Consider the following 125,808-nt stretch of genomic DNA (forward strand, 5'->3'; position numbering starts at 1 on the left):
GTGTCTATTGCAATTCTGGTCCTTCTATCCGGACAATGTTAATAACAGTTGTACACTGAAGTACCTTGAAGCTATTGGCAGCTAAGCAAAAAGGGAAACACACTTGGTGATTAAGATATTTTCATTCTTAAAGGAACAACTATTGGTTCCTTTTTCTTCATAGTTAGATTTGCTTTTCTTTTTTTTTTTTTAAATCTAATTAGCCAACATTCATTCCACAAGTAATTGTAGTTATTAATGTATTAGACACAGCCCTGGCTATTTTGAAGAATACGCAGAAGGACAGGGCATGATCACTGTACTCAAGTATAGTTTATCAGAGGTGAAGCCAACAACAGCTACAACTAAAGGCATAAATCCGTGGATAAAATGCTAAATAGGTTCAGAGAAGGAATGACTTCCTCCGGCTGAGGTAGTGATGGAGTGGGATGTATGAAGTAGCACAGTTAGAATAAAGGCAGAAAGATATAGCAATCATTTAAGGAGAGAGGTTGCCATATGTTAGTTTGGAGCTTCCTGGCAGCCAAAGCAAAAACTAGAATTATAATCAGTAGTCACTATCTGATAAAAGAGTGAGATTTCATTCTTTTCCCCCCTCTTCCTCTTCTCATGAAATAAATCTCTACCAACCCTTTATCCCTCCACCCAGGCCTGGAAAATTTTCCAAAATAGGGTAGTCTGAGCTCATTCTGGACACATCAGCACAAAGTGAAGCAGTCACTCTAACAGAAATTCAGTCCTGCAGTAACAGACATGACCATATGCTCTCCACCCTAAGGGCTCTGCCAGTGTGCTCTCCAAGAGACCAAGAAGCCAAACCCATTGTCTCTCCTACTCCTCAGCCTTTCACTTCTAAATATACCTTTAGTTTTTCTAACTTTCCTATAAACCTTTTGCCTTTCTTGAAAGCAACAGAGAAGCACGGTCATTCTGCTTGACTTTGAATTCCATGGGTGCATTTCTAATCAGAATACTCTTTAATGGCATCTTTTGGAGCCCAGAAGCCTCTAACCTGGTTCTGGAACTGGAACCAGGGGGCCTAGAATCTTGGAGCTGCTTTAAAAGCTCAGCTCCCTGACCAATCCACCAAACTGGGTCCAGCCCTGGACACATGGAAGGAGTGGGAAGGATATGAGCCTAGATCTGGCTCTGCACAACCTACCTTATGACCTCAGGCCTGTGTGCCTTAGTTTCATCATCTGTCAAATGGATAATTCTTCTCAGTCAGTACATTTTTTGATGATCATGAGATGTAACTTGTGAAAGAAGTGTTTCAGAGGACATTAATAATGATCTGCAAATATATATACACACACATCCATATCCATATCCATATGTGTATATATATATATATATATACACACACATATATATATGTGTGTGTATTTTTTTTCCCTCTAGTTCTTTAGCTACCAGAAAAGAAAGATGGGGGAAAATGAACTCATCCTTGACTATTTAAGGCAATGCTTTCTAGTAAGGGCATGTGCTAAAATTTATTAACAAACAAACAAAATGTTGGGGAATTAGGAGGAGTTGGGAGGAAGAATTGCTCAAGATCAGAAGGCAGAAACCCAAAGAGAGTTGGCCTTGGTCATTTGCAGTCATCAGAGCACAGACTTTAACAGAACAAACATTCAGAGGATCCTAGAAGCCCAGAGTGGAAAGGCTTTCTACCATCATCTGGTTGCCCTTTTAACCAGATATTTGAAATAAACTGAAGAACTCCTTAGTATATATCCCGAAGGATCTTCTCTGGTGGTCATCCAGGGTTCAGTTGCAAGATGACACTTGCCATCTGGGCTACATTTGTGCTAAAGTGGGGAGGGGTTGGATCCAAGGGGAGTCTCTCCTCCAGGCAGGGTCACTCTGGCTGGGTGTGGAGTCCCACAGCAGGAAGTTTGAGGGGCTGTACATGGAGTGGGAGCTGGACCCTCATTCCCAGGGAGCTTAGTTATCAGCAGTGCTGAACACGTGCCCTGGAGAGGCTCAGGACAAGCCCAGCAAGGCTTGTGCCTACCACTGGTGGACACAGGAAGGCTGAGAGAAGTTGGCCGCTAGGAAGGAACTTGATAAGGGCCCAGGGATTCAACCAGAGTTGTCAGATGGCCATTTACTGGTGACTTCCTAGGGAAATGTGACAGTCCTGTCCCCCGCACTCCAATCCCCACAATAATGCTCTTCAATGAATGCTATTTTTACTCTTTAACCACCAACATCAAAAACCATCCTAGATGACTGGCTTTGGCCTTGGTGGGTACACAATGGGCAAGCTGACCCAGTGGGCCTAGGTACTGTGCATATTTTTCCTAACAAGTCAGAATTTTCATTTTTCTATTTAGTGCATATCTGACACTCTGTGATTTATTGAAACCTGTGTTCAATGGAGGAGGGGGAGTCCACATTCAAAGAGGCCCAGAGGCCTACTTCACTCCTTGACCCTGTTCTTGACCCAGGGCATGAAAATCACCTGGGGAGCTTTTTAAAAAACCAACATTGCCTAGGCCCCTCCCCAGACCAATTAAGTCAGAAGCTCAGGGGGCAGGGGCTTGGAAATCAGTAGTTTAAAGAGCTCCCCAGGTGATTCTAATACGTAACCCGGGCTGAGAACGGCAGAGCTGGGGCTGTAAGCTAGAGAAAGATGTGTTGACTAAGGCTGTGCACAGCACAAAATCTGGCTTTTCTTGATAAAGGTAATGATGATTTAGAGTTTCTTAAAAATAATCTTTCTTGTTGTAAAGAGCTTTTCCCTCCTGGGTAGACTCATGAATACATAAGCAGGCCGCCAGCCTTTGTGTGGATTCATTGCCTAAGGCCAACAGACAGCTTTAGAATTACTGATTTGTACAAGTGGGTGCCCCCAAAGCAGACCAACTCTCACCTCTCTTCCTGATGGACCACACACCCCAGGTGCCTCCCCAACATACTCACCTCTTAAACAAGGTGAGTGCCCTACAATCAGGCTTCTGCTCTGCCAAGAAGGGCTGAACAAGAGGCCTGCGACCTCTGGCAGGTCTCCACCTGGCTCCAGGGCCCCTCAACTCACCTGAGTCCTGCTGTTTCCCCTGCTTCAAGGTCGTAGGAGAGATTAACAGCTGCATGAGACTGCTGGGGCCAAGCGGCAAGCTGGAGCTCATTGCATCATTCTGGGCTGGCAGGATGGCCACACCCAAACCATGCTCCTCCACGTCTGCAGGTCTGGATCTTGGTCACTTGCAGAAGGTGCCTGCATCCCCCAGCCACAGGAAATCCTGCATTTCATTTTCTATATCTGGCCCTTTCTTATGGCATATCCTAGGGCTACCTATTATATTATGATGTGTCTGTGTGCACACAAACACACGCCTGCTTCTCTCTTTTCCCCAACCACACTGTGAGCTTAAGAAAGCAGGGACTGCACCTCAGTCTCAATCACCCCATAGCTCTTAGCCCCATGCTTCTGGTAGGTGCTGAATGGCTGAGTAAAGCTCTTGAGTCAGCCTGGGGGGAAGAGATCCATTTTTATAGGAAGAGGCCCTTTGCTATTGGTCTCATCCCAGTAAAAAGTAAGCTCCTTGAGGACAGGGATGTCAATTCATCTCACCACTGTGTTCCCAGCTCCTAGAACAATGCCTGGCACAGGGTATGTTCTCAAACATTTGTTGAATTGCATTCTCTGTTTAGCAGTCACTGAATCAACACAAATCACAAGCTGAACTTGACATGTCAAGGTCTGTCCCCTAGCAGCAAATTTTTGGCTTACTAATTTTATCCCTATTTTCTCTTGCCAAAAAACAAAACAAAACAAAAGCCATCCCTGGGGTGGGGGTAATTGATTCTACCCTATACCCATGTGAAAAACCTGTTGTGAAGGGCAGAAGCCAAATGACAGAGGACATCCCTAGAGCCCAGAAATCCATCTAAACAAGGCCGAGAGCAGGGTGGCCAAAGTTAAACTTTCTTGACGGCCCACAGTGTGACGGGCAATAGGTAGGTGACTTCTATGAATTAACTTAATCTTCCCATTAGCCTGATGGAATAGGAATTGATATCTCTGCCTTATACCTGAGCAAATTGAATCAAAGCGCCTTTTTTGGTTTGGTTTAATTTTCCTATGAATACAAGCCAGCTGACGTGTCTGACTGACCAGTTCGAAAGCTCACCCAAAGACCCACTCTGAGTGAGGGAGCATCATCCATCAAACGACTTGCCCTTGGTCACACGATTACCAGATGGTGAAAGGGGGATTTCAGCCCAACTTTCAGGCCAGCTCCAAGGTTTGTGGTATCTCTTGGAAATGCCAAGCCCTGAAGCCTGGCGAGCTTGTTCCAATTCAGGGCTCTGTGCTTGGAGAGCCTTCAGTCTTGGGCTGGTCCCCCAGTATCCATTCCCTTTCCCTCCCCTGCCTCCGCTATTGCTGAGCTCTTTCCAAATTTAGTTTTCAAAGAAGTCTCGAAATCCTTCTTGGGCCTTTCGAGCTTTCTTTTTTCTTTTTCTTTCTTTTCTTTTTTTTTTTTTAAACATTTTTTATTGATTTATAATCATTTTACAATGTTGTGTCAAATCGAGCTTTCTAACGCTAATGATCGCTGTCGGCCAGCAGAGGGCCACAACCCAAACATTCGTATTTGAGGAATCGAAGTGCCCTTTTTGGTTTAATTTTCCTAAAAATATAAGCCAGCTGATGTGCCTGACTGACCAGTTAGAAAGCTCACCCAAGGACCCGTTCTGAGTGCGGGAGTGTCAGCCGGATAGTTAGGGTGACGCTTCCGGGCTGGCACTATTTGGGAGAGAGGCATTTGCCGCAGCTCAGGAAGACTTTCCAGCCCACCTCCCAGAGGAAAGTGTCTTTTTTCCCAGCAACAGCACCACCAGCAGGCCACCCTCCCAGGCTCTGGGCCTTCCTGCCCACCATCAGTCCTAATGCTTCTCTGCGGCTGTTTGCCTCCCAGAGCTTCTATTGGAAACCTGGCTGTTCCTAAGGGAGCAGCTGAAGTACTCCTCACTCCTTATTTGGGGTGACCAATGGCCCTAACCTTGTTGTCTTCCCTGGGTGGCACTTTAAAGGTTTTAACTGAGGATTCCACTGAAAACCCTCCAGCTCTGAGACCTGGATAAACTAGGTAGGCTACACTTCACTGCAGAGGGCATCTCTCCACCTGCTCCCTGCCCCTCAATGGCTTCCCCTCACCAGCCCCTGCTCTGGGAGGTGCTGCAGAGTCCCAGAGGCCCTGCATGGGGTATGGGGCATTTGTATGAGGCCCAGATTCCCAGGTGATTCATCAGGAAGTGGCCTCCCATTGGCCAAGGGCAGAACAAGCTGAGGGCGACCACACAAAGGGAAGGGGCTGAAGCTCTTCCATGTAGTCCCTTCAAGAACACTCAGGCCACCAGGCAGCTGGAGCCAGTCACTTGACGGATTCTCATTAGGGCTAGGTCCCTCAGGCGGAGAGGAATGAACACCCCCCCTCCTCTGCCATTTGCATATCCCCAGGCAGAATCCCATGCCCCAGACCCTGAGAACACCCCTCCTGGTCAGAAACATAGACAGATACTGTCTAAGAGAGCAGGAGACATCCATCCTGTGACCAGACCCACATCTCTCCCACCACCAGACCAAAACATTACTCCCCCTCCCCCAGTCCTGTGCCCCCTTCCCCAAGGCCAATTACTGGCTCTCGACCCCTATTTAAAATGCTTTCCACTGAAAGTCCCAAATCAAGGGTCACAGACTTTAAACAGCAACCAGCAACCAGAATTCATGCCACATGCTGGATTATCACCAAAATGTTCTGGATTGATTGTCCCACCACACCTCCAGCCAGACTGACCTTCCTCAGACCCCTGGCCAGGGGACTGAATTCTGAGGCTGGTGTGGGTAGAGCAAGACTTAGGAGCTGGGATGGGAGTCCTGTACTTACAGAAACCTGTGGGGACTTTGCAGACCCAGGGACCCGGCACGCCTTAGCCTTCCTTGCAGGGAGTGGAGAAGGGGCCTGGCTCAGTCACCCCCCAAGGCTGGGAAGAGGCACTTCCACTGCCTCCTGATAGCCCCACGCTGTGCCTCAGCTAAGGACATTACCAGGAAAGGAGACCTGAGAGAGGTTTCTGCTCCGCTGAAGGACTGAACAAGGGGGGCACATGGCACTTTGGGAGAACATTCCAGAAATTTACTGGCCATAGACAGGGGTGGTGGTGAAGTAACCATCCTAAACAGAGTAAATGCAGAGGTTACTGTACAGTAAAGAACATGCAGAACACATACACCGACTCCCACCCTGTCCCTTCACCCCACAAACACCACACAGAGCAACAATGTCAGCAAAGCAAAGACAAAAGGAAAATAATCTGTCAACCAAATAAAGCAAAGAATTCTCTACCCTGCATTTCTAATCAAAGTTACTAATCAAATGAGAAAAGCACTTTGCCTCCTTCCTCTCTATAAAATACACATTAGAAATTCCTGATGGAAAAATACCCAGTAGACACTAGCAGCTAAGGTCAATGGGGGCCCACAGTCATCCAACTCAGTCAGCCTGCCTGGCTCTTCAAAACTGAATTCCCGTTACTGCCTTCTCTCAAGTGACTTCATATCTCACTGTCATTTCCGCTCCCCACAGAAGCACAAACAGTACAACAAATCAGGGTGATCCAATTTAGCTGGAGAGCTCCTAGCAGCCTGTGCCAAGCCTGGAAGCCTCTACACAGCAGATGCCAGCAGAGACAAGCCTGAATAGGGCAGCCAGATAAAACTGGGACATAATACTAAGAATTTGTTTGTTGTTTATCTGAAATTCAAATTTAACCAGGTGTTCTGTATTTTTATCTCCTAAATCTGGTTCGGATGAAGGGGCCTCAGCTACATGCAGACCATGTAGCCCAGGATACCACCTGAGAGCCTGCCTAGGCCAGCTCGGCTGGGGCCACCCCAGAGGCTACAGTATGCCTGTTTCTCTGCCAGACGTTCCCTCTAGGATCACTGGCTCCCTCACTTCTCAAACAGAAGCCACTGTCTGAGGCAAACTCTTTGATAACCCCCATCCTAAGAAACAGATTCTCAAGGGCCCCAAGGGCAAAGGCAACAGGGAGGCTAGAGTATGCCAATGCAATGCTGAGTTTCTGCCAGCCTCCCCCAACCCCTACTTTTTTTTTTTTTTTTAAGATCTGGCTCTTACTATTGTTAACAGTGAATCAAATACCCACCCCCTTCTTCTCATCTTTTCCCTGTAGACTGTGCAGCTCTGCAAGTTTCCTTCTTTGAAGGATCAGCCCCGTTTTATGACCCCAGGAGACACTCCTCTCCACCTTCTTTCAGATGGAATGTCTGCTAAAGGCCCCCAAGTCTGAATCCAGGCATGTGGAGCTGGTACAGAGGATGTGAGGAAGGGGCTGGCACAGGAGGCCAAAGCAAAGAATTTGCTCAAACATTTGCTGAGCGAACCATCATAGGCTAGATAACCAGGAGAGAGCACACAAAAGCTATTTCAAAAGTCCAATTAGGACAAAAGATTTTTCTCCTTTCCTGGGTTAGCAACTTAGAACCACCAGTATTTCCACCGTTGTGATCCTGGCAGAGAAAGGAAAGAAAGAGCCCACTTTCTTAGACTTAAGAACAACCCTGGGATGGGGACTTGATTACCGTGGCTATCCCCAGCCATCTAGCACAGCCCAGCAGGTGCAGGAGGACTGTAACTGCTGAACGAACTTAGGCTGACACATGAATACATGGGGCCTGTTGAACTAGGCCTTGGACTACAGCCAGTCACAATAGTTGTAACAGGGCAAGGAGAAGCACAGATCGTTTGAAATTAATTTTCAAAGCATTTTAGTTAATGGTTTTAAGCTTTTTTCTACCAACCTTTTCAGTTAGAAACAAGTAGCAAGAAGACAGATTTATTTCCCTCCTGTCCCTGCCCTGTGAGAGATACTAGCATACTAAGAAATTGTCAGAAGATGGGTAGGAGGGAGGTGATTTCTGAATTCAACTTAGAAGGAAGAATGGGGGATATCCAGGATCTCAGAACAGCCTCATTTCCTCCAGAGAGCTACACAAGTTGTTTAACAAGTTGCTGACTTCTGTTATTTCTGAAGTGCAGGTGCAAAAAAGCCTTTTTTCCCTGATATAAAATGAGCATCTTGAAAGATACCCAAAAATGCACATTTCCATTAGGAATTTTGTAACATTTTCTCTCAATTTGCTGGACACAGGGCTCAATCAATCTCCATGACTGACTGAGACAAACTGAGAGTCCAGTTAGGGTGGGGCCTGCCAGCACTTAGGTGGGCCTGGGACAATGCACCAGCCTGCGGTTTTATTCAGCATTCAGCACGCTTGCTTCCTGAGTGTCACGATGGGAACGTGGCCATGATATGAACTACCCAATGAGCTAGACAAAGGTTCTGATGCCTAATGAAGAAACAAGGATCGTGGTGATTGGTGTAAAGCAGTAAGAATGTTGGCAAATCTGCACTTCATTGCTAAATTGAATATTAAAGCTTTGGCCAAAAGAGTTCACTTAAGTAGAGTAGGCAAGGGTGAGAATCCAATGAGTGAATAGCCTGCAATTTTTTTTTTCTATCAGCAAGTCCGAGATACTGTGGGAGTCTGTGTACTGTGCTTAAAGTAACCTAAACCCTAGAATTTAAATGATTCATCAAAAGGGTAACAGGGGCTGCTCTACTGCCATTAAGTCTCTAATTAGACTGGAAGTTCTTGGAGGGCAGGGGCAGGACCTACACTCTGGCCCCAGTGTGCATGGGCATTTCCAGCTCAGGAGTGAGAAAAACCAAAGGATTCACTCTGAGAGCTTACTCATTCCAATACAGTTTCCCCTGACAAGCCAGGAGGCCAGAGTTGTTTAAAAGAAAGGGGAAAAAAAAAAAAAAATCAAAGGAAAAGAATCCTTGCAATCAAATCTCAAGGCCCCTAAAAAGACCCAGATCAAGTCAGTATTTCCCTTTGAGTGTCTCAGTGAGTTTATTACAAGCCACTCTGAGGCAGGCACTGACCCTGTCAGTCTCTAAGTGCCCTTAATTTTGTTACAAAGATTGGAATCTCATCCTGGGAAGACGAAAGACTCCCAGTGCCACTTTCTCTCAGTTTCTCTGGGTAAATGGTGAAATCATGGACCAGTGTCAAGGGAAAGGATCTAGTTCCCTGACTAGTAGAGCTGAGGAAGTCTCTTAACCTAATAACCAGTCACAGGACCGTGATTTCTGGGCACAAGCTGTAACCATGGGTACACAGGAACCTGCTGATTTGCAGCCCTGCAAACCCAGCCTCAAATCTCTTCTGCATCTCTGCACCCAGTGGGCCTTGCTCTACCACACAACCAGCCGACAGAACAAGCACTGGGGTTTGCTCCATGAGCCTGGCCCTTCTGGTATGAACTGAGCTATCTTATTTCACCTATAAATATCTCTCTCTGGGCAAGTCCTCACAGGGACTGTGATCCTCTCAGCTCCAAACAGTGCCCCCATCAGGGCAGCTCAAGGTCTGGTGGCTTCACCCTCCCTCTGTCAAAGGGTGGAGGCCCTCACCTTGCTATGCAGGGCTCACGTGCAACTCTCCTCTTTGAAGCAGGCAGAATTGCAGGGCTCAAGGAAAGGCAAATTCACAATTCATTCCCACAGTGAGATGATGAACAAAAGGTAAGCCAGGGAGTGAATACGTATTTAAACAACTTGAGCCTTCTCTCCTTTATGGCACCATTATACTTCTATCTACAAGATTTAGTATTAAAAAAAACAGAACACTTTGTGGAAAGTCCAGAGTCCTCTTTTTAAAGCGCTGTTGAAGCAAATCGTTTGATTGTTTAAAATATAAATCAGTACAAATAAACAGGCAAACCTTGCTAAATCAAGTCCCCTGCAGGGCTTGTCTTCCACTTTTAGGAACGTGCAATTGAAAGTAAATAGATGGGCCTAGAGGAGGCAGACGGAAGCAGCCCCCACAGCCCCACAGGCTCCATCCTTGAGGGACACAACGGAATCCAACAGATGGTGCCATTATCTACAGATCAGCTCTCTACTGTGAGGAAAGGCAACAATTAGTATTTTTACCACAAGAGGATTGTGAGGGTAACCAAGCCCTGCAATGAGACAGCGTTTTCTCCCTAGGAGCAGAAAGCATTTTTGGAGTCTCTGGGGATCTTGACATCCTCCTGGGAGGGCTTGCCTCAGGAGCAGCCCATAAAACCAGCAGAGGCTTATCACGCCCAGCTTCTCAGAACCCCACTTGGCCCATTCAGGAACAAGCATGTCCTCATTTTCTCTCCAGTTTAGTCCAAGGCTTCAGGACTGGTGGCGGGAGAAACAGGGCCAATGACTGGGGACAGCCTCTGCAGGGGCTACACACCCATGGTGCAGATGCCCACTGGCGTCTGGACTCCATATGTCAGACACTTGGAATGAGGCCCATGAGCTGGCCTGGTCAACTGGCTTCATGAGTGGGGAAGGGGAGGGAGGGCTGACCAAGCAGAAGAGTCAACCACCAGAGAAGGGAAAAGAGGAGCTTAGATGTCCTCCTGAAGAGGGGAGTGCACAAGCCCAGGCAGTTACCTCTCAGTGGGGCAGCTACAGAGAGAGAAGCAGGAAGGTCTGCCCTTCCTCGAGCTCCAGCTGGATGTTCGTTTTTTAAGGCTATCATTTTCTAGGCCTATGTTTTCATCTCTAGTGGGATTTCAACAGAACAGCAAACCAATTAATCCTGGGATCAGAGCAGATCATTTGGAGGATGGTCTTGGACCCCCGGGACCCAAGGAACACCCAAGAGAAGAGGGAGGAGGACACGGAGGGCTTGGTATTTCACAGGCAAGTCTTAACTCACTCAAGGCCAAGGCTGGCTTTCATATTCAAATAAACACGTGAAAAGCAAACTGTGACCCTGCTACAAGGAATATTATACCTAAATAAAAGCAACTCCCAAAGGCTTCATTTCCTTGCTCATTTTGGGTGAATTTTTAATCTCTTAAGGCCAACTTTAACCAAATCACAGACGCCTATATAAGCCTATCATTTTCTGGCCCAAGCAGAAAGACATTTCCTCCCACACAAATAATTAGAACAAAATTTCAAAGGAAAAAAAAAACAATGAAAATAAAAGAATGTGAAAAGAAATACAAATCAAAGAAATTTATTGGTGTTGACAAAAATACATAATACAAAAAATAAAACAAAACAAACACAACAGAAACAAAACCAGAAACTACCCACCACACCCCCTCCCCCCTGGCGGACCCACACGCCTGAGGTACTGACAGCCCCTCAGAGCATCACACTTAGTTCATGAGGACCTCCATCTGCACCAGCCTCGCGTTAGTGTCCCCAGATGTCCGGTATGGTATCATCCCAGCAAAGGTAATCAGGGCCCGGGCTTGACTGCGGAGTTGCTGAGAGAAAGTGGAAGAAGAGAAGAAACCCAGTTAACTTTTGAGTCAGGGCACTGTCCTGGGAACCATCACCACGTCCTTCCATTTCTACCCCTTGGTATCAGCGGCAGATTCCTGGTAGGTGGACGACAGCTGTACCCTCCACTGTCATGTTCCTCCAGTATGGTGCAGTTAGCAAAGCTCGGCCACCGGGGCCCCAGTTCCAAAGCCTTTCTACTTAGCAAAAGGTAGATGGGTCTCCCAGGCAAGCTGCCTCTCCTGACACCTCTGACCAGTTGCTGACACAGCCCTATGCTTCAGGCGGCCTGCTCTACTTCTCCAAGCCTCTCCTGGCTGGTTTCTGTCCATCTGTTTCCATGGGGATGAGTTTCTGGGACCCCCATGAAGCTCCTGCATGACCAGAGGCAATGGCTGTGCCTGAGTGCAGCCCCATTCCAGCTCTTTTCCTCTCCTGTGTTTTCCCCTTCCCCTCCTTTACCTCCTTCCATTTATTCCTTCTTGACAAAAGTGCTTGGCCCTCTTTTCTCAGGCAACAATATTTATGGGATTCCTGGGTTGTTCCAGGAGGGAAAAAGATTTTAACTCAGATGTTTCCAATAGAGAAAAAAGAACCTTCACTCCAATTTCCAAGTGATAAATTATTGAATAAGGAGTAAACAGACATAGGAGGACAGCTTCAGGTTGCCCCATATTGAGGTATGCTGGATGCTTATACCAGCAACAAAGGAAACCATATCTGGATTAGAAAGGGAGGGTTTACACACATCTTTTGGACTGGTAACAACACTTTTAAGGAAAATTCAAGGGTCACTTACTAGGCTTCTTAAGGACCATTCAAGAAGAAAACTGAAAGGCAAGTGCCTTTTACCTGACAGGTGAAATAAATTGGCAAATATAGGTCCTAATTAATGTCCACACCAAAAGAAATGTACTTTATGATGAGAGTCCCTATTAGATTTTCTTTAGAAGTGCATAAACATGCACAGGCTCCCAAGCCTAACTTGAAGCTACTTTAAATGGGCTGCAGGGGTGTTCAGGCCAAGGGAGCCATCCCCTCACTGGGCAGCACTGCACCTCAAAGCGTGGAGCCACTTCTTTTCCACTAAGTCTCACCCCTACCTCTCATTACAAAGGAGAGTTGATGGGCAAGAGGAAGACAGGAGAATGGCCTTATCCATCATATGTAAAAACTAAGTGCCTAAAAAAGAGAGTAAAACACACAGAATGTGAGGTCAGCTGCTCTTCAAACAGTTCCCTTTAGATGTGGAAAATCAGTCTGCCAGGCTTATGGGCTCCGCTGTCTGTGATCGAGGCCTGCTCTGACCTATAAGCAGCATACAGAGTACCAGAAACTCCCACCATTTCAGTACTCACTCACAACAGCATTGCCCTGGGCTTCTTTCATCATAAAAACAGGCTGCCAAGGCCCAGGCACAGTGAGCCCGCCGCTGGCATGTCTCCTGTTTAGGCTCTGGCCTGTCTAAGGGCAGACAGCAGACCAGCAGCCGCCTCTGGTGCACACATGGGTGGGCCTACCCCATCAGTGGCCCACTCCTGAGGACTGCTACATATGCTGCTAAGGGTGAAAACTTCCACCATCACTCACGAGGCAGGAGTTCTGTCAACGACAGTGCCTGCTGGGGTCAGAGCAGAGAGAGCCCACGGACATCCTTGGAGGCAGAAGACAGATTTTCAAGGCTCTAGTTTCTTGATTGCCAAAATCAAGTGTGGCTGTTATACACCGTACTGAGAGTCTCATCAAGCATTAAGTGGAAACCTTAAGGGAAAGGTAATTTTAAACATCACCAGTTTTAATGGTTTAATCCTGTCAAATATCTTTCCCCTTTTGTCGAGGCAACTGTACACCATACACTGTGTGAGCCCCAGGATTCTACCTACCTGGACCGTGCGTGACCCAGGCAATGCCAGAGGCCCCACAGGCGGTGGAAAGGGCGCTGGCCTGGGAGTCAGACAGACCCGGCTTCCAGACATGGTTCCTTCACCTACCACCTAAGGGGCCCACAAAAGCAAGATGCCTCCTGCCCCAGGTCTCAGTTCCTGCAGCTGTGAAATGGGGATAACAACAACTGCCTTAGGTACCTCTCTGGAGTCACTGCGACACTCAGATGAGAGTAGAAACAAGGAGTGGCATCAAATTGTTGATCACAAGTAAGTATGATTTTCATCAAAGTGCTGAACTGAGACTCATAAAATAACCTTATATTTTAAAATAAGCAGGAAATTCTTATGGAATCACTACAAATTCGCTTTCTGTTTTTAAATGGTGATATTTGCTTACTCGCTAACTTGGCACATCTTTTTTTTTTTGGTTTGAGAAGAGCAGCAATGCCATTAATGGTCAATTTCTTCTGGGAGCCCCCGACACAAGCCGTACCCAGATGCCAGGTAGGAAAGAAACGAGCAGTATAGGGTCATGAGTAGGGGTCTCAGGAGGTGCAGTGGATGGCAAACCAGAAAGGTGGTTCTCAGCGATGGTTCTGGCCAACGCTGGGATCTTACAGAGTCACGGTCCTCGATGACTCGCTGGGGCCTGGATGCTGAGGATGGACTCGTCCCCTTGAGCCTCTTAAACTGTGTGAACAAGATGTTCATGGTGGCGAGAAGCACTTCTGAGAGGTTGTGCCTGATCTGTACAGAGAGAAACACATGAAGTAAGGAGAAAGAGCCAAGCCCTGGGGAAAACAATAGGCAAGGGGAGGCGGGGAGCGGTACTCCAGGCAGGCCTGGTTATGCCAGATGCCCACAGTTGCCAGGTGGAGCCCTACACAGCCACCAAAAAGGAGCTGACAGCACTGAAATGTCAAGCATGAGAGCAAAGCCCAGGCAATGCTGCTTAGAAGGTCGGGTGGGTCACCCTTCTGCTCCCTTCTTTATGCCAGTCCTTCTAGGCAGGGGCAGCGAGCCAAAAGCATGCTGACTACGTCTGGCCAGCAGAGTGATCATCCAAGAGAGTCTGCATTTGAGTGTCAGCAGGTAGGGATGCACATTCTAGTTCTCTGGTCCCCACTATACCCCACTGTCTCAGACCGAGCAGACTGTCTCCACTGGACCTGCACAGCCCCAGTAAAGTCCTTGGGAGTGTCTACAAGGACAGGCCCTGGTACACCCCTTCAGTCCATGACACAGTGAATGATATAACTAGGGGAAGGCAGAAACAACAGGAGGAGGAGTGGCTAGGGGTAGCATGGCAGCAGGTGTGGAGAGAAGGCTGGCAAGGGGCAAGACCTTCTGAACTGCATTCAGTACCACAGGAGGCAACTGCCCCACCATGTGCGCAGAAGCTGGCCTTCCTTCTTCCTCTACATCAGAAACATGTTTTCATAAATTCCTTTTAGGAATGTGCTTACTGAGTAGCAGTTTTAAATTGAGACACTGTTAGGGACATCTGGGAACCAGGCAGCTGGTCTTGACTGTCAGTGGTTCTAGAGAAGAGTCTTATCCAGTCACACATGGGAATAACCAGGGAGGTCTGGGCTGCAGCCCAGATCAGGGAAATTAGAATTTCTGGCCTGGGCATGAAGATTTTTTTTTAAAGGTCTCCTAGCAATTTCAGTGTGCAGCCTAGGTGAGCACCCTTGGCCTAGACAGTGACAACATGCTAAAAACTCTGCAGAGAGACAGTGGCTCTGGGGATCTCCAGCTAATAACAGAGTCCATGGTCAATGCACCTGCTTCTTGAGACAAAACAGTCCAGAGAAGGGAAGGAAGTGAATCATGATGCATATTTCATGTGCTCAATGGAACTACTTAGAGAAGATCAGAGTTAAGCACTGACACACCCTCTAGAACAAGGGGATAACAAAGAATTAAATCAGATTGCACAGGATCAGCCAGAACATATCTGATCACTAAAGCAAGTGTATTTTCTGAGTCAAGAATTCAGATAATAATCTGATAAGCATATGTGTACTCACAGAAAAACCAGCCCGGGACACTTGATACTGGATTCATCTTAGAAAACTCAGTCTGGATGGTGACTATATTAGGACTCTTAAAGTTTCGGCTATATTAAAACAAAAGCTTTCAGTGGAAGTGGGGAAAAAAGAATTTTATAATTCAGGAAGAAAAGGATTCACCTCGTCACTGAAATTTCTGAAGGCAGCCACTCTTTCTTCCACACTTTCCTGATTCAGGGGTACCAGCTTCAAGCGATCAATTATCTGTTTAAAACAAAATGCACCAGCCCCATATGATACAACTGTCAATCATTTCATCTCCTGAAACACACAGTCAGCATCTAACAAAGGGCTTCTTCATAGGAAATGCTACTTCCCTCACACAAAGGCTTTGAGGTTTGATTCTAACTTGCTGATGATGACTTAATCCTTATCCTCATTTTCTGAGGCAATTTTACAATTTTGGAGATTTCAAATTACTCTGAGAGACCTCTCTGTTTTCAGACTAAAGAAGAAAAGAATAGAAAAAAGAAAAAGGGAAAAAAAAAAAAAGCAACCCAGAAGTCCCTTTTAAATTCCCAGGATCATACTTGTCCTGCTTCACTTAACAGGCATATTGGTGACATTTACTTTGTTTCAAATGAATCCCATGAGGTGTTTTGATTTTTCAAGGGCATATATTAACCCACACTTCAAACACCCCTCCTGAAACTTACATCAAAGGCTCTGTCAATATGCCCACTGTGATACTCGTCAAAGAATGTAATCAAGTCCAACAGAAGATAGAACGTGGAGTCCACAAATTTATTTGCACTGATTCCCTGAGCCCTATACCTGAAAGACAAAAAAGGGGGAAGGGAGGCAGGGGTACCTTGTGAGTTTATGTGTAATCTGTAACTTTAGGATAGCATTTTAAGATGTCAAAATCCCTTAAACTCTCTAGCTGAGGTGAACTAAGGAGTAGAAAATAGTGTTTCTTTTGAAATAGCCAAGCACTTGATGATGGATTTAATAGGAGTCTACCTATAAATATTTTGTACGAAGCATGGTTCTCTAGCCTCAGCTCCAACTCAGCATCCAAATCTCTAGAAGGGTGAAAGTTCCTGATGAGCCAAACCCCAGGAGCCATCACCAGGGATGGTTTGTCATGTAGAGATACCTCCTTTGCCGAAGAATGTTCTGTGCTACCCTAGGAAAGCATCTCCAACCCCATTTTCTCGGGGTCACTTTATTAGAAGTATCTAGAGGCACAAAAAGTAATGAATGTTGCCCAGCCTGGGAGTTACACTGGTTAAGTTATGATAACTCCACTAACTCACAGGGAAGAAGTAGATTCCGAAACACTAGAAGAATTCCCCCATCCATCCATCCATCACTAGCTTTGCTCTAAAATGCCTTTGTAATGGCTGGTAATGGCATATAGATGAATATAATACCTAGAATGAAACCTTATGTGCAGGATTTAAATGTTGAGATACCCTTTCATACCATTCTTTTTGGCAAAACATGTTTAAGTCTGACAATACCAAGTTTTGGTTATGATGGGTGAACAGGAACTCTCAAACTCTAAGTGCTGGTGGGACTGAGAGTCAGTAGAGCCACTCTGGAGAACTGTCTGATGTTACAGTAAAGCTGAAGATGCATCTGGGTGGGCACTGGCAGCCTGGCTGGTGCTGGGACCCCCAGGGCCCCTGGCAGCTGGCTCCGGCCTTACCGTTCCGCAATGGAGAGTGCCATGTTCTTCAGCCTCTCCTTGTTGGACTGTGGTGCGCTGATCTGGGGGACGACAGGGCTGAGCAGTTTGTTCATCAGCTCCAGCACCTTGTCTGCATTCTGTTCGATTTTTTTAATTAAGGAAGGAATCAATTAAAAATAATCAACAGGAGGAAAAGACCAAATAACCAAAACAAAAGAGGAAACTTTTTGGGAAGTGATGGATGGAAATGTTCTGTATCTTGATCTCAGTGGTGGTGACACAGAAATACACCTATGGGAAACCCACCAAGCTGTACACCAAATATTTGTACATTTTTCTACTTTTTAATTAGACCTCAATCAATTTTAAATTAAAAAAATGAATTATAATCCTCTTTTTGTCCACTTTTCTCAGTTGATGAAAGACGAGAATAATCTTTTTCAGTCTACACAATCATGTGTACGTTCCTACGTAGAACTACTTACTCCAGTTTTCTCAAAACACCTTGGCTGTTGTTTTAACTCTTAACACACACCCATCACAGCAGCCTGTCTGCGGCTGCCCAGAGGCTGTGCACCAGGCATTTTCACCAGCAGCTTCACCTTCCAAACATGATGGACACTGATTCTGCTGCCAAGTGAGACTACAAATCAATGCCCACAGGACAGCCTTTCAATATGTTTCCCTGGTTTGGCTAGAAATACCTTATGGGTAGAAATAATTCTGTAAAATGGGAATTTCACCCTGACCGGACCATTAACTATCTAAGCACTGGGAGAAAATGCCTCAGCAGGAAGAAGAGTACAACAATGGCATCCTCGAAATGTTTGTGCATTTAACGCCAAAAAGCTGACAGATCTATTAGGTGCAGAAGAAAGAAAGGGCACATTTTACCTTGGCAAGGTCATAAAGCTTGGCTGCTTCTTCAAACAGTCCTTTATTTTCTGCCACGGAGGCAACTTTGTTGATAATAGGCTTTGTGTCACTAGTAAACTTATCTATGACTCCAGGCTGACAAGACAAATTATGGAGGGGAAGGAAGAGAGAAATAGGTGCACAGAGCTGTTATTTTAAATACAGAGAAGCAACTGGGATCAGAAAACTACTTTAACTGAAAATGCTTGCCCTGGGCAATGCATATATTTCATCAGCTGGACTCTGGCTTTCTTGAAGATACAAGTGCCTATTAAACATATGAAAGGGACCGAAAAAGCCACACGTGAAGAGGCTGACTTAACGTGCTGCACAGAGGAGTCAGCAATAAGACTCTGTGCTTTTTAATTTTCCAAAATGACCGAGAGTAGATGAAATCATCAATGATTTTAACTTTGCTGATGAGTAAGCACTAGGGAGAAAAAAAATTAGAAGGCTCAGAGAAAATATCTGCAAGATTTTGGATTTGCTCTCTAAAACAGATGGCAAAAGAAACCCAGTCCTGAAAAATATATGTCAAGTGGTGTCAGGATAAAAAAAAAACTCTGTCACTCAATGGCAACCAAATGGTCAGGAGGGTATAAGAGAGGCTTTGGGAACCACGGAGAGGGAGGACTGCACATCTGACTAGCCATTGTGATTCTCCATCAGCGATGGACCAAGTTGGGGTGACCTGCTCAGTCACTCTGGCAGCACAGGAGATCAGTGAAGGGCATGGACTCAGGGGTCAAGAAGGACTGGGTTCAAATTCCAGCTCCCTTTCTTACAAGCTGCATGATCTTGAGGAAAATAATTAACCTCTCTTGTCTCCACTTCCTTGGAAAACAGGTAATGTTTCCCATTGTGTTGGGTTATTGTGGTGATTACGGGAGAAAATACACACCAAGCGTTCAGCACAAGGCCTGGCAGCCGTCACTGCTCAATAAGAATGGCCACTGTCACCAGCACTGCCACTGGTCTTCCTTCTAAGCTGGATGGTGAGTGAGCAGCATAAGCTCATCTCAAGATCCTGGCTCTAAGCCACCCATTTTTACAAGTGAAGAAAATGAGCCTCTGAGAGAGGCAGGTGACTTCCCCGAGGCCACAAGGAGAGTGCCCATGTGGGGTCAGGGCTGGTCTGATGCCAGGGCCTCTGTGCCTTCTGCTACATTGCCCAGTGGGCATGACAGGTCTCGGAATCGCTCAGACACACAGAAGCAGCTGTATCTCTGGGGTCAGTGTAGAGTTCTGAGCCCTCAGAAACTATCTTTTGAGAGAGGTCAAGTGCATTTCTAACTTTCCCATCTGGGGAGAGTAGGTGAAGTAATCAATTCCTTTCATGCATATTTTCTGAACCAAGAATGTCAGAAATGCAGCCTTCTCAGCTCAAAAAATGGCAGGCGTGAACAGATGAGTATTCTGAACATAATTTAAAAAGCTATCTAATCATAAATTTACATATTTTAAAGAGAACTATAAATGTGCATAAAATCAAGGTCACCATTTGGGGCCTGTAATTTTCATTCTTTGTTTTTAAAACTAGGCAACTTCATTCAGATTTGCATCTTTAGTACCTTGAGTCCTAAAATCTAACTGTATTCTTTAAACAATTATAAATTCCCTACTCCAAACTAACAAATATTTAGGGGTGCATTTAACCCACCTTTCTACTTCCATCATTCTCTAGTTTCCCAAGAATCATATCGAACTGCAGAGACAAAAAAAGTTTACGCAATTTACTGAACAAGAATATAGACATAATAATACACAATTCTTTGGAGACAAAAGAAAGGACTTGGGGAGATGGGAGAAGTCTTGCACAAACTAGAGAACAGTGAGACTGAATTAATATTTTCACTGTCAGCAACCAAAAAAACCTCTAACCGCCCCCCTCGCCCCGCCCACATTCACCATACTCATACTGAGCTGACCATCCAGTATCACATTAGCATGAGAACACGTATACTAGAAATCACAGGTGGCAGAGAAAAGGAAACAGACATACCTCTCGACTTTCTATCACCAGCTCGCTCACACAACGCAGAAACATGTTTTCTCCTTGACTATCTTTTTCGTCCCTGGATGGGGACAAAAACAACATGGTTTCCTGTGTGGTCTCAAGGTTTCTAATCACCATTCTCAGAATGGCAGAAATCAAAACCAGCTGAAGTCAATGGTCAAAAGTGGCCAGTCTAACCTGAGGAAGTAAAAGTACTGGAGAGCCTCCCTTGGGTCCGTGGACTCAAACTTCCGGGTGTAGAGCATGAGTAGCCGCACAAAGTTCAGCCGCCGCGTGCAGGGAGGGTCGCCAGGCTCATGGCTGACTGCACCGAGGGTGAGAGAGCTGGTCACAACCACACCACCCGCCTGACCCACGTGACCAAGAACTATGGGAACTGAATCCAAAGACCCAGCAGCACCTACTCCTGCAGCCCAACGTCTGCCAATGTGAGCTCTGGCCAGTCCCCTTCACCATCCTGTCCTCAATTCCATCCCAAGTACAAAGTGGAGAAAACGGCATTCTGTAGTAAATTACTAGTGTGCTGGTCTTTGAGTGAAGAGATGGAGACAAGTGACCATTATGGCATGTGCTCTGGGATGAGTTTGCTGTGCTACTAAGGAAGTCGCAGCCATTCATGCACACTTATCTTCTCTCCCTCCCCTTCTCTGACTCCCACCCCATGCAGGTATGCACAGAAGATGGCTGGTTGGGGTTTCCAATGTCTCTAATTAGAGCCCTAAATGGGAACCAGACTCAGGATTTTAGGGACTGCTTCTCCTGCATCACCCTCCAGGCAACCTGACTGGCCAGAAACTGTACAGCATTTTATATATTAAACCCAGGGACTAATACTAATGGAGGGCAAAAGGCAAGGACCCAAACACTAATCATCCCAGAAGCCCAACTGTCTACAACAGTTTTGTTTCTCTTTCTCTCTTTTTTTGTTTCTTTTCTTTTTTTAATGGAGGTACTGGGGATTGACCAGGACCTCGTGCATGCTAAGCATGAGCTCTACCATTGAGCTATACCCTCCCCTCCATCTCTCTTTTTAACAGTAACTAAACATCAGACCCAGGACCTGCAGGAAGTTTGGTATTCTCCTCTGAGATACATGCACGCCAACCTGCTAGCTTTCACATGCTCATTAATCAGCCTCACACCTCTTAACCCACAGGAGAACACCCTTCTACCTTCTTCCTACCTAAAATGTCCTTAAAAAAATAAAATAAAATGTCCTTTAGATGCATTTTTTATTCTCTCACACCTCACTTCCTTCCAGGACTCTTTATAGACAAGCCCTATTTAACCCTTGTCTCTCTAATCACTGTGGTAACCAAATGGTGTAATTAAGATACTCAATGTACCAGTTCCACCTGGGTACAGACTAATTTGGGCAAGTCAAGCACCACTACCTCCTCCTCCCGTCCAGGCCTCCAGAAACACAGGCTAAACACTCTAAAATGATCGGAACCATTTGCCCAAATTCTTATTGGCAGCAGCTATGTGCCCACTGCCACCTGATGGGGGATGTGTTATTGATATGCCACTGCCAAAAAATACTCACGGAGCTGAGCGCTCTGTCCTGAGGATTTTAAAAGCAGCTTCAGCTCAAAGAGCACCAGCGCCACGTGGACGGCATGGCAGCGCAGCCGCTCCATACGGAAGAGAAAGGCAATGGCAGCTTCGAACTGCGCCGTCAGGAACAGTACTTGGAAGTAGAGGAAGGGCTGCTGGTTCACCGTGAAGTGGGACTCGCCTGGGGAGGGAAGAGATAAAGCTGACTCAGGAGGAGCCAGCCTACTGGCAGCCCCGATCCCAGGCAGAAGCCTCATGTGCTTAAAGGGCTTGTGGGGCGGGAAGAAAGCATGAGCCACAGCCTGAATGGGTGGCAGGGCTCCGGACACAGCAGACTCCCACCCCAACCGTGCCCTGGGCCCACGACCTTCTCTATACCTCACAACACAACTGGCAAGTAGAGGCCCTGTTGTAAAACCCAAACTGCTTGCATTAGGTGAGAGAGAGACAGAGTTCAGGACCTTAACATAGAATACGAAAGAGGGTGTTTATCTTCTTTATCTTGATAAGAGTCACTCAATGAGGAGAGGAATGAAGATTTCAAAGCTTTAGTTCACTCAGATTCCCAGATATCTGTATTCAACAACTGCTGACCGCTAGATGGAATCTTCTTTTCTTCCCAGAATTTTTAAACAATGAGAGAAGAGAAAAAGACAAGCTATTTCTTCCTTGTCTATGCTCAGATACAGTCACTATGAGATTTACAAGGAAGGAATAGCTAAGTCCTCTTATGTCTCTGCCTGAGCAAATGTTTACCAGAGCAGTTCAAAGAACTAGAGTAAACAGTGTACTGTAAATGATCATGTAAGTCACGTACACTGCTTATGGCCACATGGCCTCTATTCATATTTGAAATCGTTGTTGTGTTGTGTTTTGAAGATCCAAAGGTTTTGAAGGAGACACAGAGTTCAAAGATGAAGGATATTCTCAAAAAAAAACCAAGCACTGACCTTAGGTGGACAAGAGAGAGGAGGTAGTTATGTTTGGGGTATCTTACCGTAGTCTTCCAACAGCTGTTTCTGGAACTGAGACAGCGTCAGTCTGTCTTGTGGGGAGCTGGTGCCGTCATCATCGAAACACACCTGGTTCAACTAAACCCCCAAGAGAAACACGGGCATTGGTACAAACTCCTTCCTAAGGTGCACACAGAGTCACAGCCATTCAGCAGCTGTACTCAAGGCCACGCCTATGGCGGTGCTACTGGTTGGGGATATTACACAACAAAAAACAAGCCAGGAAATCCACTAGTCCAGCACCTTACTGGCATCATACATTAAGCAGTAAAATTTATGTGCAGAATGCAAGCAAAGGGAAGGGGCGAACGCCTACTGGGCAAGGGAAGCAGCGCCTGCCTTTAGCCACAGGTAGTCCTCGGTTTTGTCGGCCACCTCGCTTTGGTTGTCGGTGACATCGCATCTGCCAATGATACAGTACACAGCCCGTTTGTAGGGGTCTGTGTTGTTCCTGAGGGCCCTGCGATAATGCAGTCGGAGCTTGTTCTCCGTTGCTGGGGACAATCTAAAGACACAAGGGAACAGACAGACAGACACACATGCTAAAGATCCTCAGAGGCATCTAAAAGTACCCAGATCCCAACCACATAACAGAGATATGAAGCGTTCCTTCACCGAGGCTAACAGACACTGTCCCCACCCATGTCCCCAGGTACCACACGTGCAGCTACCAGCACCTCTGTCTCTGTTTGCTGGCTTCCTCCAGTAGCAGCCTTCAGGTGCATGTAAGAAACTGGGGAATTAATCCTCTGCCATACTCCCCCACAGCCCTCAAGCAGCAATGGACAAGAGTGAGTCAGTCCCTTAACTGTCTTGGCCCTTCTATGGCCTCTCAACTCCCTAAACCATGTGAGATCATCTCCCAAATAAACTCCTTGCTCTGAAATCCATGCCCCAGTATTTCCTTCTGGGGGAAACCTAAGACATTATTCCTACTTTACATTCTCCAGTATGAGCAAGACAGGGGCTTATGGTCTCAGACAATCTCTGGACGTGGAATTACTGACACTGCCTAAAAAAGTAACCCTCATTTTCCACAAGTATAACTGGGGTAACCACCATTATTTCTTCAACATACATGTACATATATTTAAACTGGGTTCAAACATGAACTTAGGTCCAATTACATTAACAAAATCCAGAGAAAAACTAATGCTTAGCAGTTAAAAAGAGAACTAATTTAAAAAATTTAGTGAATTAATTAATCTCAAGATTACTAACTTCTAATTCTGGTCTTTGAGCTATGAAGTACATGACAATATATTTTCATTTGGGCTAACCAGAAAGGAACTAAGGGTGAACATGTGCAATACAGCGGAGTTTCATTTTTTAAAGCATCCTTAATGGGTCTTGGACTTTGCATGTCTAGACGTTGGTGTTAGAATGGGGCTCTTTCAGTGTTTTCAACCGCTATTCTCCTGAGCTCTATTCACTTTCTAAACTTCATTTTTCCCCAAATAGAAACTTATTTGGAGCCAGGCACAGGGAAGAGAGGAATGCCAGCAGATGCCACCCTGCTGACTCCACGTGGCTTCTCCTGGTGCACCATCTCATCACTATACCTTCTGTCCTTGCTGTTCATGTACTCCTGGAACCAGGTTTTAAACTCTCCCAGCTGGTGCTGGGCTCGGTTAACCACCTGTGAAGCGGCAAGCAGGTCTCCACAGCGCATGCAGTAATAAATTAATGCCCATACAGGATGGCCTTCCACCTCTCCATCCTAAAAGAGGAAAGGTATTCAGATAAACGGGCAAACAAAAACTAACTGATAGCTTTCGGATCAGTGCTGGCCCTTAGCTAAGCCCTCTTTTTGTATTAAGTTACTTAATCTCACAACAACTCCATTAGGTAGGGACCATGAATGGCCTCCTCCTTCCTGTTTTACAAACCAGGAAACTGAGGCATGGGGATGTCAAGTAATTCGCTCAAGGTAAGCTGGTAAGTGGCAGTCTGGCTTTAGAGCCTTTCTCTGCAGTACTGTGCCCCACCTGATTCAAAGCTAGCCGGTGGGTTCTTCATGGAACCCCAGTACCCTGCAGTAATCAGGTGACATGTTCTTCTGTGATAATTTACAGACTTGTACTCTTGCAACCCCCAGAAAGGAAGGGCTAAAGACGGTCAATGACCACTAAGAGACTATCATCACACTTGAGTTTATAAAGTATTAATCATCAGTGATTAGCCAAATGGATGTTGGCACTTTCATTCACCCGTTAGTTGTTCATTCACTTACTGAGTATCTTTGTTTCAGACACCGTGCTAGGTACCGGGAATCTAAGAAGGTAGCTCTGTTCCCAGTCTCCCAGCACTGGAGATTCTCCCCACTAAAACTGGCTCTGTCATCACCTGTGAGCAGCCCTGTGGTCACTCCTACTTCACCCTAACACCTCCAGAGATGTGGACCTCAGACTCCCTTTCTTGGCCCCCTCCACCCTTTCCTCAGCAGGACTCTTTCTAAAACTCAGATCTGATCGTGTCACTTCCCCACTCAAACCCCTTTGAGCTGTTTACATCCCAAGTGCTTAGACTAGAACTAAGGCCTTCACCAGCTGGCCCCAAGCCGACAGCCCTACTACACACCCGACATGTCCGATACTCCGCTGGCCCCAAGCTGACAGCCCTACTACACACCCGACATGTCCGATACTCCTTCTTGCCTCCATGCATTTGTTCATGCTGCTCCCTCCTCCTGGAATACCCTTTCCCCAAGACCCCTGGCTGCTGAGCCCCTATTCTTCAAGCGTGAGTGTGAGCCTCCCGTCCTGTATGAAGCCAGCCTCCTATGTATCCCACCGCCTTTGGTACAAAGCTCTGGTTTAGCACTTTGCACACAGCAAGTATCTGACTGTAACTGGACTATGACTTAAGAAGAAAGGCACATTTCTAGGAACGATATCTAACTGTTCTTTCAGCTGTTTAAGCCAACAATCTCAGAAGTCATCCCCAACTCTTCCGCTCACACCCACAGCTAAGTTACTCCACTTTGATCCTGGGTCTACTTTCAAAGCATGTCCAGAACCCAATGACATCACCCCCCCTGCAACCTCCTCCACCCCTAGCTGAGCAAACACCATCAGCACCCAGACTCCTGCATCACTACCTCCCAAGATCTCCCAGCTTCTCTCTTGTACCCTCTGTTCTCTATACAGCAGTTTCCACACATAACCTCATTTAAACTGAAAACGCCTATCTGAGAGACACTGCTCTGGGGGTGTAACTGATCACACAGAAGGATGCCAATACCTGAAGTCCGGGCAAGGGAGCCGGAAGTTTAATGTTCAGGAAACTTCGTACCAGCTGGTAGGTCCCAGGCACCCCGCCCAACTGGGCCTGATGCAAGTTTCCAAAGACAGTCACAAGGGTATAATTCTTATAACTGAAAAAAATTTAAAGGCAAAAAAGAGCGAGGTTGAAAACACATATCCCATGTATCTATGTCCATAATTCACAATATTAAGAGTATGAACTCCACAGGGCAGGGCCCAGACCTCAATCTAACACAGAAGAGGAAACAGTGCATGCTTAATGAAGCAAACTAGATTATTTATTCAGTGGGCAGTGGATTATTGTGAAGATTTCTCATCACTGCAGATACTCAAAAGAATCCCTGGAGCAACATAATTGTGGACTTCATATGCATTAAGGGCTAATGTGCAGAATAATAATTGTTTCTGCTCACAGTGTAATGCTCTAGTGGGATCTTTTTTAACTTACTATTTTGAAAACTTTCAAACCAACAAAAAATTAAAAGAATAGTCCACTGAATGCTCATATACTCTTCACTTAGACTCACAAATTGTCAGTATCTGTATGCATGTTTGTTCTCTCTCTACACATACAGATACACACACACACATATATTTACACACATGCATGTACACATACTTTTTTCCTGAACAATTTGCATGTTATAGAGATATAGAAACTAGGGACTACTTCATCTGTAAATACTTCACCATATCGCTCCTAAGAATTAGGACATTATTCTACCTAACCTCAATACCATTATGACACCAAGAAATTTAACATTAAAATACTGTTACTATCTAAAATATAACACACATTCAAATTTCTTAATGTCCTTTATAGATTTTTTTAAAAATCTGGGATCCAATCAAGGGAATGCATGAAACTTAACTGTCATGCCACTCTCATTTCCCTAATCTAGGTAATTCTACCACCTTTATTCATGACATTGACCTTTTCAAAAGAATCCAGGCCAGCTACCTGTATAATGTACCATAGCTTCCTCATGAGCTGATCCAGGTTCAACTTTTTTGCCAAGAATTGCACACAGCTGACGCTGCTACTGTCACTGAGTCCCACAATGAGGCAGGTAATACCATTATGCCCACCAAATCTGTCCACCAGATTTAACCACTGTAAAAGCATCTCCTTTCCCTTGTGTAATTAATAGGTACTCTATGGGGTAGTACTTGGAGATCATGTAAATATTCTGTTCACCAATAATCTTTCACCCAATAGTTTCCACTGATGGTTCTTGCTGAACCTATTATCACAGTGGTGGTTGTGAAGAGGGTTTTATATCATTCCCTCTTCATCTATTGGCTAGTATGCTTCTTAAAATCCTCTATAGTGTTTTAAAATTGTTTCCATACTAAGATTAAATGGTCTGAGTTTGGGGGGGGTGGGAAGGGATAGAATGGGAGTTTGATATTGGTAGATACTGACAGGCGTATGTAAAATAGATAAACAAGATTATACTGTGTAGCACAGGGAAGTGTGTGCAAGACCTTGTGGTAGTTCACAGAGAAAAAAATGTGACAATGAATATATATGTATGTTCATGTATAACTGAAAAACTGCTCTACACTGGAAATTGACACAACATTGTAAAATAAATATAACTCAATTAAAAGAATTGAAAAAAAAAGGTCTGAGTTATAGATATTCAAACATGGGGTTAATGCAATAAAGAACTTTCTATTTCTTGTCCAAAACAAAACACACTGCCTCAAAAAGTCAGGTGCTCCATATGCACAAAGATGTTCAACACCAGATTAAGTATAGTGACAGAGAGAGAAAGTGAGAGACAGAGAGAAATACACCTGAATGTCAATTACAGAAAGCAGACTCAATGCAATTTGATAAAGTTACAAAAAATGATCTGACAAAAAAAATTTTTAAGCGAACTATATAAAACCATATATTGTACACCTTTGGATCATAACTGTGCAAAAAAATAAAATCAAACAAAATACGCATATGTCAAAAAAAAGGAGGAGGGAAAAGGAAATATAACAAGGTACCAGGAGCCTCTGTATGTAGTAAAGGGGACCACTCCCTTTTTCAGGTCTTCTTTTTGTCATCTTCCAAAATGTCTATAATAAGCATGTAGTATTTTTATAATGATATATAAACAAAATTCAATTTAGCAAATATACTGAGTTCCCCATCACTGAAAGTATTTAAAAGCAGAGACTGGAAAAGAGATTAGAGAAGAGACAACAAACAGAAGCCCACTATGGTCTCTTTCAACCTGAATGAAGACAACTCACATGCTGGCAAGGGCCTCAGTTCCTTGGGACCTAAATTCCTTGGGGGCTAAGAAATGCATATCCTGCTTCAAATTTGGAATGCAGCAGGAAAGACAGACCAACCCTATCTTTTCTCAACATTTTCAGCTTTATACTCAAAAAATCACTTGGGACTGGGTCTACTTTGCTACCTAGTGCATTACACCACTTGAAATATTACATGTTATACTGCTGGTGGATTAGCAACAGCAAAAATATTTTACAAGTGAATACAATTATCTGAAATATTCCCTTTATCAAAAGGTGACAAAAAAATCCTTAAAAAGGATGCCATCAGAGAGTGATGCCACTAGAGTGGAAAAAGAAAATAAGGTTATAACAGTTGTGCACAGGAAACCCCCAAATAGCTCCAACTGCTGCTAAAGGAATTAAGGGAACAAGATAATTCTAAAAAACTAAACGAAAATAATAAAAGAAGCAGGAAGGCTTACAGATATAAAACCAAAAAGTGCAGCCTGGAACTACGGGTGAAGTCAAGCACCAATGTAAAGGATGAGGTTTATTAAAGAAAAAGCAGTCATGACTTCCACCCATTTAAAAAACCTAATGGTTTTTACACATTGTAAGAAATTTTAACTCATATTTTGCTGACTTGCAGCAAATAAACGCTATTATATACATTAGGTTCTTTATGGCTGAAGATCAATACACCCAAACTTACATTACAAAAATTTAGTGGAAGTCTGATGAAATACTTTATGAACTCTTTGTGCCTATGCCAGAAGGAAGAAAAAACCACTTGGATTTCCAGATTTTTCTTAACAAGGGAATGGAGCTAGCAAGTTTAATATGTCTGATGGTGTTCATCTTATATAGCTACTATATAATTAATCCAGTATTAGGTACAAAAACCTGTTCTCTGCTGCACCAAGTCTGAATTACCTTGACTTCCTAATGAAGTATTATTTTGTTGACAAAGGGTGACCACGCTAAACAGATACTGGCAGTTGCACAGGCTCAGTGGCAAAGAGCTGCAACTGAGCAAATGCATTCAGTTCGGCTTTCTCTTTTCAAGGCAGCAGAGAGAGGCCCAGCACCCTGTCTCTGAAATAAAAGAGAGCCTGTTGCACACTCATGACAACCCCCGCTGGCCAATTCAGAGCTAGAAGAAATGTCCACAGGGAGGGATGAAGGGCAGAGGCCCTACCAACGAGGGAGACAACGGTTAGGGCACAAGGGCACAGCCACAAACCCCTCAGTGACCAACTCCAATTAGTGAGGAGGTGGCAAAGAAACCCAGGCACAAATCAGAGGCATGAGCAGCTGGGAAGGATCTGGACTCACAGGAATTAACCAAGTATAGTCAGAAGGAAAATAAAGGATCAAGGGGCCTAAGGTTTGAAGGTGGTAATGCTGGGTGTGAAAATTAGAAAGCTGAGAGAAAACAAAGAGCCTAAGGAGTAACAGCTGAACCATGCTAGGGATCAGGATCCTGACCTAAGGCCTGCTGGCCTAATAATCATGTCTGTGTACTGAGGGGCAGAGAGCAGAGAAAGAGAAAAAAAGAGCCTAACAGCGCTCAGTGTTCCCACTCACCATGATTTTATATCGTTGCAGGAATGGTTCTGGTAGAGAAGTATTTCTGAAAATAGGGTTACACCTCTCAGACTTGCTCAACCTTGTTTAAATTATACCAGCTCCAGAGCACTTAGCTTGAGGATTACTTGAAACACGACAAACGGCTGACTTCAGGGGACTTTCAAGCCAGCCCCACCGTGCTGCTGCCGCCTTACCTCTGCTCCAGGTATCCCAAGGCTTGCCTGACAAACTCCATGCGCACTTCCACGCTGTTGCGACTCTTCAGGGCGTCAGTCGCTGGCGCCAACAACACGTCTGTCATTTGTTTCACCATGGTCCACATGTCAGAGATGTTCTGCGTGTAACCGAGAGGCTGCATGTGACAATGCTGCAGGGCTGGGACACTGGCTGGTTCTTCAGGGCACTCTGACCCAAAAGCAAGTGGGCCGCGGAGGGGGAAGAGGCCTCCCATCTGGGCCCTCAGGCTTAAGCCCAGTACAGAAGATGCACCTCTGCCCTGCTAGCTGCCAGGCTCCCACATTCCCACAAGCAGCCCAGGTCCTGAGTTGGTTTTCAGATCAATTACTATTTCAGGTCTGACATAACCACCTACATAATTAAGACTACATAAAAGTAACAAGAACACTGAATCTCAGTGGGTTATCCCTTAAGAGAGTGAATACATTTATAATTGTCCAAAGCTCCAGAAGTTTAAACTCAAGTAGCTGTACTTCAGTCCTTACAAGGTCATTTGAGTCTTCTAAGGCTTAAAGTAAGAGTTTAACCTAAATAATACAGGTTTTGTCCTCTCAGAGGCTCTCCAGGGGCCACTGCTCTTACCCCACTGTGTGAATGTCACAGTCTTCCATTTTCCTGCCTACTCACTCCCTTCAAAAGATGCCTCCTGTGCTGGCCTCCTAGGAAAGGCCCAGCGTTCTCTCCTGTGTGTTACCACCACACAGCTGGACCCCTGTTCCCAGAATCCTCCTGGCTGTAAACCTCTCCTTAAACATGTCTTCCCTGAACCTTTTGCAATATCCTAAAGTTAAGAATCCTTGGAAGACAGCAGCAATTGGAGAAAAGCAGGTTTACACTTTTTCCAAAGAAGAGAAAATCCTAATTTCAGTATCTCTCTCAAAAAATTAAAAACTGTAGAGAATTCACCTAAATTCGACTCTTTCTAGGTGGTGAGATGGTAGGTAAGTTCTTACTTTCTTCTTGGTTGATTTGTATAGCCTTATACTTTACAATTAAAAATAATAATAAAGTTGGATGCATTTTTGAAGATAAAAAAATGTAGGTGTGAGTGCTTGCTTCTGTTATATCCTGCCCTCCTTTAACCCTTCCTCCTGTCTACCAACCAATCTATCCATCCACTTTTTTTTTTTTCCCCCTCTAAGGGGGAAAAACTGGCCAATGATGAGAACTGTGGGACAGGAATAAAGATGGGGGTTCAGAGGACTAGAACCAGTGGCATATGAGGAATGCTTGTAAAGACCCCACCTGAGTCAAGCTCAAGTGGCTCACCGGAATGAAAACCACACCACCTTCACAATTCAGATCTCGTGAAAGAGCCGATTAGTCTGTCTAAGGAGGGAAACTGGCAGGGAAGAGTTGGAGCCTGACAGAACTTCAAAGCAAATGCAGCTCAAGGAGAACTCCTGTGACCATTAACTGATTCTGGCTGAGCCTTTTGAAGACATATTAAGAAACAAAAACAAAACATATATATATATACATATGTTTATATATGTGTATATATATCTATATCTATATCTATAGATAGATAGATATATAATCATCAAAAAACCACCCCAAAATTATTTAAAAAAAAACTCTGAAGAACAGTTAACATCCTATTCCATGGCACAGAGTTTCTCTTCAGCACATTTCTGCCAAGTCAGCAAGCTGCTAATCCCATCAGAACACTGGACCCGAGTTTCCACCTGGGTCAGCTCTGGGAGCTACCTTATCATCCAGCTCTGCGACGGAAGCACAGAGGTCCACAAGGTTAGGCTGCAGGTGTCCGTTTACAATCTTCTCGTTATAGATATAAATCTGAAATGAAAAGCAAAGTAAATGGCACAATTTCTATTTTCACCTCTTCTTTTTAGAACCCCTTGAAGCAGTTCTGAAACCAGCTTCTGCCGAATGGTCTGCAGAAGCTTCGGCCAACCTTTCCTTCCTCAGAGTGGCTGAGCTCTGGCCAGCTCCCAGTGTGTCTGAACGTCAGGCAGCATCATCAACACACACCGAAGCTAACTGCTACCCCAGCCTTCCTAACGCCTGAGGAGTGGGAGCAGAGCAGGGTGGTCCTGGGGGAGGAGTACTACAGGTAGTTTTGCGCTGTTCTGCCCAGTAGACCCTAAGTCCCAGAGAGCAAGGACCAAAGGGGAAGACGGGACAATGGAAGGTCTCCTGCTGTTGCTTCCTAAGAACCCGAGACAAAGTCTGGTAACTTATCTGGCAAAAGGGCTGACTGGCTCCAGGCCTAGGGTTTGTGGACTGAGTAAGGAGCATCAGGGTCATACCCCTCCACATGTGTCAGAAGAACAGCAGCTGCACATCCAGAAACACACCCATTTCTCGGGGAAAAAATCCTGGCTCCTTAGTAAAATTTTCTAAAGAAAAAAGAACTAAGTGATGTTTAAGATACGGAAAAACCACTACTTTGGATTTTATTTTAAAAGAACCAACATCATGATGGTAAAACCAGTAAGTTCTACTCTGCATCTGAACAAGGTAGTGATGTGAGACAAATCAGGACCCCAGCAAACCTTACTTCCCTCTACTTTAAATGGGGCAGAGTATATGTAGCCTCCAGGAGTTCTATAAAGATTAAATAAAATGATTTTTAAACTATAATGTGATGTTTATTCACTCAACAAGCATTTATGAGGGGCCTTCCCTTGGGTACTGTGCTCAATATGGAATATAAAGATTCACTCTTCACTGGAGAGGACAGCCATGTACACAGATACATGACATTATGGTGTCCTGAGTGCTAGAAACTTAGTCTTATGAAGCTTTAGTCTTCACAGACACATAAGATACACAGCTTCTCTCCTCAGAAGCTTATCATTTCATTAGGCCTGAACTCTGGAGGTGCCTGTGGTAACGGAAGAAGTCAGCCATATAATGAAAGCAAAATTTTTCAAAATGTTGATGTAGTGTGGGAGAAACAGAGGGATCTCAAAATTGAAGAAGAAAATAAACAAAGGCCCAGCAGTAAAACATGAGGGAGCTGGAAGGAGGGGAACTCGCGTGCGGGAAGCTGACGTGGTTGGCTTTGGATGCCCAGAGTCAGAAATGGCGATGGTACACTGAGAGAGGCTTAAAAGGGCATTTAGAAAATTTTCCTCAACAAGGGGTGCAAGAAGGATTTCTGATAATATCAGCTCACCAAGTAATTCCGTTAAGGCAGGACTCCATCTGCTAAGTAACTGGCAGCTGAAGGCAGACACCTCTGTTAAAGGGCACAGGGCCCAACAGTTGCCCCCTACCCCTGCTCACCTCCACAGCTGCCATATGTTTTCACCTGCGCCCACCCCACCCCAGGCTGGAGGGAAGACAGGAGGTGGATGACGCTGAGGGTCACAGTGGCATCAATGTGCTCTCCCCTCAAAGAATCATGGCAGGTGGTCATGACTGAGGAGAATTTCCTTGGTCACTGCTGGTGCAGGACGACTTAAAGGAGATGGAAGCCCATCACCCTCAATTCAAGAAACAAGATTGTTTTCCCTTCTTGATACTTTGTGCGGGAAAGCAGCAAATTAGAAAAAAATACGCAGGTGGCCAGCACTGCTTTATTCAAAGTCAGTTCCAGGTGTGTACTGTCCTCAGGGCATTTTCAGTTTCAGTCAAGAGAGCCCCTGTGCTTTACCAGAAAACATCTCAATCCATACTCACATGATTGCATGGTCATGATATACAACCAGAATCATGATCCCCAAAGTGTTGTGACCTTCTCCAGGACAACAATATTAGGCAATGCTGCGTACACCTCCATGTTAACCAAGGCAGAAAAGCACTTAGAAAATTTCTCTCAACAAGGGATAAAGAAGGGTTTCTGATAAGACCATCCACTGTTCAGGTAATCAGTTAATACAGAACTTCATTTATTTAACAGTGCAGTTACTCAAAGACTTACTGTACATGAGTTGCTTCCAAATGCAAAATGAGATGCCTTGGTCAGTGTATGGGGCAGATTTCAATTTCCCTAAATCAAACCTGAGTCATTCTATTACCCAATTTGACAGACATTTCCAGGAACTGAGATGGTAAAATATTAACGAGTCCTCTGAAGGAAGGAACACCCAACTTTCAGGGTTTGACTTTCTCATGAAGCCTTTGTTCTCTTTTACTCCCCAAAGGGCTCATGTAGGATTTTCGTGGATTCAATCTTCCTTGAGAACACGCTCACCTGCCTGGCATAAGCCATCTCGATGTTGTCCAGAGAGCTTCGACCAGGGGGTCCCACATCACTGATGTAACTTGGCTGTAGATAAATAGACATTCAGAATTGGTTCAGAACAGTATTCAGTCATGTAAAGAAAAAAGAAAAATCATAAGCCGATGTATTTTCTTAACAAAGCTGTGAGGAGTCTGTTTTCTAGTTAGATTTCTTCAAAATGATGATTTCAGGGATTTCAATGGTAGGCAACTCTCTTACCATGAACATATGAGAAGGGAGCAGGCATGGGACTCAACTCTAAAATAATGGGAGGCTGAAGAAGCTGTAAGGAATCTCAGTGACTATTTCTGGAAAGGCACATCTTTATAACATTCAGTTTCAATCCCAAGCCCTCCACTCCCCCTCATCTCCCCTCTTCATGTCTTTATACCAGTGAGGCTGTCATTTTAGGTGTGGGCCTCCTGTTTCCATCAATCATATCAGACAGCTGAGGAAATGGAGTTTTTAAGAGTCACAATACTGGGACTGACACATTTCCTATCTAGAGTCCACACTAAGACAACTGCTGATTAATTTTCTGCATCTGAAGATATGAAGCCAGTCTAAGTTGGGCAATCATTCATTTATCAGTAAATCCCTGAGTGTCCGCCTGCCATGTGCACAGCTGTGTACACACCCATCCCCACAGGGATGACAAGCCAGCCCACAGAGCCTAACCCCAAAGAGCTAGCTTACCATCTGATGGGGAGAGTTAGACACCAACATATGGAAAACTTTTTTAGAAAGACCAAAGTTAATCTTCAGCTAAGTTTATTTCCTACTGTAAACAAATATGGATAAAAATTAGGTATGTTTTAATTAGGTATATTAGACATATTAAATTTCTAAGTATTTGTACTATACTGTAGTAGTTACCAAATTCTTTAAGCTTCTCTCATAAAAACAAACAAATCCACAATACTCTATTCTTTAAAATCTAAAATAAAACAGTTTAAAGTAGGCTTCCTGGGAGACAGAAGATAGCAACAAAACTTCCTAGCACCACCAAAGCTGCAAAAAAGAATACCAGTATGAGCATGCTCTGGGGCAGCACAGAGAGGAGAGAGGGCAGGAGGCAGAAAGGTGGGTTGTAAACCTTCAGGTTCTAGAGAATAGCCACTGGACTGTCAGGACACCTGGGTTCCAGGAGGACCCCTCCACTCCCTGGTTTTGGGGTCTGGGACAAAGCCCATTCCTTTGGAGCCTCCAGTTCCCACCAGTTGGATGAAGGGGCTGTCCTAGACAATCTCAAGAGGGCCTCCTCAGCTCTAATTTTCTGCAATCACTGGTATTAGAAGAGGTTTAAACTGTTTAAAATACTGAATTTGATCTCTGTTACAGTACAGTAAAAACCAATGCATTGGAAATTTAAGACTATAACTAATACATCTAGTACAACATACCAAATTTTGATCCACATTTGTCTACAGTAGGAAATAAGCTTAGCTATAAGATTAACTTTAGTCTTTCTAAAAAAAGACTAATAAACTTTTCCATATGTTGGCATCTAACTCTCCTTATCAGATGGTAAGCTTGGTAGACACTGCTGCCTAGCTGACCCAAGACCATTTCAAATCCCTACCTCTCACCTCTATTCAATGCCACTTTTTGCTCTGGCGAATGGAATTAAATACATCCAATGGCGGGCTGTTAAATGTTTATTTAACAACTGGCTTGGGGAAAGGGACCTGATTTATAGTGTTTGCTGGTTCCTGTGACATAAATACTTCTACCATGGCAGAATTCAAGCTATCCCAAGCAGTATCAATTAGATTGCAAATTTTCTGAATATTTAACAATAGGTTAAAAAGCTGAGCCCTACACATTACCGTTTTCCAGCCTCTACTGCAGCTAAGAGAGGCCATGCACCCTGGGCCTAACCAATGAGATGAAAGCACAAGCTTGGTAGTGCATTGTGGCTTCCTGCAGCTTCTACTTTCAGCTTTATCCTAGCATGGCCTTGCAGCTTTATCCACTGAATGCAAACAGGATGTCTGGAGCTGCAGCAATCATTTTGTGAGCATGAAGTAGGTGGCTGAGCTAAGAATGGTGGTATAAAGGGACAAGGAGGCATCTCTGATGGCACTGCAGAGCAACTAAATTAAGGCCCACACTCTCCACACCTGCAGACTTCTTGTTAGGTGTATTCAAGCCACTGAAACTCAAGTTTTCTGTTACTTACAGCTGAAAGCATTCCTATCTGAAATGACTGAAAACCATCAGGTTACAGTAACAACAGCAACACTTACTAAGCACCTACTATATGCTAAGCACTATCTTAATTTCTGTGTATTAACTCCACAACCCTATGAGACACATATTTTTATTATATCAATTTTATAGATGAAGATGCCAAAGCTCACAGAAAGCAACTTGCCCGAGGTCACTCCAATAGAAAGCAGTGGAGCCGTGGTTTGCATCCATAGTCTGGCGCCACACTGCCTGCCAGGGCAGCCCAAGGCAACTGCCTAAGGACAGTCATCAAAGAACAAGAGAGAGCAGTGGTTAGAAATCCTGGCTCCACTGCTCTGTAGCTACATGATCTTGATTGAGCGTACTGCTTCTCCTGAACCTGGGTTTCTTTAGCTGTAACACAGGGGCAGCAATGGTAACCACTTCACAGATTTGTGAAAAGATTAAATGGGAAGAAAACTACTTCACAGCACTGTTGTGACGAATAAGTAGAAAGAACTCCATGTCCAATATCTGACCAATAACACTATTTTTAATTTAAAAAGTAGTAACAGCTAAACAACTATAATGAACACAAGAATATATCCAATATTGAACAATGGATAGATATGGACACTAAAGAAACACAACCTAAAATATTTTACTTCCTGCTGGCTGGAAATTCTCTCCTCATTTTTGTACAGTGAATACACATTCCTTGTATGAAAAGAACCCCCACCAGCTCATCTTCTACTTCTAAATTAATTCTGAGTGTTCCTAGTGACGCTGAGTTGAGGTACTTTTGAGGTTCTATAACAGCCATCTTTCTGGAACAGAACTGAACTCTCTGAAAGCTGCTGATCTTTTGAAAGAACAGAGCACTAAGTCTGTTAATTCCAGGAACCTGATGGGGGAGGAGGGGGGAATAAACAGGGGGATGAAAAGGGGAACAGTACTAACCCTTCTGCAAGGACACAATTGTTTCAGCTAAATATACACAAACAGCTCTGAGAACCATTTTCCAGTACTACTAAAACCTAATTTTTTAAATTATCCATTTAAAAAGTAGTTGGTTTTCAGCCTTCAAATTTCCATTTAAATTAATTTTGCCTAATGCTCTTGTTTTCTAAAGTACCTCTCCTTCATTTGCCCTTGGCCAAGCCTCTACTTCACCACACATAAAGTCAATTATCCATCAACAGGATGTGTACATACACATTCCTGAGCAGAGGAACCAGCAAATGTTCACTGGAATTTTAAACCCAGAGGCTGCTAGAGGGCTGGGAAAGTAGACGCCAGTATGCCATGTGGGAATAACATTCTACACTCCTCTGATTTTCTCTGTACTGGGGCCTGATTGGACCATCATGGGGATGACAGGACAGGGAATCAGAGACCAGAAAAGACAGAGAAGATGGGAGGACAGGGCCAGAGAGGACAACAAGGGGCTCACCCAGGAGCCTGGAGATGATGTGGAGAAACAGCAGCCTCTGGGAGCACAGACATGAGAAATGTCTTCTCAGTGTAGGTGGTGTTCCCGAAACAGCCATTTCAAGAGAGCATTCCAGGACAAGCAGGATGTGGATGGAGAGTGCCAGGAGGGAACTACAAGCTTTTATTAAGCAACTACTTTTGTATATAGCCAATCCAGGGATGAATAAATTCTCTTTTCCCAGGGAAAGCATATTCTAGGTAGGGAAAAAGGAATGTAACTAACACTCACTTCTAGCAAAAGAAGTACGAAGAAAATATGACGATACTACAGAAAGAAGAGAGTTTTAAATTTCCAAGTGGTATTTTGGCTTTATGTAAGCAAAACAGAATCAAAGTGATTAATGTACAATAGGTGGCTATAAAATCTACATATAGAAGACCAGTACTACTAAGAGAAAAACACCAACTAGGGGCAGAAGACCCAGGTTCTAAATGCAGTCCAAATGTGTGACTTTGGGTAATGACACCTAAGTTCTCTGGAGCATCGTTCTTCGTGGATAAAATGAGAAGTATACTCTGGCCATATACAATGAAATCTATCACAGCCACTAAAAAATGACAGATGCCTATATGTACTAACCTAGAAAAAGCTCCAAAAAGTTAAAACTAATCAAAACAATGCTAAGTTGTAGCATCTAATAAATAAAATGGTGCCATTTATGGAATAAATTGATAATAAATTGATCAGATGGGCATATATGTATAAATGTGCACATAAACACCTGAGAGGGAATTGGGGGGGTAGAATGTCAGAGGGTATGTTTGGGTTGGGGGTGCAGGAGACTGACTGATTTTTCACAAATGGGCCTATATATCTCTTCCATCAGAATGCTGTGCAATCAGAAGGTATTTATGTCTGATATTTCATGGTGTTAAAATGAAGGGCCTATTGAGTTGGGGTCTTTAAATTTCTTTTTAAAAGAGCAGTAGAACACTTTCTATACTTGAAGTTCTACTCAAACTCCAATATGTGAAACAAGACCACCCCCTTATGAAACTACTAGGGAGGCATAAAATACAGCTTGGAATCATCTAGTTTGAGGTTTTTCAAATTCAAACTCTTGTCGGTCTATATTTTTACTGTATTCCATCAAATCTAATACACCATCTATTGTTAGACATCATATTATTTATGTACCACTAGGAACGAAAAATGCTGACAAACTATGACACACCACTGAATATGAAACATATCTTGATTTCAGAGATGTTAAAATGTAGAAAAGATGTGTAACTGGGAACTGATGAAATACAGTATTATTAAGTCAGTTATCAAAATGAGACACTACATTCAACACACACCGTTCACATACCACATCATTATCTGTAATGATTAAGCTACAACTTAGCTTCTTTGTTGAGCCTGTTGCTTGCTAGACTCAATCATTCTCCAGACAATACGTTAAAACACCATCCACTGACTATGTCTAATACCAGTACAGCAACTACGCTACACTGAGGTTAGATAAAAATTTACTTTTAAATACTGTTTTAAAAGTTGGCCAAGATACACCAAGAATTTCTAACACTGCTCAAACCCCACACATTGTCATAGAATTAACGAAGACTGGGGGTGTTCCTCCCCACAGATCAGATACGAGGATGAGGGTATGGGGGTTCTTAGCCAGGAGGCTCTTTCTTGCTTCAAAGCACACCATTTTTATTCAGATCACAACTTGGTAAGTTGGTAACAATCTTTCAATTCCTACCTTTCTTCAGTATCCTAAGAAAATTAATTCCCAAACTGAATTTATGCTACTGAAGCATCATTTCCCTTATTAAAACTTGCCAGGAACAGGTATTACTAATATGTTGTTGCTCTTCTGTTATTGGAAGGATTAGGGGAAAATGTTTCAGGAAATGTTTCATATCCTAGTTCATTTTTGCTCAAAAAAAAAAAAAAGCCTCAAGCCTCTCTTTATATTTAATTATCCAAATTTGGACATTTTTCTTCAAATGTAAGGTCAGCTCAAAATGATCGGAAGCCTCTTTCCTAACTTATGCCTCTTAGGATTTCAATAACCTTATTCTTGACAATAAAGTGTTCAGAAAAGAGAAGCTTAGATGGCAAGTCATACTTTAAATTATTTCTTCTATTTATGCCCTTAGATTTTTTTCATTCCTAATGACACCTTATAAATCAAGGAACACTTTTAAAAAGGGACAGATCCATATTAAAATGACAAGGGAAAAAAATCCCTCAATAATGTGTAGCTTACCAAGTCCAAACCACTGCTATAAACGTTGCTAGGATGTGCTAAGCATGCACTTCATGCCGGCACTGTGCCAGGCACCTTATACACACTCTACATTCCTTCCAAAGTTTCTTCAACAGAGGATTTTTATAATGAGGTTCCTGGGAAGAAGCCTGGGAACTCAGGCCTGCTGAATTCCAAAGACTGTTTCGGGCTTCACACTCTGTGGTTTCCTACAAAGAGGGTAGAGAAAGTGCCTGCCCAAGTGGAGATAGTATCTCCTTTCCATCATTTTGAAGAAAATTACATGGAAAAAGCCTGTTAAAATACATGGTTCTTCCATACATCCACCAGAATGGTTGAATTGAAAAAGACAAAAAATACCAAGTGTGGTAAAGATATGGAAGAAGCAGAATTCTAATAGTGCTGGTTGCAGGGGACAGTGACACACCATTCTGGAAAACCTTTTGGCAGCATCTGCTAAAGCTAAACACATGTGTACCCTCTGCCCCAGCAACTGCACTCTCAGCTGTACCCAACAGAGGTGCAAACATACGTTCACCAAACGACAGGTACAAGAATGTCCTGAATAGCACTATTTATAAAAGCTAAAAACTGGAAACTACCCAAATGTCCATCAACACCAGAATGGATAAACAGATTGTAGTCACACTATTCGGCCGTGAAAATGAATGGCCTTCAGCTATGTGTAACAGCATACAGAATGTTAAGCAAAAGAAGCCAGAAATAAGAATACATGCTTTATGAATCCTTTTACATAGAGTTTAATAGTAGGTAAAATTAATCTATGATGTTAGAAGTCAGGACAGTATTCGTCCTAGTGGTGGTGGTAAGAGGTAGTGAATGAAAAGGTACAAAAAGGGGGTTGCTGGGGTGCCAGTAATGTTGTTTCTTCATCTGGATGTGTTTCATTTTTGGTAATTCATTGAGCTGTATACTTATGATGTGTGCACTTTTCTGTATATATGTTACACTTCAGGAAAAAAGTTCAAGATAGCAACAAACAACAAAACTTACAAGGTTCCAGAAAATAGCAATTCCCTGGATAATCTGAAGAGAGAATCATCTGCATCATTTGTCAGCTTTTTCTGCAAAGCCATCCACTCTGCCAGGTGTCACAATAAAGAACAGTAAAAGTATCGATAACTCCCTTTCAAGAGGACTCGAGGTCAAGGAAAAAGAGTCTACTAAATAGACTAGTCTATTTTTAAGAGAAGAGCAATCAAAAAAGATTATCTCATTAGCAGCTTATAATTACTTCCAAATCCCAATACAGACCACAACCTATTAACACAATTTAAAAAATGAAGTAGAACCATGAGCTGTTCTACTTATCTGCCCAGACTAACAAGAAGTTGAGAAAGAAATCTTAGGTTGGCCAAGGGTTTTATACATTAGCTCTTCTTTCCCAAAGACTCTGCTCTGAGTCTTTGATGTCTCTGAGTCTAAGAAATGTGGAAGAGGGTCCTTAATGAGTAATTTCCCAAGATAAATGACTTTAGCATCTATTTATTTGGGGGCTAATTTAATACAAAAACTGAGTTTTAAATCAGGAGCAAATCTGTAGATACAGGATGTGTGAAGTTATCCTGCAGGCATGACACACTGACAAGCTACCACCTTTAACCCAGACTTCACTAGAACGGTGGTCCAGAAGCCAACAGTATGGGTCTCACCAGCATATTACACACCTCTGAGCCTCAGTTGTCCTATCTCTCATAAGAAAAGAATACTAGTGGGAGAAAGATTTATCAGGAAGCACTGGTAATATTACTTGAAATGTCTAACTATAATTTTTGTGACACTGTAATTTTTAACTTGTACCTCCAAATTATCTGAAACTACTTATTTTAAAACAATAGTAAGGGATCGTCATTATGGGCCGGGTGCATATCACTAATCTCCCCAATAATCCCATTTCACCAGTGAAGATACTGAATGTCTGCAGGATTAAATAATTTGGACGAGGTATCAGAACTAGTCAGTGGTGAAGCTAGGATTTGAATCCCAAGGCCATTCTCTCCCCAACACCAGCATGGTAAATGTGTGGCAAGTCACAGCTCCCACTGGCACAAGGGCAGACATCACTAATTAAGTGAGACACTCTTTCCTGCTGATTCAAAGATGCAGCCTCAAAATCCCTCTCAGAAAAGGTCTCCAGAATACATAAGTGAAAAAAAGCATGATACAGAACAGAGCATAGAGTAATCTAACTTTTGTGTAAGAGGGAGAGGAGATAAGAATATATCACCTTGTATTCATATAAAGAAACACTGCAAATGTATACAAGAAAGTAGTAATAATGATTACCTCAGGGGAGGGAATGGGCTTTGTGAGACAGGGCACTTTAGTTCTTGAGTCACATAAATGCACTGCCTTAAAAAAGATTAGACTTTAAAGAAGAGAAAATCCTCAACTTTGCACCATCACCAATCAATGAACACTGGCAGTTAAAATAAACCCTATTTAACACACCCACTCTAGAATAACACTGTTTTAACATATCCCTAATACTTGGGTTAGCACTAAGTTAGCTAAAGCCAAACGATTTATTCAACAAATATTTCTGGAGCATCTAATATGTTCCAGGCACTCATTTAGGCACTAGAGATATGAGTAAACAAAACAAACAAAACCCCTTACCTTTGTGGAGTTTACAATCTACTGTGAGAAATAGACAATAAGCAACATAAAAACATAAAACATATACGATGGTTTAAAGTGAAGAAATGCTAAAAAAGGAAAAACACAGCAAGAAAAGGGTATACAGGAAGTGCTGAATGGAGAGAGGTTGGTTTGGATTTCAGATATCAAGGCCTTGGAAGGCCTCACTGAGATGGCCCTGGGTAACATGTGAAGAAAGTGAGGGAGACAGCCATGCGGTTATCTGGGGGAAAAGCCTTCCAGGCAGAAGCAACAGGAAGCCCTGAGGACCTGAGGCAGGAGCAAGCCCACCAGGTTTGTTCAGGGAGCCTGCAGAGAGCTTGTTGGCTGGAGCAGCAAGAGCAATGGGAAGAGTAGGATAATGCAAGCTTGGAGAGACAACAAGACCAGGTCAGGCAGGGACTTAGCAGTCATGGTGAATAACACTGTGGCTTTCACTTCAAGTGAGATGGGTGTCACTGGAGCAGAGGAGTGACACAATCTAGCCTGTATTTTAATAGTGTCACTCTGGCCGTGGTGAAGACCGCTGAGAAAACCGTGCAAGGACAAAAGCAGGGAGACCAGTGCGGTCAACAACCTCTAAGATGGCCCCCAACAATCCCCACCTCCTGGAATCTAAGCCCTCGTTTGATCCTCTCCTCTTGAGTATAGGCTGGATTTGGTGTTTTACTTCGATCAAACAGAGGTGACAGGATATTACTTTCAAGATTAAGTCATGGAAAGACTGTGGTTTCTGTTTTGGGGGTTCTTTAGGCTCTTCCTTGGATTCCTCACTCTTTTTCCAAGAGAAGCAAGTTGTCATGCTGCGAGCAGCACAAGAGAGACCACATGACAAGGAACTGCCGTCCCTAACCAAACGCCAGAGAGAAAGCGAGGCTCACCGAGAGGCACGTGAGTGAGCTTGGGAGTGGATCTGTACCAAGCTGAGCCTTAAGATGAGTGTACCCTCAGCCAGCACCTTGACTGAGCCTCAAGAGACCCTGAGCCAGGAATATGCAGCTAAGCTAAATGCTTGTTTTCAGCCACTATGGTTTGGAGTGATTGGTTACACAGTGATAGATAACTGAACCAAGCAGTGAGGAGGTTAGTTCAATAATCTGAACAAGAGATGTGGTGGTTTGGACCAGAGTGCTAGCAGTGGAGGTGGTAAGAAGTGGTTGGATTTTGGATATATTTTGAAGAGTAGGGTTAAGTGGATTTGCAGCATGTGAGAGAGACTAGGTGGGAGAAGGAGAGTACAAAAATGTATCTGAGGTGTTTGATGTGAGCAAGTGAAAAACTGGAAATGTCCTTTAGAAAGATGATGAACTCTGAGAAAAGAAGGCTGATGTGTGGAGAGTTGGGGGCAGTTGCTACCATGACTCAATTCCGACATGTTTAGCTTAATGTCTGAGACATCTGAGTAGAGACAAGAAGGCCACTGGGTAAATGAGTCTGGGGGAGGTTTGGGGCTGTGATGTAAATTTGAGTCTTCAGTAGATAGATGGTATTTAACACCACAAGCCCAGATGAGATCAATAGGGTAGTGACTGAGAGAGAAACAACAACAGGTCAAGGTCTGAGCTCTGGAACACTCAAACATCTAGAGGTCAAGGAGTTTGAAAAAAATTCAGCAAGACAGGCTGAGCAGAAGCAGTCAGACATGTTGGAGGAAATCCAGGCAAACGTGGGCATCAGGAAGCTAATGAAGAAAGGGCTTCAAGGGGGAGACGGTGATCACTGTGCCAAGACTGCCAGCAATCAAGTAGATGAGCATTCTCTGACTTCACGTTTTTAATTGTGGTTTATATTTTGGACTCAGCCTACCTCGCTTTCTTGAGTAAAGTCAAGGGCATCTTCTCCGGATGCCAGTAGTGTGTGGAGAATCCGCTGTTTCACTTGCTCCCACTCGACCAGCATTGACTCTCGATGGTACTCCTCAGCCATGCCAAAGGTCTGTTGGAGAGAAGCAGAGAGATGACTCAAACTTCAACAGAAATTCAAAGCCCCCAGATCTACCATCTTTCAATAAGTAGAGCAGAAGAATCTATTTTAAAAATTATCATTAAAGAATTTTCTGACAACTGTTTGCAACATACCCTACTTCACTGAGTCTAACACATTAAAATTTTTTTTAATTATGGTAAAATGCACATAACATAAAATTTACGATTTTAAAGTATAAAGTTCAGTGATACTAAGTACATGTTGTGCAGCCATCACCACCATCCATCTCCAGACCTCTTTCCATCTCGCAAAACTGAAATTCTGCACCTATTAAACAATAACTCTCCATTCCCTCCTTCTCCACTATTCTACATTTGCCTCTATGATTCTGACCACTTCTAGGTACCTCATGTAAGTGCAACCATATAGTGTTTGTCTTTTTGTGAGTGGTTTATTTCATTTAGCATAAAGTCCTCAAGGTTCATTCATGTTGTAGTATATGCAGAATTTCCTTCCTTTTAAAAGCTGTACCACTGAATGTATATACCACATTTTGTTTATTCATTCATCTATCCATGGACACTTGAGTATGCTGCTGTAAACATGGGTATACAAATATCTCTTCAAGTGTCTGCTTTCAACTTTTAGTGGTATATACCCAGAAATGGAATTGCTGGATCACATGGTCATCCTATGTTCAATTTACTGAGCAACTGCACACTGTTTCCAAAGAAGCTGTACCATTTTTCATTCCCACCAACAGTGAACAAAGGTTCCAATTTCTCTACATCCTCTCCAATACTTACTAGTTCCTATTTTTTTTTATTGTAGCCTGCTAATGGGTGTGAGGTGATAACTCATGGTTTTGATTTGCATTTCTCTAATAAGTAGTGATGCTGAACATTTTCATGTGCTTATTAAGACAAAAATCTTCTTAAAACCTTTGAAATTAGGCTAAATACTACAATTGATAGCATGTCAAATGTTTAAACTAAAGTACTCTTTCTTTGTAGTATATAAAATGATAATGGTTTGTAAAACACAACAGTATTTTAAGATTTAATAAGCATCTAAGACAAGACAAAAAACAAAAGATTTTCCCAGTGTCCTTATATTTATATATATATATTAAATATATATATATTTATATATATATTTTTAAACAGTAGTATTTTCATAGGAGGAAGCAAATCAGTAAAAGAAAACACAGAGCCTCTTCTGTGATGAGGTTTCCTACCAGTTGACTCAAAGTCACTACTGAAGTACCTGGCAAACCTCAGTCCGGTCTACTGGTGACATTGTAGGGTTGTTGCCAAAACAAGGGCACTCAGAAGGAAAGAAAACAGAAGGGAAACAAAGAAAGAAGGGAGGGAGGGAGGGAGGAAAGACGGAAAAAAGACCACCCCCCTCCAAAATCCTCTAGGGAGGAGTTTAAAGCAACTTAAAGAGACATACTGAATCATGACCATTCTTAGCGTATTATTCTTTAAGAGGCAGACCAGGTTTCCCAACAGCTAAAGTCTATTTTTTGAAAAGCCACTTCATTTACAATCAGATTGGCATCTAATTAGGTATCATCAAGGGAATGAATATTAGTAATGCTTGCTTTATTTTTGGCAATGCTGATAATTTATACTGATAATATCCATATACATGAGCTCTGGGAAACTATCAGAAAAATCATATACTCTTCCTACAAATGGGATCTTTGAGTATGGACCAATATGTATTAAAATGTGAAAAAAAAACCAAAGCAGACCTCCACAAAAAATGATTAGGAAGAAAGTTGGCACATTTTGCAAATTTGATTTGGTCCATCTATCAGTGGATCTCTTTTCTAATATGTACTCTGAAGACAAAAGAAGAAATGATAATCAAAACCCTTAAAACCAGTCTTTCACCTGGTTTTCTTTTCACTGAGAGTCAGGCAGAATGGACCATCCTAGTTAGCGTAGATTGAAAAAAATGTACCTATTATACAATGGAATATTACTCAGTGATTAAAAAAGAATAAAATAATGCCATTTGCAGCAACATGGATGGATCTAGAGATTATCATTCTAAGTGAAGTAAGCCAGAAAGAAAAAGAAAAATACCATATGATATCACTCATATGTGGAATCTTAAGAAAGAAAGAAAGAAAGAAAGAAAGAAAGAAAGAAAGAAAGAAAGAAAGAAAGAAAGAAAGAAAGAAAGAAAGGAAGGAAGGAGGGAAGGAGGGAAGGAAGAAAGGAAGGAAGAAAAAAAGAGGACACTAATGAACTCATCTACAAAACAGAAACAGACTCGCAGACATAGTAAACAATCTTATGGTTACTGGAGGAAATGAAGTTGGAAGGGATAAATTTGGGAGTCTGAGATTTGCAAAGGTTAACCACCATACATAAAAACAGATAAAAAACAAATTTCTTCTGTATAGCACAGGGAACTATATTCAATATCTTGCAATAATCTTTAATGAAAAAGAATATTGAAATAAGGAGTAGAGGAGGGCTGGCATACCATACTGCTTTCCACACTTGCAACAGGAAGTGAGGCACTGACTAAGCTGTGGCACTGAACGAAGACACAATAGTTCAACAAGAATTTTTCTTAAGGACAAGTCCTCTCGCTGAAAAAGAATGGCAGAGCAATAAAGGCAACTGAAGAAAACACAATCTATCTCAGAGACATTGTTGATGAGGATGGTGGGGGCAGAGTTACAGCATCACATAAGGGTCAGCCCGACAACAGTGGGTATTAACCATCCTGTTAATCAGGCTGCCCACCTGTGTGCCAAGAACTCCTGCATTGAGAACACAAGAAGTATTCTGAAAACTGGCAGCTTTCTGGGCTCAAATCCTCGTATGTATCTGAGAAGTATGCCAGGCTACTCATTTAGAAACAGCCCCACAACCTCAATAAACAGCACTGTCGTTCCATTCATCATGAGTGTGATAAGGAGCTTCAAATAAAAATAAATGGCCCAATATTAAAATTCTCTTCCCTTGACCATGCCACCCTTAGCTTATCTTAATTACATTAGAAATAATGGAACAGCCAATTTATGGGCTAATCAGGGATGATCAGCCACCCAACTGCCCTATTCCAGCCTATTCCCTTTAGACCCACATCTGAACCACTGCATTAGGTGTAAAGAAGAATGTCATCTAGAGGAGCTAATGAGAGAGAATCAACAGAGCTACTTAACCAAGAACTAAGAGAAGGGGAGGTCAGTGTGGGGTCTGAGGGGAGGTGACAGACAGGAGGAATAAAGGGGACAAGAAGGAAAAAAACCCAAAGGGAGAGAAAAGGGATAACCTGGAAGGGTGTGCAGAGGTCTTAAAAAAAAAAAAAAAAAAAAGGAAAGACAAACCACAGAAAATGACAAAGCAGTGGAGAAACTATACTAAATCCTAATCTTTCAAGTTATGTGGGGAAATATCTCTCTTCACAGTTAAGAAAGGAAGGCAGGAAGAGAACTGGGCAACTAAACTAAGAACAGGTGGGGAGGACTCAAACCCCATTTTCATAAAGGGAAGAGGACAATATGCTTTGACTTCACACCCGCTTATTATTGAGCTGTTGCTGGCTTTTAGAAACTCTACATATGTTCTGATAATGTTGTTCTGTTTTTGCTGGGATGCACCAAATGGGGAAAGATAGGACACATTTGTGGTTTTGTAGCTTGTTTTCTTGGCATTTCAGCAGGACACTGGCAAGTTATTCAAACGTGAAATTATCACCAAAATGCCAGGAAGCTGCTCACCTTTTGTTTGAAAATGATTCTTGCTGAGTGACAGCCTCCTGGTGCCCAGACAGGTGAAAGGTCCCCCCCCCAGGCCGGCTCCCGACACCGGAACATCTCCCTCACAAACACATATGCACACATTTTGCACTGTGGTATGTCACTTAAATGTTTTGGCTGGCTGCACATTTAGTCTCAGTATGGCACAACGTTCAGAGACTGCCAATTTCAGAAACACATTCCGCAGGGTAAATGGATTAATAAGGCTTGGTGGCATTCGACAATCCTAATTTAATTTCACTGGTCCTTTACAGCAGAAGAATCAATGTTGCTGAGTAATTCACTCCAAGCGTGAACAACAACAACAAAAAAACCTTTAAAAAAATTTTCAAATCTGAATCAAGTGAATTTCTCTATTTCTAGAAGTAAGTACTATTGCCAAAAATATAATTAATTAAATTCTAGGGAATTTTACTCTGATAATTAAACATATTAGTTATTTAAATAGTGTCTCTGAAACATTTTCTTATAAATTAGAGCTGGCAAGCCCCCCTGCTGTCCTGTCTCACTCACATCAGCCCTACTGAGACATTTTCACCTGTATGGAATATTTTAATAAAGCACACTGAGAAACAGCATATTTTAAAACTTTCTTATTTTTTGAACTACATAAATTAGACATACATATTTTCACTTGATATCAGGGTTATATAAGTAAACAGCAAAACAGAGGTCCCTTCACCCCTACTCGCCCTTGTAGAGACAGCTACTGCTTCCAGACTAGCGTGAACCCTCCAGCCTCCTTCCTGGGAAAAGCTGCATTTTTAGAACCAACTCCACATGATCACTAACCTTCTTCCTCCCTCTCCAAAAGACCCAGGGGCCTGAAAAATCTCTTATTCCATAATGAAATGTTTTGAAAAGGTTTTGATCTTTTAATCCTTGTCAGAAACAAATGGAGATAACTCATGTTAGGAAGGTAAACAATCTTAGAGCATCCTGAGGGAATGCTTGTTGCAAAATAAAGCTGCACCTACAATGGCTGTTCTGGCTTATTTACTGTCCTCTCAAGCTGTTTTTTGTTTGCTTTAAAGAGCTTGGAGAAATTGTTAATATAAAAGGTGGCATAGAAAGTAAATAAAAGAAATTGAGGAAAATTATCAATGATCATAATTGCTTTTCTGAACTGCTGATTAAGTAGAAACCAAAATACCCCTTAAATTATAACAATGAAACCAAAGAATTATCTCGTCCTTCCATTTTAAGATTAATTTAGTAATTAACTGATCAACCTCATGTTTCAGATGCAGTCACTCTTAAGCACACAAAGAGTTCTAAGGATGGTATTTTCCTCAAAAATGGGTCCTGTAGAACTCCCTCTGGTGAACCAAGTAGGAGAGTTAGACCTGGGACACGGACTCCAGCTCCCAGAAGCTGCACGCCCCGGTATACACTGCTGTCCTCACAACAGTACACATCCACATTTGGGTTCATTTCTTACCCTCTTCCGGGACTCTTCAATGGCAGACAGCAGGGCATTATCCTTTTCATTCTTGAGGAAGCCCTAGGAAAGTGGGGAGAAAGGACACAGCTTAGGTTAAAATTAACCTTCAAATAATCAAAAGTACACTGTAGGGGAAAAAAAAATAACCCTAAAGATACTGCTAACCTGCCCACCTTCACTCTCACAAAACTCTCTCAACTTAAAAACATCAAAAAAGATGGTTTTTACAGATGTTTCATAGTTTCTTTCAGCACATGATGACTGTTAGAAGCCAAAGTCCCCATGAAGCAGTATTGTGGAGTCCACTGTCCTGTAAACATGTAAAATGTGAGCAGTCAAGACTGTCCTTTAAAATTTCTGAATGGCCCATATTACAGGCACAGCTTTGGATCTGCAGCCAGTCACAGTGCCTCTAACTGTTCCTCAATCTGTATTTCTCTGCTGCTTTGTTAAATCTTCAATTTCTTCCTAACACTGAGGAAGTCAGCAGCCATCCCCTTGTCTGGGTGTTTTTCACTTGTCAATGGCTGGAATACCTGGAAAAATCATTTATTCACACATTTCTTCTGGGGTTTTGCCATGTATACTCCCTATTTCAGGCCTGATGACATCCACTGCTTATATAATATAGGTGGGGTGAAGAGCAGACAGCCCATAAGTCTGGTTTAATACACAAGAGGGCTATATGCCTGCAAAATGCAACTTCACAATAACACAATGACAGACCGAGTTTTACATAGTGGTGCCTACACTTACTACTTGCACAAGTGACTTGATTTTAGATAAGTCACCCAAACTCCCTAAAATCTTAGTTCACTCATACGTGATAATGTAATTAAGTGCTTAACCCAAGGTTCCACACATATAGCTCTATTATTAGGACTGATTACATTTAGATCTGTTGGTGACATTAAAGAAAGATGCCCCGGGTGACGTCCATGTCACTATTCACTGTCGTTGTTGCTGGAGCTGAGATCTTGGGGAGGAGGGGAAGGGACAGCTGCAGACAGAGTGGACTTCTATGCCAATGCCTTGCCCTTCACACAAGGGTGAAGCTTTTTTATCCACAGCCTGAGGTGTGGGGGCCAAGTAGGAACAAGAAAGCTGATCCGTCAACTAGTATGTAGAAATCAAAGTCCTAGTTATAACATGAAAGAATTCGAGTCAGCCTGTATGTAGATCCACCTAGGCTATGGAGTGCATGGTACCTGTGTGTCAAGCATACTATGGTTGTATTCACACATGTCCAAAATGACCTGTTTTTTCAGAATCATGTGTTTGCTCTTTTTGTTTTAGGAACTCTTCGGGGGACTATAATACAAAGTAGAATTAAGGTAAAGCTTTTAAAGTGACATGCTAAATTTAAAAACATTATTTTACAATTTTCATGAAAACTTACTGTTGTGGTTAACTTATTAATTTACTGATCATTTATTATATTTCAACAACTGTAACATTTTAGTATACTTTGTTCAAACAGTTCCAGATATAAAGCTACTGGTTCTTAAAACAAAAAGGGTGGTGGGCTAAATATGACTGAAGATACAAATTTTAACAAAATATTACTAATCTTCACAGATTCCTCAGATCTCTTAGGTACTGGCCCATGATTCTCCACATCTATTGTCACACCCCAACCCAGGCAGTGCACTGGGATGGACAGGAACAATAGCCAGCAGCTCAGGAAACATAGGCTCCTCCAGGGCAGTCCCTGAGGCAGCTTGAGAACACAACATGGAGACTGCTCCAAATACCTATACTGATAATGCTGCTGGGGTCGGGGGCAGTGGGGGAGGCATCAGCCTCAATGAACCAGAGCACATAAAGCTAGGACCCCATGTAATTCATTCTTAAGGGGGCAGCTTGTCACCATGTACCTGTTTCTGGCCATTGTAGGGGAGCCAGACAAGAATGACAGGAAGGATTTTAATGGACTCTGTTCATATCCTTCACAGCAAATGATTACATCAAGTCAACAAACCTTTATTATGATTTCCCTTTCCTGAGTGGGTCTTCAATGGCTAAAGCTAAAGGCTTTAGTGTCAGTTTATAAACAAAGCTATAGAACTATTATCCTCAATTGCTGGTCCTGAACAAACGGTAGGCATAGACTGTGCTTTGTTGCACCTTTTCTTTGCTGCTGCTGCTGGTCTAAACAAGCCATTTTTGAGGTGGGAGCAGTGGTGACAATCACTGCCTGACAAGGCCTGGTCTCATTTTTTTCCTTTTTGGTTGGTATCGGAGGGGCCGTGTCAAGTGCCCACCCCCTCTCTGAGCTTCCTCTGCTCTTCCCACTCAGTGACCAGTCTAACTCATTCTTTTAACTGCATCCACGTGTACATATAACCCACATACCCATACATATGACTAAAACACAAAGGCAAACCAATAATCAGACATATCTGTTTAAAAGCAACATAATATTCTGTAAGAAATAAAATTCCAAAATTTCTAAGAAATGAAATTTCTAGTAGTGGTTAAGAAAGAACAAGAAGGAAAAAAAAATACTGCTCTGGGGACAGATAACTCTCTTCTTTATAAATGCACATTCCAACAATCTCACTTAAGAAATTAAATAAAGCAGTTGCACATGAGAATCAAATTTTAGACATCATCTACATGTGAACAAAGACCACTAATCCACTGTGCAACCTCAAAAACTGGGCTTTCTCTGTAGCACAAACTGAGCCCACAAAATAGACTTTGAACTTTAATTTTTCACCCTTTATTCCTTCCTAAAATGAAATACTAAAATAGGCTACATATCGTATTTTATTTTTAAAAACATATTAGTGACCTATCTTTTGAAAAGAATCTTAAAAAAATTTTTTTTTATACAGTCAAAATAGTGCTGGGATCTGTGTGCCATCTAGTGGCAGTTAGTTCTTGTAAAGTAACAAGTTGAGCAAGAAAATACCTGCCTCAGCCCAAGTTTCCCACAGATCTTTTCCTCAACTTCCCTTTTCCATATGTGTGTTTCCCTTCCTTTCAACTCCTCTTGTGAGGCACCTCTTAGGCCCCTCATCCCAGAGATAAAGTTTTATAGCTTATCAGAAAATGGGTTTTCTATAGAGGTGAGCTGGGGGGTGAACAGTGTACTAGGTGATGCCTTCCCTCATTGAGTGGGGCTCCCTCCCACACTGAAGACCCCTGGTCATGGAGAAGGCCCAACCGCTCACTTCCTCCTTGGAGATGACAGCCAGTCTAACTGTGACCCTCAGAGCTCCTCATCAACTAATAGCTCCTCTTCTTGCCAACAAGAGCCTTTTAACTGCTCGCAGTCTCCCACCCAGCCCTTCTATTGCTGGCCCACTCAATAAAGAACATTCCATAAACATCTGCAGGCCTGCTAAGTAAGATAACTACTCCTGACTTCCCATGTGTATAATGCTCCTCACTGCCAGAGTCCTGGAAACAGACTCTCTTCTAACTGGCTCCTTGAATTGGTTTTGGTTTCAAACTTTCTGTAACATAACAGCTCCCATTCAGGATTCAATTAAGGACCAGACACTGCTCTGAGCAATTCAAAGACATTATTGCTAATCTTTTAACAATATTAAAGAACAGACATGGTCACTCAACTCCCCATCGCCCCCCTAATCCCATCTTATAGGTAAGAAACAGATTTCAGCATTTAACTAATTTGACAAGGGTTCTCGACCCGGAACAGGCAGAGGCAGAATTCAAACACAGCTCTAACTCTTAATTAAGAGAACAACCATCTCTGAAATACTTAAGGAACAGTAAATTTCTAAATTTAGAAAATAAAGACAAGTTTCCTTTTTTCTCTAGAAGGATGGCGTCCAGGAGGTGAGCAAAATATTCTTAAATTTGTTTCCCTCATCAGTTATTAGTTCCCCTTTGCAGATGATGAAGCTGAAGGCTCAGAGAATACTAATTCTTCTACCAGTACTAATAAGAGCTAACACTTACATGGATACGGTGATTTCTTTGTGCTAGGTGTGTGTTAACACACATCTGGTTCTAGCCCTCACTTTTAATGCAATGCTAAACTGTCTCCCAATACTACTTAGTTGGATCATCCTTTAAAGTATATTCTTAACATAGGTTTAAACATTGAAAGGGCTGTGTAAGATGGTTTCCAGAGCTTCTACCAACTCTAAAATGTGTGGTTCCATATTAAGATCACTTGGTTCATAAGGTAACAAAGTTCAACTTAGAATCCAAATTTTCTAACCCCCTTTTTACCTTTTCCACTCTACCATGCTCTCCCTCATAAGTCACAGCAAGTCAAGATGGGATAAACAGCTATTTTATGCTTGCATATTTATTCTTTTCCTCCCCCACCTCACATAGTTAGGCAAGGAATGAAACAATAAATGTCAAGTTTTGAGTGTTCCTTAAGAATGGAGTTTTTCAAAATGAGGGTCAGAACCCATAATTGGGTCATGAAATCAACCAGCATTTTTTTTTTCATTTCTCGGTCATTTTTTTTTTCATTTTTAAAAATTGAAGTACAGTTGATTTACAATGTTTCAGGTGTACAACAAAGTGGTTCAGTTACACACATATATAAATCTATTATTTATCATATTCTTTTCATTATAGGTTATTATAAGATATTCGGTATAATTCCCTATGCTATAAAGTAGGCTCTTGTTGGTTAACCAGTATTTTTTTAAACAAAATAAAATACAACAAAGATATATGGTATGGGTAAATGCTGTTTTGTGAGACTTTGTTTTCAGTTATATATACTTACTTGTATGTATGAAGTGGGTCATGGTATAAAATACATTTCTTACTATGGATCACAGACAAAAAAGCTGGAGAAATAATTGCTCTAGATTGTCAGCTCCATAGCATTCCAAAATATTTTATTTATTGCTATGGAACAATAAATAATGTACATCTGCACAAGCAATATCTCCAGCCACATGTTCCAGCTTTAACAGAGGACGCAGGCTGCCCTGCAATATATGCTGGCTGAGAACACCCAGAATGTAATTGCAAGGTAAGATGATTCTCCTATCAAATGTGTGGTCACATCATGGGGACCTGGCAGCCAAACTGGCTTTCAAATGGCTCAGGTTAAGGAAGGTAAGCATGAAAAACTGCCTTATTTTGATCACCAAGTAGACTCTGGGTTTCAGAATACAAGAGACTGCAGAAGAAGCGAGTGGGCAAAAGGATGTTTGTTTTTATCAAATGGTTAAATTCTCTTAGCTTATTTGTTTTCCAAAAGTGAAAACTTCAAGAAATAAGGGTCTCTGTGAGAAAAATTTCAGTAGTCACTTCAGCTCGCAAAGTACAATGGCACAAAAAGAGCTTGCACTGATTCTTTCAGAGTTCTCTGCTTTTCTCCAACAACAAAGTGATACGTTGAATAGTTACGTAAACGGTTTGAACTGAAGAACACACAGATTTCCTGACCATTAAAAAAACAAAACAAAAACCATAAAATAATTAGTCCAAATTGGCCACACAGAACAAAAGCCATATTTTACAAAAGCCTCAAAACACGAAGACCATTCTAGGTCTCTTCCCTTCAGCAGACTGACCAGCAACCCACCCTGTCAAAATTTACAGTGAGGCAGCCACAGCAAGCCCAACTTTCTACCAGAAGCTATCTGACATGAGACAAAAACACCTGGTGAGAGCTATAAAAAATCTTGTGCCAGCTTTTGTTTAATATGAGCAATATATACAAATTAATAGGAAGTCAGTAACTAACATTCCAATTAAAAATAATATTAACAAGTAAGCAGTGACTGTAGATAATGGTCACTGTGGTTGAAAAAAAACACTGCCAAGACACAAGCAACAGCTAGGAAAGCAATGAAGAAGGAAAGAAAACTGAGCAGAGCCAAAAATAAATTTAAAAATTAGAAGAATCAGGAGCGTCTGCTCCAAGATGAAGCAAGAATTTCCATAAGCGCGGCAAGCATTCCTTAGGACTTTAGACAGTGAAATGGAGAATTGTCTCACTTCTGTCAGGTCAGGAATGCGAGCTATACCCATTATTTTGCTTCAACTCATTCTAGGTAAAATACCCATAACCTCCCTCTCCCAAAACTTCTTCCCAATTTCTGAATGAATGATCTCTTCTGAAACCTTCTCTTGGGTGAAATTTTCACAAAGGTGAAACTGCTACTTAAGGAGAAAGTGAGGAAGGACAAAGCAAGATATTGTTTTCAGATGAGCACAACAGAAATCCTGCTGGCACTCGAGCTGAGCCGCTGGGCTTATCAGATGCTGCGACATGCTTTTCATTAGTTCCCTTTGTGGTGCCTACAGAGAACGCCTCAAGGAATTTTTCAGGTGCAAAGAGATGTTCATTACTGATAAAGCCCAAAAGATGAACACAGACATTTTTAAATTTGGACAATTTTCAAAATTTGGGGAACTTTCATATGGTTTTATATCATGGTTGGTTATTTTATTAGATCACTATCAATGTATTAAATTAAGAATACATAAATGTCAGTTTAAAAGGCCCACAAGAGACTCAATCTCCTTTTGTAAGAAATAGAGACTAAATAGCAAATCCAAGCTTTATTTTCCAACTCAAATATTTAGAGTGAGTTCCAATGCTAGTTTTCTACAAAATTTTTATACTTTAAATTGTTTGTTCACAGATTGCATTAAATATATTTTTTCAGATTGCATTAAATTAAAAAATACATGTATCTTCAAAAAATTCCTTCAGAAAGCAGTGCTAAGCTGGCAGATCTAACATGGACAATTTTAATATATATTTAATGCTACTGTATTAAAGCCTAGCCATCCTCATTCAGCAGGTGGCAGGACACCCTGCGAGAGTAGCTGTGGGGTTCGTTCCACCATTTGCCAGCTCAGCCTATCCATCCGCCTCCAGGCAGCTCTGGAGCCACAGGTGGTAGACCTTGGTGCTATAACATGCCACTGATGTGTGGGGACCAGGCCATCTGTCATTGCTAGTCTGCAGGGTCCCATTTTGTACATGGTCTGTGCTACTGGGCTAAACAAAAGGTCACATAATTAATTATGTGATGGATTTGGGCCCATTAAGGCAAAATGAATCAGTGCTCCCATAATTCAAATTGGTTTACAAGATGGTCTACAAATTCTCACAGGTTGAACAGAACTCAATGTGTCAAAGAGGTTTTAAACACAGAATACACAGCTCTGAGCAGTACTTCCTCCCAGACTCACCTAGGGCCTTCGCAGTAGCATTCTGACTCAAGTTTACTGGCATGCCCTGTCTCTTAGAGGCATGCCAATATAGCCATGATACAATTCCACCTCACTTGCGCACTCTGGGAAAGCCACAGGCCTTCGAGAGAGCCACTCATATAACAGCCATCTAACAGCCTTTGTGGACCCCTCCCTATTATCCTCCCCACCCCACAAAAGAACAAGACGAAGAAGGGAGAGGGGGAAGGGGAGAGGGTGAGGGAGAGGGAAGAAGGAGGGGAGTTGGGGGAGGAAAAGGAACAAGGACCTCAGGGCTACAGCTTCAAGAATTAGCCTTCCCATCTCAGAAGAGGAGGGGGAGGGAGGAGGAGAAAGGGAGGAAGAGGAGGAAATAACTATCACATAATGAACACCCAACTTCCAAGATTTTCAGCACTGGGTAAATAAAGAATATAAGAAGCATTCACCTTGATCCAGAAGGGAAAGTCACCTTTGAGAATGGGGACATGTCACTCCTGCGGGGCAGTAGTGAGGAGAGCAAGGATGTGTAGCACACCTCCCTGGCCAATATACTGTAGGTACATAACTACTAGATGCTTCTTCCTAGTTCTTTACCATGGAATCAAACTGGGGCTGCCTAAGCACATCTGGTTGCTACACTTGGAAGGTAAGGCCAAGGTTAAGGTCTGCATCCCTGTGAGGGCCATTTAGGTCTCTGGTGCTACTGCTGCAAAGCCAGTTCAGTTCTGTCCCTTTTAGGGGGCCCAGGGCATCCCTATTATCTATCTCTGGCCATCCAGAAAAGGAAAGCAATCTGTTCAGCTCAGTTATTGGGAGACTCCATGCAGAAGGGGAGTGGTAGTAAGGGTACAATGTAAGAGTTAAATAAAAAAAATGATGGCCATTTAGTCAACTAGTAGGGAAAAAGAATGTTTTTTAGCAGATTTCTCCCTCCTCCCAAATCTTGCAGAGACCTGCAGTAACCTTTCAGGGTTGTGTAAGCAACATTTCCCTGCTGGTCACAAGAAGTCTGGGGAGAGGATGTGACTAGCTCAGTACTGATACCTCATCACTTCCAGAAAACAAGCCAGAGCCTGCACCCTAGTGATGCAGCAGGATGTGCCACGCTGCAGTAGGTGGACATCTGCTGGCATCCTCTCTACTCCTGGGAGGGGGGCAGAGGAGCAGGAACACTAGAAGCCAAGAGAGGGAGGGAGGGAGGGCAGCCAGCCAACTGCTCTCAGACTGCTGAGGTGGCCCCAGGGGAGAAAGCAAGGACAGCAACTCTGAGCATCCTACCTCCCTCCCCACGTCCCACCCTGCCCCCCTTGCCCCACCCTGCTAGAGCTAACCTTTGGGGACACAAGAACAAGGAGGATTCTAAAGAGAAAACTTTTCAATCTAGCTCTGCAAATGGAATAAACAGTGCCAAAGTACATCTGGCTTCAAAAAAACAAACAGCGGAAGAACCCTCTCCTCACCTAAAGGTATAAACAGATCTAAAAAATATTCCTCCCAAAGCCACTTTCAGGTGATGGGAAGATAAGATAGGAGGATACATTAGCGGCTGATGAAAATGTTTTAATATGTCTTTGGGGAACTGATTTCCATCTTGGTGATGGATCAGTCCACGTTTAAAGAACTTTGGGTACTAAAACCGCACTGCAGTATAAAATGAGAATGCATCAATAATGGCCTTTATCATGGCCAAAGTCCCCTCCCTCTGCCCCCTAAACCTACTCTAAAATAACTTATTAAAAGAACCCTGTATTATAAAAAATACCGAACTAGTGTCTTTTTTCCTTCGGAAAGAGGAAACAAAAGCAAGATTTGGGGGCCATGAGAAGGACAGACAGTAGAGGGTGTACCTCCGAGACAGTCAGGTGTGCTAGGCTGGTTTCAATAGTGTTCAGGATTAAGCCCAAGTTCTACTTATCAAGCATAAGGAACCAGTTAGTCAAGATAATGTTTGGGAATCACGTGTCATATTAATTCCCTGCTGGTACACGGTGTCAGTCATTTACACTGCAGTTGAAAATCACAGCTCCTCCCGCTATGCAGCACTGCTTATGCTGATGGGATTGGAGCACTGATCATCATGGCTGTCACAGGAAAGGGAGCTCTAGTTTTGCTGCAGTTTCTTCTTATTTAGAAATTCTTTTTCAAAAATTTATCTGTCTGGGTACCACTAAAACAAACAAAGAGACTTTCTTTTTTGTAACTTCCTATTGTCTTAAATGGAATTTGTCATGGTACCCCTTTGCTAATAGTACTTGGGATTTCACACTCTCTCTAAAACCTTAAGTTTGGAAACGTTTTGACTTTACCTTGTCAGAGCTAAGGGAATACTGCAGGATGCACCACTCACCATTGTCACCATGCGTACAGAAAACATGAAACACTGCTTAAAATGTAAATTTTAGCTAAAATGTAAATTTAATAGAAATCGGCTAAAATGGCAAATACAAGCAACAGGAGGAGAGAGGGCAAGACCATTTTTCAAATACAAATTGCCTGAAACTGACAGGGAGCTAAAACCTTTTATCCAGCCCACCCATAGTAGGAGGATAGGGGGCAATCCTGCACTATGGGACCCCCTCACACCTAGAGATAAAGGAGTGATTTGCTGGGAGGACATAATGCCTGAACCCATCCCAGAAGACAAGCACTTCGCCCTTCATGTGGAGCCAACACAGTGGACCTGAAAGCTCTACTTGCAGGTTATATCCTGTTTTAAATGTTTGTTTATAAATGCGTATCATCTACGAAGAGCCAGGAGGACTCTAAGCACAGCTCAATAAGTCATTTCCAATAAGACTGAAAAGGAACATCTCTATGAGTATGTTGCTAACACAAAGACAGACTTTGCTACAAGCTCAATCCCTTAGATCCATCATCAACCAGTAAGCCCACAAAGAGAGTCAAATGCAGGCAGAGGCACAGCACGGATTGGGAGTCAGATGGCCTGGATGTAGGCAAAATCAACTGCTTTCCAGATGTCTGACCTTGAGAAAGTTGTCTAATGACAATAAATCTTGCTTTACTTAACTGTAAGATGAGCTGATTGCACTACATAAACTTTAAGGCCAGCTCCAGAAATTCTAACTCCACGAAAGGTGCGAACAGGTAAGAAATCAGCATTGTCACTACCACTCTGACTACAGTTCACTTCTACAATAACCTATACCTTAAAACCACAGAAGAAATACAATGAACTTTGTTTTTGAAGGCAGCCAACATATATTTAGTATATAAAATAACCAAAGCCCACAAAGAGCTAAAATGAAAACCAGAATCAAAGATAAATAACATATTTTCATAGAAATGCTAGTTTCACCTTGCCATAAAGGAGAAGCATACTGTCCTGTTTTCTGAAAATTCATCCTATATTGAAAGGAGTAAGTTTTCACATTAAGAAAAGAAGAAAGCACAAAGCAAGGATATTTAGAAGTATTAATATAAAATATCTATTTAAATTTTTACTAAAAGCAACAATTGGAAGCTATCTGGATATAAGTGTTAATTAAGTCTGTATTTCAGGAAAAGCTCAAAATTTTTATCTTCTAACAGAATAAAAAGTTAACTGTACATTGGCAAGGCAGTGCTACCAGAGGAGTCTTCAAACTTGATTGAAGGAAATGACTCATGCGGTCCACCTCTTATCACAGTGTTCCTGGTGACGCCATTTTACTCCTTCCTCACTGCCATCTTAGTGCCACGAATGATTCCTAGCGGGCTGGCCGACATGCTTGCTTATCTACATTATGGCACTGCCAGAGCATTCAAAGGTTTGATATCAATACATTTTTTGTAGCAAAAAGAACCATGACTCTTTCCTACCAGCCAGGCTAAAATGTCCAGGTTGAAGAGACTTAGGAATCCCCTACAAGTACCAGAAAGGAGAGCCTCTTCCCAGTAGCCAAACTTGAGTAGACCATGGTGGAGGCAAAGAAAATGGGAAGCAACTGAGTCTCTGCCATATCCCCAGAGTACCTGGTACACAATAACATAAAGCCAGAGAGAGAAATTTAAGACCACAACCTCCAAACAAGTTTTACTTTAAAAATTCCAAAGGAAGGTTTGTGACATCTTTTATGTCATCTAACCAAACATTTTATGCAGGCAAAGATGCAGTTAAAATGGAATTCTAATTTGCTGCCCTAAAACTCTTTCAAAGTGTAAACCTTATAAAAAACCAAAGGAAAAGAATCCCTTTGCATTCTACTATATAATAAACAATATATTAATTGTCCCTCTCAAGATTAACAAAATTATATCGAGATCTAGGGTCTTATGCCACGAGCATAAGATTAACGCAAGATTTACGGAATCTTTGTGGGATTCTAAATAGGGCTCAAGGACAACTGAGACTTCCTATTTCAATGAAAACACGAATGTGAAAATCCTCCTCTTCCCTAGTTTCAAAAAGATCTCTCAGCTAGAGAAAGCGGCATTCAGTGAGTAGGAGGAACAGCTAATGCAATAAGATTTGGAAGAACAGCTGGTTTTATAAATCTGATACCAGGTTAGAAGGATTCTCAGACATCTAGTTCTGTAAAGATTCAACTCCTGAAACAGCTACTAAAGCATTTTCAGCAAATTCTGCATGGTACAGTTTACTGTAAAATACACTTACTATAAATTCTTCAGGGTTAAGTGCCTTTAAGAAGATAAACACACTAATCAAAGTTAAAATCCACTTGTTTCCTCTTAGTAACAGCATAAAGGAACAAAGGAATAAGCTGAGTCAAATCCAATTAATTTTAAGAATCAAGATTTCTAGGCTTACAATCACAAACAAGAGTTTTCCACAAGTAGCTCTGAAGTCACAACTATTAATTAAACAGAAGGCACTAAAAATTATCCCCATTAATGAGAGTGACAGCCTCAATAACCTACTGATCTTTTAGGATAAAATCTTGTTTTGTTGAAATACTTTTTTTGCTATATATTTTAATCAGCTATTATAGATTATGAGTATGGAAGCATTTTCTTTAAAAAACAAAAAACAACAAAGCCCTAAAATGCAGCAATTTTCTTCAGGAATGGAAACAAACTGTAAAAGACAGTGAAAAGAAGCCTGAACTCTTCCAGATACACCATATTTACATTTCTTTTTTTCTCTTAAGTGTCATTTTCATCTTTTTTTACTAGTGGTAAATTCATATCTCTCATTAACTTAAATTACCAATGAATATTTAATTAAAAGCATGTGCTAAAATCATTCACAAAACCTATATTTCAAGTATATACACATATCACACTTGGTTTCTAACCCATTCAAAAAAAACACATCTAACAACCTCTGTGTTATACCTTTAATATCAGCAGCGTTTATTTTAAAGTCTATTTTGTCCATCCAACCAAAGATAAATGTTCAACCTCTCACCGCTATATGAGTATGAGAAATACTTACTGTAGACAAAAGGATTCCATTTTCTTTCTGGGAATGCTCTCCACCCTCCTAGAGAACTCTTCTATGCAGTGTGCAAATTCATTTTCTGAGTTTTACAGTAACAAAGCTCTCGTGCCAAAGAACTAACGTAAATGAAATGGCCCTGCAGCTGCCTTCAGAACCCAGCTCATCTCAACCATGATACAGCTAATTGTTAAAAATGGTGGCTGAGACATTTCCCATACATTAAATTAAGGAGCTCTGATGAAGGCACTGGCATCCTCCCACTTCAGACAAAGGAAAATAATTTGCAACTGTACCAAGGCACGGATAACTGAGTCATCTCCCACACAGGGTCAGTGTTAGAGGTTTCCTCCATCTTTACAAAATGCAAACCACAGCTCATTGTCTCATCTCAGAAATCAATTCTTTGCAATGCTGCACTGGGTCAGAGTTTTAAAGGAATCTTAGTCACGAGTAAAGCCAGATCTCCAATACCGAGACAAGTGAAATTTTCACAGTTCCTCTCCCTTCCCGGAGCAGCTCTCCTCCATTCCCCACTTGACAGCTCCTCAAGTCTTCCTATTGTTAAAGAGTACAGAAAGTCCCACACCTCTGAAGGGAGCTAAATCTCTCAACTAGGTGAGCAATTTCCAAGTCCATGCTTCAGAAAGAAGTCCAGACCTACAGGTCCCATGATACAAATACATTCCTTGGGATAAAAAGCTATATACATCATTGTCTCTTTTCATTTGTTTTTAAGGGAAGACAACAACCAAGCTGCTTTCTAGCGCTGAATTAGAGGCAAAATTTTATCTCCGATGTTAATCACAGTATTAAAAGTGGCATAAGCAACATGTATAATTTTATAACCTTCCAGATAACGCTTACATGACTTAGGAAGCTTTCATTTCACCTACATAAATCACATTTTCTGCACTAAAAACTGGAAATATACTTAAAGGACTCATATCATATTAGTTTGAGGATGAATTTAGGATAGAAAAAGTAACTATCTTAATTTAAAGTACCTATGGTTGATAATACTTATGAATCTACATCTTTGACGTTACTCTTTAATTCTCCTCATTTAAAGTCTTATGCTAAAGCATTTCCTGTGAGATAATTCCAAATACCTCTAATAGTACTTCCTTCCTATAACAAAATATAATAGACTGAATTCCTTGGTAAAGCATCCTACACACACATGCACACACACACACACTCACCTATAATCCCAAAGAAGGATCTGGTTTTAGCAAAGAGAAATTCTATTTTAGTATTTTACCTCATGTAAGAATTCTGCACTTCACATGCATCTTTTTAAAAAAATCCTAAAGAAAGTCCACACTACTTACTACTTAAAGATGAAGTCTGCAAAAATCCTAAATAATCAACTATTTAAATCTTTAAGCAAATACCTCTCTGCCCCACCCAAAAGATTTTTTTTTTTAAAGAAAAATGTTACAATGACAAGGCACAAATCTGAACAATTCTCAGGAGAATCAAGTACTTTTTCTATCAAATAAGTTAAATGCTTCTGAATGCATCTCAAAATTTTAAACAAATTGAGACCTTGTCTTTCAGAGGTACTGCAACAACATGCTGTCAACCTATTTACTAAGGCACATTTATCTTAATTTCTTTATGAAACATAGGCAATCCTACCTGCAGCTCTCAAATGTAAGGAGTTACAGACCGGTTGATGCTGTTGGTCACTGCAGCTCTTCCATACCTTCTATGTGGGATGAGTTCTATCAGAACCAGTGCTCAAGTTTCCCCTCTTCAAACGGCCAGATTTGAGAGGGGGGAGGAGGAGGGGAGAAGGAGAGAGGAAAGAGGAAAGAGAGAAGAGAGATAAAAAGAAAGAAGAAAAAGGAAAAGAGGACAACCTGCAAATTAATGTTGATATGACTGAAGCACTAAAGAGTCCAATTAGACAATGAGATTGCAGGGTCCCCTTAAAAAGGGTGCACACAGCCCCTGGGGCACAGCATCATCATTCGTGCTGCTCCACACAAATCACAAATCCAGACAAGTCAGCTATCAGTTTGAAAGCACAAACTGATGGGAGTAACAGTTTATAGGTTACAGAAGGGTATTTTATTGTTAACGGACTGTACCAAGTTAAGATTTAAGAGGGGGAGAGACAACATGTAGCAAGGAATGCTATGATACTTTTTTTTTTTTGACCCAAGCCACTGCAATTACTCTGATGTGAATTTTTGATGACTTCCGACATCTTGCATGGTTAATAATCGCTTCAGCTGTCATGTTTGGTTAAAGTAGAAAATGCATTTGCTGCATTGTGATGCAGTGCTGTGGCCACAGATTGTAACACCAGTTGTGAAGCTGGTCCCTTAACTGAGCAGCAGGAATTTGCACATGCCATGATTCTAAAATAAATGGTAGTTAAAAGATTTTATACAGCAGCAGGCAGATTCTGCCATTTTAGCCTCAGAATGTGTCGCTCCAACATCCACCAGCGTCTCAGATCACTGTGCCCTCATCAATTGCCTGTCCCTCAAACAGAACAGTAAATTCATCATCTTATATGTTTGGCCTCTCAGCAGTTAAAGGATTTTGATACTGTTTAAATAACTATTCAGATTAATTATAGCTTTGAATAGAACTGAGGTTATTTGCATTTCAGGAATATACAGCCAATGAAACTGTCAGTGACACAGGAAAATGCAGACCTTTATTAACATATGCTCAGCTCAACTGTCACTTCTTTGTACAACATTTAGGGGAAAATATATGACGTGTAAGTAATGTATAGTCCCATTCCACTGCAATGGTTTTTAAAAATGTTCCTCAGAAAAGGATCTTTTCCTCCATGTATAACCTGAAAATTAAAGACTACATTAAAATACTAACACGCATTTTTTTATTGTCACTAAAAGAAAATTTAATGCAGCAAACAACTGTGCAATTACAGGAAACATTGTGCAAAAGCAAAGATGAAACCACATTGAGAACCAGGCACCAGATGATTAAAGTCAGGCCAACCAGGTAGTGGACTGTCATTATGGTGCAGACTGCAAAAGAAAAACTGAAAGAAAGACCTTTCCATTTTCAAAAACAAAACCCACAAAATCCTACAACTGCAATCTGTTGGTTGCAAAACCAACACCTATACTGCAGAACCTGAAGGACATGTAATATTTGCCAATTTCATAATATATTTTTATACAAATATTAACTTGGCTACCTAGCATTTAGAATTTGGCTACGTAATCATTTACAATAATCATTTTGGTTATTAAAGAAGCAGAACCAAGTTACAGACTTTGCTGCTTTAAGAGAAAAACAAATATAATCGACTTATATTTGTTACATCAGAACTTTTGCCAATTAAATGCTCAGAGTTGAGATGTTTCAGACGTTTCTGCCTTGAAAAAAATAAAACTAAATGAAAAAGAACGAACATAAGAACACACTGGTGTCTGAACAGTGAATAACAATGAAAGAACTTATGTTCTAACATAAAAATCAAACCATGATTTCCTTTGTTCCTTTCCATTTATTCATTGTGATAGCACCAAATGCATAATTTGGAGGTGCATGTGTTAACCAGAGCTTTAAAGCTGAAGAGCTTTCTGGTTTTGTTTCTTCCCCTAACTTAAAATTAACTGCACCAACAGTGCTATTCAGTGCCACAGCAGATGTCACAGTAGTTGTAGCTAACATTCAACAATTCTAGCTTTTTTTGTTCCAGACCCAATACAAGGTACCACTAGCAGCTCAGAAACTGCACAAGGAGGGAGGAAGGGAACATGTGTTGGGGGTAGCTTTGAAATTAACCAGGCTCAGCTTATGCTCCAATTACTGAACAAAAGACAATCCTGGGGGACCTCTCTCTGAACCAGTGCAAGAAGCAAACTCTTTTGTTTCTGATCAAATAAATACAGCATTGGAGCATAGTGGATATGCAGCAATAGGAGTCTCTGCCTGGGGATGGAAGGGGCAAGAAAAAAAAGAACTCAAAGACCCCAGTGTGGTTACAGTCAAACCATTTCACTGATGGTTAAAACCTATTCCTGAGGGAGACATGTGAAGTTCACTACAGGGGAGTGAGAAAACCCCCTTCAATTACCAAAAAAAACCCCACCTCACAGAGTCACGTTTTTCCACACTAGTAAGGCCAAACAAATAAAGAGGATATTTCTTTATGCTAGAATAAACCGTAAACCAGCTCTGTCTGCATCTTCCCCAATCTATGAGTATTCCAATGAAGCCAGATGAGTTGTAGAATATTCTGACTGCAAAGAACCTCAGAGCAGAGTAGTGAGAAGTATTAACTAACCAAGGACCCCAAATCCAAATATGGATGTGGAGGTCGTTAAAACACTAAAAGAAGCCACCTTACAAAGGAGGTACTTCTCCAATTGTTTTATCACCAGATGAAGTGATCCATTACTAAATGTCTATTTGGTAGTCCACTGTTTAATTCTGTTTTGGTTTTACATACCCTAAGCAACAAAAACTAAAACAAAGAGAAAAGGGTAGACAACTAGCAGACCTGGCACCTATTAACATAAGGGATATAAATGGGCTTGCTTATACAAATGCAGAGATGATGTCTGATTCTTTCTACCAAAGGGGATCAATGTGATCTTTTCAAAACCTCCATTCACTGCAACATTCTGAACTACAACAGCAGCTAACTTGTGCATCAGATACACACATACTCTATATAAAAAACCTAGATGTCCAAAAGTATAGAGACAATGGATCTTGCTACTACAGTGACCAAAGTGTATTAAGGTCTTTGCGTATTTGAAGATCTCCAAATTTCAGGTGAGGGCTTGAAATTTCAAACAGTATTCCATTCAAAATTCCAATAAAGCAAGCCTTTTAGGTAGCGCCTTAGAATTCTCTGTAATGAGAATCTTTACTAGAAAAGTTTCAGGTTTGTTATTTCTGTCTCCATCTCTCTACAGATTCTTCCAATTGGTCCATTAAAGAACTTCTTAGCAAAGTAGAGGTATAGGACCAAGAAAGAAAGAAAAAAATTTCTGAAAAAAGCAGAAACACTTCCTCCAACTTAAGATATCCAGATTCCAAAGACTCTATGACCTTCTCCCTCATGTAGTTAATTGGTTTGGAAAATCTCAGTAGGAAAAAAAGGAGGGGGAAGATAGTTACAACTTCCTTAGGCTCATGCTGTAAAGCTCTAAAGTACATTAACAATACGCAGGGCTTTACCCAGAAATCAAAACTTATATAGAATCCTGATAAGCTCTACTCTGCCTTCTGCCAAGTTCATTGGGCTGCTGGGAAGATCAAGTAATCCCACCAGTGGATAAGAGCTTTTAAGAGTTAAAAATGAGAGACCATGTGAGGTTGGACAATCATTGTCCCCTACTCCCTAGCCTTCTGAGGCATAGCCAAATCCTAGTCCCGTTCCCAGCCTGCCATCACGAGCTGCCTCCCAGCTCCTTTCTCCTTGCTAAGACCTTGTTCCCCTGGCCCATGCTGAACGTTTCTCCTTCGGTACATTCATTTGTACTGCCACAACTCTCACCTCTAGACCAGTGGCTCCGGAAAATTCTGTCTGGAGCTATTCTCTGAGTAGTGTTTCTTATCCTATCTTTAATTTTTCAGGGGCATTTCCACAGTGATGTCTTGCCAGAACATCAAAATGTGAAACATGGGTAGAGGATATAGATCAGTGGTAGAGCATGTGCTTGGCCTGCATGAGGTCCTGGGTCCAATCCCCAGTGTCTCCATTGGGGGGGGGGGGGAATCTGAAATGAAATCTCAACTCTCAATCTAGTTAACCTTCCTAGTTTGTCAGCTACGACCAATGGCACCAATTCTGTTCTCACTACAAACCTCGAGTTATTTCTTAAGCCCATCAGGCACCAAGTGTGGCAGATGTTCTATTCCAAACATCTCTCACACACCTTTTCCTCTCCGTTTCCTCGGCCACCAACCTGGTACTGGCTGTCATCACTGGGCCTGGATTATTGCAACTGCCTCTGAAAAACACATCGGCAGGTATCCTTCCATTGACTAAGTCAATTTCCCTAAGTGTTTCCACCCCCTACCCCTCTTTTTTGTTGACATTTACCTGCTCCAAAACTTTTAACAGCACATACTGCCTACACTCCACTGCTTGGCAGTCACTCCTACATCTGATACCTCCTCACTGACACATTTTATTTCTTAGCACGTGACTTCTATTCTCACCTCCCTGACCTTGTTCAGGTTATTACTCCCATATCCTCTGTCACTTCCTGCAAGCTAAACACATTTAATCTTTCAGGGACCATTTGGATCCCGCCTGCTCCAGGGGGGTCTTCCCCAACTACCCCCAAATTCATTCATCATTACCCTCTTCCTCTCCTCTGACCTGCACGTGGCATTTAGAATTTCATTTCATTCCCATTCAGTTTTGCCAGTCACTTAACACTATCTTGGACAGTTTGACCCTATTACATAAAGGACTGTTAATCTTGGCTTTCCAGGTAGAAAATAATGAGCTTCCAGAGGGCAGTATCCAGAATTTATGTTTATTCTAATTGTCATCAGTGCCTACCATAGTGCTATCCTTATTAGGCACTCAACAAAACCACTTCATTGATTTTTATTAGTGTTTGCTAGGCCCCACCCAGGCAGATGCAGGCAACTACTTAAAGGGGAGCTAAATGTTATTTTAGCTTATTGTTTGTTCCTTCAGATCTCTTCAGCTCCCCGAGATAATTGCAGCCTCACATACCAAGACAGATGTTGAGGTAGTTCTTGGCCAATGTGCAGAGCCACCAAACTCTTCTTTGTGACTAAGCATCATTACCAAAGTATTCAATTCCGAAAGTTGGCATCCTTCTCAGTTGCATCAAGAGCCAAGGAGGTTCAGGGGAAATGAGATGGTCCTGGCCCAAAGTCAGGGACGTGGCATGCACAGCTGATATGTCATGACAAATCAGCTGAGAATGAAAAAGCAATCTGTTATCAATGATGTTTCACCTTGAGTATTGTTTTAAGTGAGGACCACTAGATTCAGGCAGTCAATAAAAACACCAGAGGATTTCTGCATGTCTTATTTAGCAGTAAAACAAATTAAGGTTCATTCTCTGTTGCTCATAAGCAAACATGTCTGCTCAGGGGTCAAGAAACAGCAGGGAAAAGAAAGCTCTCTGCATTGAGAAGCTGATGAGTTCCTGCTGCCCCAGAGCAGGGTTCTGCTTGCTAAGCCCATAAATCAAAAAGGGTGGGAGGAGAGTTTAGAAGTGGGCCAGAACCTTAAGGCAGGAAGCTGAAAGTAATTTTAGAAGTAAGACTTCCACTTTAAACACGTTTTGGAAAAGTTGTTCCCCATCCAGTAAACGCAGGTACTAATAGCAATGGGCTAAACGTGAGAAGGAAGCATCTCTCCTCAAATATTCCTCCAGGGCAATTCACTGCAGTCCCAAGTTTCAGAAATTCAGAACGACTAGAGCTCTCTTTCTGTCATTTTGGGTCTGCGTCTCTCTCTCTCACACACATACACATACTCACAGCATCTATTCAAACTTTACGATTTAGATAGAAGGAACAAGCAATTTTGGCAAGAGCTTGTAGACTATATGAAGAAGTTCTACCTCAATAATAATAATAAAGTATATAAAGACTCATCAGCATCATAGCCATAAAATTACATGGCAATTCATTTCTCTTATAGCACAGATTAAGAAAATAAGGCACAGAAAAACTCTGATTCTCACAGGTCCAGGTCCTGGGTTCAGGATCTGAGTTTCTTGCTGACAGAATTCTGTACACAGCACTACAAGACACTGCACCAACAAAAACCGTTCAGGGGTGTGCTTGATGGAATCTGATTTCACGGAATCTGAAGTTATTACACGGAGGATGATGGTGGATACAAAAAAACAAATTCTAGCTTGCTGGTTCTTGTTACCAATGTACTTTATACAACAGATGTGTTTCTTACCAGGTTGATTGTAAATAGACTTCTTTTAAACAACTTCTATTTTAAATTCAGTAGGGAAGCTGTTATTTGAAGGGATTCTAAAGCTAAATATCACCCAGAGATTTCTTTAATAAATGCAGATACTCAGAATTTGGATTTGCTTACTAAAGCGGGGTCCATCATATTACTACTATTATTTTAGATAAAAGACATTAAAACCTTAATTTTCACGTAATTTTTTTTTTGCTGCATATATTTACTGCTTCTGTTATTAGCTGGAAAACACTGATGAGGCCAGAAATTGATTTCTTTTTAAAAAAAGACTCCTCAACAGAAAGAAAAGGATTACTAAAAAATTATTCAATCCTCAATCATTAAAACAAGGGAAAAACTACATATATTTCATTACCTGGTCAAAATTTCAAATTCACTGACATATAAACTATAAGTTCTTGAAATTTTTCTAAGAAAAATTCTATAAGAAAATAACTAGTCAAAAATTATATAAGAAATAACAACAAAATGAATTTGCAACAGAAAACATGGTGATGCCCCCCGGGATGCTACTCCTGCGTGAAAGGGTGGAAGAGGCAGGAGGAAGCCCTGCCTTTCATCCCCCACCACTGCAGGGCAGGACCAACAACTAAGGTGAGGGAGCTGTGTGGCCTTGTCTAGGCCCAGGAGCTCAAGCTGCCCTGTATAACCATCGGCTCAGGTTTCCAACTCAGTACTGCACCCTCCATATCTCTACATCAGGAACACGATGGGGATCTGTAATTCTGAAACAGTTTTTTGAAAAACTAGGCTGATTTTAAAATCTGCTCTTCCCACACCATTCTCTCTACCAGCCTTCCAGCAATGACACAGGTGAAACTCATTTTAAAAACAATGGTCCAGTTTTATTAACATGCTTCTTACACACTAAGTCCTTCAGCAAACTACTGAGGTTCCAGTTCTACTACTTGGCCATCTCACATCCGATTTAAGTCGATGCTGGGGCATTTCAAGTAGCCAAGTCTCCTTGGGTAGACCTAAAACACAGAAAATCTGATAAAGATGGGGACTCTATTATCTCCACTTATGGTGCTCAACAAAGCATCATGCACAGGGTTAAGTGCTCAGACATATTTATTGATTAACCTGTAAGTCGTCAAGGGTTGTTATTCAGATGCTTGAGAAACGTCTACACAACTGCAGCTGTCGTCAGCCTTCTCTGTGGTGCTTGTGGGCAAACTCACGTTTAGAATTTAGTCTGAAGTGTTCCTGTGAAGCTACCCATATATTATTTGAACTTAATCTAATTAAGTTCTTTTCAGCCTTATGGGTAAAATGCCCTGTAAGTCTACCTACATATGATTTCTAAAAGCAAAAGGTAATTAAGTATAGTGGCAAGTATACTGAAGTTGGAGTCAGAACTGGGCTCTCGGTAACCCTACATAAGTTAGTCACTTCATGCCTCAGTTTTCTCATCTGTAAAATGGGAAAATACCACCACATCTATATGAAGAACACTATGGATATCTTCAACTGCTTATACAACAGGATTACTCTTCAGAGCAAAGGGAAGCCATTTCTAAGACACAGGCTGCACATTTTAATACATTTTTGAAATATGCAGACTGATTTCCAAGGAAATACTTATTCTGCCTCTCTGCTTTCTCTCATGGCATCTGTTGTTACTCGCAGCTAAAGACATGTAAAATCAAATGTCGTTAACAGTAGACCCAAGATCCCCAGCACTCACTTAATGCAGGAGGGGGTTACAGAGAGAAGCAAATGAAAAGGTAAACAAAATGAGGATGAGAGCTGACAAGAAAGGCAGAGAAAATCAGATTAATGAATAAAAACAACAAGTCCATCTTTCATCTCTCCTGGCTCCTACTGATGGCAGACTGTATTTAATCTGCTGAGACCAGATTTAAGGCCTCCCTTTGGCATAGTCCATCCGTGAATTATTAACGTTTGCAGAAGCAACAGCACATCCGCTCACGGCTATCAGAGAGGAAAGTGATGATTAACCAAGATGGGATTATTAATCCCTCCACTTCCCTTTCCTCTGTCTCCCTCCCTTCTTCAGTCCCCACTGGGCTTTGACTGCTTTTTAGGCAGTGTATTTTAAGCTACAGCCTCAGTTTCAGAGTCAATACCTCCATGGTGAAAAAATAATCAATGACCAATTACAAGTCATGTTTTTAATATATGTTAAGTTCTTACCATGTATTTTTTTTACCACTGTGTCCTTCATGAAGCAAAAATAAAAACAAGGGTGGTTACAAATTCTTTATGGCCTCAAATACTTAAAAGATAAATACACTGCTTTGCAGGCTGAAAGTTCAGGGTTGGGCCACAGGTAGATTAAGTATAAAAGTTGGCAGAGACAACTAGAAAAGTACGGTTTACCTAGGCTAGACTTCTGTAATCACTTAACCTAGCAGGTCTCACACTGGGGGGCTTGTTAAAACACAGATTCTGGGCCCCACCTCCAGAGATTTGGATTCAGTAGGTCTGGGGGCCTAAGAATTTGCATTTCTCACAAGTTCCCAGGTGTAGCTGATGCTGCTGGTCTGGGTACCACACTTTAGCATCACTGACAAAGAGCTTCTTTCCTGTTGCCAAAGGCATTCAGGGCATGAGAGGAAAGGAGAAGGAAATTAAAACCAATATAATGTAGAAAGCTAATTTAAAGGCAAAGATGAGATGTGCAGCTCCTTTCCTTTCCTAACCCCCAACAAAAAACCTAGAGGCCTGAAGGGCTCTGCAATGTATTTGCTGCTCCAAAATAAACCCCATTCCAAAACAACTCTCCCCGCCAAAATATGAGCTGGTAGGATGAATAGTTAACAATAGTGAGGAACACAAAGAAAGCTGAGAACTAGATTAATTTGTAACTTCATTCTAAAACTTGAGATACAAATCAAGTATGCCCTTTTCCTTGGTCATTTTCTTTCCCATCATCCCCTTTATTTAGGATTTGGCTTTAATGTATGATCGAGCCTCAAAAAACAAGTTGTAACAGCCTCACCCAAACCCCCAGTTTGCTGTGTACTATAACTGAAAACCCTTGCACACCCTCAATATCAAGCTGAGTCAGGCACCAAAAAAAAAAAAAAAAAAAAAGACCAAAAGTAAAATATTAGCAGAGGCTGTAGGCAAGGGCCCAAAATAAGGAGACACTTCAAGGTATCCATTAAAAGAGCAAAACATGAGCAGGTTAGATAGATGGATAAACGAAATTCTACCTCTTTGGGGTTTGCAAATGCAGAAAACGCAAGTAATGAGAGCACATGAGGAAGAGGCCCACCCCTGCCAGCCAGCAAGGCCAGGCTCCCACAAAACCAGGCCTAGATCAACCCCATGCCTAGACTCATTCTACAGAGCAAGACAGCTTTGGTGAGTGCATGCTGCCAGGATGCAGGAAATTTTCTAACAGCCAAGATTTCACAGCTAACACTTGTTTGGAAAAAAAGAAGGTAGACTCCCATTAACAATGGCTGCTCTGGATGACAGTTAGTCTAAATGGCCAGGGTAGGGGGACAGAGAAAAAGGGATGCAAATGACAGAAGGAAAGCAAAAATGAAAGGAAGAAAAAGAAAAGACCAAAAAACAAAACAAAACAAACACCAGACAAAAAGAATGGGAAAGGGGAGGATAGTCCAAAGGAAGGAAGGAAATGGGCAAGGTGAAACAGAAAATAAAAAACTGTCAAAAAGAAACACAAAACAGTTCTCCCCCAATATGCTCTGAACCCTGACAGTCTAGTCCACCTAAAGTTTCAAATATGACATTTGTTCTGGTTTGCCACTTTGCATTTGCTTGGCACCAGTGACCTACTCAGCACAAGCCAGGCTGACAGGCTCTAGTGTGACAAATCTCAAGAAACCCTTCACATAGAGGGCATCTGTAAACTATGTTTATAGCATATGGACACCAGCAACAAACACCTGTACCATTTTTTGTTCCAAAGTACATCTCAAACGGAAAAGGCAAGGTTTGTCAGCACTCAGTATTACTCCTCTAAGGAGCATGTTCAGCCCTATAACTGATTCTGTTAACCAGCAAATCTTTCACATGGAAAAGAATAAAAATGGAAATGTCACTTCAAAGAAAACAAGAAAAGGTCCAAGAGGAAAGACAGGACCAAAACATTAAGAAATTTGACCAGTGGCAAAAGAACTAGCTTAGTGTCTTTTCAAAAAAACCTCAAAAATTAACAATGTGGAATTTACCCAACCAGTCCACCCCTTGACCCCTTCCTCAGCAAATCATGATAGTAAGGATATAGGGCAAGGTACTGAGAAGTATCCAGGTTCAAGTTCCACCTTGGACAGTAACTAATCTCTCTTATCTCGGTCTCAATTTCTTCCCCTTCTAAATAAAGATGTCAACACCCATGCAACTCACCTCAGCCAATGCAGTGAGGCATAAGACAGTGACAGACAAAGCCCAATGCAAAGTATTATACAAATGGAAGGATTATTATGGTGTGTCCCTCAAAGTTCACAAAAAATTACTAGCTTGTTATTTCCCCCTAAATCTTCCACATTAGGACAATGTCATAAAATTTCTCAGTAACATTTTTCCAATGGTTTGATGGGCATAATGAAATGACATAATGGTTGTTCATGAAATCTGCATGTCTCAGATCCCTTTTCACACATTAGGAAGCTTTTTCCATTGCAGGGTAAAGGAAACGACTGTGTATCACCTTATAAGAATTGACCAATTCTGAACTATGAGGGCCATTCTTATAGTCTATCTCTAACACATGCTTCATGGACTAATTCCTCACTGCCCTGTTGAAATAAATCAATCTTCCTTGTCATTTTATATAGATGTTCTATAGCTTCAAGTACCTGGTCCAAACAATTCAACACTCCCCAAATGGTGACAGTCACTCAAGTGCACTATGGGGCTGTTTTCCAAGTTCTCTGAATTAAGCAGGCCTTCTTTTTGCAATTAGAGGGAAAAGTGAATTTCCCCCTCCTAATGCCATTCAGCTCTCATTCATACTCTTAAAATCCCAAATTTAATATTTTCTTGCCATCCAACTTCCTCAGCTTTCACTCGCCCTCTATTCCAGTCAAGGCGTCCAGGTTATGAAAGAGAGGGTAAAGTCTTATACAGGCAATGGTTGCTTCTTTTCCAACCACTTGAACCCAGCTCCCTTCACAAGCAGGATGCTGTACCTGCCCCTCAGCTAGATTCTAATTTCAACTTCATGCTAGGAGAGTGTCACCAGGCACCTGCTGAGGGCCACTCATTCGAGAGTGCTTAACTATGACCTGGAACACCACCACGCCTGTTCGGTTCCCTGCAAAGCCTTCTCTTCAAGATTCTGTTATGCTGGTTTGCATTTATTTCTAAGAGTCAGTTAGGCCAGAGGGTACCAATTTGCTTGACTTCAGGTGTTAATGTTCTGCTGAATGTCAACTTTTTACTTTTGTGCTGTCTCCTCGAAGTGAGTAATTTTGCTATGCAGAAATTCTTTCCTGTATTCTGGAGCACATACCAAGTCGAGGGTTTTGTCTGTGTCTTTAAAAACCAAACACACATAATACCCTTAGACAGCCAAATCATATTACAAGATGCAAGATTTCAACATTCCGGCACACAGCCAGAACTTAATGGCCAGTCAGACGCTAAGTAAGGAAATGGGTCTGCATTAAACCTACAAATAAGTCAACAATCAATAGTTCAGGATTACAGTAAAAATTTGATGTGCCCTTTAAATTGCTTCTAGCATCATCCTTCTAACTCAAGCTCAGCTTCAGAAGCAAAACAAAGATGATCAAGCAAGAAACTGAACACAACCTATTTTCACAAGCACAAAGCCTTGGCATTTCAAAACTAAAAGCTGCTCCAGGATTTTATAGAAATCCTTTACAGTGTACCTGTAGGGCAGCAAACCTGAGACATAGTAGGCTGAGCTTTAGACAGTAAATTAAACTGACAGCTCAGCAAGCAGAAAACTATGGCAAGAAAGCCAGCACCTGGAGATAAACGGAGGAAGCAGGTTTGGCCTTCATGCAAAACTCATCTCCCCCCAGAACCAGCAGGGATTGTATTAAGGCTTAGAAAGCACATCCATGCACCATGGGCTTTCTACTCTTTATTTTGCTCTAAATGAGCAATCAATTATATTTCTATATTTCATACTTCCATCACCTTCCTCTTTCAAATACACCCTGAAAATTCATTCCTTTACTAAAATAGCCTTAGTCTCCAAATGAAATTCAAAACCTAGGGGGATAAGGGCACAGTACTGAACTCAAACCCACAGAAGGGAGTTCAAGTCTGGCATTCCTAGCCTCTGCAGGCCTTAGGCTCCTTCCTGGTGAAACCTCATTAACAGTAGTAACCACCTCAGAGGGTTACTGGAAGGACTGAATGAGGAAACCCAGACAGTGCTTACTACAGTGTCTGGATACAATAAATGTTCAGTAAACCTTAGCTTTGCCTCCCAATTTTAGTTGACATAAAACAGAAGACAGGAATTCAAACTTGTCTTTGATGCCATGATTCTCTGCACCAGCAAGGAACACTTAACCTAAGCAAAAGAAAGGAAGGGCGGTAGGGAAGAAAGAAGAAAGGGAGGAGAGGAGGAGAGGAAGGAGGAAGCAGGGAAGAGGGGAGAAAGGAAGAAAACATAGCTACTGAAACTAGCACTACTCAAAGTATGTTTGAAGGAGCACCATCCCCCAAACAGTTTGTTCAGTCTGCAGCAGATAAGTACAAAAACAGAAAGTTTTACAGAAATCTGACAGAGTAATTTTACATCTATTGAATTTAATTGTTAAAACTAGAGCTTATATTTTACAAGTCTTTGATTTCTTTTCTAGTAAATCATTTTTATTTTTTTTTTTATAGAAGTCTCTTTCAGTCTGAGATCAAATTGAAACAAAAAAATCTTGAGAAGGATGGATTTTGTAAGCACCTTTTGAATACAATACTCATTATCACATTCCTTCAACATGAAGACGGTTGGGGCAGTTCAGGATCTCACCACAGAACCAAGTACTACAGTGGATGCCTGTAAGCCTTCAAGGACCCACCAGGCCCTGCTCATTTAGAGACAAATGTGCACTGTGGATAACAGAGAACTTGGTAAGAGTGGAGAAAGCACTCCCAGATAATATCTCCCTATTGTATTTTGCTACCTTGAGCAAATCAAGCGTATAATAACTATCCATGGCTGTTTCTATCTGTCCCTGAGATAGTGACAGAATTTTTAAATAGATAAATTTTGTTTTAAAGAAAAAGGAGAAATGGAGAAAACTCTCCCCCATATCCTTGTGCCTATGCCATTCAAAGAAATAAATCAAATCAGGTAGCAACAATAAAAATCAGCCAGGGAATCCACACTCCCCCTTACGTTCTGCTGACCTAATCCTCCCCTTTGTGTTATAAAGTAAACGAATAGCCCAGTCCTAGTCGTAAATATGTTTTATAAGATAAGGGTTCTTTCTGTACAATTTCTTGGAAGCTGTGTCACGCCCAGCCCTGCTCAGCAGATTCTGCCGCAGTGCTTCAAGTGCTGCGGTTTTCTGAAAAGCACAGGCAGGATTTTGCTGATGGCATCTCATCTCGGCCTCACAGCCACTTCACGGTGAGAAGAGGGGACTCGCCTTCTGTCCTCCAGGATAATTAAAGTGGTGCGTTGCAGACCAGGAGCTGCCTTAGTCTCGGCTCAGCCGCCAGCAACCTGAGCTTGGGGGACTCACTTAACTTCTCCATATCTGAAGTGCAAGATGGAAGCCAACCATTTGCAAAACAGGAAAATGCTCAAAAAGGAAGAAACACACAGGTTCTGAGAGCTCTGCAGCAAAAGAAACTTTACGTACAGATCTTGTCAGAAGAGGATGTTGCCCATCCTAACTCCCAGCTTCTTTTCCTGGTCCCACCAAACAACAAACAGAAAGAAGCAAAACCAAGTGTCTCTCCTATCTCAGTCCCTCTCTCAGTTCCTTCAGAGAATGTGGATTTTTAGTGGAGCCAGCAAGAACCCGGACCCCAAAGTTTTATAACTGGGGAGCCACACTTTGAAACCACCATCAGTGGAAGGAGTCTCATCAGGCTGTGGGCCTGGAAATCTTTGGATCTAACATTCCAAAATGGAAATAAGAGGTCACAGGGTGCTGTGGCAAGCAGCATCAAAGTGGCACACAGGGTCAAGGGCTGCCATCTGAGAATGACAGACTGGTCTACAGCAAAGCAGTTCATATTCGACAAGGTTTTAGCTTCCATTTAAATCAAACACTTCCGTCCATTTCTGCTCCTGAAATCAAGCAATTTAAAGACACCAGACTGAGGATGACAATATATGCTCCCCATCTCCAGAGTATTAGGGCATCAATAGATATCGGCAGGTTAAGAGATGCTGGTGAAGGAGGGAGGGGATGACTCAACTCCAGTTCAAAGGCACCAGGGCCTGGCCAATATTTGAAGTACTCTATTAAATTGTTAGATAAATATTTTTAGCCATGGGCTTCTTCCAAAATACTATTACAGAACCATTCCAACTTCTTTCTTCTTTAAGTTGGTAACTGATATTCCCCTGCTCACTACAGGATATAAGAAACCTCTGAGAAGACAAAAAGCCTGTCATTTCCTGCCTGTTCAGAATGCATTCAGCATCCACTTACTTGCCTGTTCTGAAAGCCCTGCATTCAGGAGTAAGTGTGAATGGATAAGTAAAAAGGCTGAAATCTTATATCCCTGGCTCACATAAAAGCAGTTTTTCACATTTGTCACAGATGATGCCTTTAATACTCATTTTTATTCAGAAGTTACCATTTTTAATTCCATTCACCAGACAACTTCACCATAATTGCATATTTTGCCACCAGACCACAATGCCTGCCTTTTCTCTTATCACAGACAGACAAATTAAGTCATTTCAGTACTTAACACAGCAATCAGCATTAGACCACCTAGTTATAAATACAAAATACAATGGTACATTAAACTGTCTCTGCGAAGACACCGTTTTTTCCCTTTTTCCATGTTTACTGGTTTTTACCAGATCTGAGATTTACCCGGGGTCAGGGTTTAATGACAAGAAACAGCAAATATGCTTATTAAGCAGGGGTGCTGTAAGCACTGTAGCTTTCACACAAGCTGGCACAGCTACTGCCCTGAAGAAGAACACAGGGCACAGTAAGATGTATGTCTTTTCCACATGCAGCTCCACCACTACAACAGAATTTTGGCCTAAAATGTACCTGGTGTTTCCAGGAAAGGGTTTCTTTCTAACTAACAGGCTTTGGATCAAGTGGGAATTGGATTCATTTACTAGTGAACCCAAGAGCACTACCTATAGGTTGTGTCAAGCCCAGGAGAGACAGCTGTTATAAGCTGGGAAAGGGCAAGATTCAAAAAGCCATTAAAGTCCTCTAAAAATTCAAAAGAAAGATTACCATGAACTTCCCACTGATTCTCTTAGGAGTAAGTAAAAATATAAGAAAGGAGGTCAATAAACACAAATGCTTAACTAAAAATCTTCACACTGTTAGATTCCATGCAACAGTCTCTTGCATTCTTATATTATATGAAAACATTTAAAGAGCACAGTCTTATTCCTTCAGAGTCCATCAACTGAAAATTTCCAATCAGCCATCTTGGGCTAGATGATTATGTGCGGAAAGCCTGCTCAAGCACGTTAAGAGCAGAAACAGTAAGAAAGATAGGTATGTTTTGCCTACTTAAACCATTTCTCAGAATTATTCTATAAATTATCAGTATGTAAATAGATGCAATTCTTATGAATGAACCTCATCTCTTCCTTAATTTACTAAGGTAGCTTTGTTAAGACCTCTCCTTGGTACACACGCTTAGCAGTTTCAATTTCTAGAAACAGATGAAAATGACAACTACTTTTCTTTAAAGATAATCTCAGAATTAAGATGTTGTTCATCCATTCAGAATGCACTTTCCCTCAACTAATTTGAGCCAGGGAAAGCTTATTGCATCTTTTCCTCAATATTAGTATTTTGCCAGTAATAATTCTGAAGAACTGCTATTAGCATACTAATCATTCTAGGCAAGTCTGATCCTCTTTCCAACAAACTGCCACAAGATTTCTGGAACCAATTCCCTACCAACAATTTGCCAGTACTACAAACACACAATTAGCAAACAATACAACTATTTTTCCTCTTAGCTGTTATACAGCTGCATTTAAGCAGCAGTACCTTAATTCTGAAGGTATAAAATTAAAAGGTAAATCATGAAATGTAAGAATTTAGGTGATATGGGATTATATCACCAGTGATTCATTTTTATACTTACCAAAGCCATTTAGTTTCTTCTGATTATTTAAAAGATAAGCTAAGAGTGGTTTGATTATACTACATTTCCAAGGGCAGAAAAAGGAAGGAAATAATGAATATTTTATTATAGGAATAGTGTGGTAAGCAGAACAAGTTTTTAACAAGTCAATTATTATTGCAACATTAGTCTTACATGTGATAGATCAGTTTCCCTGATTCTAATTTTCTTATATAGTTATTTTATCCTCTTTTTAAGACCTCTTTTACTCTTCACTCATACAGGGCAGATTTCTATCTGGAAATTTAGCAGATTATGAAGGCCTTTAGTTCAGTACATGGTTGCGGGTTTTTTTGTAGAAGGGGCTAAATTTTCATTTATCAAGATTTAAATTGGCTGCTAAGTCAATTTCAACAACATAATTTAAATTTCTGTTTGTTTTGTGGGGAAATATTCTGAAAGTTTTGTTTTTTCCAAAGCAGTAAAGCCAACATGCTATATTTGGAGGCCATAAGAGAGATCTGAGAAAACTATGAAAGAAATGGCATCTAAGGAAAGCCTTAGAGTGTTAGACTGAAATTAGGGCTCAGACATTTCAGAGGTGTTACTCCATGGTAAAGGAAGGCAGGGAGCAAAAGCCTGATATAAAAGGAAAAAGAAAGGGTTAGGTAACCTGGTTAGCTAAAGTAGGCCTTTCTCTCTTTCTCTTTCTCTCCCTATGTCTACACACACACACACACACACACACACATTCTCTCTCTCTCTCTCTCTCTCTCTCTCTCTCTCTCTCTCTCTCTCTCTCTCTCTCTAATCTTCCCTATACTTACCCTGAAAACTAGGATACTTAAAAAATACTTTATAAAAATCAGATTGTTTCAAGTTGAAAAATGTCTCTTCAGCGCATTCCAGAGTGATAACCTGCTTGAAAAGAGTAACTACAACTGAACTCTGGAATCAGACACGGGTAGTCAGCCTCACTTTCCAAAGGCCTAGAAGAGAACACTGAGGATGAAATCAGATACTTGGTTGAGGTGTGCAGTCATTGGAACAACTAGCAATAGATGCTTAATCCCAACACTCCTCCATTCAGCTGTGAAACAGAGTTAGATTCGAAGATGTTTCATTTATTACAGTCAATTTCAGTTTAAAAATTTCTGGCAAGGTAAGTATAGTGGATTGAAATGTGTCCCACCAAAAAAACATGTCTGAGTCCTAACTCCTAGTACTGGTGAATGTGATCTTATTTGGAAATAGAGTCTTTGCAAATGTAATCAGGTTAAGGATTTCAAGATGAGATTATCTTGGATTTAGGGGGGGTCCCTAAATCCAAAGGTTGGTGTCCTTATAAGAGAACGGAGATGTGTATTTGACACACATGAGAAAAAAAATCTATGAAGATGGATGCAGAGATTGATTTATGCTGACACAGACCAAGGAATACCAGGAGCCACCAGAAGCTGGAAGAATGAGTCTCCCCTAATGCCTTTGTAGTGTGCTGCCAGCACCTGGAATTCAAAGGTCTGGGCTCCAGAACTGTGAGAGAATGAATTTCTAATGTTTTAGGCCACTAAGTTTGTGGTAATTTGTTGTAGCAGCCCTAGGAATCTAATACAATAAGTTTAGCAATAATATTATTATATTTTGGTCTAATGCCATTTGGAAATATTACAGCCTAATGTCCAGAAACTGCAGCTCTCATTTTTATAACCAATTCAGGCTATTTCTGCACAGCTTTCTTGAAATATACATGTAATCTAGTGAAAAAGCCCAGAATATAGCTGAATTGTGTAACTGTGCACTTTATTACAATATAATACACATCATCCATGGTACATTAGGTCTGTTCAGATCACAGTAAAAATGTGCAGTCTGCCCTCAGTATTTTTTCCAAAGACAGAAGTGAGCAAATGGATCTTTGTGAGAGGACTTGTACTCGTAAGCATCGCAAAGTCACTTAGAAGAGAACAGTACACTTGTTTTAGTACCAAGTGCTATTAACAGTTACTGCTCTTCACCTCTATTACACAAATGTGTAGGTCTTCTCCAAAAAATTCCATTTCCAAAAAAATTAAATCAACAAACATTTAAAATTTTTCTACTAGCATCACTCATACATATACTTAAGTGGGTTTATTTAAATATGTTACCTTTGCTAGCCAGAGCAATCTTTTAAAAATGCATTCTCAGTGCATGTCAACATCATTGATTAGGACAAACAACAAAACAGTAACAACAAAAAACCCATATTAATTACAAGCTCCATTAGAAAGAGAAGGAAATATAATCAATGTTTACCAAACAGAAAAGGGAAATCTATATGGGAAAATGCCTTTATAAGCTTATAAGTAATGCAAACAATAGATGGTACAAAGTCTTGGACAACATCTGTCAAAATCCTTCAGCATTTCCTTTTATGGATTTATAAACTGACATAAAAAATTCACTATGACTGATACTTGATATGTAGGATTAGGGTGCATTCTCATCTCAAAAACTGCACTGTTGGAAAACAAAAAAGTTCATATACAAAAATCCATCAGATTTATGATACGTGAATTATATTTCAATAAAGTGGGTAACAATAAATGAGAAAAAATGTCCATCAAAAAGTATACCTGGCTTTTCTAAAAACAAAAAACTGAAAATGTCCAAATTAACTCCTCTTGGATAACCAACACATGAAGAGAAGAATTAAAACAAGGACCATTCCATACTAAGAGCAAAAAGCTGACTTGGCTCTTATTTTGATTACTAAACAGGAAGTCAGGCAAGGACATGATACTACATGTGTATAGGAAGTTTAAGCCTAGGTCAGCGGAGCCATACAACTTAAAACTTCCAACGCCTATCAATCCCTAGAGCATCTCAGATCAAGCCAAAGACTTAGCCTTTTAAAAGTTCAATTTTCTCCTGTAAGCCTTTGCTGGCAAGAAGATGAAGTCAGTCAATAGAAGATTTTACTTTGAAACTAGTTAGTCTTAAATCTTTACTTCAGGTCTAGATGATCAATTTCCAATTAACCAAGTTACCTTAGATTGACCATTTGGCATTTTTTAAGCTATTCCAGAAAAGCTAAACTCAGAGGCAAAATTCTGAACTGGAGGTATCCTTCCTGTCAAAGTTCAAAGATTTCCCAGTGGTGCAGGACCAAAACTCTTGGCCATGCTCATTCCAAATTAAGAAACTCTCTTTGATGTGACCGAGTATGCACTGCTAGGAAACCATCTAAAGGGCTTGTTGAAGGACAGTGTTCATGCATTAATAGAAGGTCAGAATAAATGATTCTTATGACTCAATACATTTATAAACCTGTCATCAATATCTCAAAGCCAAAAATGTCGTACAACATCAGTGGGAGTTCACGAAGAGCACTACTAAATGTTGCTTGGTATTCCAAACATGTATTACAAATATGCCAAAGAAAATTTAAAAAGCAGTTATTCTTTAAAAGAAACAACTTACCTGACATTATAAACATTAAAAACAACTCAAACAAACAATAACTTTTCAGCAAATGCCATTTCTTTCCAGACTATTAGGGATACTCCCACAAATCTATGGTGATTATTCAAATTATTTGAGCTCTACCTCATTCGCCCATCTCAAACCTGTTATAAGTATTTGTTTATAGTGCATCAAGCACTTGAAATAGAAGTGGCGAGAGGAACAGCTAAGACGTTAAAAAGAAAAGCATTAAGTATACATGCCATTTTAAGATTACATGGAAATAAGAAGGCATCTATAAAGTGACAGGCAAATATAATTTACTACATAAAACTAGGGAAAAATTGGATTTTCATACTCTGGGAACGTATGATGATGAATATCTATAGTTATCCAACTCTCAACTCTAAGTCTATGGTTTTAGGTTTCTCAACTGGAATAAATGTAGTAGAATTGCAACCATTAGACGATTAAAACAGTTCTTGGGAAGAGTAGTGGAGTAAAGTATTAATTCAAATTGAGTCCAAATAATAACAGTTCATTTGTGCTAGGATTTGCCTTTGTAGGACCTGTATCCTTTCATCTCAAAGTAAATCAATGGAAGAAATGGCATCCCACTATCCTTTAACTCTAACACAAATCAGTGTTCCAATTCCTCAAAACTAAATGGGTCACAAGTTTTTTCCTTAACAATTTTGGACAGGGACACACACACACATATACAGATACAGATATAGATATAGATATAGATATGCACACATCTCTCTCTCTCTTTCATATGTATATATATAAAGTTCCTGGTTAGATTAAAATAGCAATCAATTGTGCCAGTGGCATGCTAGGTTAAATGAGACTGGAGTGCTCTATTAGACCATTTCCTGGTGCCACTAATGGAGCCAGATACTTCCTAGAAATCGATGAGTAGGTTTCAGTAAAAGTACTCTTAAGTTTTCCCCAGCTCTTTGCCAACCAATACAAGCAAGATGTAGAAATATGGAAGACAAACAGTAAAATTATTTGAGACCTAGCAAAGAAAGCAAGAGAAACTTACAACTAATGTCTCTGTGCCTTGGATTAAGCCCAAGGAAAGAAGAGAAATCTGTTCTCGTAATCACAATAATTTAAAAAATGCAGGTCGGAACTGCTTTCCTAAATTCAATCTTGCGGAGCACTCTGAAAATAATCCAGTGTTCTCCACTGTACTTCCAGAGCTAAGCTTCCCATTCTCTTAGTATCTGAAGAAGAGAATTAACAAAGAAATCTGGAATTCCTAAATCAGCTGGGGCCACAGCCCTTACCTGAATGTCTGTGTCCTTCACAGGCTCAAGAGGTTCAAAGGTGGTGGCTGCGCTCAGACTCTCCAATCGCTGGGAGATGTGGGATATATCAAGCCCCCGAGACCCAAGGAGAACTGACCTATTTGAGGATACAGGGAGAAAAAAGTAAAATTAGCACATCTAATACGTTTCCTAAAATACTAGAGTATTTTTTATTCAAAACTTCCTATATATTGCCCAAACACTCTCATATGGTTGTTTTATACCTTTCCAAAAAGATTTACCACCTGGAATAATAGACACAACATTGTATTTGGTAGTAAGAGAGTCCTGATCATGCCTAGAGTAAGGGACATATCGGATGTATTTCAATCCGTCGCAATTATTATCCTCATGATGCTCAAATCCTCTCATCTTTGGCCAGTAGGAGCCTTTTCAAGTTGGTTTCTGAGTTCTTCTGACATGACTCAGGTGGCCCTTCATGACTTCCTTGCCATCTGGTACGACAAGACATGTTCATCGTATACAGACCTGCCCCAGTCCTGAAATCAGCCAACTCTCCAAAGACTCCAGTTACTTTTTATTAAGACATGGATTTTAGAGACCACTATCTGGGCACTAGGATTGCTCCCTGCTACATTATTTCTAAGCCTTTTCAATAGGCAGAGCTAGAAATAGAGGTTTTACTTTTGTTTCAGTTTCCTTAAGATAAATTACATCGTGAGCTCATACTGACACTTCCAATTCAAAATTAAAAACATAAGGTTTGGGGTTAACTTCAAATAGATTTTCTATATGCATCTCCTTCCTTTCATACCAAGAGTCCTAATTCTCAGCATCACCACCATGACTACTTATTTGCTTTATCCTACACTAAACACACAACAGTGTCAAAACTAGCAGTATTAATCCCTCCGCTAACAATGTAATTATTGAAGACAGATCAAGATACTACTTAGAACTACTCCTTTCTGAATGGTTTTGTCACCAATTGGATGAGCATTTATTTTCCTTCTTTAGGAATTCCTTTTTGAAATTTAATTTTGTTTTATAATTATGCAAAATACTTATACAGTTCCAAAATCAACTCTATAGAAAGTCTCTGTCTTCACTTAATCCTTGCCCTTTTCCTATAGGTAACCTTTTGTTTGTTTACCTTTTGTTATAATCACACCTTTTTATTTTCTGTATTTGTTGCTTTGACATCTGCGGCCTTGCTGATACTGCCTCTCTCAGGGTTAGCTAATTCCTAGAGGCCTGCAAGCACATATTTCATATGCAAACTAATCAATCCAAAGCCCATACCCCAACCACTTTTCACTGGGCCACTATCCTCTGCACTAATCATCTCAGGGATAGGTACTAGACAACTAGACACAGCCCCTTTACCTCAGAGCCCATGGAGGTTTTCAAACCAGCCAATCCTAAGCCTACTCACCCTGCCTTGCCTTGCCTTCCTGCAGAAACCACAGTAAAGGCTCTTCCCCACATTTTCCCTTTGCTTCCTCTGCCCCCTGACTGACCTCAGTGCTCCCTCATTGGCCCTGCATAGCATGCCCTGCCTTCTGTTTCTAGAGAAATGTGAGTAGAAACTTCTTCCTTCATGACAGTCATTTCCATGTTTGCATGTCTTACCGTACTTGATTACAGCAAATTTCAGGTACTTTTAAACCCCTTCCTTCTTTTTTTATTAGCAGGTAGGTATATACATTTGGGTTACCTGAATTTTTAAAACAGCTTTATTGACATATAATTCAGATACTATACAATCACTCATTTAAAATGTATAATTCAATGTTTTCTGGTATATTCACATAGTTATACAACTATCACTACAACTGATTTTAGAATATTTTCATCACTCAGAAAAGAACCCCCCTACCCATCAGCAGTCACTCCCTATGTCCCCTAATTGATCCACTCCCTTGGAAACCTCTAATCTACTTTCTGTTTCTATAGATTTGCATATTGTGGACATTGCACATAATGGAACTATACAATACGTGGTCTTCTGTGATTGCCTCCCTTCATTTAGCATGATGTTGTTCAAGGTTCATCCATGTTTCAGCATGTATTAGTAGTTCATTCTTTTTTCTTGTCAAATAGTATTTCATTATATGGATATGCCACTTTTATTGATCAGTTAATCAGCTGTTAGACATTTAGATTGCTTCTACTTTTTGGCGATTATGAGTAATGCTGCTATCAACATTCACTTACAGGTTTTTGTGTGGACAACTGTTTTCACTTCTCTTGGGTATACACCTGGATGTGGATTGCTGAGTCATATGGTAACTCTGTATTTAACTTTCTGAGGAACTGCTAGACTCTTCCAAAGTGGCTACATCTCTTCACAATCCTACCAACAGTATATGAAAGTTGCAATATTTTCCACCTTGTCACCAACATTTGTTATTATCTATCTTTTTGATTATAGACATCTTAGTGAGTGTGAAGTAGTAGCTTATTGTGGTTTTGACTTGCATTTCCCTGATGGCTAGTGATATTGAGCATCTTTTCATTTGCCTAACGGATATTAATACATCTTCCTTGAGAAATGCCTATCCAGATCTTTTCCTCATTTTAAAACGGGGTTGTCTTTTGGTACAGCCACTGTGGAAGACAGTCTAGAGGTTCCTCAAAAAACTAAAAATAGAACTACCATACATATGATCCAACAATTCCAGTCCTGGGTATATATCCAGAAAAAATGAAAACAATTCAAAAAGATACATGCACCCCAATATTAATAGTAGCACTATTTACAATAGCCAAGATACAGAAGCAACCCAAGTGTCCATCAACAGATGAATGAATAAAGAAGTTGTGATACACACACATGCGCACACACACACAATAGTTTATTATTCAGCCATAAAAAAGAAAAAATTCTGCCATTTGCAGTAACACGGATGGACCAAGAGAATATTATATCTAGTGAAGTAAGTCAGACAGGGAAAGACAAATAATGCAAGTACTGCATATCACTTATATGTAGAATCTAAAAAACAATACAAATGAATGCGTATGCAAAATAGAAACAGACTCGTAGATACTGAAAACAAACTAGCGGTTACCAAAATGGTGAGGGAAAGGGGGAGGAGCAAACTAGGGATATGGGGTTAAGAGATACAAACTACTATGTATAAAATAGATACATAGCAAGGATATACTGTATAGCACAGGACATTATAGCATAAAGGTTTTTTAATTTTGATGAAGTTCAATTTATCTAACTTTGATTCTGTCAACTGTGCTTTTGGTTTCATGTGTAAGAGAGCTCTGTCTTACCTAAAATCAGGAACATTTAAACCTATGTTTTTTTCTAAGGATTTTAAAGTTTTAAAGCTTTAAAGAATATGATTTCACTTATATGTGGAATCTTAAAAACAAAATAAATGAACAAACATAACAAAATAGAAACAGACTCATGAACATTCAAAGAACAAAAGGGTGGTTGCCAGAGCGGAGAAGGGTGGAGGGATGAGTCAAATAGGTGAAGGAGATTAAGAGGTACAAACATCCAGTTACAAAATAAATGAGTCACAGGGACGAACTGTACAGTGTGGGGAATATAGTCAATAATATTGTAATAGCTTTGTATGGTGACAGATGGTAACCAGACTTACTGTGATGATCATTTTGTAATGTACAGAAACACTGAATCACTATACTGTGCACCTGGAAAAAACATAGTGCTGTAGGTCAATTATACTTAAAAAAAAAGATTGTTTTGGCCATTTTAGGTTTCTTGCATTTCCATATGGATTTTGGGATCAATTTGCAAATTTCTGCAAAGAAGTCAGCTCAGCTTTTGACAGGGACTACATTAATCTATTGCTCAATTTGGGGAGTGCTAAATAACATCTTAAAAGACAGCCTTTCAATCCATGAACATGGGATTTCTTTCACTTGCTTTCTTAAATAAATGAGAGTACTATGCACTTTTCTCTACCTTGCACTTTTATTTTACTTAACAATATGACCTGGAGTCACTCCATGGCAGTGTATATTCTCAATCCTTTGTACTACTGAAAAGCACTTCACTATGTACATGAACCACTTTTATTCAACCAGTCCCGTATTGATGGATGCTGGTATTGCTTTCCATTTTCACTATTACAAATAATGCTACAAAAAATATTCTTGTGTACACATCTTTTTGTACTTTTGCCAGTGTATCTTTGGGATAGATCTCCAGAAGTGGGATTGCTAGGTCAAGAGTAAATTCACTAGGTATTGCCAAATTCTGTCCCCCAGGCATTACATCTCCACCAGTGACATGTGAGAATGTATCTAGTGCCCACTAATTTTAAGGCATACCAAGGTTGAGAACCTTGGAATTTAAAAATCAGCTATTAGAATTATTAGAAGAGAAAGGTCATCTAAGTGGCTGGTGCCTGGAGGTACTGTGCAGTACATGGCTTGTGAAGAAGCCCTGATGGGGGCAGGTGGAGGGAGGAATGATGAAGGAGGCAGGGAACCTGCAAGAGGGATAGTTTTACAAATAAAGGCTGTACCAGAGACTCTGAGCTTCTAAGGGTGGAAAAACGCAAAGGTTCCCTGCCCTCAACTTGCCCCAATTTTGTAAGCCAGACAGCTTCTCTTGAGCAAGAAGCCACAGGCTAGAGTCAAACACTGAGGTCCCAAGAAAACAGGAGGACAAAAGCTGTTCTCCGTAGTATACATGGGGACCAGGAAAAATGTCAGGAGGCCTGGGTTAGTCCCACCTGTCACAATGACTGAAAATCTGGAAGACATCACATTTCCAAGCTTCATTTTTCTCTTGTTAAAATGTGAAGAAAAACTCTGCCTCTGAAGAACAGTCAGGAGAACGCCTATGATAATTCTTTGGGAATTGAAAGTGCCATACGAGTATGAGGGATCCTTACCACTCAGGCTGGATTTGAATTCTGGTTGTGACCACTTGCTTTCTGAGCTTCCTCGGTTATAAAACAGAGACAGTAGCACTTATTTCACAGGGTCATTTTAAGAAGAAAGTATATAATGCATGTAAAGTACGTGGCACAATGCCTGACAAATAGTACATACTTTAAAAGGTAGGTTATTAGTATTAGCACAATAAAGTTAGAATTTGCTGCATAACTTTGGGCAAATAAATGTTTTTTATTTGCTCTGCATGAATATGAAGAAAAATGTGAACGAACAAGTGAGTTAATAACACTGATTATCTTGGAGGGTAAAGTTAGGGGGAGAGAGTGATTGTTGGCTTTTTCTCTGTACACCTCTAGGTAGCTTGGTCTCTGAGCTGAATGCAAAAACCCAATGAGGCATCTCCAATGGAAAAGGAGGGGGGATGCAACTGATGACATGTACCCAGGGAGGGCTTCACAATGCTCTATGTCCTAACTGAGCAACATGCACAGGGATATTCATTCATTCTATTATTATTTACACCAGGAGTCAGCAAACTTATTCTGTAAAAGGCAGACAGTAAATACTTCAGGCTTTGCAGGCCATACAGTCCCTGTCATAACTACTCAACTCTGCTACTGTAGCACAAAAGCAGCACAGATAACACAAACACAAGTAAGTGTGCCTGTTTTCCCAACAAATCAACAGGCAGCAGGCTGGATTCAGCTCCTGGGTCGTAGCCTGCCAACTGATTTATACCTTTATACATGTTAAGCATATTCTTCTTTATGCTGAAGAAATTTAACAATTTAAAATATCAAACACATACATGTAAAAAAGCTATCAAATCTGTTCCCTAAAATAAAAAATCCAACAAGGTATATTTCCACAAATGAATTTCAGAACAGAACAATTCAATCTTAAATCTACAATCTAATCTTAAATAAAATCTTGAAGACAGAAATTTCTTTCAAAATTAATCTCATGTAAGAAAATTCTTCCTGTTCACTTCTCTCCTCTGCCCTCATCCTGTACTAAAATATTCACATCACACTTTATGTCTCTGCCTATCAAGAAGATGGAAAAATACAGTCATCAGCCTTTTGGTTTCTTTTTAAGCACCTGCCCCACCCTTTATCCATTCTTTCAACGTTCCAACTTCCTCCTCCCTAAAATAATGAATTTAAGGTAGAAAGAGATGAGGAAGAATGGAAATTTACAAGAAAAAGAGCATGACTGATAATTGTTACCAAGAAAACATTTTCCCTTTTTGCTCTTAATAGGCTGTAAAGCTGATGCAATTAAATTATAACTATAGCAACTCAGCTAGCATCACAGTCCTTTTGCTCCAGCAGCATCCTTGCACACAAGCAAAAGCCTGCATGCTCAAGACTGAGGGTAACTGCAGGCAACTAGGAGCAGCAGTAGCAGTAGGAGCCTGTGGGGAGGGCAAGTTAAGCAAAAATGTCTAAAGGCTGGTAGGGGTGTTGGGGAACAGTGTAGGGGAGCAGTTGGCTGCACTGAGCTGCAAAGCTGGATAGTAAAAAAAAAAATCCCTCTCAGGGTTCCTCTGATATACCTTTATCAATACCAATAGAACCAAAATTTACTAATATTTAAAAAAGTAAAATTCTGAGGAGGCCTACAGAATAATTTCCACAACATCTTCACTGCCTTGGCAGAGCAGCCAAAACATTTAGCTCTCAAGATTAGCTGGAAAAAGAATGTAGCCCTTATACTCACCCCTTGTGACATTTACTATGTACTCAAAACATGTTAACACCAGCACTTAGGTCTTTCTCAAGTTCAAGGAATGAAAACAGAGCAGAAGACTGACAATTTCCCACATAGTATCTCCCACACAGTATCAGCCACTTTCCATACCCAGCAAGGTAACAAGTAACAGCATCCCTCTATTTTCCCATGACCCTTCCACCAGGGCTAAAAGAGCATAAGGTCTGGAGTCAGCCTCACTGGGTTTGAATCCTGACTTACTACTCACTAGCTGCGTGATCTGAGAGGGTTACATGCCCTCTATGAACCTTAACTACTCAACTATAATACAGGGACCACAGTCCTACTATTTGTTGTGAGGATTAAGCAAAATCTTACTGATGCACAGTTAGTAATTTGTAAATCACATTTTTTATGGAATGTGACAAGATTTTTTTTCTGTGTCCCCAGATCATAAGCCCCTTGAGGGTAAGGACTATGCCCAGCAATGGCCTATACCTGGCACAGTGCAGACCCCAAATACATGTCCATGGAATTGGAATCAACAACCCAATTGGTGTTGTGTGGCAGCAGCAGCCACTGGCCAGGCAGTCAAGTCAGCACTTTTTCCTGCTGCACTCTCTTGGGGCTCACTTTCCCCTTCTACAATCAATTCGCAGGCACTGCATTTCCAAGGCCTTTCAGAAGTAGCCTCCGGATTCACTGACAATAAGTAGATGGAATCACTCCTCACTTGGATGGCTTCTCGTCACTAACTGCTCATCAATTTCTTCCAAGTGCTCTTAAAAACTTTGCTCATCGCTGAGGGCTCTCTGACTTTGAAGGTAACTCTTATCTGTGTGACCCACATTTACCAATATACTCACATGAGCCATTTATGACCCAACAGCCAGTGAACTCAAGCAGGAACTTCTGGGATGGTTTCTGTATGACAGAGCTCTTCACCCTTTCCCACCCTGATCATCTCTAACTATGATAAGGGCTCACAATTTGGTAGGCAGACAGACTCGAAAACGCAGGAGGCAGAGAGACAAAGCAAGGCTGCTGACCTGTTTACAAAACCTCTCTCAGTTCCTGAGAATCTGGCTTGTGTCTGTCATTTACAGACTGCATCCAATTCAAGGCAGGAAAGAAGAAACAGATCCTGCCCCCGAGCCACCCAGTACCAGTGCTGCCTCCCCACCAGTACTTACGCCTTGACATCTGCTGTCTCCTGGGATGTGCGAGTGAGGGTACGGGAACACAGGCGCTCACCCGCCTGCTGGATCTCCTGGAGGTTCCGTTCCACATGGGGAAGCTCTGAGATGCCCTCGGTCTCAGCGGCAAGCTGTTCAGCTTGCTGAAGGAGCTCATCAAACCCCTCAGTATCCATTGGAGATGCAAATCCTAGGTGGGGGGGTGGGGGAAGAAGAGACTCAAATCAAGGGAAATACAGGCTTCAAACATTGCCTGAACCTGTCACAAGCTTGACGAAACACTAGGACTTTTTGTAAACAGTTAAGGAGACAGCTCATCAACAAGCAGGATTTGTTCCTGAACATAACCCAAGAACAACAGGCCTACAGAGAAAATGAGTCAGACTGGGAAGAAATAGATCATTTCTGCGCATACTGACAGCCCCAAGATTGATTTCTGCCACCAGAACAAATGCAAAGATACTAAGCCCCAGACCAGAATTCCGGCCTCCCCCAAAAGACTTAAAGCTGACAAGGAAACAGAAGCCATGGCAGCAACCTCTGGGGGCTTAAAGAACCATCACCGCACATCCTATCCCTCCACTGGTCTCAGACAGAAAAATACTACCCCCCGGAGGGCAGAGCAATTTCTAAGGCCCTTATCTTATGATTCCCAACAACTCTGTGAGGCTCTTAAGCAGACAGAAGAAGCAACTCCAGTCCACAGAGCTCAGTTCTGTGCCCATAATACTCTCTGCTGTAATAAGGCTGAACTGAGACCAGAAGAACACAGGTCTTCTGACTAATCCCGTATTATTCTCACACAATTGTTCCTTGGCTAACATAAAAGATAGTCCTTTAAAATTCATGTCCAAGTCCCCATTCACTCATTCTTTAGCTTCCAAGGGTCCTGAGAGCAGAAATCCATGTCTCTTTGTTATATATGACATTCAGAATATTAGACTTAATTGTTATTATACCTACTATTTTTAGAAATACCATTGCTACTAATAATTATATTATACTAATATAAATAGTAGCTGGCTTCTAGACCATGAATATTATTAGCAAGATCACCTCGTTCTCCAACAATTGACCAAGAAAAGCCATATGAACAGTGTTGATATTTAATGGATATTATACATTTATGAATCTTCTATACACTGTACCATCCTTTCCACAAGGTTCTTGACCAAAAGAATGTTTTAAACTTCTAACATTATTTAAATCAACAGGCAATAAACAATATCAACATCATTTTAAAAAACTACATTGCTAAGAGATTAATAAAATTATTATTTATTTAAAAAAAGAACTAAAATCTTTAAGCTCTTGTTGATTATACTTTTCCTCCTTGTTTTAAATCGATGGCTTCTACTGCACTTTTGAAATCTCTCTGGTCTAGAATTGTAGTCACAATGTTAATGTAATATATAATTGTATCTCAGCTATGAAGCTCAGGTTAATGTTAAAAGGGCATGGTTTCCACCATAAATCCACAGCAGGAGAAAAAGGACTAAAAAAATGACCATTAAAGGACATTAACTTTAAAGGCAAGGGCACAAGTTTAAAACAAAAATAGCTCAGCTGGAGTAAACATGAAAAAATTTGGTATTCTTCATGAAGTGCCAAGTGGACTTTTTAATCTATAGACAAAAAGTTATATACACTAAAACTTTTAACCTAAAGTTTCTGGATAATCATTGTCTTTTTTTTACCTAATAGAATCAGTCTGTAACTGGCCATTTCTACCCATAGGAAAATGGGGTGGCAGAATGAGAAAGGTATCCTCGGGAACAGAAGCAGAAAGAAACAGAAGAGTAACACTATTAAACAACAGCTCTACCTGAGGGAGAAATGTTTTTCCTCAGAAGCCTACAGGGCCAATGACATTCTACGAACTACCGGAAACATGGTCGCTCACCGGAAAGAGGAAAGAAAAGTAATATGCTAACTTTTCCTCCCATATTTTTTTTTACTCTAAGATAAAAATAATTTGTCTAACAGAGCCAAGGAGAAGGAAATACTTTTCTTCCTTCGTAAGGAAAATTTTGGAACTCCCTGAATAAAATAAGATTTTTTTATGTTTAAAAGAAGGAAAAAAAGGAAGAAGAAACACCTAACATTTTCATATCAGACAAATTCAGACAAAGGAAATACTCAACTTCTCAAATGACCTGCCTATATAAAGATTTAAAGTGATGGATTTGAGGGTAAGTAATAAATGCAAAATAAGACATTATTTAATTTAATATGGTCCAATAAATAAGATTTCTTAAAGTTAATTAAACAGAATTATTCTAATCACAGTAAACTAAAGGCTGAGTCTTTAAACAACATCCTAAACTTATTATGCCCCAAAATGAGCTCTAATCTTTCATCTACAAAACCTGCTCTTGGACTTCTCAGTGTGGGGACTCTTACTCAGCTGCTTGGGCCAAAATCCTTGAAGACCTCCATGACTCACACTCCACATCCAATAGGCCAACAAAGCCTTTCAAATCTATCTTCAAATGCATCCACAATCTACCTCTTCCCACCGCCTCCACCCATCCAAGTCACTATCACATCTCAACTGGTTTCCTGGCTTCAGCCCTTGCCTCCTACATTTTCTTCTCAAACCAGCAATCAGTGATCCTTTTAAAGGCTGATCACATCCATCCTCTGTTTAAACGTCTCTTACCGAGTGAAGCCCTACAGAAGCAACTCGCCTCTCCTTACCTCCCAGACTCATCTCCAGCCCTGCCCCTCTTCCTTTCTTGGGCTCCAGCCACCCTGAGGCCTCCTCGTTGGTCCCCCAACACTTCAAGCACCCTCCTGCCCTAGAGCTTTGTACTCCCTATTTGCTCTACCTGGGACGCTCCTCTCCTAGATATGCTCGTGGCTGAGTCCCTATCTCTCTCAGCTAAACTGTCACCTAGCCTTTGATGACAACCTAGAACAAAATATTTAAGAGTGCAACCTGCAACCACTCCCAGCACTCCCCCATCTCCCTTAATGTCTGTCACCCCAGCTAGAATGTAAGCTACACAAGGGCAGGGATTTTTGTTCACTGATGAACCTTAAGTTCCTAGAACAGTGCCTAGCACATAGTAGGTATTCTTTTGTTGAATGAATAGGAGTTTTATTCTTATGTTTGTGGAGAATCTGTTCTTCTCCAAGGCTTCCTACACACCCTTGCCAAATAGCACCCACTGGCAACCAAAGACCAGAGCAAAAACATTCCCTTCTGACTACCAACTGATACTTAACATTTCTGAGGCTGCACAGCATAAGGCAGTGGCAGTATAAATGGCATGAATTCAGATCACACGTGGTCCAGACTAGTGCTTTCCCTCTAAATAGCCAGACAAAAAACAGTATTTTAGAAGAAAGAGCCAGTTTTCAGGTGAACAAATTCCAAACTAAAAGAAGAAATATACATATAGGAAGAATTGTGCTACATAACTTCAGAGTAGAAAATAAGCTTGTTCCATGTCTGTCCGTCTGCGAGAAGAGAGAGATGTATAATACCGTATTTGAGGAAAACTGGATCTGTCCTGCACTCTAACTCAACCAGTGGAAATTAATTTACAAAGTTATTAAAGTTTCCAAATCTATACTTTGATGTAGTCATCATCCCATTTCATTAAAATTTTTAAATGTATGGTTACTTTCATAAATTTAAAGATAAATATCAATTTAGTCACAAAATATAGGAGTTAAACCAAACAAATACCAATTTTGACCCAAGATACTGAAAAGTGATCATGAAAATAAGCTCTGTCCAAAGAGAGAACTAAAATGATTGGGGGGAGGGGAGGCGTGAGGGTGAAGTCCAAGCTTTGCATTGGGAAAATCTGGCCAGGACACATGTGGAGGTGGGATGCCAGCTGCACGTTTGGGGAGGTATGGAGGAAGAAGCCAGAAGAGGCCACACTGAGAACCCATGGAAGTGGGATGTGGAAAAATCAATGCGGCAAAACTGGGGCTGGACAGGAAAAGGCCAGCAAGGTAGACCCACGGCACCAGGACTCCTTTCTGCCAACAGTGACCCTGAGCCTGATTGCTGAGAGGCCTCTGGAAACAATGAAAGGTGCTTCAGAAAGCATCACAGTGCATCAGCACTCTGAGCAACAAACTGCTCTCCGTGCCTCTGAGCAGAAGTCCTACTGAGCTTTAACAGACCTCCTCAAACACCTGGGCAACTGTAAGCCTTAAAATGAAGGGCAAACTTACCACTGCTGTTAGAAGGCAAGACTGGTTATCCTCTGGCAGGGAGAGGGACAGAAACAAGGCTCCCGGGGTGCTGGTACTTTTTTTTTTTTTTTTTTTTTTAATTCTAGGTGCTGCTTAATAATGTGTTCACTTTGAGAACACTCATGGAGCTAGACTCATGACTTATGTACTCTTCTGATTGTGCATCAAACGTCAATAAAAAAAGTTCCCCCCAACTAACAAAGGACCATGACCCACTGTTTTTCAGAGGCTGCAGGCATGTTAGAAATGGTAGATGCTCTTAGTGGGAAGTTCCCAAGACCCAGACTTCTTCACCACACATAGAGGATGCTAAGAAAATTAACTAAAGGAAAAAATTAAAGCCCACAGCTTTATAGAGATAGCTCCTACCTATAGCTAAAACCAAGGGCTAGGCAGACTTTCATTTCCTCTAATTAGTCAGCATTCACCTGTCACTCAGTGTCCAAAAAAATGCTCCTTCCAGGCACATAAACATCCTTAACAAAGAGAAAAAAAGCCTCAAATTGCATATAGGATAAAAATGAACTTTAAAATGGTCATTTCCATATTCCCAATATAACCCTGTTAAATAATCAAGCCAGAAAAGAGTAGTGTAGTATAAGAAATAAATTTGTTCTTTGTCCCCAGATTCCTGGCACAAAGCTTCTAAAACCCTTGGAATGCCTTGAAGTTAGGAGTTTTGGGGGTTCTTTTAAAATACCTTTACTGTGGTATAATTCCTGCATAGTAAACTACACATATTTCAGATGTACAATTTAATGAAATTTGACAGATGTATACAACAATAAAACTACCACCACAACTAAGACAACTAACATTTCCATCACTCCCCAAGAGGTGTAAATTTCCAACTCCTGATTTAACCCTTCCCACCTCCTTTACCCACTGGTAACCATAAGTTTGTTCTCTGTGTTTGTGAGTCTGTTTCTGTTTTGTAGATAAGTTCATTTGTGTCCTTTTTTTTAGATTCGACATATAAGCAATATCATATGGCATTAAGTTAGGAGTTTTTTGTAAATCACGAGAAGTCCCCTCTTAAGCACACCCAAGTTTATGTAAAAGAGGCAACTTGGAGGGGCTATGCTAGGTAGCCTCAGGATGGGGCTCGTCCCCAGAAAGGCCAAGTGATTAGAGGGTTGGAACTTTCAGCCCCACCCCCTTAACCTCTGGGAAGGAGAAGGGGGGGCTGCAGATTAAGCTCTATAAAAACTCTTGAATAATGAGGTCTGATGAGTTTCTGGGTTGGTGAATGCATCCACATGCTGGGAGAATGGCACAGCTCAGTTCCATAGGGGCAGAAGCTCCTGTGCTAAGGACTCTTCCGGACCATATCCTAGGTACTTCTTTATCTGGCAGTTCATCTGTATCCTTTATAACTAACTAGTGAATGTTAAGTGTTTCTCTGAGATTTGTGAGCTGCTCTAGTAAATTAATCAAACCTGGGGTGGTGGTGGAGGTGGTGACTGTGAGAACCTTTGATCTGTAGCCAGTTGGTCAGAAGCATAGCTAACAACCTGGACCTGGCAACTGGCATCTGAAGTGGGGAGGTGAGGGTGGGGGGTAGTGTGGTCTAATGAGGCTGAACCCTTAACCTATGGGATCTGACGCTATCTGCAGGTAGACAGTGTCAGAATTGAGTTAAATTGTAGGGTACCCAGCGGGTGTCCAGAGAATCTGAGACTTGCTTGATGTGTGAAAAATCCAAATATCTGGTGTCAGAAGTGGAGGTGCTGAAGTGTGAGAGGAAAGAAAACACAGGAAGAGTATTTTTCCCTTATAAGTAGACACATAAATATTCCAACTGCTGAGCACTTCTAGACCACTTAAAATCAGGGTTCTCAGAGCAGCGCCTTCAGGATTTTGCAGGTGATCTGATTCCAGTCTCTCAGAGTATTCACATTTATTGTATTAAAATGACTACACATCTACTTTCTGGTATTAATTACCAGTTCATTAGTTGCTTTTCTTTTAAAGCATCAGTCACAAGTAGAACACGTCTTTTCACTTGCTTTGTGGACTCCCAAGCTGGAGAACCATGACTGTCTTAAAGCACACTGGATCATTCCAGAAATGGCTGTTACTAGTTCTCTTGACTCTAGCCTATGTTCCTTTCAGGATATTCTCCTGATAACAGGTGCCTGGAAAGACTGCAAGCTGACAGAAAACAAAGGAAAGTATGAAGAGCCTTACAGCCATCCATCCCAGACCTGTCTACCAAACTCTCCCAGTTTCTAGGCTTTGAGACTGGCATCTCAGGGCAAGGGTCACAAATTTTTTTTCTGTAAAGGGCTGGACAGTGAACATTTTAGGCTTTATGGGACAGTCTCCATCACAACTGCTCAACTCTGCCTGAAAGCAGATAATAGGTAAGCAAGCATGGCTGTGCTCCAATACAAATTAATCATAGCCACTCAAATTTGAATTTCATAAAATTTTCATGTGTCACGAAACAGTCTTCTTTAGATTTTTTCCAACAATTTAAAGATGTAAAAACTCTCCCCAGTCTCTCTGGCCCACAGTCCATAGTTTGCCAAGCCCTGGTTTGCTAAAGGTATCCGAGCTAGACCTGGTAAATAAATCCTAGTTGAGTTCTCACTAGCCTGCTCCAGTGCCCCTGGCAAACCCAACCTCACTGGGTCTTAGCAGTGAAAACACTTACAAAGATCGAATGACACAGTAGGCCTATTGTCATTCCCCTTCCCTACTGAAGCTGTTTATTTGCAGAGTATATTTGGAGGAAGAAACGTGTTTTGTAAATGATGAAATCTGTCCAATGTTCTTTTCACCTAAAGCACAGAATGCTAGTGGGAACTCACTCACTGCCCTTTGCGAGTACACCACAACATATTCAACAACCCATGTTGTTTTTCCTTTTCCTCATCACCCACAATCCAAACAGCCCAGTTATCCAAGAAATACCAAGGGCTGAGAAAGAGATGAAAGGATAAAGACAAGGCCATCTGTCTTTTCTTTAGTGTCAAAGGAATCTCTCTCTCGACTTGCATGGGGAGATGATACCAGCTACCTTTCCGGCAGGATGTCAATATACTCAAACAATACTTATTACCACTCACCATGGAATTCTAATTTTACCACATACCCAAAATTTATCTCTTTCAACTACAAAGATCCTGCAATCTAAAAAATGCATATTTAGCACTGCTATATGTTTTTGGATGTTGTCAGAAGAGTGAATTTCATATATATCAGAGGAAATAACTGACACTTCAATTTATACTTTTTTTCAAAATGTACAACGTTATTCCTTTTTCCAATTATTTTTTAAAGTTTTAATATGACAGTAAATCCAAAAAGAATGTTTTAAACAGGATGGATAAACAGAAGACTGGGCTTTGAACCCATACATCTGGCTTGAATCTAGAATGTTCACTTAAGTTGATGGTGGGTTGATTTACCCCTGGAATAAAATCCAAATCTCCCCTCTTAATTTCCTCATCTCTAAAAAGGAGATGATAATGCCTACCTACTTCAGGGGGTTGATGATACACAGAAAGTATTTTATAAACTCTCCTGATTTATGTCACTGTAAAATGCTATTTTAGCCTTTTTCCAAAACTGCCAATTTGGCAACTTTTTGTCACTTAACTATAAATGTCTGCTGCAAAAAATCTTCTAGTAAATATATATGATACTAAATTACAGCTAATTTAATCACAACTTCATATCATTAAGAACTTCTGGAAGACAGTTATAATTTTTAAATTCCCCACTATCAAATATGGTTTTTTACTATAAATCCAAATTTCCACAATGAAGGTGTGATTCAAAAGAAATTCAGCACTAAATTGCAAAAGGCAATCTTGCCCTCAAACCTTCTTATTAATTAGACTGTAATAGGATTAAAACAAAGAACAGTGCTGAATGTTCAACACCAAGACTAACGAGGAAAGCCTCACAGGAGGTGTCAAAAGTTGAAGACTGGTTCTGTTCTCCTCTCTTCTTCTGAATATATAAACTATGGTTAAATGACAATATCATTCTACTTTCTACTTTGTACTATATCTGTCAGCTGTCAATTACAACAACAACCAAAAGAAAATTACATCCTAACAGGTACTATCGTTTCAGACACCTCTGGAAGAGGAAGGAAAAGAAGATTTAAAAAAAAAAAAATGTGTTGTTGGATCATTCTTTACAGTCCTTAGAGACTAAGTAAAAGAGTTAGACATAGTCATTATTCAGAAGGTAGATTTTCAGAGAAAACAAAGAACTGAAATAAATTACCCTAGACAGAAGAGAAATGAAGACCTGGGTGATTCAGTACTAGTTCCGGCCTGGGTGACTCAGAGTCTGCAGTAAGGAGTATGTGGTATCAGCTTTCCTGATACATAAACTAACACGTACTATTTCATCTTCAAAAGGCAAAGAGAAGTAACCTGGCATCACAAAGAAAAGTAAAGTATCCAGACGGGCTACTTTCTGACCAACTTTCTGAGGAGAAGGCCTGGGATTAGAACTGTGGACCCTACCCTGGCTTTGCCCCACACCAGCCCTCTGACCCTTGAACTGGTCCTTCCTCGTCTCTGGAGACTAGTTTCACCACCAGTGAGATGTAGGGGTTGGCTCAGGTGATTTCTGAGGTCCTGTCTACCATGAAGAATCTACAAATGTGGGATATTTTAATTCAGTCTTTAAACTCACATAATAATGTGTCCTTGGAAGGAGCAGCTCTATTTTAGCAGTGATGAAAATTAATCTGTATACAGAACCTCAGGAATGATACCTGCCCAATATTACAGCTGGTATCAACAGGGACAGATCAACACATCTACCTCCAAAAGGCTTTGGCTCTGGCTCTTCTCTCTAAACCAATGGTTCTCAGCTAAGGGGCAGCTTTGCTCCCTGGGAGCACTGGCAATTTCTAGAGACATTTCTGGTTGTCACAAAACGGACAGAGAGGCTACGTGCTACTGACATCCAGAGGACAGAGGCCAGGGGTGCTGCTAAACATCCTACAATGCCCAGCACAGCCTCCACAACAAAGAATTATCCAGCCCAAAATATCAATAGTGGCAAAGCTGAGAAACCCTGCTGTTAACTAAGGAAGGCTTCTAGTCCTCAGGGCCATAACACCAGCATCAAAGGCACCAGGAACCCTGGAAATACATGCATACTTTTTTTAAAAAAATAAGAAAAGTACTATAGCAGTTATCAGATTCTAACAAAAGTCTGAGTCCCTCGCCGCAAAACCGCCCCCCCCCAATAATCTTAAAACCATTGTATATACAGAATTGTACCATTTGGTTTTTTTTATGGTGGTATAGTCATACCCTGGCATGCCAAACAGCAATGAAAAAGATCAGACTACAGCTACATGAAACAGTAGGGATAAATTTCACAGACATAACAGTGAACTTCAGCAGCAGATACCAAAAAAAGATGTACCGCACAATTCCATTTATATGGATTTTAAGAAAAGAAAAAACTAATCTGTGGTGCTAGAAATCAGAACACTGGTTATCCTGAGGGTTGGGGAATGACTGGGAGGGAGCACAACAGAACTTTCCTGGCACTATAGACTGAAACATGTCCCTCCAAAATTCATATGTTGAAGTCCTAACCCCTAATCTGATGGCATTTGGAGGAGGGGCCTTTGAGAGGTAATCAGATTTAGATAAGGTCACAAAGAGGGGACCCTCATGGTGGGATGAGTACCCTACTAGGAAGAGACACCAGAAAGCTCCTTCTTCTACCTCCCACCCCCACTCTACACACACATTCACCCAGGAAAGAACATGTGAGCACATTCAAGATGGCGGCCATCTACAAGCCAGGTAGAGGGTCCTCACCAGAACCAAACCACATGACATGCTGGTCTCAGACTTACAGCTTTCAGAGCTGTGAAAAAACAAACTTCTGTTGTTTAAGCCACTCAGGCTATGGTAGTTTATACGGCAGCCCAAGCTAAGATCCTGGGGTATTGGAAATATTCTATATCTCAACATGGGTGGTAGTCACATGAGTGAATAAATATTTAAAAATTCATTAAGCTGCTTTCTCTTTCTACACACACAGGTGCGCGCACACACACACAGGTTTGTTCACAGATAGCATTCAGAAGAAATAGCAAGAAACATAACATCAACACAGCAAGAAACTTAGCATTACCTGCAGAGAGAGAGCAAAGCTATGAGTGGGAGATTTCTACTTTCCACTTTATACCCTCTGTCAATCTGAATTTTTTCCCGTAAGTGTACATGACCTTTTCAAATTTTAATAACTTATTCATTTAAAAACTGCTCTAAACTCCCTGTTTCAGAGTGTTTGTCTCACCGCTGCCCAGAATCCTGGATGGCAATGGATGTAAAGTCCACACCCCAGCTCTGCTTCTTGCACTCATACTCCAACCCTGGAGTCCCCAGGCACTGCCTGCGCATTTCCACTCAAACCCATAACTGTCACACCCAGTATGTCTCAAAGTGCAGTTATCCACTCACAACCACCACCACCATCATCAGCTGCCCTCCCAACACCCCCATCCCTGACCTGTGTCCTGGCTTCTCTCAGATTCTAACTCTCCCTTCCCGTTGCCTCTGTATGTGACCTTGGATTGTTTCTTTACAGGTATTCTCCGCTCTCCAGACTCAAGAACCAAAACATATGCAGATACATTTTCGAGAGAAAGCAGGTAGCTATTATTCCTCATTATCCAAACTACTGCTACTCCCTAACAAAATCTCAGGAAACCAAAGACCATAGATTCAGACAACATATATCCCTCACTCTCCAAAACTCTCATAACCTAAACAGATTTAGATAGCAAGGGATGTTTCATTTTTGCAGTGTCTTCTGTTGCTTCTTTTCTTTTCCCAGCTTTATTGAGACATAACTGACATATAACACTGTATAATTTTAAGGCATACACAATGATCTGATAGACATATATACTGCAAAATGATTAGCACAATAAGGCTAGTCTAACTGTTGCTTCCATCCACATCACCACACAAGACCAGACTTCAATCTCTTCCATCTTGCTAGATGTGCGCACTTCTTCTAGTCCCTCCCAACTCTGTGTACTGTGGTCATCATCACTTTCCCTATGTTGCTCCTGCTCAAAAGCCCTCAATGCCTCCCATTCACGGGATCTAGATGCAGCACTGCTCTTAGGGAAACCCTGCGTAGTTACCTGATGTACTCTGTCCCTGGCCATCCTCGTACATCTCTGCTCTGTGCCCTTGCTCACGCCATTTTTTGCAACCAGGAACATCTACTCATCTTCCACTGCACCCCTGAGATCCAGCCAGGAACTCTACTCTCTAGCTGGGTGACTTCGAGCAAGTTAATTACTCCCTCTGGGCCTTGCTTGTAAAATGGATAAACAGTTGTACCTCCCTTGCCTGCCACCCAGTAACCACTCAAATATTAGCTATCATTTTTACCACCAATTCAAGTCCTACCTACCAAATGGTTTCCTCGATCCCCATCCCACAGGAATCTCCCCTCATTGAAACTCTCTAGTCCATTTATTTATCTGCCTTACACATTTCTACACAGCCAATCCTCTGTTTTTGTGCTCCACAGGGTTTCTGCAGCCTCCTTATTTCACTCTGGAGCTCTTACAGAGCTATTTTTGTCAATGTACAGTTGTTTATGTGCTGTTTTTGTTGTTTTTGTGGGGGGGACAAGCATCAGGACCTCTTACTCTGCCATCCTGCTGACATCATTCTCATTTCCCTTGTATTATTGTCTATTAATATTCTCTCCCAAACAGCTTAAAGTATTTTACAGCTTTACTAAAAAAAAAAAATGTATCTCCAACAGTGCCCTTAAACAGCAGCTAGATCCTCAATATAGTCACTGCCAGAATAACCTTCTACAAACCTCCTAACTGTCTAATGACTCACTTTCTAAATTCTTATGTTGACCTTGTAAAGTCCACCAAAGTTAGAGCCCCATCTTCCTTCTTTCCTTCATTCATTTAAGAAATACTTATTGAGCATCTACCACATGCTAGGTACTATTTGTGCAAAGCAATGGGGATGGAGCTGTGGAAAAACCAGACGAGGTTCCCAGCTTCAGGGAGCTGATGTCTGTTACAAGACAGACAGTAAAAAAGAATAAACAAATACACAAATGATGCCAGGTGTTGACAAGTGCTACAAAGGAGATAAAATAGGAGGATGTGGCAGAGTGGACTGTTTAACTGCTTTAGCTGGTGTGTTCTGAAAAGCTTCTTTTAAAGGGAAACCTTTGAGCATAGACCTGAATGAAGTAAAGGAGGTGTGCTATGTAGGTATTTGGGGGAAGAATGTTCATGTCAAGGAAACAGTAAATACAAAAGCCCCAAGGCAGAAGTGTATTTTGCAGAAGTGTACTGAAGAGCAGGAAGCCACATGGCTGAAGCACATAATCCTGGGCAAGGGTGGTGGGAGAAGGGGTCGGGGCAGGGTCAGATCATGTCAGCTTCCCAGCACCAGGTAAGGACTTTGGATTTCAGTCTAGGTGTGATGGTAGCCAGTGAAGGCGTGAGCCTTCTCTAAGGTTCACTTCCACTGCTGTGCACAGAACAGACTTGGGGTTGGGGTCAGGAGGACAAAGTAAGACCAGGGAGGCCAGTCAGCAGGCTACTCCATCACCCAGATGTAATACATGAGACTGGCATGGACCAGGGTGATAGTGGGGGAAGAGACAAAAAATGGTCTGATTCATGTGTGTATTTTAAGAGAAGATTTAGTGTAGATATGAATGGCTGATGTGAGAGGAGAAAGAAGTCAAGCATAATGCCAAGGTTTTAGGCCTGAGTTACTCAGACAGTGAAGACACCATTTACCGAAATGAGGAAGACAGGGAAGGGAGTAGGCTTGGACATCAGAGGGCTGCCATGAGGATGGCATTAGATTATACAAGTAAAGCCCATGGCAGAGACTCGCACACAGCCAGAGCTCAGGAAGTGATGGCTGTCCTTTTATCCACTGTCACTGGTTCCTTCTCCTAGAATTTAGATCTCTTCTTCCCTAAAATAATTTCTCATCAATAGGGAAAACTGGATGAGTACAGAGAACCCTGTCCTATCTTGCATATTTTCTATAAATCTGAAACAATTCTAAAATAAAAAGTTCATTTAAAAAAAATTCTCAACACCGTCCTCCTCTGTCTCCCACTCACTTCACAAAGAGATAGCCATCCTTTGTCACATCTCACTCGCTGATCACCAACCGCAATCTAAGTTCTGCTTGCCTCCCTCCCATCTCCTGAATTCCTCAGCACTCACCAATGACCTAACTGCCAAATCCAATGGACTTTCATTCTTTCCTTTCTCACAGCCTTCGACACCCTGACCATTCCTTTCTTCCTGAAACTCTCTTTCCCTTGACTTGGAGATGCCACCTTCTCCTGGTTCTCCTCCTGCTTCTCCAGCTCCTCCCTCCCAGGCTCCTCTGCTGTGGTTTCTTTACCTACCCACCCCTCAAATGCCAAGCCTCTACCCTCCTCTTCTCCCACTATATATTTCTCTGGGTAACATCCACCTGGGCCATGGCTTCAACTACAATGAACTCCATGGCTACAACTACCAGAGGCCATTAATCTTCCACATGGCTACAGACATCTCTGAATCTGTTCACATACACATGTGCTACAACAGAACCACACATACTCTTGAGCATGGAGAGTCAGAAGGCACAATGCTGCCCTGACCAAGAAAGTCCATCTAAGGACCCCTGGGGTCTCTCTGGGCCCAGGCAAGGACCCTGATCTATCAAAACAAACGTGACTTCCACACATCTATGCTCAGCCTAGCTCTATCCCCAGGCCAATATTTCCACTGTCCACCTGACATCTCTACACCTGGCTGACCAATGGGTGCCTCAAACTATACATACTCCAAACACCTCACTTCTCTCTCCTCTTAGCTACCACCTCCATCACCAGCCTCACTATTTCCCCCTCCTGCATTTCCATTCTCTCTTGGTAAAACAATCAGCACCCAATCAATTCAGCCAGAAACCACCTGGGAGTCACCTCAGGCTCTCCCGAGCATCCAGCCAATCTCCAGGTCTACCTCTCAAACCTTTTGCAAAGTTGAATGCTCATCTCCTTTGCCCCCACTCTAACCTCATGCTTTTCTCCTCATTACCTCAACAGTCAGTCTTCTAATCGACCCTCCCCTTGGCCAGAGAGGTCTTTCTGAAATGTTCCCCCTGCCTTTATCCCCATGGGACACCTTCCATCCCCTACAGGAGGAAGGGCTCATGCTTTGACACAGCCAAACAGGGTACCCTCCAAAGAATGGGCACTGTCACCCTTACCATCCTCATCTCCTTCTGCCCTTCCCCCAAAGATATCTGAGCAATTTGCTACTCCTTGGGGTGCCTCATGCTGCTTCCTCCCTTCAAACCCCGGCACATGCAGGAGCACACCTTACTATAACACAAACCTACCCTGTCTCACGGGAACTCCTATGTATCTTGCAAAGTCAGCTGGGACAGTCCTACCTACCCGAAACCCCTTCCACACTATTCTGAACCTTATTACTATTCTTTCCTGGACAGTTGGAAGGGTTGTGATGATTTCCTCCCAAGTCTGTCTCCCTTTCTACATGGAGAATTCCTATAGGGTAAGGTCCACAGACTGCTCAGCTAGAACCCTCAGCTGCTAAGCTTGGCACATAAAAGGTACCAAATAAATGTGTGCTGGATAAAGTGACCTGTTCCTGAACACACCTCGGATCCTCACCTCGGGGTCTTTACTCTGATAACTCCCTCTCCTTGGCACATCCATCTTTCCCTCTACCTTATTTTGTACTTAATTCCATCAAGAAGCAGGTTCAGACCCTCGAGTTCACCACATCGCCAATGTTCCCACCTTGTGGTATCTGCACTTGCTGCTCTCCTTCCAGGAGTGCTCTTCCTCTAGATATACCCCTCTCTGATTTCAGTCAGGTCTTTGTTCAGGTATCCTTGTCCTCTTTTTAAAAAACAGCCCTGACACTACATGTTACACCTGTGTGTTTACTGCTGGTGGTGTGCTCGACAGAGACAGCAGCTCAGTGATCACATGCCTCTCATTCACCACTGCATCCTCAAGCCTGGAATGGTGCCAGGAGCATGGATTTACTTCCTGTTTATTGAGCACCTACTGTATGCCAGGTCTAGGTGCTGGGGATACATTAGGGAACAAAACAGATAAAAGTCCTCCCTTCACCTTCTAGAGGAGGAAAACAAGAAATACACAAGCTAAACAAGTAAAATATAAGAACAACTAAAGTGATAAAGGAAGATAGGAAGTGGAGGAAGCCTCACCAGGCGACCCTTGAATAAAAACTTGAAAGTGAGCAGATCATATGAATACTGAACCGCAAGCACAAGGGTCCTGAGACTAAAGCATGTCCGCCACGTGGAAGGGGAGGGTACCAGAAAATAAAAGTGGGAAAGTAAGAGGGGGTCAGATTATGAAAAGCCTTATAGCTCACTGTAAGGAGTTCATCTCTAAAAGAAATGGGGACCCAGTAGAAGGTTTTTTAAGTAAACGAGTGACATAATCTGACTTGTGTTTGAAAAGGATCCTTCTAGTTGCTGTGCTGAAAACAGGGGCCAGGGCAGAAGCCAGGAGACCAGATGGGAGACTATTTCAATAACCCAGGTGACAGGTGTTGATGATTCGGCCTAGGGTGTCAAGCAATGAATGTGGAGTAAGAAAGAAAGCAGTCAAGGATGACTCAAAGGTTATTGGTCAGAGCCTTTTACATCACTGAGAAGAGGGGGAAGAATACAGCAAGAAGAGAAGTCTAGGAAGAGAGGTGGAGGGGAGCTTGCTAGCCCTATCTTGACATGTTCAGTTTGAGCTCCCAACCAACAATCTTAGTGGAGATATTAAGTAGGCAGCTGGATATAGGTCAAGAAAGAAGCCCAGGCTGGAGATATAAATGTGGGATCTGTTAGCCTAATTTATAGGTACTTAGAACTATGGGCCTTGAGTGGGATCACCATAAATAAAAACTGAAAATGTCTCAAACACAAATGCACAAAGAACAGGTGAAAGGAAGAAAAAAACTATGATGCCCAAGGACACCCTCTCACGTCCCCCAAAAAGAACAGAAACGTGACCCTTACTCATGCTGAAAGACATTTCGGTAAAAAACAAAAGCAAAAAACCTCCTCACACCTGACAAGAGGAGCAAATCCCGACCAGCGGCTGTCAATGGGTCGTCCAACCTTTGAAAAAAAGACCCCTGTGGTAGGCCTCGTAATTTTTAAAAAAGAGACCCAGTAAACGTAAGCACTGCCTTTGCAGAGGATGGGGTGTTGTGAGTGCAGAGAATGAGCAGGCCATCTCCAGGTTCTAATCACCAGCATTTCCCTGGGTGGGAAGGAGCATTCCCCTGGATGCAGAGGAGATAGGCCAAGGCTCACAAGATCGTCACCCTCGCCCCAAAGATCCCTCTCCTCGGAGGGCAACGTCTCCCTACAGGGTGTATGCTGAGGGGCGAGCGAGTTGGAAGGGCGCGGTCAACGAGGTGGTCAAGCGGATTGCGGTGGTGGGGAGGGGTGGCCGATCCAGCATAGGGTGGGCTCCCGGGGCAGCGGTGGGCGTGGCGCACCGTGGCAGAGCGCTGTAGTGGTGGAGGAGGGCATTCGGAAGGCCGTGGCTCCGTATTCAGAAAGAGGACAGAGAGCAGGTACTCCCCGACCGCAGCTCTACGCTATAATAGTGGGCGGTTCGGCAGGGCGCTGTCGCCGGCGTCAGGCATGCCGGCTGCCATGAGGCGAACGGGAAGTGTGAGCAGCACGGCTCCGAGCTGGGGACCGGACCCCGCCCAGCCACGGGGCCCTGGGTTCAAGGACATGACCTGAGCAGGAAGGACGCGGCCTCAGACACCCTTACCTGGCGCTGCAGCCGTGTCGCCGCTCAGGTCCCGGCTGAAGAACGCGGCCGCCGCTTCTCGCGCCGCTCGCCCGCGCCTCCTGATTGGTCAAGGCCGGCCTTCCCAGAAGGCCCCGCGCGGCGCGCCGCCAAATGAACTTTATGGAGACCCGTGGAGGAGGACACGGACACCGGCGGGATTGGGGGCGGGGCGGGGCGGGGTGGGGGCGGGGCTTTGGGCTGAGTTGTCACTCCCTGCACGCCCGCGACCACCGCCCTCACCCCTCCCACGTGGTTAGAGTCGGCACTGGCCTGAGAAAGCGATTCCGTAATTCCTGCGCGGACTTCTTACCCTTTACTGAGCGCCATCCGAGTGCCAGGCACTATTCTAGGTACTGGGGGCAAAGTGGAGACCACGACAGACAATATCCCTCCCCTAATGGAGTTCTCAGACTGGTGGGAGAAACAAAAAATAACAAATCACTGTCAGTTTGTCAGGAAGGTAATGATGAAAATAGCAGGGTGATGGGGGAGAGAACGCCTGTGTGGTCAGGGAAGGCCTCTGAGGAGGTGACGGCTGAGCTGAAACATGAATGATGAGAAAGTGTCAGCCTTGCATAGTCTTGGCTGCAGAACATTCCAAGTAGAGGGAACAAAACTGAAGACTCCAGGGGAAACAAGCCTGGTATTTGAAGAATAGAAAGAAGGGGAGTATGACTGGCAGAAGATGATTGAGGACAGGTGGGGTAAGACTCACAGTTGGCTGGGGCCAGACTTTGCAGGTCCTTTGGGCCATGGCAAGAAAGTTGAAGTTATTCCTCATACAAATGGAAGCCGCTGGAGGGTTTGAAGCAGGGTTGTGACATGAGCTGGCTTACCTTTGTAGATGATCCCTCTTGCCCTCTGGGTGGAGAATGGCCAGTAGGCAGCAGGAAGGAGCAAGAAGACTACTGCTTTGTCCAGCACATAAGGATTGTGGGACTAGGATTGTAGCAATGCCCACTCGTGCAACATACATTAGTGCTCACTATGTGCCCCAAATGAATAAGGCCCAGTCCTTATGATCTGCTGAGGACGCAGGTCCATAAAGAGTGCATTTCAATTTAATGTGCAAAGTGCATGACAGAACTATGTAAGGATGGTAAGGGAGTTTAACCCATTCTGGGGAGTTGAAACTCAAGGAGGCCTTCACAGGGGAAGTGTCACATTAACTGAGCCATTAGGATGAGTAGGGCTTAGACTGGCAAAGAGCGAAGGGAGGTTTTTTCCTGGCCTAGGAAAATGGAGTAAGCAAAGGTAGAGAGGTGAGAAATAGTGCTCTCTCCACTCTCACTGCTACTTTTGCTGGAGCAGTCATGGAGGACCTCTCTGAGGAGATGGCATTTGAGCAGAGAACTGAATCTTTGAAGGAGCAGCCATGTGGAGACAGGATCAGCAAGTGTCATGGTTTCTGGGACAGATGGGATTTCAAAGCACACTCTCTACTTCCACCAAAATAAAACAAATTCACCCAAAACAACAAAACTCCAAGCCCAAATGGCTTGATTGGTGAACTGTTTCAAATATTTAAGGACAAAGAGAAAGTGTATAGCTCAGTGGTAGAGTGCATGCCTAGCATGCTTAAGGTCCTGGGTTCAATCCCCAGTACCTCCAAGAAAAAAAAAAATCTAATTACTGCCCCCTCAGAAAACAAACTACAAATATTTAAGGGCAAAATAACACTAATCTGACACAAACTCAGAGAATAGAAAAAATGTGAACACTTTCCAGATTGTTAGATGAGACCTTTATAACCTTGAACCCAAAACCTGGCAGAACCTTACAAGAAAAGAAATAGGACAACAACTGTAGTAAACATAAGACAAAGATGACAAGAGACAAAAAAGGGCATTATATATTAATAAAAGTTTCAATATACAAGAATATATAACAATTATAAACATTTGCATACCTAATAACAGACCAGAGAAATATATGAAACAAAAACTGACCATATGAAGGGAGAAATAAATAGCTCTACAATAATAGTCAAAGACTTCCATACCCTAGTCTCAATAAAGGATAGAATAACCAGACAGAAATTAAGTAAGGAAATAGAGGACTTAATCCGTAGACCAACTAGATATGACATACAGAACAACAGCAGAATACACAATCTTCTCGTGTATCCATGAGATATTTCCTAGGATAGACCATATATTAGACCACAGATTTAAGTCTCAATAGATTTTAAAAGACAGATATCATACAAATTATCTTCTTCAGCCACAGCAGGATGAAATTACAAATCAACAGAAGTAAAACTGGAAAATTTTTTAATTTGTGGAAATTAAACAATATACTCTTGAACAACTAATGATCAAAGAAGAAATTACAAGAGAAATTTAAAAATATTTGAATTTTCTAGAGATGAATGAAAACACACAACATAGCAAAACTTCAGGATGTAGTAAAAGAAGTAAGGGGGAAATTTATAGCTATAAACACTTATATTTAAAAAACAAGTAAGATTTCAAATCAACAACTTAACTATACACTTGAAGGAACTAGAACAAGAACCAAAAAATAGCAGAAGGAAGGAAATGATAAATATTAGAGCTGAGATCAATGAAACAAAGAATAGAAAAAATTAATGAAACCAGAAGCTGGTTCTTTGAAAAGATCAACAAAATGGACAAAACTATAGCTACTATATGTAGCTATATATACTAAGAAAAAATGAGAGAAATTTTAAATTACCAAAATCAAATATGAAAGTGAGGACATTACTATTCTACAGAAATGAGGATGATATGAACACTATGAACAACTGTACCCCAATAAAGTGGATAACCTAGATGAAATGGACAAATTCCTAGAAATACCAAGACTAAATCAAGAAAAAATTAAAAATCTGAGTTGACCTATAATTACTAAGGAGATTAAATCAGTCATCAAAATTCTCTCAATAAATGCCTTGGATCCAATGACTTCACTGGTGAATTCTACCAAACATTTAAAGAACTAGTACCAGTCTTTCTCAAACTATTCCAAAAAACTGGAGGAGAGAGAACACCTCCTGACTCATTCTATGAGGCCAGTATTACTCTGATACCAAAGCCAGTCAAAGTTACCGCAAGTAAAAATTCTCAACAAAATACTAGTAAACCAATTTCAGCAGCATATTAAAAGGATCATACACCATGACCAAGTATGATTTATTCCTAGAATGAAGCATGGTTCAATATATGAAAATCAGGTAATGTAATATACTACATTAACAGAATGAAGGAGAAAAATCACATGATCATCTCAATTGATGCATAAAATATATTCAACAAAATTCAACACCCTTTCATCATAAAAATCATTTGGCAAACCAGGAACAGAAGGAAAGTACTTTAACATAATAAAAGCCATATATGAAAACCCCACAGTAAACAGCATACTCAGTGGTGAAGAGCTGAAAGCTTCTCCTTTAAGATCAGGAACAAGGAAGGCAGAGATGCTTGCTTTTGCCACTTCTATTCCACATAGTACTGGAAGTTCTAGCCAGAGCAAGAAAAATAAAGATAAGGCATCCAAATCAAAAAGAAGGAAGTAAAATTATCTCTGTTCACAGATAGTAGGATCTTATATGTAGAAAACCCTAAAGATTCCACACACACACACACACACACACACACACAAACTATTGGAATAAACAAATGAATTCAGCAAAGTAGCAGGATAAAAAGTCAACACAAAAACCAGCCACTACTATTCAACATAGTACTGGAAGTTCTAGCCAGAGCAAGAAAAATAAAGGTAAGACATCTAAATCAAAAAGAAGGAAGTAAAATTATTTCTGTTCACAGATGATAGGATCTTATATGTAGAAAACTCTAAAGATTACACACACACACACACACACACACACAAACTGTTGGAATAAACAAATGAATTCAGCAAAGTAGCAGGATAAAAAGTCAACATAAAAACCAGTCACATATCTATACACTAACAATGAAAAATCTGAAAACTACAAAAATAATTCCATTTACAATAGCATCAAAAATCATTTAGAAATTAACTTAACCAAGAAGGTGAAAAACTTGCACAATGAAAACTACAAAATATTGCTGAAACAAATTAAAGAAGACATAAGTAAAAGGAATCAAACTCATGTTCATGGACTGGAAGACTTAATATTGTTAAGATGTCAGTATTACTCAAAGAGATCTACTGATTCAGTGCAATCCCTATAAAAATTCCTATGACATTTTTTGCTGAAGTAGAAAAACTTATCCTTTATGGAGTTTCCTTAAAAACTAAAAACACAATTTTCACATGATCCAGCAATTCCATTTCTGGGTATATACTCCAGAGAATTGAAAGCAGGTCTCAAAGTGACATTTGTACACCCGTGTTCATAGCATTATTCACAATATCTGAACTGTGGAAGCAACCCAAGTGTTCAATGATGGATGAATGGGTAAGCAAATGTATATATTAACAATGGAATATTATTCAGCCTTTAAAAAGGAAGGAAATTAAGATATATGCTATAACATGGATGAACCTTGAGGACATTATACTAAATGAAATAAGCCAGTAACAAAAGATAAATACTGTATAATTCCACTTATTCTTAGGGTACCCAAATTAATAGAGATATAAAGCAGAATAGTAGTTGCCAAGAGCTGGGGAGTGGGGGTGGGAACGGGGTTTTTGTTTAATGGGTACAGAACTTCAGTTTTACAAGGTGAAAAGAGTTTTGGAGGTGGATGGTAGGGATGGTTGCACATTATGAAATTATTTAATACCACTGAACTATACACTTGAAAATGGTTAAGATGGTTAATTTTATGCTGTGTATATTTTACCACAATTTTTAAAAATGTTTTTAAGGTTGTGGAGCAACTGAGACCATCATATACTGCACAGTAGTTGTAAAAAGGAACACTCACTTTGAAAAACTGGCAAAATATATTAAAGCTAAATACACACATACTCTGCGATTCAACAGTTCTATGTATGTATGTATGTTTTATATATTGTCTGTCTATCTTTCTATCTCCAGCATAAATGTATACATATTTTCACCAAAGCCATGCACAACAGTGTTCATAGCACCATTATCTGTATTAACCCAAAAGTGGAAACTACTCAAATGTCCATTAACAGAAGAATGGATGAATAAATTTGGTGCTGTCATATAACAAAATACTGCAGTAACTAAAAGAAGGAACTACATCCACATGTAACAACATGAATGAATTTCACAGACATAATAGAAAGCAAAAGAAGCCAGAGCCAAACGTATGACTCCACTTATATAAAGTTCAAATCAGACAAAACTAATCTATGGTGACAGTTGTCAGAGCAGTGATTATTTTGAAGGGAGGAAGGGTTGTCAACTAGACAGGGAAATGAGACAATCTTCTGATGTCTGTTAATGTTTCTTAATCTGGATGCTGAGTGCATGGATGTATTCACTTTTTAAAAATTCATTGAGATGCACATTTAAGATTTGTGTATTTTACCACACATATATTATTCATTATACTACAATAAAATTTTTAAAAAGTAAAATATGCCCTTCGCTGTGGAATATTCAATATTTTTGCCACCCAGAATTTATATCACTTCATTTCCCTCAACTATTTGCAGTCTAGATCCTGTTTCATTTCTTTGGTCTTCCCTATAATCCCAAACATGCGGTAAGTGGAAGGAAAGCAAGAAATATTTCTTAAATGACAGACGGAATCCAGCTCCACAATTGCCCCCTATCTCGAGCTAATGCTGCTTGAGATGGGTTCTTAGTGGGTGGCAGCAAATTACATAATGCTTTGTGATCTGTGGCTGAGTGATCAGCAATATTCTTTAAAAGTCATTAAAAGCTTAAAAGAGAAGCATCTTACTCTGCACTTCAGATGAATCTAATTTTAGCTGCACAAAAGGTGACTTAGCATTATCAGAGATGGCAAATTATCAGAGATGGCTTTGACTACAACACTAGCTCTTGTGTGGTCACAATCAGTCAGATCTACCAGAAGTCCTGTGCTAAGGATGCTGAGAGCAGGTCCAGGCTCAGCAGAGGAACACTGAGATTGTTTGGTGTGTCAGGATGTTCGAGCTCCAAATAACCAATTGAAATCGACCTAAACAATAAGGAAATGTGCTATTAACCTAATTAGAAGTTTGGCAGTGGATGTCAGGTTGGTTGATTCAGCAGCTCACAGTCTCCAAGGACTTTTCCATCTCTCTGCTGTGTCATCCTTGGTGTGAACTCCATCTTGGAGTAGTAAAGATCTTGCTGATCAAACAGGATAGATAGCTGTTAGCTTATAAAATGGTTCATATTCCTTGGGCTCTGTCAGAGTTCTTGACAGACACGGGATATTTAAAGATATTCTCTCCAGCTGGGATCTATTAAACAGTAAACAAAGTAAATTAAGACCATGGCAATCATTAAGCGCTGTATGCAATACCCTGTGCTAATGATCTCTGCAAGATTCTTCTCATTTAATCCTCACAGGGGCCCCTTTGAGAGAGGTGCTATTGACAGCCCCATTTTAAGCTGCAGAAAATGAGCCTAGAATTAAGTGGCTTACTCAAGGCCATATGGTGAGCCCAGCCCAGAACAATGATTGAAACATGACCCCAGACCCCATGTTCCATACTAAATCCCATCTTCTCTCACAATAATACACTCCCTACCCTGTAGAGGGCGCCATGGCTGAAAGGTGACCAGCCTGGTGAAGATGTAAAGCAACTAGAATTCTCATACACTGTTAGAATATAAATTTATACAACCACTTGGTAAAACTAGCAATTTTAAAAAAAATTTAAACACACACATACCCTATGACCCAGACTTACTACTCCTAGCTATTTACCCAAGAGAAACAGAAACATTTACACAAAAACACTTTTACAGAAATGCTTATAGCAGCTTTATTCCTAATAACTGAAAACTGGAAACTACCCAGGTATCCATCAACTGGAGAATGAATAAACAAAGTGTGGTAGAGCTGTGGAGTGGAATACTATTCAGCAACAAAAAGGAAGAAACTACAATTTCTGTGTTGCTATAAATGGACTTCAAAAGCCACTACGCCAACCGAAAGCCAGACATACAGGAATACATACTCCACGATTCTTCTTGTATCAAGTTCAAGAACAGACACAACTAATCCATGGTGATGGAGGTGAGAGTGATTGTTCCCTGGAAGTGTTGACTGGCAAAGGCACAGGGAACTTTCTGGGGTGCCAGAAATATCCTTTCTTGATCTGAGTAACCATACAGGTGTACACGTCTGTAAAAATGTATTGAGCTGTACACTTAAGATTTGTGTACTTTACCAGGTGAAATTATCTCTCAGTGAAAAGATAATGAACTTCAAATGAAAGAAAAAAGTGATTCACACCTAATATTGCACTTGAACCTTGCAGCAACTCAAGGGTAGGCAGGTCAGGGCTGATTATCATCATGCATCCTGTGGGAAACCTAAACTCCAGGAGGATTAAATGATTTACCCAAGGTTACAGAGGGGAGTAATGGCAGATCAGAGCCTTCCTTCAAGTCATCTGATATCAAGGCCAATGTTTTCTGGTCCAAAAAAGCCTCAGAGGTGAACTTAGAAGCCTTCATGAACTGTAATAAGAGCTACCCAGTGAAGTCCTTAAATAGACTTCCCTGCCAAGTTTCTGAATTGGGGTTGGAACAAATCCCACACTCTCATTAATCAGCAGCTAACTATCAGATGACATCGTGAAGGTGGTAGGATTTTTTCAACATCTGGTTGTTTTATTTGTTATTAAACATACTGACTGTTGAGTGAAAAAAAAAAAAACCCATCCTACACATCTCTTCGTTGCTGCTGTTTCAAAACAGCTTTGCCGACATCTATCAACTTTGTTTATGTCAAATTATGCAATTTGTCACTGACGCTAAATTTGCCAAAAGAAAAGTGAATTTGATTGACAAGGCCCCAGGGTTTTTCTCTTCCTTTTCAACGTTCCAGATGTTAAAAAAAAAAAAAAGTTGGATCCACTCCCAGGAAGTCTCATCTGCAGATGAAAAATATACCAGAGGAGCTTGCGGGATATGGTTACAGTTTCTGAAGAAACTTTGTCTCCTGGAGACCCCATCTTCTTGATTGGTTCAAATTACCCTCCATTTTCAATTGCTGCCTCTCAATAGAGTCATCTGTTTTGAATCCCATCTGTCAGGGGTTCTGTTGTGGTTGAGTATTAAATGTATTTGCAGCTGGAGGTTCAGGAGAAAAAAACTTAAATGACAAAAGAAAAGTGTCCCCAAGAGTACAAGTAGAAAACAGAAACAGGCTTATAGTTATTAATGCTCTTAGAAATCAGAGGACTTAATCCTTCTCTGAAAACCTAGGAGAAAATTAGTATCATCAAACAAGTATGGTGGACAACAGTGGACACTGGGTGGTATTGGGGCTTTCCACCATGTATTCTCCCTTCTGTGGTAACTAAACCCAAGAACACGCAGGTTTACTCTGGGGGGATTACCTCTTTCACACTGTGGGCATTCTCTTAGGGATAATAATCTATCATGAAGAGTTGTAATTACTATATAATGAATTAACAGTTTCTCGCTTCTTTCACTGGAGAATCTTATTATCATAAAGGGAAAGTTAGGGAAAAGAATCTCACATGGCAGACACTTTATTTATGCTGTTTAATTTAATCCTTCCAACAATTCTTTCCAAGTATCCCCATGTTTCAGAGGAAAAAGGAAGCTAAGCAGAGTAATTTGCCCAAGGTCATGTCAGCTAAGGAACCGAAGAAGGATTTGAACCCAGGTTGGTCTAACGCTGCAGCCCAGGGTCTTGCCACCATGCCGTTATCTTTTTAGTACTGATGTTGAGGAAGGCGGGGCTGCTGTTCAGAAAGAGTTGAGCTGCACATCCCACAACAGGGACTCCGATGAAGCAAGAGAGGCGCCGTGGGTTGTACCAGTGGCCCCTGACAGTGGGCGCCTCCTTGCCTCACCGGAGTCCCAGCCCTGGCACATCACTGTCACTGGGGAAACAGGATTTTGCCCTCTGAAATGCTTCATGTCCAGGCCCCACTCACCATCATGGTTCTCAAGCTTTCCCATAATGGCCTGGCCAAAAAGTCAAGGGATCTGAATGCTGCCTGTGGCCTGTTTGGGCCATGGGGTGAGGGGGTGGGCACGCCATTTGCCCTCTGAATCTCAGCCCCACCGTGTGTCGGGGGAAGTCAGTAATGCTTGTCCAAGTTCAGCCCACCTGGCAGGATGCAATAAGACTCCTGGAAAGATGTGCATGGAAGGACTTTGAAAATGCTAGAGGCTATAGGAATGTTCTGGATTCCTCAACTTCTTTCTGAACAAGGGTGAGTTCCCGAGAAATTAATTGGTGTTTGTTTTTGTTTTGTCTTCTCTCTGTTTTGTGTGTGTGTGTGTGTGGTCGGCATCCACTAACAAAGAGTGAAAAGTTGATTTTCTCCTATCTCCTCATAGGAAAACAGCCAGGTGTAGAAGTTAGTCAAACAGAAACCAATAATGATGACAACACCAACACCTAGTGGCCTGAACGAGGTAAGGCGTTATTTCTCTGTCATGTTAAGAGAAGTCTGAAGAGAGGCCATCCAGGCAAGGTGGTGGCTCCTGAGTCACCCAGGACTCAGGCTCCTTCTACACTGTTGCTCCATCGTCCTTAACATCCTGCCTCACTGTCCAAGGTGGTTGCTTAAGATCCAGCTATTATGTCCAGGTTCCAACTAGCAGAAAGGAGGGCAGGGCCTGAAACAGCTTCTCATTCCCTTTAAGGATTTATTTTTACAGTTTTACATCCACTTACCAGTCATTGGACAAAACTTGGTCCCATGCCATCACTGGCTGCAAAGTAGGCTGGGAAATGCAGTCTTAGCTGGATGTCCATGTCCCAGGTAACTGTTGGGCTCCTGTTACTAAGAGGAAGGGGGTGGATATTGGGAGCAAACCCACGTCTCTGACCCATCGTATCTTGGGTTCTTAAGTTCTGGATTCCTTGTTCCCTGTGGCAGGTGTGTGTGTTTGTGTGTATGGGGGGGGGGGGTCTGAGTGCATGTTTATGTGTGTGTACATGCATGCATGTGTTAGGAGGAAGGGTGCCAGCAGGGGAAAACACCCCCAACAGGGCACCATTATCTGAGACCAGCGGACCTCAAATTTTAGTGCAAAACAGAATCACCTGAGAAGCTTACTAAAAATATAGTCAGTAGGCAAAGACTCTTGGGCAGAAAATTAACACTTAATCAAAAAGGACAAAACAACAAACTGGTTTTCATCAAAAATTAAAATTTCTGATCATCAAAAGATACCATTAAGAAAATGAAAAGGCAAGCCATAGACCAAAAGGAAATTTTCCTAATATGTATCCATGACAAAGGACATATGTCCAGAATTGCTGTGTGCTGGTCTCAGCTGATCAATAATCAATGCTGTGGTTGGACCAGCCCTTGTGGTTCTTATTACAACTGAAGACACCCTTCAGCAATAACCATCAGGAAACTTTGGGAAAAAATGGAGGTTTGTTACTTACAAGATGTGGAAATTACACAGCATAGCTGGGGCTGCACAAGGTCGAGTGGGGGAAGAGAAAGTGAGTCTGCATGGGCCTGGGGTTCTGCTTTTATTGGGGTTGGGGGGGGTCTACGTTTTCTTGAGCTCACTATTTATTGATGATTTTAAAACATAAAAAAGGGGATTTTAAAGCATAGGAAGAGGAAAAAAAAAAAAAAACCCAGATAGTCCAAAGGTCAGTTGTTGAAATCAACCAAGATCTCTGAAACAAAGGCGCCTCTTTGAGGCGGTAACTTGGCCCTTTATCTTGTCATGTGGCTGGCAATGTGTTTATTATAGATCGTTGGTCATCTTTGAAGTGGATGCCTCTTTGAAATAGGTGCCTCAGAGATCAGAATTTGTCAGGCACTTGAATTACAAAAAAGGAAAGAATTGTCAGAGCTTACACTGAAGGAGAACTTCTGAAAATAATTATTTTTTTCTTCTTTTAAAATTTTTATTAAAGTAGAGTCAGTTTACAATGTTGAGTTAATTTCTGGTGTACAGCATAGTGATTCATTTATACACACACATATATATATATATTCCTTTTCATACTCTTTTTCATTATAGTTTAGCAAAGATATTGAATATAATTTCCTGTGCTTTACAGTAGAAACTTGTTTTTTATCTATTATATGTCTAGTAGTTAGTATCTGCAAATCTCGAACTCCCAAGTTATCCCTTTCCACCCCATTTCCCCACTGGTAACCATAAGTTTGTTCTCTACGTCTGTGAGTCTGTCTCTGTTTTGTCAATAATTTCGTTTGTGTCCTCTTTTATTTTTTTTAGATTCCATATAACTGTTAACATATGATACTTGTCTTTCTCTGACTTACTTCACTGAGTAGGACAATCTCCAAGTCCACCCATGTTGCTGCAAATGGCATTATCTTGTCATTTTTTTATGGCTGAGTAGTTTTCCATTGTATAAATATACCAAACTTCTTTATCCAGTCACCTGTCGATGAACATGTAGGTTGCTTCCATGTCCTGGCTATTGAAAATAGTGCTGCTATGAACACTGGGGTGCATGAAAGTAATTATTAATGATAATTAAAAAGATAAACAATCCAATTTTTTAACAATCTAATTTTTAAGTGGCTGAAAGTCTTGAATAGACACATTATGAAAGATATTTAAAAAGAAGACATAAAAATACCAATAAACATGAAAAAACAGTCAATATCTTTAGTCATCAGGGAAATCTAAATTCAAACCAAGTGATCTACTACTTCAGACCCACTAGAACGACTACAGCTTAAAAGCCTGAAAATACCAAGTGTACAGAAATGTGAAGCAACTGGAACTTGAATATTCTGCTGGGCAGAAATGGAAAAGGCTACAACCACTTCAGAAGTTTGGCAGATGCTAATAAAGACCCAGCAATTTTACTCCTAGGAATCCACCCAAGAGATAGGAAAGCATGTTGTCCGCAAAAAGACTTGTGTCAGAATGCTCATAACAGCTTTCTTCATAATAGCCCCAAACTGGAAACACCTTGAATGTCCACCAAAAAAGAATGGATAAGCAAACTGTGGAGCACACATACAATGGAATACTACGCAGACATATAAAGGAATAAACTACTGATACATGCAACAATATGGATGAATTCCAAAAAGATTGGGCTGAGTAAAAGAAGCCAGAATGAAGTACTTACTGTAGGATTCCATTTATATGAAGTTCACAAATCAATGAAACTGACCTGGGACAGAAGTTAGTGGTTGTAGGTGGATGACAGGTGGAGTATTGACTGGAAGGGGGACCGGGGAACTGTTAGAGTGATGGATATGTTCCATCTTGACTGGGGTGTGTGTTACATAGGGGTGTATGTCTGTCAAAACTCATCAAACCCTGCAGTTAGGGTTTGTACATTTTACTCAATGCAAATATAATTTTATCTGAAAAACTTTGTGTGTGTGAGTGTATGAACTGCCAGCCCTGATCTCAGAGATTCTGATTCATGGGCTCTAGGAAACTGGTATTTTTTGACTTAGGAATTGGCATTTTTATCACCCCCTTCTCAGGGTGTTCTGATGCAGGTGGACAGGACAGATGTGATTTCTGGGACTGGAGAGAGGGGCATGGAAGCCATGTGGCTCTGAAGGGAGTGGCTTCCTGAGTTCCGGAGGACTACAGGTAGGGGTGGAGGTGGGGAGAGTGGCTGTAGCTGATGGCCAGTGGAAGCACAGCCCTGGGAGGGGGCTTTTACAGTATAAGCCATGGTGACATCAGTGTCCAGGACTAATGTTACCAAACCAAACTTGGTCCATTCACCTGGGTGCAGTAAAGCCTGAAACAGGATTGTGGTAACGGAATTTGCAGCGTTGTTTGCTAGCCAGGCGAGGAGGCCAGGCAGCCAGTGCTCAAGAGACTCCCCCATGGAGTCTTCCTCTTCAGGGAAAGGCTTTTAAAGAGGGAGGGTAGGGAGGGGGGGTTGCAGGGGCGTGATCAGCCCGTGGACATTCTTCTGATTGGTTGGTGGTGAGGTAATTGGGAGTTAACATAATTAACCTGGTTCCAACTAGTCTGGGGTGCTCGAGCTTTAGGCAGCCTACAGTTAACTTCTTCCACCTGGTGGGGCTTTCAGTGTCTGCAAATCAGCCTAAAGAATTTGGCTCAGAATATTATCTGTAACCCTTGAGGAGGAACTTGACTTTGTTTAATGGTTAAACTATTATTGTTTTGTCTTGCTTGACTGTTTTACTTTGTTTCTGTATTTTCTCACTTCTTTGAGTAAATTTAATTTTTGTAACTCGAGAAAGGCCTAGGAGGCTAAAGTTTTTTTGTTGTCGTTGTTTGTTTGTTTTTTTGTTTGTTTTACCAACAAGAGGCAGGCAGAATGGGGGAGGTCTGTCCCAGGAAAGCCCCAAAGGTCCTGATTGGTTACAATTCCTCCCTTTTCTTTGTTACTCCTTAATCCTGAGGAGGAACAGGTATGAAGCAAGAAAGGTAATGACGTTTTGGATAGAAAGGTTAATCACAAACCTGGCAGAGGAACTCAGCTTTAGGGGGACCAGTTTCACGAGGAATCACAATAATAGTTAATATATATTGAGCACTTCCCAAGTGCTAAGGACTTTACATGTAGTTATTCATTTTGTTATCCCCAAATTATAGACGAGAAAACCAGGAGGCTTAACAACTTTCCAAGCTAAAACAGCTGGTACTGGAGGCAGGATCTGAACCCAGACAGCCTGGTTCCAGGGCTTGCATCCTGAGCCTCTATGCTGGTCTCCCCTTCCCACTCCCCCCAACCCCTGTATCATAGCTTTCCTGGGCATTGGACAAATTGCCATAGCCAGAGGTAGAATATGGAGCCTCAAAAGATGATTGAGGAAAAAAAAAGATAACTGAGGTTGGGCTCCTTAAAGCCTTGGTGAGTGGGAAGGCACACAACCCTGCAGAGCCAGGCAGGTCTTGTAATAAGTGAAGTGGGCAGGTGTGATACATTAGGGAGTGGCGGGGACTGTGGCACGACCACTTTAAAAGGAGCAGCCATTATTGAGTCTGTCCCATTGGGGCCATGCAGGAACACTGGTCCAGTGCTCTGGCGACCCAGAGTTTTAAAGATTTTGATCCTTATGGTCCACATTCCAGTCAATTGAAACGTGTGTGGGTGTGACGCAGGCTGGGGATGTGGATTGCAATGTCTGCCCTCCTCTCCCTGCTGGGTCTTCTGCAGCAAGATGAACCACAGGCCAGTGACCTTTGCAACTTCAGGCCTCACCCTTCTAAGGATGAGGATGTTTAACCCTTTAAGAGTCCACGCTCTCCTGCATACAGAGCCTGAACTCTCTGAGGCAGCCAGGAGTGCCCCACACTGCCGCCCTGTCTGCGTGCACCCTTCCTCCCTGCCTATCAGGAGCTCCATCCCAGAATCAAACCATGCCTTCCTCACCAGCTCCTTTGCCCCCGTCAGCTTTTTCCAAAGGCCCGCGGGTCTGCCAAATCTCAGGATTATCTGCCACCCGCTATGTCCCCCGACATTGCCTGCAGCCTCCTGCTCCATTTATTGGCTGATGCTTTTTGGCTTTCTTTCTTAAATTCCGTGTGAACCATCGTGTGGCGCAATCTTTCATCTCATTCCATATCTAGCTGCAGCCTGAGCTTCGGCATCTGTGGGCTTTGCAGCCAGATATGAAGAGAGGAGAGGTTCAGTTCCTGCCTCCTGCCTCTCCAACCCCGAATCTTCCAGTTTAAGCCCAGAACTCTGAAGTGGTTTTTTTTGGCGTAAACAACAGACATTCATTTTCTTACAATTCTGGAAGCCACAAGTCCAAAATCAAGGTGTCAGCAGGGTTGACTGTTTTCTGAGGCCCCTCTCCTTGGTTTGTAGATGCTTGTCTTCTACCTGTGTCTGCATAAGGTCTTCCCTCTGGGCATGTCTGTGCTCTAATCTTGCCTTATCAGGACACCAGTCATATTGGATGAGGGCCCCCCTTCATGACTTCCTGTTAACTTAATTATCTCTTTAAAGAATGTCTCCAAACAGTCACATTCTGATGTGCTGGGAGTTAGATTTGCTTTGGCCTCGTAAATGCTTCTTATGAAACCTCACTCGTCAATAGGCGTTAGCCGGGGTCTCACATGCAGGATGTGGGCGTGTGGGCACAGGCAGCAGTCAGCCCGGTTGTAGAGCAAACGCTCTAAGCCATTATGCTGTTTCACTGCTTGATAATGAGATGGTCCTATAAGTATCAACAAACGTATCAGACCTAATATTTATTTGCAGCCCTCCACATGGCAGGGACTGTTTTTAATAGTTATCTCATTTTGTTGTTGTGACAACTCTTTTAGGAAGGGAGACACTAACTACTGAAAGCTCCCTTTTACAAAAGAGACAGTTGAAGCACAGAGAGGTTAAGTACCCTGCCCAAGTTTACACAGCTAAGAAGTGGTAGAGACAGGATTCAAACCTATATAATCAGGCTCCAGAGCCTGCTCTCTCAACCTCTCTTCCAGGGTTTGAAACAGAGGAGTGACATGCTCTACCAGGTAGAGCCCAGCTGCTGTGTCAAAAATTGACCGAAGTTCTAGCCGCACTTGCTTGAATTCTCTTGAAGCCTCTTGAAACTTTATTGTTATTGCTATTAAGTGTTATTCATATTAATAGCAGTAGCGGAACTTAGCTTCTGTCCAAACCTGTGCTCTGAGTAACTGTTTAACCTGGGTCCAGAGAGACAGGGAGGTGGCACAAGCCTGGAAACCGAGTCTTGGGACTGTTCACCACCCTCGAGGTCAAC

At 41.6% G+C, this 125,808-nt stretch overlaps 1 protein-coding gene across 2 annotated transcripts; it reads right to left on the reverse strand.

Annotated features, from left to right (window-relative positions):
* Positions 1 to 11,094: 11,094 nt before the first annotated feature.
* On the reverse strand, positions 11,095 to 110,116 carry NUP93 (nucleoporin 93). 2 transcript variants are annotated; one of them, XM_031458407.2, is made up of 22 exons: positions 110,020 to 110,116; positions 92,953 to 93,145; positions 85,172 to 85,289; positions 49,711 to 49,773; positions 44,363 to 44,491; positions 33,981 to 34,055; positions 31,526 to 31,615; positions 29,773 to 29,912; positions 25,725 to 25,857; positions 24,044 to 24,201; positions 22,821 to 22,986; positions 22,466 to 22,559; positions 21,458 to 21,649; positions 20,089 to 20,215; positions 19,897 to 19,969; positions 19,555 to 19,599; positions 17,874 to 17,990; positions 16,998 to 17,116; positions 16,000 to 16,117; positions 15,464 to 15,547; positions 13,887 to 14,015; positions 11,095 to 11,366 (listed from the first exon to the last, which is right to left on the reverse strand). In XM_031458407.2, exons 2-22 carry the CDS (start codon positions 93,129 to 93,131, stop codon positions 11,256 to 11,258), a joined length of 2,460 nt encoding a protein of 819 aa, XP_031314267.1. In that variant the 5' UTR covers positions 93,132 to 93,145; positions 110,020 to 110,116; the 3' UTR covers positions 11,095 to 11,255. The 2 variants fall into 2 exon arrangements, with proteins under 2 accessions (XP_031314267.1, XP_031314268.1); XM_031458408.2 differs by lacking the exons at positions 85,172 to 85,289; positions 92,953 to 93,145; positions 110,020 to 110,116 and adding an exon at positions 63,914 to 64,182.
* Between the last annotated feature and the right edge of the window lie 15,692 nt (positions 110,117 to 125,808).

Source organism: Camelus dromedarius, chromosome 9 (assembly GCF_036321535.1).
Source record: "Camelus dromedarius isolate mCamDro1 chromosome 9, mCamDro1.pat, whole genome shotgun sequence".
Classification (NCBI taxonomy): Eukaryota; Metazoa; Chordata; class Mammalia; order Artiodactyla; family Camelidae; genus Camelus; species Camelus dromedarius.

Excerpts from the sequence above, each read along its gene's own strand:
- NUP93 (XM_031458407.2), bottom strand. The coding sequence starts at position 93,131 with ATGGATACTGAGGGGTTTGATGAGCTCCTTCAGCAAGCTGAACAGCTT. Across the intron at positions 25,858-29,772 it reads TTGGGATACCTGGAGCAGAG|TTATAAGAATTATACCCTTG; the intron begins GTAAGGCGGCAG and ends AATTTTTTTCAG. Across the intron at positions 22,560-22,820 it reads AGGACTACCTGTGGCTAAAG|TTGAACCAGGTGTGTTTCGA; the intron begins GCAGGCGCTGCT and ends TTGGGGGTTTAG.